The following is a 141,936-nucleotide window of genomic DNA, read 5'->3' on the forward strand; positions in this document are numbered from 1 at the left end:
CATCAAGATAAAAAGCTTTAGCACAGCAAAGGAAACAATCAATAAAACTAAAAGGCCACCTTCAGAATGGGAGAAGATATTTGCAAATGACATGTCAGATAAAGGGTTAGTATACAAAGTCTATAAAGAACTTACCAAATTCAACACCCAAAAAAATAAATAATCCAGTGAAGAAATTGGCAAAAGACATGAACAGACACTTTTCCAAGGAAGACATTCAGATGGCCAACAGACACATGAAAAGATGTTCAATATCAGGAAAATACAAATCAAAACCACAATGAGATACCACCTCACAAGTGTCAGAATGGCTAAAATTAACAACTCAGGAAACAACAGATGTTGTTGAGGATGCAGAGAAAGGGGAACACTTTTGCACTGCTGGTGGGAATGTAAATTGAAGTAGCCATTCTGGAAAACAGTATGGAAGTTTCTCAAAAAATTAAAAATAGAACTACCCTATGACCCAGCAGTTGCACTACTAGGTGTTTATCCAAAGGATACAAAAATGCTGACTGGAAGGGGCACATGCACCCCAATGTTTATAGCAGCACTATCAACAATGTGGAAAGAGCCCAAATGTCCATTGACTGATGAATGGATTAAGAAGATGTATATACACACAGTGGAAGATTACTCAGCGATCAAAAAGAATGAAATCTTTCCATTTGCAACAATGTGGATGGAACTAGAATGTATTATGCTAAGCGAAATAAGTCAGCTGGAGAAAGATAAATATATGACCTCACTCACATGTGGAATTTAAGAAAGAAAAAAAAGATAAACATAAGGTAAGGGAAGGAAAATTAAGATAAAAACAGATGGGGAGACAAACCATAAAAGACTCTTAAATACAGAGAACAAACTGAGGGCTGCTGGAGGGGTATTGGGGGGGGGATGGGCTAAAGGGGTGATGGGCATTAAAAGGGCACTTATTGGGATGAGCACTGAGTATTATATGTAAGTGATGAATCACTAAATTCTACTCCTGAAATCATGATTACACTATATGTTAACTAACTTGTATTTAAACAAAATTTTTTAAAAAGAGCATGAAGAAACGGACTACTTGCATAAGCAGCTGGTGAGAATGCAAAGTGATCCATCATTTAAATTTAGATATAAAGACATAGATATAGATGATACAGCTCGACCACTTACCAGTAGGTAAGCAAGTAACCCAACTGTGACATACCATGAAATGGAATACTATTCAGCAATAAAAAGGAATGAACTACTGCTACATATTACACCATGGATGATTCTTAAAATTATCATGCAGAGTGAAAGAAGCCAGACCAAAAAAATGTACTTATTATATGGGTTAAACTATAGAAAATTTAAAATTAATCAGAAAAGAGATTGCTGGCTGCTTAGAGATAGGGGACAAAGTGGAATGGGAGGGAGGAATTACAAAAGTACAAGCAAAAACTTTTGGAGCTGATAGATATCTTCACTCTTTTTTTTTGAGAGAGAGAGAGAGTGTAGGGGAAGGGCAGAGGAGAGAGAAAGAGACAGAGAGAGAGAGAGAATCCTATGCAGGATCCTCGCTGAGCATGGAGCCGCACATGGGACTCGATCCCATGACCCTGGGATCGTGACCTGAGCTGAACTGACTGAGCTATCCAGGTGCCTCAATATCTTCACTATCTTGGTTGTAGTAATGATTTTATAGGTTTACATACATATAAAAATTATATACTTTAAACATGTAGTTTATTATAAACTTTACATATAAACTTTAGTAAAAAAATACATATGTATAAACTTTGTGTATAAAATTATACCTCTTTATTGAGTATACCTAACATAAATTATATATCAAACCTTTTTCAAACTTAGGCCCCAAAATGAAAATGTCACTGGCATGAAGTGTTTCACTGGCCAGTGAAAGTCATACGTCCCCTCCCAACTCCAAGGGACCGGGAAAGTGCATCTTACCGTGTGCCTAGGAGAGAGTTGACTATTTGTGTATAGCCCTAATGACTACCATACTCAGTAGTAAGCATGCTGGGTTTTTTTTTATAAATAGTATATGTGCTGCCTAAGCAAGCAGTTTTTTGTTTTTGTTTTTTTTATAAATAGAACACTTGTCCCAGTTGTTACATAATAGAATTCACATTCATTTGCAGAACCACCAAACAATAGTAGACTTAGAGGCCTTACTCAAAAGTCCTGCAAAGATTCAGCTGGTTTGTTTATAATGGTGAGGAACACAACTTGAATCAAATAACTCAGAACTTTCACTACTAATTCTGAAATTAGTTCTTCTTATAATCTAAGAAAATAAATAGAAGTAGGACAAAACATGAAAAACCATTTAGTCTACCTTCTGTTGCCTAGCCAATTAAGTGTAATATAAAACCTAGAAGAGAGGTGAAGGGTCGGAGAGCCCATAATGACAAATTCCTTTTCTTGAATTTATTCTCTTCATAGTTAAGAAATTGTTTCTTATGTCCAACTAAAAAGTTTTTTTTAATTTAAACTAATTTCCTTTTGTTCTGCTCTTATCAGTCACTTTTGTGTATTAGTCAGACATATTAAAGTAAAAGTTCTATGGCATAGAAAAAGGTTAACATCCTTAATGTACTAAAAACTCTTGTAAATCAGCATGGAAAAAAGACAAACATTTTTCTTATTTTCTAGCAACATGGCAGATAGTGTTAATATAGCCCCTATCTTACCCCAATATACCTTCTTTCTGAAAAACACACTGAAATGCTGTGTCTGCTCTAATATCTTCTGTACTTTTTATGTGTACTTTTAAATATTTCTAATTTTTTAAATGAAAAACAAACGTCCTAATTAAAAATGGCCTAAGGATACAAGGTAATTCACAAACTAAAAAAATGTATACGGACAATAATCGTAAGAAGTAAGAAAAGTAATTTATTATTCAAAAGAAGTAATTAAGTCAAAATAGAAATTAGACACTGCTTCAGGTGTAAAACTGGCAAATGTTTTTTAAAATGAAAACATCCAGTTTTATGGAGGGTATCCAACCTATTTTCATAGTAGGAAAATCAATCAGCACACACTTGTTCTTTGTGTGAGAGCGGTGGGATTGGGCCTATTTTCAATTTTCTTCTTTTTGCTAATATGCATCTTCTAGGTTTTCTATAAAGCCGCATACCACTTTAGTAACAAAATAAACACTTTTAATTGAAAGCAAGATTGCAATTTCAAAGTTCTTTCTTGTCCTTCACCATGCTAACCAATTCCATTTCTATCATCTTTTTGTACAAGCTCTATTTTCCTTCTGAAATTGTATTTCTCAAGATTTTCACAACTTTCTTCATTTTTTCTGTCTTTAATTCAGTTGAGCTTACTCTCTAAATTATTCTACTACAATTGGTTTGAATTTTTGAAAATGCTTTCTGGTTTCTCATTTTTTTATTTACTTAATGTTTATTTATTTATTTTGAGAGAGAGAGGAAAGGGCAGAGAGAGAGGGAGAGAGAGAATCCTAAGCAGACCCTGTGCTGTCAGTGGAGGACCCAATGTAGGGCTGGATCTCAGGAACTATGAAATCATGATCTGAGCTGAAATAAAAAGTTGTATGCTTAATAGACTGAGCCACCCAGGCACCCTGGCTTCTCTTTTAAATAATAGAGTTATATTTGCATTGCATTTCACGTAAAGCATCCATTAGCCAGATTGACATTTGAAAACGTGTTATAACGTATTCTTTTATCCAAAAAATAGACTTACTGTGTACCTTTTAGGTACTCTGTTACTGTTATAGCAGATGTACAGGTATCATCGTATGTAGGTAAATACATGTATATGTGTATGTCCGTTTGTATAAAACATGCGCCAGTCACTGGACTTAGTGCCTTATAAGCTTTGCTTCACTAAGTACTCATAATAATCTTATGAGATTACTGTTATTTCTATTTAACAGATAAGGCTTAGAGAGGGGCTATAATATGTTAGAGAATAGCTGGTAAGCTAAGCCTTGAAGACGACATCCAGGAAGGGAAGCAGTTTATGTACAGAAATAAAACTATGTACAAACAGCCTATGAGAAATGCCACAAATGTGATAAAAAAAAATATAGAATTTTCTGGACCTTCACTGAGTTCAATAAGTCTGTCCCACACAATCGGCTTCATGGGTGTGTAAACAGAGCAGTTGCATAGGACCCCAAGTTCAGAAGGACTCTGAACACTTGAAGTTCAATGCTCCTTAGTTGCCCTCTTGAAATTCTAAGTAAATTTTTCTTTGAATTTGTGTTTTGTAAGTGAAATCTGATGAACATCGGAGCATGTGCCATGACCTTGGAGACCTTCAGCTCACATTCGGTCTGCCTGCTGTCAGCTCCCCATCTCCTTGGCAGCTTGCTTTCTATCACCTGGTACCTGGGGCCCTGCCCACTCTTACCCTCCCCAGGTTGGCCCTTCGCGGCAAGGCTGGGCAGCAGCTGTCCTCACCCAGGGCTGGTAGCACCACAAATGTTTGGAGGGTGAATCTCTGGGGACAGGCCTCTTGCCTACCTCTAGCCCAGATACTGAGCATGTCTTGGCACAGATGTTGCAATCCTTTCCGGGCCCACCGCTGCCTGAGTGGGGTGGGGTGGGAGGAGGTGGAGGACCTGCGGCTGGAGGGAGAGTTTCGGGGCGCCTGTGAGGACCTGCACTTACCCTGGGAGTATCCCCTGACCGAGGGAGAGTTATATTAAATGGCAAATTACAAACACCATGACGGTTCAAGAAAGCCACTGGAAAAGAAAGGAAAAACTTTAGATAGTGCCTTTTAACAGCACCTTTTCCTGCATTTTGAACAAGGGGCGTGCATTTTCATTTTGTCTGGGGCACAGAAAATTATGTAGACAGCCCTGCTGTCCTAGGGTCAGACCATGTGTCGTGTAGCTTCAGGTGATCAGAGGAGGGAACAGTTTACTCCAGGAGGAAAGGTGACTTTTTATTTGCTTACTCCACCCTTGTTTAACTTGGTCTTCAGAGTGTTTATACACAGAGTCCCTAGGCTTGCTCTTCCTGGGCTGGGAGAGGAGAGCACTGGTGAGACTCGCTGGCCGGCTTGCTGGCTGGCCATGGGAGAAGGGCTGTTTATCAAATGGATGGCAGTGTACAGAGCAGAGCTTCTCCAGGGTGCTTTCATTTCAGCTTTATTGAAAGCCACTTTCTGCAGGTATCTGTCTGGTGAAAAGAGGTTCCTCTTTTTGAAGATTCCAGCTTGAATGCCAAATAGGTCTCCGAATATTGCTTTGGGACACCTTTTACTCCAGCAAATAATGGCCTTAATGCACTGGAAAAAGCAACTTGGTACCAATGTTGTGGTGGTAGTCAATAGGGTCATCTCCACACAGAAAGGGTAGGATGTACAGTTCTCACAATCACAGCAGGGGATGTTCCTGGAGAAGACACTTGGGCACTCTGCTTTTCCCGTGGAAACACTGTACTAGCTACATGCCTAAGGCCTTCTTACTCTCAACTCTTCTCTTTTAATGAACATAAATGTCGTATTCAAGTCAGCTATAAAGTACGTAATTGTATGCTGTCCGTTAGTAAGCTTTCAGAATGTGAATCAATTAGTCTGGTAATAAAGAAATCGATCATTTCAGTTATCTTTGTTTAGTTGTTTAACAGTTGTTTGCTATGGTCAGAGAGGGGGAAAGCCCGGGGATGGTAGCTTCAGGGGGTGGTACGTACACACTGCCTGGCATCATCTCATAACAGTGTGTCTGTAGCAAAGAGCTCCCTTTTTGGGTACGTGGGTGGCTCAGTCAGTTAAACGTTCAACTCTTGGTTTCAGCTCAGGTCATGATCTCACAGTTCGTGGGTTCGAGCCACACATTGGGCTCCATACTGAGAGTGCAGAGCCTGCTTAGGATTCTCTATCTCCCTCTCTCTCTGCCCCTCTCCCACTCGCTCTGTCTCTCTCTCAAAAATAAATAAAACTAAAATAAAATAAAAAAAAAAAAAGAGCTCCCAAAAGACATAGCTGAAGGGTGAGCTGCCCTAAGTCAAGGGCTACCCATATCATCAATTTATTACCAGTTATGAATGAAATTAACATTTATATGCCAAAATTGGAAATATCAAATATGTTTATATGCTGGAGACAGACTTAAAATGGTTCCCTTACCTGCCTCAAATCTGTGCTTAGTGGGATATATCAATTAGATATAATGCTAAACACCTAACCTACCTACAAAGAACTTAGATTTTGAGACTTTTTCTTTAAACCATTGCTAGCCATTTTTACCACCCCCCCTTTTTTTTAACCAAAATGTGTTCTTCATAATGGGGTTAAAAATCAAACTGAAGAAAAATAGGGTTATTTCCTTTTCATCAGCCACACTTCCTGTCCTCACTAGAAAGGCAAGGCAGTAAATGCTGACATCCCTTTTCCTATGCTCCCTGTCTACCATTCTGAGATTTCTGCAAGCCCCACTCTTGCTGCTCTGGCTCAGTGGAACTGATCGCATCTTGGACTTAGAGATGTATTGACAAAAAAAAAAAAAAAAAGAGAGAGAGAGAGAGAGAGATAGACAGAGAGACAAAAAATACAGACAAGAACAAATCTGAGGGTGCCCAGGGCCTGCTATGGTGCAAAGGTGTCCGGGCTGTTCTCTGGGTCCACTTTTCTCCCTAACTACCTAATCTGGAGAGGGCTGGAAGCTGTTTCTGAGGGCCAGGCTTGAAAGGGGTGTACATCACTACTTGCCTCCCACTGGTCACGAGTCCGTCATTTACCCAACCTAATTGCAAGAAAGGCCAAAAGCTGTGCTCTGTCTAGACTGCTGGTCAGAGCGGGGGACCTGTGGCACTATTTCTACTACGTGAAACAATTGGTGCCACAGAATCCAGGAAAGGTTCAGAAATTGGAAGCCTGACACTTTGGAAGCCCAAGGTGGTGGGTGGGACTAAAAACTGGAGGATTTGCTAAAAGTTTTACGAGGTACAGTTTGACCCCGTGCAGCCAGGCACTTGCCCCTTTCTGATCCCAGAGGAAGATGGGGGGTTTGTCCTCTGAAATTAAGAGATTGGTTCTGGACTTAGAAATTCCTGGCATGGTTATGTAAGGCAGATGAGGAACTCTAATGATTGAGACTTGATATTCCCAGCCTCCTTCTCCCACTCAGTCTCAGGATGCTGATAACTGTACTTGAACTTTCCAGGCAGGATTCCTTTCTGAAGAAAGTGAACAGCTGAGGAGAAAAACTTCTAGATCTTCCTAGTAAAATGTCTGGGTCCTGACCGTTTATCCTGCAGTGAGCCCCACTAACTCTCAGAGAACTTTTCAGTACCTCACATTTATGAAACTATGAACAAGGAGAGAGCCAGGAATCATCAAGTAATTAAAGACAGCCTCTAACATGAGAGACCAAGTCCAAAATAAACAAAGTGAAAGTGAACTCAGGTCTAAGGCCTCTTAGAGCAAAAGAAAACTTAGGGGGAAAACTACAATTAAATAATATTTTCAGAGAGCTATGTGAATGTATTGCATGCATAAAACAAAAAGAACAGAATGTTACAGAAAAGGCACATCCCTGTGACAATAAAGAGCTTTTGAAAATTAAAAACAAGATAGACAAAATTAAGAATTCAGCAGAAGGGATGACAAACGAAATTGGAAAAAAAAGTAGAACAAAAGGCAAAAAGACGAAAACTGGAGAAAGAAGAGAATAAATTACAGGATCAATTTAGGAGATTCAACATCTCATTAACAGGAGTTCCAGAAAAGTGAGAAATGGACTGGGAAATTATCAAAGAATCTTCTAGAACCAAAGGTCATGAGCTGCCATAGTAAAAAGGCCCACTGGGCACTCAACACAATGAAAGAAAGGAATCTTGCACTCAGGCACATCATCATAAAAGTTCAGAATACCAAGGAGGAAAAGAAGAATTGAGAGCTTACAGAGAGAACAAATAAGTCACAACAGAAGCCAGAAGGTAATGGATCGATGCCTTCAAAATTCTGAGGGGAAGGGATTTCCAATTTAGAATTCTATATTTGACCAAACTATCATTTAAACAGGGTAACTACAACTAATTCTTAAATGGTTCAAGAAAAAAAAATGCATTACAGTATAGAGAAAAGACATGTAAAGCAAATATGGTAAAAACATGAATCAGTGAATTGGTGAAGGGTACAAAGGGGGTTTTGGTAATGTTCTTGCAAGTCTTCTTTAAGTTTGAAAAAAAGAAAAGAATGAGGAGAGAGTAAAGGAATTTTAGATGTGTAAGGTCTCCAAAGTTTACCTTGGTGTCCGCTTTTTTAATCCTGTCACTGCAGGATGAGATGTGTTCCATGCAAACAAGGAAGTGAAAGAACAAACATGCACCATGGGATCAAGAAACTAGAATCCAACATAGGAGCAAAGGGTAGCCCTGGGATGACAGCTGCATAGTGATCTGGAGAAGAGTCAGTCGAGCCTGGAGCAGGAGAGCCAGGATAGGTTTCCAACAAAATACGGAATTGATACATTAACCATTTGAGTAGTTTTACAGTTCAGACAGAGAATTTGGAGATGAATAAGTGGACAGGGCTATAGAAGACAGAACAACCCCAAATCTGAGTTAATTATTAACTCCAGGGAAAATGAACAATTGCACAAGGAAATATAAATGATGTGGTTCAGCCATCAACAAGATTTATATGGTCACATTAATATAGAAATGAATATATAATATAATCACTTTGGGAATGAGGGAGGGAAATGGTGAGTAGAGGGTATAAAAAAGATCATTCTTCATTTTCTGTGGCAAGAAATCAATAGATAATGTATAAAATGAAAAGATCAAGAAAAGCAGTAGAAAACTCTAATTTGGAAATACAAAGATAAACATGAGAAAAATGCTTCAAAGAATTTGAAGATAGTTTTTCTCTGAGAAATGATGGTTTTCTTGGAGTGGGTAGGGATGGGCAGAGGATCTGTTTTTCATAGTTTGTCTGGCATAGTCCCAGTTTATCCTTGTTAGTCAGGCATAATTTTATTAGCTTTTCCCCTTTCACTCTCAAAATTATTCCAATTTGGATGAAACCTTAAAGTGTTATTTGACTTTTTGTTGTTGGTACTTGACTTTTTAAACTATATTTAGGTTGCTTTGATAAAAAATAAAATAAAATAAAAAGAGAACTCTTTGGATCCTAAATAAAATAACCATAGTTCATCCAGCTGAGCCGAAGACTTTCATTTTCTTTTCTCTAAAATTAATTATTCATTTTAAATTAAATACAAGCAGGCTTTCAGTTATCAAATGAAGTCACGAGAATAAAAGGCACAGTATGGGGAATATAGTCAGTGATATTATAATAGTGTTGTATGGTGACCGATGATAGCTACACTTGTGGTAAGCATAACATAACATATAGAGACGTTGAATTACTATGTTGACTACCGCAAACTAATGTAACATTGTGTGTCACCTATGCTCAAATAAAATTTTTTTAAAACATAAATGAAAGTTATAAAAGAAAAAATGATTAAATATAACGAATTGAAACCCTTAAAGGCAGGAACTAGCTTCTATTTCTTTCGTATCTTTTCATTTGTACTTCTGAATAGTCTGTACTTTATATTGCTTTAGAGAACTCCTATCTTTATTTTTCTTGTATTTGTACTATTAAGTCTACAAGAGGCCTACATTTTTTTTTAACTTTTAAAAAATATTCAATTTTGGAAAGTATCCCTACTAGATTTCAAATAACCTGACAGCAAGGTCTTGTTTGACTTCATCCATGTACATTTCTCAGTAGTAAACTCAGTGACTTGCTCATAAATATTGCTTAAATAAAGGAATGAATACAAAATACATGCATACAAAATACATGCATGCATACATACATACAAGCAATATGTCTCTTTCAAAGCACTTTTTACATTCACTGCCTCATTTAATCCTTACAACTGCTTCATGGGGTAAACATACTCTCCCATTTTATAGATGACAAAAATGAGATTTAGACAGATCGTGTGACTTTCTAACAAGGTGATACGACCAGAGAATACGAGGCCACACTGGACCAGGCCCATGAATGATGGTTCCTATGCTCTTGCCACAATATCAAGTAATAAGGATTTAAGTCATCCCACCAATAAACAGAATCTGATATGTAAAATCAAGAACTCAGGTTAACAGCCTGGCTGTTAGAGAAACAGATGATGAAAACCAATGAATAATTCAAACATCCTTTTGTCAGACTGGTCTCTGAACAGAAATTGTAATTAGTCCACCCAGTTAGGCATAGTGGAAGCTGAAATCACCCTCAGGGAAGGACCTCCCACACCTCCCTTGGAGTGGATAAATCCCTGCTGCAAACCTTCAGACCAAGGAAGCAGTCCTAACGGTGAAGTTTTTAAAACATATCTTAAAATGACAAAAACAGTGCATGATTATTTCAGAAAAATAATCAAATAGAGATAAAACACAAAAGAAAAACATTTCAATTATCTAAATCCCATTTCCTAAAAATGAACATGGTTTACATTTTAGTACATATCTCTGCCTTTTTCTAACACTAATACAAAAAATAGGATCATATGATGCAAACTTCTCAGTAACCTGCTTTTCTCCCCCAAACGCTCTCTTTCAGACACAGTTTCATGTCTGTAACCAGTTGTCTAATATGGTTTTTAGTAGCTACCTCCTAGTTCACCACTTAGATTACTATATGCTCATTCTTTCTGTTTTTTCTATTATTAATGATTAATAATAATTGTTTTTTCTATTATTTCTATTTTTTATTCTATTATTTTTCTACAGCAACAACAAAACTCTGCACACACATCTCTGTGCACATGTCCAATTGTTTCCTCAGGATAACTTCCCTGAAGTGAGATTACTAGGTAAGAGAGCACGTATTTCAGGGAGACTTCTAACTCATATTGTAAATGCCCTCCTGAAAGGTTGTACCTCCTATCAGTAACAGATGCAAATGCCTGTACCACTGTATCCCAACTCTGTGTGTTCTTTGATCAGTGCTGTCATCTTTTCTAAGAGTTTAACCAGGAGGGAACAGGCAAGGGAGTTGAGATGAGAAGCAGTTGAAACAAACAAGAAATGCCAAAAGAGGTCTTTAGTTTCTTCTTTGGAGTCCCTCCCACACACTAGTATTTTTCCAGTTTGAAACTCTGGCCTGGCTGGTTTCATCCTCAGCTAACAGCCCAACTTTCCCCACTTGTCCCTCTTTTATGTTATTTGATTTGGAGTCTCTCTTTACTAGCAAGCACAGTCCTTTGAGATGAAGGTTCACCTTATATGTCAAGTTTTGGACAGCATTATTGCCCCGTAAAAGGTCACCTTGACATGCCTAAGGATCCCCAAATTCCCAAAACAAGCTTGTTAGAATGAACTGTTTAATACAGTCTCCTGCCAGCCATGGAAACAAAGCCACATTGAAGCTCGCTAAGACAAGGAGCAGAAGCCAAGAGCTGGTTGTACATTCCTACACCTCCTCCTCTGATTCTTTCTCCCTACTCCTTGGGCCCACTCCCTCGTAAGTCCTCCTCCACTAGTTGGCCACTGAAATTCATTTGTGTGCTTTGTTTTATTTTATTTTATTTTATTTTATTTTATTTTATTTTATTTTATTACCTTTTGTATTTTTAAAATTTAAATCCAAGTTAGTTAACATACAGTGTAATAACAATTTCAGGAATAGAATTTAGTGTGTGTGCTTTATTCTAAAGGGGTACCATTCTGGCTACATTCTCACCATCCATTCTTTGCTTTCCATTCCTCCTTTGCTTCATGATTGAGGATCATACCTCTATTCTTCCTAAAACATACCCTCCCCCCCCCCCCCCCCCCCCAGTTCAGGACATTTGACAGCTTTGCACAATGGCTAACGGTTCTCTTGTAATTCCTGGGTCTTGCCCTTCCTAATCAAGGGAGTTGGTAGAAGCCAGCCTTGTTGGTTTAAGCATGCAACCCTTTTCTCCCTCAAGACTGGCACAGAGTTTGACATAAAGAGTATGCTCCACGGAGGTTAAATACAGAAACTGATAATGCATAGTCACCCACATTACTCACTTTATATACATTCATCTTGCTAGCAGTGGCCACACTCAGGGAGGGTAACAAAAGAAAAGACATGTAAACTTTGCACAGGGACATATTAACACTCAGCAGCCTTTGTCCTGGGAACCCAATACCCGCCTCAATACCTGGCTTTTAACACCCCTAACATTGAAGAGGGAGAGGGAAAATTGCAACAGGCGGGACAAGTGGGCCTCGTTCTAACTCCCTGTTTCTGCCAAACCTCCTCTAATACACGTGGTGCGCAAACTACATTCTCTCCTTAGAAACGGAAAACCATTGTTTTCTGGGTTTCACCTTCTACCACCTCAAATCAACAGTGCCCAAAGTTTCCCAATTCACCAGGACCTTGCATAAACGTAGTCATCTGGTTTTCCTGATTTTAAGAGGATCATTACCTCTCCTATTTGTACAAAAAATACACAAAGTGACAGTCCAAAGTCCAACCCTTAGCCAAAATTATTTACTAAACATCTGCAGGGCAAAATGAAAGCGAAGAACGGAGAAGACACCAGAGAGGTAAGTTTTGGGGGCTAAAGCTGCGGCCCCGAAATGCTTTCCAGCCCCCGGGTGTGACCGCCCCCTCCCCCCCACACCCACTTTGCCCCAACGCTGGCCTGGCCGTCGCTTCGTCGCGGCCCCGCCCGAGGCCCCGCCCCGCCGCCCGAGGCCCCGCCCCGCCGCCGACGTCAGTTGTTATGTCTCGGCTCCGGCCGCGGCCCCAGCTGATCCTCTGCTCCCGAGGCGAGTGCCGCGGCCTCGCGAGGTGGCGGGGGCGTCAGCGACGGCGGCCGAGACCCGCGCCGCCCATCTGAGCGGGGCGGGCGCTGCGTGGCCAGGAAGCCGCCCCAGAGCTGCTCAGGGAGCCGTCGGGGCCTATTTTTGCCTTTCTCCTCCAGGACCGTCGGCCCGCGCGCCCCATTTATCTCTGCAGAGACCGCGACGCCCCCTCCCGGGCCGGGCCGCGGTGCCCGCCCGCCTGAAAGGCGCCGCCCGCCGGCCCGAGCGAATCTGGAGCCGCCGCCGCCGTGCCCGCCGCGCCTCTCGCGGAGCCTGGGCGGCCGGCGGGGCCTGGGGCCTGGCGGCGGGCCGCTCCTCCCCGAGCTGGGCCCGGGGCCTGGCGGAGCCGAGCGCCGCGCCCTCCTGACCAGCCGCCGCGGGAGCCCGGTCGCCGCCCGCCGGCCCCAACCGCCTCCCCGGCCCGCCGCCCCTCCGGCCCCGGCCTCCCGCCCAGCCTTCCTTTGTGGATCTGAATGATTTGGGGGGCCTCCTCCTTCCCCCTTGAGATTACGGTGCTGGAAGACCCACCCCGCCACCTCGGTCAGAGCCCCCCGCCGGGGGAGACGTCCCTCGTTTTGTTCCCCGAGGGCCCACCCGCGCCCCGCTCCTTTCGGTGTTTGACTGATGGGGTTTTTTTAGTGTTTCCCTCCCCCCCCCCCCTTTATGTCTCTCGCCTCTCGACGGGAAGGCCCCGCGCGAGGCTCTGCGCCTCTGCCCCTCCCCGTCTCTTCCTCAACCCCGCACAAATAGCCGAACCCCCAGCCCCCGGGCCGGCGATGGCGCGACAGTGAGGGCGGCGAGGCCGGACCACGCTGGGATAGTGCCCGCGCCCCGGCGGGCGTGAGCACACACTCCCCCGCTCCGCGCCCCTCTTTTTCGTCACCCGAGCTCTCTGAGAAGAGAGAAGACGCAGGGGAAGATGTGGCTGAAGCTGTTTTTCCTACTCCTCTATTTTCTGGTCCTGTTCGTCCTGGCCAGGTTTTTTGAGGCCATTGTGTGGTATGAAACTGGCATCTTTGCCACCCAGCTGGTGGATCCGGTGGCGCTGAGCTTCAAGAAGCTGAAGACCATTCTGGAGTGCCGGGGGCTGGGGTACTCGGGGCTGCCCGAGAAGAAGGATGTCCGGGAGCTGGTGGAAAAGTCAGGCGAGTATCGGGCTACCGTGGGGTCCCCCTCCACCCGGTGGAGGGGGTGACTTGTACTTCCTCGTGCCTAGTGGTTCCCTCAGAATGGGGCATTACCTGGGTGGGTTACGCAGACAACTTCGAGAGCTGTCCAGGTTTTCTGTGGGGAAAAAAAAAAAAAAAGTAAATGCCAGTTTTGAGAAGGGGGCTGGAATTATTTGTGGGGGTGTTGCTGTGTCTTTTTAAGCTTTTTTTTTTTTTTAATAACAGATTTAAGTGCAGCTTCTTAGCAATGTTTAGTAAGAAACCATTTTCTTAAAATTAGGGAATGTCAGCCGGTTGCAGACAAACTGGAAAGCATTATTTGTCAGTCGAAATTCCTAAGGATATAAGAGAAGGAAAACCCCAAAACGTTGTCTATAGATAGCAGTGTTTGTCACGATAATAATAAATAACAATAATAGCATAATAACAGGAGGGAAAAATATCATTGGAATACTTACTATCAAAGAGGCATTTAGGGCTAAGATATAGTTTTTAAATCATGAGGATAAATATCGAGAAAGAGTGAACTGTACAGTATTGGCTTTTCATACTTTAAGTTTGGTGAAAATGAAGTGAGTTTATTTTTTGTGAATTCCTACCTTGTTTGTATTACTGTCAGGGTTTTTAAAAAAAATCCTTATGTCTTGGATGTAAACTTTTCTCTTGTAGAAGTCACAGACGCTGCTGCATCACTGTAAATGCTCTGAGACATAGAATTGAAGTAGTGCTAAGTGAATATTTGTTTAACATTTTAAAGAAAAATGCGTTGGCGGTAACTGTTGGTTTGGGGAGGATTAAGTAAGATACATAGTTAATTTTTTTTCACCCCTGAAGAAAATATATCTTTGTTTAGGTAAACGTCCTGGAAGGGGAATGTACTATAACTAGAGAAAGGCATTCTGGGTTGCTGTAGGAAGCAGTTGAAACTGATGGTTATCTTTTTGTTGTTTCAAGTAGATCTGCTGTGTCTTTAACAAGGCATTTTTTCCCCTTATTTAGTACTGTATAGCCGTGTAGTGTGATAGACAAGAATACTAACTCCAGAGGAGTTGAGCACTCACATATTTCCAGGTTAAGGGTTATCAAATTTGTATTTCAGTACTGGGGTAGTGATATAAATGTGTAATATTTGCATGTAAACGTGATACTTTTTTATAGGGAAAACATAAAATCGGGGTTTTTTTCTTGCCACTCGTTTACTGACTGGTTTATGGTAACTTACTTCTACCGTGGGGGCGGGGAATGGGAAATGGAGTAAAGTAGATCCCTAATAAATGAATTTTCTCGGTTCAGAAATGAGAAGTATCTTCACTGCCACAGCCAAATCACTTCTCATGCTAAAAAATTTAATAAAATGTTTTTCTTTTGACTTTTATTTGTGTTGCTTCCTTTGGGCCTAAAAATACTTGTCACTTTGAGTGTACAAAGAATGCACATATCATTTAAAGAATGCACAGAGCCTACAAAAATATGACTCAGATCACACCTTTTATAGCAGAGAAGTCTTGGTATAGCAGTTTAACTTTATAATTTAAGTATTCGTTATAAATGATTTTGCTGCTATCATGATACAGTGCTTGTTTTCACATTTAAGACAAAATTAGAATAATTTGACATTAGTGTTTTCCTTTTTACTTGATCATATAAGCTCTCAACTTACACTGAAAGTTTGAGTATGGAGTTTTTTCTTACAGGTAATCTTTTGTATCTAACCTTCAAGTCTTACAGACCCTATTGCTATTTTAAGCAGGTGGTGATGGCAAATTCCGTAAACCCATTTCTAAATCTTACAAGTCTGAAGTATGTAAATCATACTGTTTAAAAATTATTTGAAGCCTGGGCATGTCACACACAAAACTAAATAATACTGTGATGGCTTTTTGGGCTTACCAGGAAATTAAGTAATTTCCTAATAAATTATGTGATGACCTCACTAGCATGTAAGTTCCACGAGAAGATGGATTTTTGTCTGTTCACTTTTGTCTGACACATACTAGGTTCTTATGACATACTGACTGACTGAATCTTAAATGGGTGTATTCAGGTTCTACTCTTCTATAGAGGGAAATGGAAGTCCTATGACATGATTTTTAACAGTGTGTAATGGAATTAATCATTGAAGTTGGGAAGGTAGGATTTTTGAAATCTTACTGCTGTTACTTTTTTCTTTCTTCAGGTGACTTGATGGAAGGTGAGCTCTATTCTGCACTCAAGGAAGAAGAAGCATCTGAATCTGTTTCTAGTACCAATTTCAGTGGTGAAATGCACTTCTATGAGCTTGTAGAAGACACAAAAGATGGCATCTGGCTGGTTCAGGTATCAGAAGTAAAGTGATAGAAGTAAAATTATGTTTACCAAAATAGTATTCACCAGCTGGTGACACTTCTATATATTTGTGTCGTGTTTCTTCAGCATAACTCAATTCTCATAGGTAGGCTCCAGTATCCTCTTAAAGAGGTCTACAGACCATGGAAAATGAAGATTGAAGAGTGGGGAGGGGAAGTGTTGGGGAAAGAGGGTTGACTGGTTAGAATCAGCAGAAACAAATCCATTTTGGTTGTTGGATCCTCATGAAAGTAAGAAACACACATCTATTCCTTTTGTTGAGTGATTTGCGCTGTTACAGTTTTGATTAACTCCAGTTTGTAATGCAGTAATCCAAATGATTTTTGTGTCTAGAGGAAAAACCCTGAAGTAGAAGTAAGAAAATCCTGCTATTAGGGAAATAGCCAACTTTGTGACAATAGAGGAAAAGATATTGTGGGGACTGGTGGGGAGTGCTCATTACTTTGCTTATGAAATTGATGAGATGATAATTTTAAACCCTAGCTCTTGTGATATCAAAACTGTGAAATTGAGTTAGCATATTAGAGTTGTAGAGCTATGAAGGGTCTAAAAATTCATCTTTTATGCTTCGCAAAGTGCGGTTTATGTATCACTTGATGGTAAGTGAATGGGCACACATCATCATTTATGGATTTTTATACAAATTAGAAAAATCAATATTGCATTGAACATCTAATTTCACAGGTATTTAGGGCAAGGATAAAGTTATTTAATTTTTTTAAAAATGTAAGTTCATTTAAAATAAAATATCAACCAAATTAACAGCATGATTTTGGCTAAAATTATGATTATTGAATCAGGATCAAATCTCAGGACTCCTGATTTTTTGTCAGCTACTTTTGTCATTTAACACTGGGGTTGGCCAAGTTTGATTCAGGGTATAAAAATCAAAATTGCTTCTTCATATTTCTGAGAACAATGACGTCAAAATATGGTAGAAAAAGCTATGAGCTCAGATGCAGTTAGATGCAGATCTGGTCTTGTCATAGATTTGCAATATGATTATAGATAGATTTTCTGTTGTACCTGACCTCAAATAAAACATATACACCTAAGGAAGATGTAACAATACTATGGTCCATGGGGCTAAAGAGTTGAGGTTTGGGAATTCTTCAGGTGATTACGTTGACTATTCATGACTTTCCTTTACATGCAGTCTTCCTATTGTGTCTGACCTTTTACCTGCCAGATTATCTAATTCAGTAATTTTTAAATTTAGCAAAGGAGACCCTGGGAGATTATGGATATAGTCTATACGTTATCCATCAAATTCTAGTTTATTTCTCTGAATTAATTGGTATTGAAAAATAAACTAGCATCTTTAAAGCTTTAATTTATAAGTGAATAGTTAATTCCATTTCCTTTCCTAGATATTCATATCTGATAGTCTGATCAAGAAAGGCTTTTTGGGGGGTGCCTGGGTGGTTCATTCGGTTGAGTATCCAACTTTGGCTCAGGTCATGATCTCACGGTTTGAGGGTTCGAGCCTCGCGTCAGGCTCTGTGCTGACAGCTCAGAGCCTGGAGCCTTCTTCATATTCTATGTCTCCCTCTCTCTCTGCCCCTCCCCTACTCACGCTCTGTCTCTCTCTGTCTCTCAAATATGAATAAACATTTAAAAAATTTTAAAAAAAAGACTTGTTGGTTTTGATAATTTTAGTTTTATTACTGAGATTGAGTTGAATAGCCTGTCCCATTTCCCTATGTTCTCTAAGTGTCCATACACTGAATGATCCCATAGAGATGAATAGTAAAGATGCAGAACACCTTCCAAACTTGGAAAAGCCATGTCAAAAGTCTAGAAATTCTTTTGGTATATAGGATTCTGCCTATAAAAAATGAACACATTCTGGTTCACTAACATGTATTCCTGGCTTACAAACGATCTGCTATTTTCTTTTTTAAGTTTGTTTATTTTTGAGAGAGAAAGAGAGAGAGAATCCCAAGCAGGTTCTGCACTGTCAGTGTGAAGCACGGTGCGGAGCCCCATCTCATGACCCTGAGATCATACCTGAGTCAGAATCAAGAGTCAGATGCTTAACCGACTGAGCCACCCAGTGCCCTATTTTTTAATGTTCTATTAAATATAACCATGGATTGGGGTGCCTAGGTGGCTCAGTCAGTTAAGTGTCCACCTCTTGATTTTGGCTCAGGTCATGATTTCATGGTGTTTGAGTTCGAGCCCCACATTGGGCTTTATGCCTCAGGTTCTTAGCTGGGTGTGGAGCCTGCTTAAGATTTTCACTCTCCTTCTGTCTCTGCCCTTCCCCCACCTCAAAAAAAAAAAAACCCCACAAATATAAAAAAGAAAAAAAGATATAAACTCCCTTAAAATATGAAATAGTTTATTTAGCAGTTAGTTGTATACCAGGCCCTGGAGATATACCAGGAACATACAGCAGGCTAAGTCCTTGCTCTCTCAGGCAGTTCACATTCCAGTTGGGAGAGGTAGGCAATAAGTGAGTAAATATTTAATACAACATCAAGTTAGTGGAAAATGCTAAGGAGAAAAATAAACATGGCAAGGAGTCAGAGAATGGTAAAGAATTCTCTGATAAAGTGACACTTGAATGAAATGAAGAACAAATAATGAATGATAGTGAATGTTAGCCTTTAAATTGTAATCACTAAATTCTTTTCCTCTGAAAATATTTTTTAAGCCTCACAGGTATTAGTGATTGAAAAATGGCTTCTAAGAAAAGTGGAATGTGTTTATATGGTTTTCTGTGTGTTAATGGTAGTAGGACACACATTTAATTTTTCCAGTGACCTTCAGGATTTGCACTGATCACCAATGTCTGGCTTATATCCCTTGGAGCCAGTGGCTTACATCTGTCAAACTGGCTGGGCTTAGAAGAACAATCTCTGGCAGGACAACTGAGAAGATTGAGATTGAAACCCTGTCCTCATTCAAGTCACCAAGCTAAACTCATCAGCACAGACATTGGTTTAAACTCTTAAAAGAGGGCTTTTAGTTTTGTTGTTGTTGTTTTGTTTTGTTTTTTAAATTGAAAATGTCTGTTAGAAACAAGTATTCTCTTGGTTGCTTGTCATTCTTTCAGCTCAAATCATATTTATCTAATCTCTTGTGAAGGATAACTTAAAAATTCTGTTTTTAATAATTTGAATTATTCTTTTTTATTTATTTTCAAAGAAGCTGACCAATTTTAGTTGGCTCTTTTTTTTTTTAATTTGTGAGAGTGCATAGATCCCAGCCAGTTCAGTCCTCTTCAGATTGCCTTTATTGTAGGTATCCTGTATAAGAAATACTTAAACACATCAGAGTTCTTTCTTTTCCTCCCATTTTTCTAATATCCTTCCTGACTGCAATGAATTATGGTTTCCTTTTGTATTTATTGAGAAAAAAATGTAGTTAGGCATCATAAAACTGATAATTAGGACATTAGGCTTCGTATGTCATTGAAAGGATGTCTGGATTTATTTAGGGAAAGTATGACTTTTTAAAGTTTATTTTGAGAGAGAGAGTGCACACGAGTGGGGGAGGGGCAGAGAGAGAGGGAGAGTCCTAAGTGGACTGCACGCTCTCAGTGCAGAGCCTAACATAGGGTTTGATCTCACAGATTGTGAGATCATGACCTGAGCTGAAATCAAGAGTTGGTTGCTTAACCAACTAAGCTACCCAGGCACCCTGAAAATGTGACTTTAATAAATGGGTATATTACTTACCTGTTTCATCACTTGGTCAGTTCATTATTTTTCTGTAGTGGATTGGTAATCTAGGTTGGTTATCTTTTTTGGTGACATGACACGTGGAATGACACTACACGAGAAGAATAAATTTCTATAAATTACTTAATTTGTATTCCTTTTGAATCTGTCTTCTGTGCAGCTCATGCTTTTATTTGCTGCATGATACATGTTAGTGGTCTTTATGTCTTTCTCTTCTTAATTGTTCTAAAATGTGTTAGTGCTCATGAATTATCCTTACATTAAACCAGAATAGTAGGATGCTCCTTTTCATGTGAAGCTTTTCCACATCTATCCTGTAGTCTCTGTAATATGAAGTGAATAGAACTAATTTCAGTTTTCCAGGCAACAACACATATGGGACATATAACACACTATATAACCCATGGAACAACTAAGTCTTCTTTTTTCTAGCAGTTCTAACAATCTTAGTTTCCCTGCTTTGTTCCTAACCTCTGCTCATATCTTTCATTAGTTATTTATCTTCTAGTATTGTGGATTCTTTGATTTTACCACCACCCAATTATCTGAGTATCACAAATTGAAGACAGTTACTTCCCCTGCTCCCACCCCAGAAAACTCTTAGGCAGATGGGACAGTGGCTAGCCTGAAATGGAAAAGTTAGCATGCGTTGTGGGGTTTATGGGTTTATCCTTATCTTAACATTTCTATTTCTCTTTTTGACCTTTGTTCAAGGAAGGACTGTGTTATTTGTTCCCTACTGGCTTTATCCCCATCATAAGGAATTTAACGTCACTAGAATTGACGTAGCAGTGAAAAGCATCACCTGATTTAAAGTAAAACTTTGGGTCAAATATTTACCAGAGTATCACGTTACTCTATTTCCTGTTTGGCTAAAAAGAGTTAATAGCTGTTATAAAACTTGTTTATCTTTGTTTCTAGACAAAGCTTTGTTCAGGGAGATTCTAACCCCTTTATTCCTTTCTTGACTCTAAAGGTGAAATACATAGCAAACCACTGTACCATTTATTTTGTTCTGGTGAAAAACTTATTTCTGTTTAGTAAAAAACTTTTATTTCTGCTTACTCATAAAGAAAGCTAGTGAAGATACCAAAGAAATAATTAAATGGTATTGAGTTTTGTTTTTGTCAATCACTTGTCCCCATTTTTTTTATGCTTTTGAATTCATCCATTATTTCTTTTTTTTTAAATTTCTTTTTAAATTTACATCCAAATTAGTTAGCATATAGTGCAACAATGATTTCAGGAGTAGATTCCTTAGTGCCCCTTCCCCATTTAGCCCATCCCCCCTCCCACAACCCTCCAGTAACTCTGTTTGTTCTCCATATTTAAGAGTCTCTTCTGTTTTGTCCCCCTCCCTGTTTTTATATTATTTTTGTTTCCCTTCCCTTATGTTCATCTGTTTTGTCTCTTAAAGTCCTCATGTGAGTGAAGTCATATATTTGTCTTTCTCTGACTAATTACGCTTAGCATAACACCCTCCAGTTCCATCCCTCCCTCCAGTAGTTGCAAATGGCAAGATTTCATTCTTTTTGATTGCCGAGTGATACTCCATTGTATATATACACCACATCTTCTTTATCCATTCATCCATCGATGAACATTTGGGCTCTTTCCATACTTTGGCTGTTGTTGATAGTGCTGCTATAAACAGTGGGGTGCATGTGTCCCTTCGAAACAGCACACCTGTATCCCTTGAATAAATACTTAGTAGTGTAATTGCTGGGTCGTAGGGTAGTTCTATTTTTAGTTTTTTGAGGAATCTCCATACTGTTTTCCAGAGTGGCTGCACCAGCTTGCATTCCCAACTTGTCCCCATTTTTAATCGTTTTATACAAGTTGCATGTATTTACTTAAGTTGGTCCGTGATTGAGGCGCCTGGGTGGCTTGGTCAATTTAGTGGCTGACTTTGTCTCAGGTCATGATCTCACGGTTTGTGGGTTCAAGCCCTACGTCAGGATCTGTGCTGACAGCTTAGAGCCTGGACCCTGCTTTAGATTCTGTGTCTCCCTCTCTCTTTCCCTCCCCAGCTCATGCTCTGTCTTTCTGTCTCTCAAAAATAAATAAACATTAAAAAAAAGAAAAAAGTTGGTCTATGATTTTGAAAGTAGAAACTCCTTATTAAAATGAAATATTGAGGGGCGCCTGGGTGGCTCAGTCAGTTGGGCGTCCGACTTCGGCTCAGGTCATGATCTAGCAGTCCGTGAGTTCGAGCCCCGCGTCGGGCTCTGTGCTGACAGCTCAGAGCCTGGAGCCTGTTTCAGATTCTGTGTCTCCCTCTCTCTCTGACCTTCCCCCATTCATGCTCTGTCTCTCTCTGTCTCAAAAATGAATAAACGTTAAAAAAAATAAAATAAAATTAAATGAAATACTGAGAGATGCAGAAAATATCACAGCACAGCTCTCCTGTTCTGGGGAGTTGTGTTACTTAATTTAGTCTAGATGCTGTATGGCATCTATGGCAGGTACTCTGATTACTAGTAAAACCCACCTGTAAACATTAGGCAAAAATATATGGCTTTTTTTTTTTCCCCTTATACCAGTGTAATACCTATAATACATGTGGAAGGAAGTAGACAGTAAACTGAGCCCCAGGTGGTTTTTTTTTTTTTGTAATTTTAAACTGGACTACGCAAGGTTGACATCAGAAAATATGTGCACTTAGCATCACACGCTGTCCAACGTAGTTCCATGCATGGTATGCTGGAGCCAGCTTATACTGCTTCATGAAGAGTGACTGTTAAGATCTCTTCCCAATTCCATGTTGAGAGATAGCACATTGGTAACTTGAAATTGGCCATATGGGAGTATTTATACCAAGGAAATCAGCAAGTAATAGAAATCAGAGCTTCCTTTTCTTCTGGAGGGCTGGTTGTTAAACATGTACCAGCAAACCCACTGGTTTCATCCATTCATCCAACCATCTAACAAATATTTATTGAAATCTAATGTGTGCCAGCTGAACCTTGTGATTAGCACTGAGGGCACAAAGGTGAATAACTATAGCCTGTGTCATAAAACAGCTTACAGTTTGGTTTACTAAAATGTGTAGATCAGTAAAAATCTCAGTATATGATTAACTTTCCCAGCTGAGTTAGATCATCTATATTGGTGCTAGCATCTTGAGAGATAAATAACTCTTTAGACAGTGAAGTGGAACCTGGGAAAATTACGGTAGTTTTTTTCTGGAAAAAGTATATTTCTAAATTCATTGAATTAGAAGTCCTTATGTCTCACTGGGGTCAAGAACACTGATATGTAATTGGATAGCAAAGTACTTTTTATGCTAGCATTTGTCCAGAAAATATTCCAAATGACAGGTTGCTGGGGAAGGGACTTACAGTAGATGTCAAAACTTGGCGGCTTTAGAGAATGTATGTATAGGCAAAAGTTGAAGAATGAAGTTACTAAGCTGTAAAAAGCTGAAACAATTTAGTTCAGCATGAATATTTAATGAGTACCCAAATGAGTTAGGCACTATACTAGCTGCAGGAGATACAATGGTGAGCCAGTGTGGGGATGCCAGTTAGGCAGATACCCTGGGAAGGGGGAGGGAAAGATTCTTTCACTTCCAGCCTATCCTGCCAAGTCTGTCCCAGACTTGGAACTCAGGCTGTACTTTCATCTAGTTTTTTTCTAGTCTCTGAAAATATTCCCCACAGAGAACACAACATCCTTCCTGAACTGCCGAGGAGTAGGTCTCTGCTTTTAATAAGACCAGCAGTGTGAGTGCCACTCAGAATCATCGTGCATACTTTTGGATATGAGCTGTAAGTTGGGAACTCCTACTGGTGTGACCCAGTAGTAATAGGCTTAGAATGTTTGATTGTGCCATGTGACTCAGCCAGATTAGTTATTTTGTGAAGATATTAAAATGTTTAGTGGTGGTTTCATTCAGCCTCTACAAAGTTTAATTTATGCTAGACCTTTAGTTGAGTAATATAACTATATAGAACATTGGACAGAGCAATTTCTAACTACATAAATATAACTGCAGAGTCAAACAAAATGCTTTCATGCAATGAATGCCTAGGGGAGTTTTCATTTTTGTATGGCTTTCTCTGTTAGGGATCATTAAACTCTTCAAAAGCAGGTATTAGAACAGCTTGCTGAATAAATAAGGCCCTGGGGGTAAACATTGTCACATACCTGCTTAGATGTTCCCACCTCTGATCACAGACTTGTGTTGTCTGTGCAATAACCAGGAGTGCCTGCCAACAACTGCCTCTCATTCTTACTTCCTCTTCTAGAATTGGAGCTCTTGTAAATCTAAAAGATATGTGTGTGGTGGATAAGGTCTTCACTGAAGGATGCCCCCAGACTCAGGGCCATACCTTACATTGACTAAAGCAACCTCTTAACCCCTTGATGCAATGTCATTATAAACACAGACCTGAAATTTTTGGGTTATTTACAGCCTTGATTGGGAAATGGGAATGAAAAGGAAGCTCTTTAGGAAAGAGTTCTTCTAAAAAGTAGGGAGTATGGTGATATGATTGCACAGAGACTTCTCAATCCTTCTCAGTAATCTGGAAAATAAGTTCAAGATTTCTTTGATTACTTGATGAAAAGATGAACTACCATTATTGACCCTTTTTGTTTTTTTAATGCTTATTTATTTATTTTGAAAGAGGGCGTGCATGCACAAGCATGGGAGGGGGCAGAAAGGGGGAGAGAGAGAATCCCAAGCAGTTTCTGCGCTGTCAGTACAGAGCGCAATGTGGGGCTCGAACTCACGAATCTGTGAGATCATGACCTGAGCTGAGATCAAGAGTTGGATGGCCAACCGACTGAGCCACCCACACGCACCTACCATATTGACTCTTGAGTAGTAGGGAAAAAAAAGAAAAGAAATATCTGCCTTGCTTTATCTTCCTCGTTATTCATGTAAAATATATCCAGCCATTTTGGACCATGAAAAAAACGTGAAAGTAGAGACTTAGTGGGTAACATATAAACCTCAGAAAAAGCTTTCATGTCCTCAGATTGCCCTTTCCCTGGTTACCTCCACCATCTGAACATTTAAATAATAACTGGTGTCTCTCTCCCTCAATAAGACCACCTATTTTCACTGAAAAGCACTATCAAAACCATTTATTTAGTGCCCTAAATTGTGTATATGTTTGTGTATTTATTAAGCATCAGAGTTGTTACAAAATGTCAGGTGTATATGTTTGTGTATTTATTAAGCATCAGAGTTGTTACAAAATGTCAGGTGTGTATGCACGTCTCTGTAGATGTGGGGATAACAGTAGCAGTGGTATATGGCAGGGGTTAGTGGACAGTGTTCCGTCTGCACATAAAGTGAATTTCAAGTCACTTGTCACCACCATGTACTCTCTTTCTGCTGCCCTTGAAATTTGTTAGGCTTCCCAGCAGAAAGGCTACCATGAGGTAGCTGGACCGCTCTTGCATCTCCTAGGGAGTAGACTATTGGCACTTATTTCACACGCATAACCTGGGATTTCACTTCCTGAAGGCTTTGTGACCATGAAACTGGCCCTTCCTCCCAGGAAGGACCCCAGAGTATTGTGTTGTAATTTTCAATTAGATAACATCAGCTGCATAGCATTTGTGAAAATAAACTTGGCCTATATACCCTGGGCTTAAAATAAATCAAACAGATGGTTCATGAAGACTTTAGACATTTTTGGCTTTCCTTTAAGTTCCCGTTTAGTTGTTTTTGTGGTTTTGTTTTTAATAGATAATTCGTTTTTTATTGGTATCTGTGTTGAAGTCCTGCCTTCATTCAAAGCAGGAAGATTAGGGAATAAAAGGAAAAGGTGTTAACGATTAGAAAAGCCAAGAAAGATGTCATTACACATTTTGAAGGTTAATTTACAGTTTTTTCCTTTTTCTTTCTTTTCTTTTTTTTTTTTTTAAATCTTGTACTTCTCCCAATCTTAATTGTGTTTGAAAGCTATATGCAGATTTGAAGTAGACGTTCAAGAAAGAGTGTAGAATTCATTGTGGTAATTCTTTTTATATATTAGAACATTTTCGTGATTGTTAAGAAAAAGCTGTAGAAGTAGTAGTATTGATTTAGTCAGAGCATAGTTTAATAGAAAACAAGTGTTTGACTCTTGGCTCCATAATTATACTTTTAAAAAGTGAAATTTGAACTCCTTGAACTCACATGTGATCATTTCTAGTAAGCTTTATTTGTATTGTTTAAAATTTTCATAGTGGAGAAATGACTCCAAAGGCCATTTTCTTCCTCTGTAACTTATTTCTAAAGAATCAGGGTGGAGGATGTGGCTAGCTTTTTAATATGATTTTGATTCCCCTCAATGTAACTGCCATAAAGTGTGGAAGTTTAATGCACTGTATTCAATGTTTTAAGCCTTTTCAGTCGGACAGTTATTCATTCTGCAAGAATTGCAATGATGATAGAACAGAACAGAATCTTTTTGCAAAAGGTGAAGATACATTATAGATATAAGTGGTTGGTTTGACTTCATTTTAGGTAATTAAAGTTTCTGTTTTTGTTTCTGGGAGAATAGGTCATAGCAAATGACAGAAGTCCCTTGGTCGGTAAAATCCACTGGGAGAAAATGGTGAAAAAGGTGTCAAGATTTGGAATACGTACAGGCACTTTTAATTGTTCCAGTGACCCCAGGTGAGTTGATTAGGCAATTCTTAGAATTTGAGTTCTGACCAGAATTGTCTCACTCAATGAAGACCATGATATTAGAAGCCTATTTGAACTGAAAGCTAATCATAATGTTTACCACGCTTGGGTTACACAGGCACTTGATAAATAGTTTTTGATAAACTGGCAGTTACTTACTTCCTTTCTGAGATGTCTTTCTCTCTCTATCCCATTCTTCCATATTCTTCCTAGTGGGGGTGACTCTTAAGAGTATGTCTTCAGTCCTTTTGTTTCCGTTTTCTTCCCAAAGAGACTTCAGCACATTTATAGCTTTGTGCTGATCAAAATCTTTTGTCATAATTCTGACTTCTGGTTTACATGTGGACACTCATTTCCATCTGCTGTACAGCTGCCCCTAGATGTGCCCTTTTCCCTAATCCCAGTGTCCAAATTCAGATTCAGTTGCATTTTTGTATTTTTTTAATTTATTTTTTTTAATATATGAAATTTATTGTCAAATTGGTTTCCATAGAACACCCAGTGCTCATCCCAAAAGATGCCCTCTTCAATACCCATCACCTACCCTCCCCTCCCTCCCACCCCCCATCAACCCTCAGTTTGTTCTCAGTTTCAACTTTATTTTTTTAAATCAGGCATGTACCCATTCTACCTGTCCTTTTTCTGTTCTTTACTGTTTTGTCTTTTGTTTTTCCCATTTTCTCAGATAAGAATCCTTGCAGGCATTTTTGTGTTCTTTTGTCATCATCTCCACTATTTCATTTGTCATGTTATTTCTTGTTTCATTATTACATTATTTCTTAGAAATGCTTTTTTAATTTTTATTCCTATTTATTTTTGAGAGCGGGAGAGGGATGGGGGGGGGGGGACAGAGGATCTGAAGGGGGCTCTGCACTGACAGCAGCAAGCCCGATGCAGAGCTTGAACTCACGAACCATGAGATCGTGACCTGAGCCCATGTTGGACGCTCAACCGACTGAGCCACCCAGGCGCCCCTGAAGTGCTTTTTATTTCAACTTCTAGTGCCATCAAATTTTCACTTACAAGTATTCATCTATTTAATTATCCATTCAGTAAATATTTAATAAAAGATTAGCATATATAGCATGTTGTGTTTAGTGCTGAGGAGGGGGTGTATGATGTATATGTAGAAAACCCCACAACATTAGGTAGTTTCTAATGTAAGTAATATAACTGTCTGTATTACTTACTTACATGTGGCCCCAGTGGGAAGCCCACTAACTGTATGTAGAAAACCCTCCTGTGCTACTGTTGTACTGCATATTTTCCTGCCTTTTCTCCTTTAGGCTCATGTTTGCTTCATTTTGCCTCAAGATTGTTTTGCTTATTGGTATTATAGGATGTGATCCACACCGTAGGGTGTAGGATCCCCTAGGAGTTGGAGATAAGAAGGAAAGTTCTTGTATCTTCTAACTCACAGTCTCCCCGTCTTCCCACAAAGCTCGTATTCTCATCTTTGCCACAGAGTCTTGATCATATTCTAACAACGCCTTTTGTTGAAATGTCCAAAACAGCCTTAGTGTTAATGTTTTAATGAAAAGCAGATCGTTGTTATTTTTGTCCTTCGTTTATCAAAGACAGTTGCATTTGGTTTGATTCCATCATTCCCAAATAGAGTCTTGAGTGAGAGATCTTTCTTACCCTCACTAGTGATTGTAATACCAGAACAAATGATAGTGCCAATATTTTCATTTTTTTTTTCAGGTAAAGCCAAAAGTCAGTATTAACATCACTATTTTATTGAAAAATATTCGGAATTGAGTTTTTAAAAAATCAATGAACTAATTAATGTATTTTGACACTGTAACTTACAAATATACTAAAAAATACCAAGTGAAAATAAATTTACAAAAATATAAAGGTTAAACTCATGCTATATATAAATTGTTACATAACATTAATAAAGAATTCAAAAATAAGGTAAGCACAACAGAAAACATATAATCTATTAATATGAAAAACTGAAGGAAATGGCAGTGTTTGACTTATTTTGGTGTAATCTTATGAAACAAAATGCATCAAAAGTGCATTTTATCATTTCAAATGATAATTGAGTCTAGCAGATTTTAATACAAATTTTTCTAGCTTTTCTTTTGAAAAACTTTTTGATTCTATACTAGGTGAGGAATGGTGAAGAGATACATATAAACTACCTTTGTATATTTTCCTCTAAATCTTTCATCTTTAAATAATCTCACCTCTTTGGGTCCCTGGTTGGCTCAGTCAGTTGAGTGTCTGACTCTTGATTTCAGCTCAGGTCATGGTCTCATAGTTCGTGGGTTTGAGCCCTGCATCAGGCTCTGCACTGAAAGCACAGAGCCTGCTTGGGATTCTCTGTGTCCTTCTCTCTTTGCCCCTGCCCCACTCCTTTTCTCTTTCTCTCTCAAAATAAGTAAACTTTTAAAAAATTTAAAAAAAAAAATCTCACCTCTTATTTATGGTGGAACAGATCATTTTTGAACAAATTTTGCTTTCTTTGTTGATTGCAGCTATTATTTTTTGTTATTAAAAAAGCACTTTTACTTCATCTTCAGTTTCATCAGAAAATGAAGGTCTTGATGCATAGTTACTTACATCAGTTTTGATATTATCATATTCATGTTAACTTTTATTGGGAAAATCTTACAACTGGAGTAAGAACTATTGCCATAAAAGCTGTGCTTAGGGTTGTTTTTTTCTTTTTTTGAGGATTTTGGAGATCTAGAAGAACAAAATGGGGAAATACAGAAATGTGTGTTCAGAGTGTCAGTGTCGGGTGGGGCACTGGGGTGGCTCAGTCGGTTAAGCGTCCAGCTCTTGGTTTTGGCTCAGCTCATGATCTCACGGTTTGTGAATTCGAGCCCTGCATTGGGCTCTCTGCTGTCAGTGCAGAGCCCACTTCAGATCCTCTGTCCCCCTCTCTCTTGGCCCCTCCCCTGCTCATTCTGTCTCCCTCTCTTTCAAAATAAATAAATAACCAACAACAACATAAAGAATGTCAATGCAGGGTATAACTGGGCAGGCAATAGTGTTATTTAGCAAGTGTTTTAATCATATGTTGGATAATTGAGTCATCTTAATTTCAGATTTTTATAAACACTAAACTCTCTACTCCATGTTTATTTTGCTTTGTTTACCGGAGTTTTTTCTCCGGTGTGGCTTCTAGGGCAGCCTCCTCCGATGTGCTGGTCCCATTGCACAGCAGTACTTTCCTGACCTGGTTAGCTCCTCTTAAGAACGTTCAGGACCACCACCTCTGGGAAGCACCTGACTCTGCCCGTGGCAGCAATTTTAATTTCTTGCCCTGCTTGCCTGGCCCTAATACCTCTCATTCCTCAATCAAGCAATATAGGATAGAGGGCTAAAAAGCCTTCTGTTAGGTCTCTCTTTTCCTTTTTTTTTTTTTTAATGTTTAAATGGTTTTTTAATGTTTAATATTTTAGATGTTTTTTAAATGTTTATTTACTTATTTTGAGAGAGAGACAGAGAGGGAGGGGCACTGTTGGTGCAGAGCCCAGCGCAGGGCTGGATCTCACAAACTGTGAGATCATGACCTGAGCCAAAATCAGGAGTCCGATGCTCAACCCACTGAGCCACCCAGGTGCCCCTTTTCTTTTCCTTTCTTTTCCTTTTCTTTCCTTTCCCTTTCCCTTCTAAAGTAGAAAACAAGGTGGGGTGTGTCTTTGGGCGGCTAGAAAGATGGGGGATAGTAAAGAGCAGATGGAGAACATTGGAATTGCAAGAGCTGAGTGGCAAACAGGGATCAGGAGGACCTATGGTGAGAGTAGAAGGGCAGGGGGCCTGTGGAATAAGCAGAGAAGGGAAAATAAAGGGGAGATTGGACAGTGAACCTGGAAGGCCAGGGAGGGCAATGACTTTGTCTGAAGAAACCACATTATGTAAACAAATAATAATGTTCCTTTAAAAAAAAATTTTTTTTAATGTTTGAGACAGAGACAGAGCGCGAGTGGGAGAGGGGCAGAGAGAGGGGGAGACACAGAATCTGAAACAGGCTCCAGGCTCTGAGCTGTTAGCACAGAACCTGATGCGGGGTTTGAACCCACGAACCGCGAGATCATGACCTGAGCTGGAGTTGAACACTTAACTGACTGAGCTACCCAGGCACCCCACTAACATTCCTTTTTGAGTACACATCCCACGCAAGAAACTGGAGTAGCAAACTCACTGTTTTCTATCATTTTTAATCTTCAGATTCTCTAAGAGATCTCAAAAGGTTTACTTTAAGAACGAGAAGTTATCTTCATGGTATTGTCATTGAATTTATTTGAATTTTTAAAAAAGTGTTTTTTTTGAATTGGCAGTAAAAGTTTTTATATCAGTATAAGGTAATGTAAAATTATTTTTAAAAATATGTACATTAGTCTTTATTCTTTATTTCTGTTTAGCAGTAGAATTTTAAAGTTGATATGATATACTTTTGTTTGTTAGACTTCTTCAGACCAGTGTTTAGGTAAATATAAGTAGCCTCTTGTTTATAAGTATTAGAGTTTTAGGGCACCTAGGTGGCTCAGTCAGTTAAGCCACCGACTTCAGTTCAGGTCATAATCTCACGGTTTGTGGGTTTGAGTCCCGCGTCAGGCTCTGTACTGACAGCTCAGAGCCTCGAGCCTGCTTCAGATTCTGTGTCTCACTTCTCTGCCCCTTTCCCATTCATGCTCTCCCTTCTCTGCCCCTTCCCCACTCATGCTCTGTCTCTCTCTGTCTCTCAGAAATGAATAAGCATTTAAAAAATTAAAAAAAATAAGTATTAGAGTTTTTTTTTAAAGTCTGGAAAACCTGATTGAATTCAAAAGATATATGATGACCATATGACATTTTCTTTTCCTTGGTACTCTTAAATTCTATCTGGAAAGATAAACCTTAAAGCTGTCACTTAATTCTGAACTGAAAGCGCAGAATACATTTGTTTTCTTACATGAAGAAATGTGTACACTAAGATTTTCTTTGACTGTTTTGCACAATAAGGTTTTCTGTCACAAAAATTGTCATTTAATTTATGGCACTAAGAAGCCAATATTCCCTGAGGTAGTTATAGAAAGATAGAAAGGATGACCAAGAGCAGAAATGTGTCATCACAAGTATCATATGAAATTTAAGAATTAAAGCTTTTAAAGCTTTTTAAGATGTAAATAAGGCAATTACCTATTTGACTTGTTGCTTTTGGGAGTAGAGGGAAAAAATAGAATTCATGTCAATGAATTACTTGCATTATACAAATACAGTGTTAAGGGATAGAAGATATTTTCTTTGTAGGAATTCATAATTCTCAATCCATTTCACTGAAAGCAATGTTGATATTGGGGCACCTGGGTAGCTCAGTTGGTTAATAGGCTGACGTGAGTTTGAGCCCTGCATCGGACTCTGCGTTGACAGTGCAGAGGCTGCTTGGGATTCTCTCTCTCTTCCTCTCTCTCTGCCCTCCTCTCTTTTCTCTCAAAATAAACTTTAAAAAAAAAAAAAAGAAAAAAACCAATATTGACATTAATGGAATCTATCTTGTTAAGGAAGTATATCAACTCAACAAGAAGCTGAATTGGGGTCTGTGATTCTGAGTCACCAGATAGTTTCTCAGAGTCATTACTTAACCTTGTCTTTATGACATAACATGCTGTCTTCACTTACCTTAGGTTATATCACAAAATTCCTGAGATACAATTAATTGTATTGTCATCATGAAACTTTATGACATGTCGAGACTTTCAGTCTGATCATGTAAATGTGTAGTGTGCTTGTTTAAATAAAATGTAATCCATGCTTACTAAGTAAAGCATAACACTTATGATTTTTATATCAGTATTTAGAATAGCAAAATAAGAAATTGAGTATTTATAACCATCCAATTACAAATCTATAATGAACAAATTATCTGCATGGTAGATTTTCTTTTTTCCAACCTTAATGAGGTAAATTTACATATCATAAAATTCCACATGGTAGGTTTTTAGAAAATACTATTTTTAAAAAAGGAAAATCTTTCACTTATAATCTCTACACTGTCCTACAACAGCTGTTTTTATTTTCCAGCATATCTTTTCATTCCTCATCTAGTTTTTTAGGGAGAGAGTGATGTCACAAGTAGTATAGCAAGAACTTGTCCATTTCCAAAGGATTGGAGTCATGACCACACTGGATAAATCTAAACAAGTGATTTAATTTGAGTTAAATTCTGCTGTGTGTACTCATCCTTGGACCGATGAGTACATCCTCTTCTTAATCTGAAGATGTAACTTTTGTTTCATCTGTATTAAATGCTCATCCTCATGATTTTCATTAAAGAGATGAGAGAATACGAAAAAGTATGGGACTTGGTCTTTCCTAGGTGAGTTTTCGTATGGATTACTTTGTAGCAGCGCCTGTGTGGGGCAGGTATTGGTGAGGGCTTGGGTTAATACATGGGCACAGCATGGCTCCTCCCCTCAAGCATCTTGCATTCGAGTCAGGGACTTGGCATGTAGGGTAACCTAGTCTTTCTCTGCCCATGTGAATCTAACCACCTTCAAGACCTCGTTCAATTCCCAAACCTTTCATGAAATCTTCACCAACTCAAACTCTCCTTATTCCTTTTTTTTGAACTTTTACATTATTTAGTAATTGAATATATATAGCTTTATACGTCTATTTTGTTTCCTTAATAGTATTTTCAATTTTCTGTGAGCAGGAATTATTTTCCTATTATCTTTGGATCCTATAAGCACTGTATTATGATACAGTAGTAGGTACATAATAGATGCTGAAGTATTTTCTGATTTCCCTGACTAAAGGCTATTCTTCAAAAAACTAGAAATACAGAGATATGAAGCAAAAACAAACAAGCACAATAACAACAAAAAGAGAGCTTGCTTTTGTTCTTGTACAACTGCCAGGTATTGGCACTACTTTTGATTATTTGGAGGTTATTTGGTTTGGGGGAAAGAGTATCTTTCAGGTGCTAAAGAAATTTGTTAGGGGGAAACAAGGTGCACAACAGTGAAGATGAGCAAGCTAGCTGATCTACCAGCCTAGTTGTTACTTCTGGTTTGCTCTCTTACAGATATTGCAGGAGAAGAGGCTGGTTGCGATCTACACTCATTATGTCTGTCCCACAAACGAGCACTTCTAAAGGGAAAGTCATGCTTAAAGAATATAGCGGACGCAAGATTGAAGTGGAGCACATTTTTAAGTGGATAACTGCTCATGCAGCTTCTCGGATCAAAACCATTTATAATGCTGAACATTTGAAAGAAGAATGGAATAAAAGCGATCAATATTGGGTAAAAATATACCTATTTGCAAACCTTGACCAACCCCCAGCTTTCTTCTCTGCACTAAGTATAAAGTTTACCGGAAGAGTGGAGTTTATTTTTGTTAATGTGGAAAATTGGGACAACAAGAGTTTTATGACAGATATTGGTGTATATAACATGCCATCATACATTCTTAGAACTCCTGAAGGAATTTACAGATATGGAAATCACACAGGTGAATTTATATCCCTTCAGGCCATGGATTCATTTTTGCGCTCATTACAACCTGAAGTAAATGATCTGTTTGTTTTGAGCTTGGTTCTAGTTAATCTTATGGCTTGGATGGACTTATTTATCACACAAGGAGCAACCATAAAGCGATTTGTGGTTCTCATAAGCACTTTAGGGACATACAACTCTCTGTTAATTATTTCCTGGCTACCTGTGTTGGGCTTTTTACAGCTCCCTTACTTAGATAGCTTTTATGAATATAGCTTAAAATTGTTGCGATATTCTAATACAACCACACTGGCTTCATGGGTAAGGGCAGACTGGATGTTCTATTCTTCCCACCCGGCCCTATTTCTCAGTACGTACCTTGGACATGGTTTACTAATTGATTACTTTGAGAAGAAGAGACGACGCAACAGCAACAATGATGAAGTCAATGCCAATAACTTAGAATGGTTATCAAGTCTGTGGGACTGGTACACCAGCTACCTCTTCCACCCGATTGCTTCTTTTCAGAACTTTCCTATAGAATCTGATTGGGACGAAGACCCTGACTTATTCTTGGAGCGGTTAGCTTTCCCTGACCTTTGGCTTCACCCTCTGATACCAACTGATTACATTAAAAATTTGCCAATGTGGCGATTTAAATGTCTTGGAGTCCAGTCTGAAGAGGAAATGTCGGAGGGTTCTCAAGATATTGAAAATGACTCAGACAGCGAGAGCACAGACACTTTTAGCAGTGAAAAGGAAGTATTTGAAGATAAGCAAAGCATAGTTCACAATTCTCCAGGAAGAGCAAGTCACTGTGATGCTGAGGCTTGTTCATGTGCCAATAAATATTGTCAGACCAGCCCATACGAAAAGAAGGGGAGGTCATATGGATTATATAATGCTAATGAAGACATGGAGCCTGATTGGTTAACTTGGCCTGCTGATATGCTGCACTGTACTGAATGTGTTGTTTGCCTAGAGAATTTTGAAAACGGGTGTTTGCTAATGGGGTTGCCTTGTGGTCATGTGTTCCATCAGAATTGCATTGTGATGTGGTTGGCTGGGGGCCGACACTGTTGCCCTGTTTGCCGGTGGCCTTCTTATAAAAAAAAGCAGCCGTATGCACAACACCAGCCCTTGTCAAATGATGTCCCATCTTAACCATGTGCAATTTGTCCTTTATAAGCTTTGAGTATCTTACAGCTTGCCTTTTTAATGTTAGTCACAATGTTTTTGTGGTTTGAAGTTTAGTTTAATGTTAGTGCAGTGACAGGAAATACACATTATGCTAATGTTGATGACAATTATTTGGTTGCCTTGTGTGTCAATTGAATGCATACTTAATTGTAAAAATTTTTATTTACAACATTGGAAATTCAGAAGTTAATGTTTTTTGTAAGCACAAAAGTATGATAGAAATTTATCCTAGCAAGACTTTACAAGGTAGGATCAAATCCTAATGGAATTGAGGCAGTTTCTTATCCTAAATGTTTCCTCCCTTTTTACAATCTCTGTCCAGCACCTCTTGATTAAATAATGTATGCTCTGAGACATGAAATTAAAACGGACCTATGAAATAAATTATTTTAAAACCAGACGATTACAGCTTTTCCAATGTTAAATTGTTTTTAGTGAGGTGGTTGAATGTTATAGGTGTTTTGCTGGTTTGTTCATTTCACAGGTAAGTGATCCTAGATTCATGAGGAAAAACACAAAAATAAATTATGTTGCTGACACTAGCCAGAGGTCATGTTAGTCAGCCTCTTAGCTTGGTTAGCTTTGATGGGAAGGGATTTCATGGTGGGCTTTTTTTTAAGTATTAAGTCATTTATGAGAAGTATATTCGTCTAAGTAAAATCAACTATAACATATTAGTCACACATTGATTACTTTGTTTTTCCTGACTTTTATTTTGAAAAATGTCAAAACTGCAGAAAAACTGGTAGCAGTACAACGAACATCTGTTTCTCTAATTCACCAACTGTATGTATTTTGTTACCTTTGCTTTATCTTCTCTATATGTATTTATCTTTTTTTCTTTCTTTTTTTCTGGTTTGTTTTTGTTTTTTACTGATCCCTTTGGAAATAAATTTTAGTCATCCTGATGCCTCTTTACCACTGGACGTATCACCGTGTATTTTCTAAGAACAAGGACTTTTTTTTTTTTTTTTTTTGCATAACCACAATACTATGATTACACTGAATAAATTTATTCACGTTGATTCAGTAATATTTAACATACAATCCCTACTTCCCTCTTGCTCCCCAAATATCCTTTATATCTTCAGATGTTTTTGTTTTGTTTTTATTGTGAATTTAAGCACAGTTCATGCGCTGGGTTTGGAGTCCTTCCTTTCATTCTTTTCTAGTAGTTCCCTGCCCTTTTTTTTTTTTTTTTTTCCCTTGTAAATCTTTCCTGATACATTTTGGAAGAGTACAGGCTAGTTAACTTATAGAATGTCCTACATTCTGGAATTCTCTGAGTGTTTCCTCACGATAAGATTTAAATTAAACGATATTGCCTGGATGATATGTACCTCCCATTTGTGTAACACTGGGAGTCACATGATATCAGTTTGTCCCATCATTGGTGAAGCTAAATTTGGTTAAAGTCATAGCTGTCTTCTGTTTCCATCATAAAATACTTTTTCATTTAAGATGGAACCTGTGAGGCTATGTGAATATCCCAACGGTTTGGTGTCTTTTTTGTTTTTAATTTTAATTCCAGTGTAGTTAGCATACAGCGTTATATTAGTAAGCCAACGGTTTTAACATCCACTGATGGTTATTAATCTGAGTCAGTTATTGAATAGGAGTTGTAACATGGGGATTTTCTAATTGCACCCTTCATTCTACATTTTTTAGCTCACATTTTTTGTGAAGAACAGCTTTCCATTTTTCTTTCTGTCATACTTTGAATATTACTGGACTCACAGTTTCTTTTTATATTCGGTGTGTTAAAGTTCATTATTCTTTGTGGCATCCAAGTCATCCCAAATTTGATAAGGGAGAACCCCCTTCTAGGCTAATTCCATTCTGTGCTATTGATATGTCCCTTTCAATCTTGAAACGCTTGCTTTTTGACACAAGGCATTCCAGGCTCACTTTGTATTTTTTCTGGCCCAGCACTGTAATCATGTCTGAGTTTCATAGTGCACTTTTAAAATCTTTCTTGACTGTCCCACCCCACATGGTAACAAAATGCAATTTTTTCATTCTGAATTATTGCTTGGTTACTAGCAGAAGCCTTCCTCCCTGCCCCCCCCCCCCGCCTTCCCCCACTGCCTTCATGGTAGACTTGAGCCTTATTTTCATACATCAATGAAAATAGTAAGGACCGGCTATTACTGGGGTGCCTGGGTGGCTCAGTTGGCTGAGCATCTGGTTCTTGGTTTCAGCTCAGGTCATGATCTCATGGTTCATGAGTTTGAGCCCCACTCGGACTCTGTGCTGACAGTGCAGAGCTTGCTTGGAATTCTCTCTCTTCTCTTTCCCCCCACCCCCACCTTCTCTCTCTCTCAAATAAACACTGTAAGGACCAGCTGTTAGTATTTGAGAGCTCTTTTAAGTTTTTAAATAAAAAATGCAAAAACTGCTCCTTGTGCTATTTTCCTTTTGAAAAAAAGTAATCACATTGTTGTAAATGTTAGTGTTTCCCAGAGTTCTGCGACTGGTCCACTGCTCTTTTCTTTCATGTTTTCAGTGGTTGTCCCCAGTCTACGTGTCCAGGCAAAGTCCCCTCCCCAGATCTGCAGTTTTTTGTACAGCCATCTGCTGAACAGGTTCTCCTGGGTGCTTCTCAGTGCTTAGTAAGTAAAACAGCTTTTCATTCTGTCCCCTACCCCCCACACCCCAGTCATTCTCTTAGGGTCCTGATTTCAGTTAATGGGTCATAGACATATAATATTGTCACCTTATGAAATGTACACAAAAGTGTAGACATTTTAAAAGACAATTAAAATTTCTCCAGCATCCCAGGGCACACCATACTTTGGAGAATACTACCCTAGATGATAAAATAATCTCCTTAAAACCAGTTTTCAAGGCCCTTCATAATCTTCCTGGCTGACTTCTTAGACACATCAGACTCTGGCCTGCTTGTCTCTCCAGGCCCATGCTCTAGTTTTTCTCAGCTTGGTGCTTTGCTCTCCCTTCTGCCTAGTGTTCTCACCCCTTCTTCTCTGCTTTGTCTGGCTAGATCCCATTTTTTCCAGAAATTCTACACCCTTTTACCCATCTTTTCCTTCTCCACCAGGTTTATAAAGAGACAAAGATATCTTTACAGTGAAAACTCAGGCAGCTGTCCTCTTACTCAAATGATCAAACTTATCATCACCAACAATGGAGCAAACTGATATGTGCCCTTCTAATCTTAGTGATAGCTTGCCATTCCTGATACGTACGTGTTCTTATATCCTACTGATACCTCACACATTTCTGTCGTATTTAGCTGTATTATATTAAAACTATGCATGTCTCTTTTTGTGAATTTGAAGTAGGAATTGTGCATTATTCACCTACATATCCACAGTGCAGGGCATAAGATAGACATTTTGCATATTAGACATGCAATAAAAATAATACAATAAAGTTAGGGAGGAAATCATTGCCAGAGGTTCAGATCTCCAGGGAAAGCTTGACTCATCCCTTAAATGTTAAGCACAGCAAATAATGTTTTTGTCAGTTTCCTGGAGGTGGAGAATTGAAAGACATATTCAAGGTTGACAGACTCTAGACTTGAACTGTGTTTAAAAAGAAAGTATGGGGGCGCCTGGGTGGCGCAGTCGGTTAAGCGTCCGACTTCAGCCAGGTCACGATCTCGCGGTCCGTGAGTTTGAGCCCCGCGTCGGGCTCTGGGCTGATGGCTCGGAGCCTGGAGCCTGTTTCCGATTCTGTGTCTCCCTCTCTCTCTGCCCCTCTCCCGCCCGTTCATGCTCTGTCTCTCTCTGTCCCAAAAATAAATAAAAAACATTAAAAAAAATAAAAATAAAAATAAAATAAAAATAAAAATAAAAATAAAAAAATAAAAAGAAAGTATGGATTCACAGAACAACCTATTGAATTTACTGAACTAAAGATTCCAAGTATGTGGGCTTTGTAGTTACTGAACTCTGGAGTTAACTGCAATGGTAGGACACATGATTGTGTTCTGCTCAAATGTTTTTCTACTGTCTCTCATTTTTTTGTGTCTTTCTTTAAGGATAATATCCCTGAGGACAGGTGTAATGCTATAATCACTGTTACATCCTTACAGTATTAGACCCAGAGTTGATATACAGTAAGTAATTATTGGCTTGAATTTTAAAAATCTATGTTAATTTTATCCTTTACCAAACTTTTTACCACCCATCTAGTATTGGTAGAAAAGATAAAAGAAATTATATTTTTAGTACCCATTAGTAGGGACAAAGATATCAATACTTACGGTCTGCTCCAAGACAAAGATCTTAATTTTTTTTTTTTTTTTTTTTTTTTTTTTTTTTTGTAGTCACGACCTCTTTTCAGCTCTTCTTTAGATTATTTGGGAATCTTTCTCCTTGCTCCCATGTTTTCCCCCTGGGCCATTTTATTGTTACTTAAAACTCTACCCAAGAGATAAAAGATGGCAGAAGTAAAGTAAGTGTTGGGTCCTTTTTGCTATTGGATTTGATTAAAATTTAGAGAAGAAGAAATAGAAATTCAATTGTGAAAATGATATTTTGAATCATCTGTGTTTTAATCATTCTATTCTTGTTCTCATTGCTTCTCTGCCTTTTGGCTAAGATCAAGTGTATTCTTGTTCTTGGTGCCAAATTTTAAGTATACTGATTAATGATTAATTTAGGCAATCTCTTTACTTGATCTTTTGTACCATCTTCTCACCCAAAGTTTTTGTTTCATATGTAATAGATCGTTTTACTGCCTAATATCCCTGTGCAATAGGTAGAACAGAAAGAATCCCCACTTAATAGTCAATCGAGTTAAAGATGTGACTCAGCAAAGGACACAGCTTTCAAATTTGAATTGTCTTTAGGGCCCAGTGAAACAGTTTGAGTAGGAGTGGTGAGGGCAACAGTGTGCTTGCTCCATCTAAAGGTATTTAAATATTGTTTTTAAAGATTGCATCAGCCAGTCGAAGCTGGTGGTGGCTTCTTTATAACCTCTGAATGAGATTCTATCTTGTTCAGGGCTCTTTCTACCACATTTTTACTTAGAAATAAGTGCATTTGTGGAAAAGACAATAGGAAACTGTCTTTTGTCAAAATTATATTCTCCTTCATGCCGATGCTAAATTGCATACTTGTTACTGTCAAATTCACTTAGTTTATGGGCATGATGGGATAATAAGCTCTTTATGTTCTATGTTAAATGGTGCTTGAATATTCTTATTTACAGTCTGTTTTAAAATACACTCTTAGTATTGACACTGCCTAACTGACTTGATAGCATATTTATCAAATAAGAACAAATATAAGCTTAAAAGTAGACAGGTACCTGGGGTACCTGGGTGGCTCAGACGGTTATGCGTCCAACTTTGGCTCAGGTCATGATCTCACAGTTCCATAAATTCAAGCCCTGCCTCGGGCTCTCTGCTGTCAGTGCAGAGCCCGCTTAGGATCCTCTGTCTCCCTCCTTCCGTGCCACTCCCCTGCTTGCACGCATGTGTACGCTCCCTGTCAAAAAAATATAAACATTAAAAAAAAAAAAGAGGGGTGCCTGGGTGGCTCAGTCGGTTAAGCATCTGACTTTGGCTCAGGTCATGATCTCATGGTTCCTGGGTTTGCGCCCCATATTGGGCCCTGTGCTGACAGCTCAGAGCCTGGACCCTGCTCCCATTTCTGCGTCTCCCTGTCTCTCTGCCCTCCCCTTGCTCGCTCTCTCTCTCTCTCAAAAATAAATAAACCTTAAAAAATTTAAAAAAAAAGTAGCCACCCAAACAGATGTCAAAGTTCAGGTACTACCTGTTTTCTTTTTTTTGTTTGTTCATTTTAAAATTTGTATTTCCCAACTTTATTGAGATAAAATTGACATATATCATGGTGTAAGTTTAAAGTGTATGATGTACACTTGACTTGATGAATTTATACGTTGCAGTATGATTACCAGGGTAACATTAGCTAACACCTCCAACACATCCCATAATTACTTATTTGTAATAAGAACATTTAAGATCTACTCTCTTTGCAACTTTCAAGTACATAAATACAATATTTTAAACTATAATCACAATGCTATGCATTAGATCCCAAAAACTTACTCATCTTCTAACTGGAAGTTTTCTGTTTCTATGAGTTTGGCTTTTTGCTGTTGAGTTTGTTGTAGATTCCACATGTAAGTGACATCATACAGTTTTTGTCTTTGACTTATTTCACTTAGCATAATACCCTTAAGACCCATCCATGTTGTCACTAATGTCAAGATTTCCTCATTTCTCGTGGCTGAATAATATTCCATTGTATAGATGTGGTATGTACATATGGTAGTATATATACCACATCTTTATCCATATATCTGTCGATGGACAGTGTTCTCTTAGAAGCATCTACTGAATGAATGAGGAGTCATACACAGATTCTTACTCAGAATTTATTCTTGCTTTACATAGAACTCAAATGAGCTTAGTAATTTAGCCTCCCAGTCTATAGGGTAGAAGCTACGCATATAGAGACTTTGAAGTAGGGAGTGGAATCTGATAGAGGCAGGGCAGGCAAGGAAGTCATAGTTACAGTAGTTTTGATAGTAAGAGATAAATGTGAAAGACCCAAACAAAAAACAGTAGTTTGTGCCAGAAGTATAGTGTCAAGTAATTTCCTGAGAGAATATCACTATCTTGCCAAGAATGATTCTGTGTTATCCAAAAAAACATTTTATCAGTACCATTTGCACAAGTCAGGAAAATTCATTTTATTATATTCAAAATCATTTTAAAACTATTAAACTTTAAAATATTTTGAAACTTTAAAACGTTTCAATAAAGTGAAAGTTTCTGTTTCCTGGAAAACCCATTCAGTGGGCTAGTGTGGGAAAACAGAAATCTTGTTCCTTGCATCCCTATAAAAGGTTAACTCCTCACACCCTCACCAGTTATCCATAGCACGCTGCCAGTTGTATACTAGAAAAAGGATGTTCATATACAATGTATATTTAGTCACCGTCACTACTGTTGGTGAAATTCTGTGAGCTCTTTTCATTTGGGAATGTACTTTGAGATCTTCATCTGTTGATAAAGCAGGGTCTGGTGACATATTTCCACATGGAAACTTATTTGGGGCTTTATGAAGGAAGTCCTTTTACAAAAACTAAGTAGTAGGGTTTCAGACCAGCAAAAGGGAAGTTAGAAGAATTCTGGTATTTTCAGGGCTGCTTTTGTTGTTATTGTTTAAATGCTTCCCATTTAGCTTTACTCGATTCCTGAGTTAAGTGGCTACAACAGTAGGTTTCTGGAACCAAATGTCTCAAGCTGACTCTGAGTTGCAGGAGGCTTGGGTAAGAGACTCCTCTTGCCAAACACAGCAAATTTTGGGCCTTTAAAACAATATTGTTCAAAGTGTTTGTTAGTATTGAGCATGGCGGACTGTGACAAATCTTGATATATATTGCTTTACTTTAAAAACACTTGTCTGATGAGAAGGAAAAAAGAAAAGGGACGTGATTCTCACAGTTTTCCTGTTTCAAATAATAGAATCTGAGTGTCAGAAGCAAATAAAAAGGCCATTTTGTCCAGTCTTCTGCCTTAATTTAGGTTGTTGATATCCCAGTCATAAATAAACTGGCACACTCATCATTTGCATGCTACATTTGCAAAAATCTATAAACAACCCACCTGCCAGGATCCACAGAAAAGCATGCCATTAACTGGCAATATAGCAATAGCAGGTGATGAATGCCCAGATTTGGATACTTCCCATGTCGCCATGGGAAGGAGAATGAAATCAGGAGTTCATCTGTTAAAAAAGCCAGTCCTAGGAAAACCTCCTTGCTCTGAAACATATTCTGCTATCTACATTTATTCATCAAAATGGCACATATTTAACCAGGATCTTTATTTAGAGGGAAACCTGTGAACTGTAAATTATTAAACCCAACCTCATGAGTTCAGTGACCAGCTCATCCTGTTACCCTGAATTATCTCTGAAACAGGGAACAGGAGATACGAGATCAGCTTTCTTCTGCTTCCGCTGAGCATATTCTCCACTCTCTGCTGTTACTGAATCAAGGCATATCTACACAGACTCTGCTGTATTTTCATGGCTGTGGAAAGGTTGAGAGGTAAAAGATGGTTGATGGCATGATATGCACCAGACTGGGTTATATAGAAACTGGAGAAAGGACTTTTTATTTGAAAGTTTTCTGAGAGCTGGGATGCCTGGGTGGCTCAGTAGGTTAAGCTTCTGACTCTTGATTTCAGCTCAGTCATGATTTTAGGGTCATGAGAGCAACCCTGCCTCAGGCTCCGTGCTAAATGTGGAGCCTACTTGGGATTCTGTCTCCCTCTCTCTCTCTCTCTCTCTCTCTCTCTGCCCCTACCCTGAATGTGCACGCTCTCTCTCTCTCAAATAAACTTCAAAGTTTTCTGAGAGCTAAAAAATGGCTATAATAATTCATTCACTTACATTCCTTTAAGGAGGAATATATCTAATTAACCCATTCTGGGCAAATATATGCATTTTATTTAGAATCTGGTAATCAGAGACCTAGCGTTTGTTGAAACAGCTTGGAGTTCTTAGTCCAGGCGAATGTGTTTTTTTTCTATAAGATGCTTGCTTATCTGAGAATTAGTACATAGTCTGAGTGCAGGACTAATGTTTTCCTATAGGGTAAACCATAGGTAGGAATCAGAAAAGAATTTTGATGCTTCATAATAACATTATTGATCAGCTAAAAGGGAGGGGAGTAGGACAAGAGAAGGATGGAACAAAATGAAGATACCTTCACCATCTATTTCTTCTTTAATCACTTCCAGTTGTCCAAGGAAAATACATTCTTTTTTCCATTTGAAGTGTTTACTGAAAGGCAATACATCTCCATAAAAGTATATAAATATTAAATGTGCAGGTTATCACAAACTCAACACCCATCACCCAGATCAAGAAAGAGAACAATTGTCACATCCCTGAAACCTCCCCTGGTTACCTCCTGGTCACTACTTCCACCATTCTGCCCAAATTTAATCTCTATTGATAACTTCTAAAATCCTAGGGTAGTTTTGCCTCTCTTTGAATGCTATATAAATAGAATCGTATAGTGTGTTGTATTTTGTGTATAGTTCCTTTCATTTAAAATTACATATGAGGTTCATCTTTATTATGTGTAGCAGTACTTTGTTCATTTTCATTACTGCATAGTGTTATATATCGTCTGAACATACCACAATTTATCCATTCTACCATAATAGGCTTCTTATTTCCAGTTCCTGACAATTGTAAAGTATAATATCAAATTTTAGCAAGAATGTAGAACAACTGGGACTCATATACTGCTGGGGAGGATATAAATTGATATAACTACTTTAGAAAACTGTGTCTACCAAAACTAAACATAGGCAACTGTCCTGTGATGTCAGTGCGTGTTGTGTTTGCCACTTTATTACACAGCTGAGCAGAACACGTGCTTCATCTTTGGGATGCTGAAGGAGATAAATGGGCTTTGGAGTGAATGTGGCAGTTTAAAAAATACCTTCATTTTTTGGACCGCTAGCTCTCTCCCTCTCTCTCTGCCCCTCCCCACTCACACTGTCTCTGTCTCTCTCAAAATAAGTAAATAAACTTTAAAAATAAAAGTAATTTCCTTTCTGGGATCTTCCTCCCTTGCTCCTTCAGAGTTATTGTTCCTCTACAGTTTTGTTCCAGTTCTCAATTCATTTGGGGGATTTCATCAATACTCATGTTCAGGACGTCCGGGTGACTCAGTCAATTAAGCGTCTGACTCTTGATTTCAGCTCAGGTCATGATCTCACCATTCCGGGTTGGGCTGACCGTGTGCAGTCTGCTTGAGCTGACAGTGCGCAGTCTGCCTGAGATTCTCTCCTCCCTCTCTCTCTCTGCCCCTCCCGCTTGCATGCACACACGCTCTCTCTCTCTCAAAATAAAACACTTAAAAAAAAATACTCATGTTCTAGACTCCAGCTAAATATGCTGATTGCTTCTGAATCTGCATCTCCAGAACACTGTATTTGATACTAGATCTGTGTATGGAGCTATCTGCTGGGCATTTTGCTTGGATGACTCACAAGCATCCGTGGTGGTCAAGCTGATCGTTCTCCCCCAACCCTGCCACTAATCTATTCTCCCATTCTTCCATTTTACTAGAATTTTAGCTGAACTGTCTTAGACTGCAGCCCACGTTGTAGTTACGTGTGACCAATGTGACTAATTCTTGACAAGTACAAGGTAAACAAAAATGATGCATCCCACTTCTGGATCTTGACTTAAAACATTAGGTATATGTATGAACACTTTCTCTTCTCTACTTTTACCCTGCAAGATATGGTGATAATCGATGCAGTCTTGAAAGTCAGGTGAAACCAGTGCACAGAGCTGCTTCACCAGCCTTGGTCCCTGAATGACCTCAAAAAGAGCTACCTGACCATGAAGATCACTAGACTCTTCCACGAAACAAATTTCTATTTAATTTAAAGTCATTGCATTTTGAGGTCTCTCTGTTATACCAGATTAACCTTTAACTATGACCACATCTCAGTCCCATCATATCCAAAATTTACCAATCATCCTTTCATCTAAATATCCTATGTCTATAGTTCCAGTATGAGTAAAGGCTCCTGTAGTTACCTAGTCATTGTTTCTCTCTCAACCAATTTTCCTAAGTGCGGTTCATACCACTTCTTTAAAATAACTCTGGATTTCTATGGGGCGCCTGGGTGGCTCAGTTGGTTAAGCATCTTGACTCTTGGTTTCTGCTCAGGTCATGATCTCACAGTTTGTGGGTTCGAGCCCCATGTTGGGCTCTGTGCTGACAGGCGAAGCCTGCTTGGGATTCTCTCTCTCCCTCTCTCTCTACGCCTCCCCTGCTCTCTCTCTCTCTCTCTCTCTCTCTCAAAATAAATAAATAAACATTAAAAAAATAAAACATAACAAAAAAAATAACTCTGGTTTTCTACCTCTGATCATGATGGAGTAACTGGTACTGGACTAGTCTTCTTGCCATAACTATAAACCCAGACAAAAATATACGAGCGGTTGTTTTCAGAAAGTAGACAATAGGCAGTATAGACTGAGATTGCTGGGGCACCTTGGTGGCTCAGCCAGTTAATGTGTCTGACTTCGGCTCAGGTCATGGTTTCACAGTTTGTGAGTTCAAGCCCCACATCGGGCTCTCTGCTGTCATGTCAACAGCACAGAGCCCACTTTGGATCCTCTGACCCCCTCTCTCTCTGCCCCTTCCCCACTCACACTTGTGTGTGCTCTCTCTCGCTCTCTCTCAAAAATAAATAAATATTAAAAAAAAAAAAAACAGAGATTGCTGAGAAGCAGGAAACTAACAGGGTAAACCCCATGATTACTCAGGTCTCTGCAAAGGGCAATTTCTTGACTGCGATTCAGAGAGCTCAAGTCCAAGCAAAGCACAGTGAGCAGTTCCACTGAAATTCCATTGATATTGTATGTATCTATAGTTCATTTTTTGTATTGCTGTATTGATTAGTATATTATTATATGAATATATAAATTGTGATATATATAATATATGTTAATTGTGATAAATATATAACAATTTATATATTCATTTGTTGATGGTTCATTTATTTCCAGATTTTGCCATTATCAATACAGCTGCCTTGAATATTATTATACATGTCTTTCAATGCACAGTAACACTTATGTTGAGTATATAACAAGGGATGGAATTGCTACATCATAAAGTTTATATATATGTTTAGCTTTAGTATACACTGCTAAAGTTTCCAAACTAGTTGTACCAATGTATACTCTAACCGGCAGTATATATGGGTTCCCATATTTTTCCCAACACTTGATATTGTCGATGATTTTAATATTAACCATTCTTGTGGGGATATAGTAGAATTTAATTATGTTTTTAATTTTCATGTCTCTGAATGATGATATGGATCATCTTTTCATACTCTCAATAGCAAATTAAATAATACTTCACATTGCTAATTTAAAAATTGGGGTGAATCTACTGTTATTAATATGTAAGAGTCCTTTATATATGCTGGATATGAGTTTTTATTTTGGAAATATGGAGCAGTTTTGGGCCTCCCTTTTCACCCTCATCTTTTGATGAATATAAGTTTTTAATGTTAAAGAAGTCCAATTTAATGATTTTTTATAGCTCTTAATTTGTGTTCTGTTTCATTTTTGCCTACCCAAAGTGTTGAAAATATTTTCCTATGTTTTGTTCTAGAAGCTTTGCTTTTTTACCTTTCATATTTCAGTCTGTGCTCCATCTCAAATGAAGTTTTGTGTGTGGTGTGAGGTAGGGATCAAAGTTCTTTTTTTTTTTTTTCTTTTTTTATGGATATCTAAATTGTCCTTGTGGAATTTAATGGAAAGAATATCATTTTCCCCCACTGAATTGTGGTGGTATTTGTTATAAACCAGGTGACAGTGTTTATATATGGTTCTACTACTGGGTTCTCTATTCTTTTCCATTAGTCTGTATAATAATTTCATACCAACACCACACTATTTAGTTATTAGAATTTTATAATACTGTTGATGTCAGGTAGCATAAATCCACCAACTTTAGTATTTTGCATTTCCATAGAAAATTTTCAAATTAGCTTATCAAATTCACCACACCAAAAAAAAAAACCCTTCTAGGTTTTAATTGGGATTTTTGAGTGATTGTAAATGGCATTGCATTAAATCTATAGATACCTTTGGGGGTGAACTGATGTCTTTACAATATTGAGTTCCATTTCATGAATATATCTCTCCATTTATTTAGATATTCTTTAATTTCTATCAGCAGTGTTTTGTAGTTATCTGTAAAAGGGCCTTGTATTCAATTTATTCAATTCAATTTATTCTTAATTGGTTGATTTTTTTATGATTTTATGATTTTTTTATGGCATAAAAAATAGTGTTTTACAAATTTTACTTTTTTGAGGTTTTTATTTAAATTCCAGTTAATATACAGTCTAATATTAGTTTCAGGTGTACAATTTAGTGATTCAACACTTACATACAACACTCAATGCTAATCACAACAAGTGCACTCTTTAATCCCCATCGCCTCTTTAACCTATCCCCCCCACTAACATCCCTCTGGTAACCATCAGTATGCTCTCTATTGTTAAGAGTCTATTTCTTGGTTTGCCTGTCTCTCTCTTTTTTCCCTATGCTCATTTGTTTTTCTTAAATTCTACATATGAGTGAAATTACATGGTATTTGTCTTTCTCTGAGTTATTTTGCTTAGCATAATACTCTCTAGCTCCATCCACAGCATTGCAAATGCCGTGCAAATGCATCGCAAATGGCAAGATTTCATTCTTTTTGATGGTTGAGTAATATTCCATTCTTCTTCATCCATCCATCAGTTGATGGACATTTGGGCTCTTTCCATAATTTGGCTATTGTTGATAATGCTTCTATAAACATTGGGTTGCATGTATCCCTTTGAATTAGTATTTTTGTATTTTGGGGGTAAATACCTAGTAGTGTAATTGCTGGATCATAGGGTAGCTCCATTCTTAACTTCTGGGGGAAACTCCACACTGTTTTCCAGAGTGACTGCATGAGTTTGCATTTCCACCAACAGTACAGGGAATGCACTACATCCTCACTAACATCTGTTGTTTCTTGTGTTGTTGATTTTAGCCATTTTAATAGGTCTGAGGTAATATCTCATTGTAGTTTTGATTTGCATGTCCCTGATGATGAGTGATGTTTAACATCTTTTTATGTGTCTGTTAGCCATCTGGATGTCTTCTTTGGAAAAAATGTCTATTCATGTTTTCTTCCCAATTTAATTGGATTATTCATATTTTAGGTGTTGAGTATTATAACTTTATATATTTTAAGTACTAACCCTTTACTAGATTTCTCCTATTCTGTAGGTTGCCTTTCAGTTTTGTTGATTGTTTCCTTTGCTATGCAGAAGCTTTTTATCTTGATGTAATCCCAATAGTTTATTTTTGCTTTTGTTTCCCTTGCTTCAGGAGACCTATATAATATAAAGTTGCTACAGGCAACAGATTTTCTTTTTTAATTGTTTATTGTATATAGAAAGAATGTGTTTTTGTATTTAGCCTTTTTTAAAAGCAAGAATTATACCAAACTTGTATATTTTTTGTGGAGAGCACTGATATCTTTACTCTGTTTTGCTTTCAATCCATGAACATTGTATATGTCTCCATTTTATTTGGATCTTTGATCTTTCATGATTCTGTCAGTGTTGTGTAATTTTCAGCATGCAAGTACTATACATGTTTTGTCAGATTTATAGCTAAGTATTTAATTTTTTGAGTGATTGTAAGTGGCACTGTATTTTTAATTTTGGTGTCAACATGTTAATTGCTAGAAATAGTAGATTTCTACCATTTTTGGTAGGTTTCTTGAAATTTCTACATAGACAATGTAATCTGTAAATAACAGTTAATTTTTTTCCTTTCTGGCTTTGTATGTCTCTTATTTCCTTTTCTTGTTGCAGTGGCTAAAACTTTCTGCACTAAATTGAATTAAGAGCGGTGAAAGTGGATATCACAATTTTAGGGGAAAGTATTCAGTTTTTCACCTTTAAGTTCAATGTTAGCTGCAGGGTTTTTGTTGATGACTTTTAGCAAGTTGAGGAACTTTCCCTGTTACTATTTTTTGAGTTACTTATTTAATCACAAATGGTATTGAATTTTGTCAAAATTTTTTTTTGTGTAATGTGGTCTGTGATTTTCTTCTCTAGCCTGTTATGGTGGATTACACTGACTAATTTTCATATATTGAACCAGCCCTAAATCCTTGTAATAAACCCCACTTGGTCATGGTGTTTAATTCTTTTTACATATTACTGAATTCTCTTTGCTTTATTTTAAGAATTTTTGTGTTTATATTCATGAGGGATATTGGTCTGGAGTTTTCTTATTTTATACTGTTTGGGGGGGGTCTGGTTTTGGTATTAGGGTAATACTACCTGCATAAAATGAATTGGGACATATTTGCTCCTCTTCTATTTTCTGGGAGAGATTTATTTATCATTTTTAAAATTTATTCTCAAGTTAGTTAACATACACGGTAGTCTTGGTTTCAGCAGTAGATTGAAGTGATTCATCACTTACATGTAACACCCAGCACTCCTCCCAGCAAGTGCCCTCCTTAATGCCCAACAACTATTTTCCCCACCCTGAACAACCCTCAGTTTGTTCTCTGTATTTAAGAGTCTCTTATGGTTTGCCTCCCTCTGTTTTTATCTTATTTTTCCTACCCTCCCCCCATGATCTGTTAAGTTTCTCAGATTCCACATATGAGTGAAATCATGGGATGTCTATCTTTCCCTGACTGACTTATTTTGCTTAGCATAATACCCTCCAGTTCCATCCACATTGTTGCAAATGGATAAGATTTCATTCTTTTTCATCACCAAGTAGTGTTCCACTGTAACAATATACCACATCTTCTTAATTGTAGGAGAAGTTTTGTATAGCTGGTGTTAATTGTTCTTTCTTTTTTTGTTTCCATTTTCATTGAAGTATAGTTGACACACAATGTTACATTTCTTTCAGACATACTACATATAGTGGTTCTATAACTCTATTCATTATCTTATGCATACAAGTGTAACTACCATCTGTCACCTTACATTGCTATTACAGTACCATTGACTATATTCCCTATGCTTTACCTTTCATCCCTGTGACTTGTTCATTCTATGATTTGAAGCCTGTATCTCCCACTCCCCTTCACCCATTTTGCCACCTCTCTGGCAACCATCAGTTTATTCTCTGTATTTGTGTGTCTGTCTCTGCATTAATTATTCTTTAAACATTTGATAGAATTCTACAGTTTAACCATCTGAGCCTAGAGACTTTGGGGGGGGGATCTTTTTACATAGATATTTTTGCATTTATTTGTTAATTGTTTTTAAATTATGACTCAAGGGGCACCTGGGTGACATAGTCAGTTAAATGTCCAACTCTTAATCTCGGCTCAGGTCACAATCTTGCAGTTTGTGATTTTGAGCCCCACATCCGACTGTGTGCAGATGGCACAGAGCTTTCTCGGGATTTATGCCTCTCCTTTTCTCTGCCCCTCCTATGCTTTTGCATGTGTTCTCTCTTTCTCTCTCTTTCTCAAAGTAAATGAATAAACTTTTAAAAATTAAAAAAATAAATTATGACTCAATATCCTTAATTGAATATTGTCTATCATACTATGATATTATTATCAATAATATCTATCTTATTATCCATTTCATATCGGGTAAGTTGTGGTAGTTTTTGTTTTTCAGGAAATTGGTCCATTTTATCCCTTATTATCTCTTTGGTGTCTGCAAAGTCTATAGTGATACTCTGCTTCATTCCTGATATTGGTCATTTGTGTTCTCCCAATCTTTTATTCTTATGTCTGTTTTTCTAGGGCTCTGTCAATTTTATTTGAATTTCTGGAAACTGGCTCTTTGTTTCATTAATTTTCTCAATTGCTTTTATGTTTTCAATTTCATTGATTTGTCTTCTCTCTCCTGCTTTAGGTTTATTTTGTTCTCTTTTTTATGTTCTCAAGGTGGAAACTTAGATTACTGACCTAAAACTTTTCTTCTTTTTCTTTTTTTTTTTAAATTTTTTAACGTTTATTCACTTTTGAGAGACAGAGAGAGACAGAGCATGATCGGGGGAGGGGCAGAAAGAGAGTAAGCCAGCATCTGAAGCAGGTTCCAGGCTTGGAACTGTCAGCACAGAGCCCTACACGGGGCTTGAACCCACAGACCGCGATATCCTGACCTGAGCTGAAGTTGGGCGCTCAACCCACTGAGCCACCCAGACTCCCCTAAAACTTTTCTTCTTTTTCTAATGGTACATTTAGTTCAATAAATTTTCCTTTCAATATTGATTAAGCTGTGTTCCACAAACATCGATATGTTATAACAATTTTCATTTTTGCTTAGTTCAGTGTATTTTTTAAATTTCTCTTGAAACTTTCTCTTTGATCCATTAATTATTTACAAGTGTGTTTTTTAGTTTCAGAGTGTTTGGAGGATTTTTCTGTCATTGATTTCTAGTTTGATTCCGCTGTGGCTAGAGAACATACTTGGTATGATTTAATTTATTTTAAATTTCTTGAGGTTTATTTTATGCCCCATGATATGGTTTTTCTTGATGTGTGTTCTGTAGGCACTTGAAAAGAATGTGTATTCTGTTGTGAGTAGGGTGTTCTATAAATGTCTTTTAGATCCTGATGGTTGATGATGTTCTTCTATATCCTTGCTGATTTTCTTAGTTGTTCTATCAGATGTTGAGAGAGTGGTGTTGAAATCTCAAATTGTAACTATGTATTTGTCTATTTTTTAAATTTCAGTTCTATCAATTTTTATTTCCCATTATTTTCAGTTCTGTTGTTGATGTATACACATTTGGACTGCTATGTCTTCTTGGTGGATTGATATTTTTAGCATCATATAGTGTACATCTTTTTCCTGGTGAATTTCTTTGCTCTTAAGTGTAAATTATCTGATAATATAACCACTCCTGCTTGCCTTTGATTTTTTGCATGATGTAACTTTTCCCATCCTTTTACTTTCATCCTGCCTATATCATTATATTTGAAGTGAGTTTATTGCACATGACATATAGTGGTGTTATATTTTTAACCCTTTCTATCAATCTCTTTAAATTGTATTTAGACCATTTACATTTTTTTAAATGTTTGTTTATTTTTGAGAGAGAGAATGTGAGTGAGGGAGAGGCAGAGAGAGAGGGGACAAAGAATCCAAAGTGGGCTTGGTGCTGACAGCAGAGAGACCAATGTGGGGCTCAAACCCATGAACTGTGAGATCATGACTTGAGCTGAAATCAGATACTTAACCCACTGAACTACCCAAGCGCCCCTAGACCATTTACATTTAATATAATTATTGATATGTTCAAATTAAGTCTGACTGTATGTTTTATTTTCTGTTTCCTTTCTCTGTCTTCTTTTCCTCTGTTCTTGTGAATTACTCGAACATTTTTTGGAATTCCATTTTGATTTATCTATAGTGTTTTTAAAACTGCTTTATTGAAATATAATTCATATACTCTATGATTCATTCATTTAAAAATATTTTATAATTGAAGTATAGTTGAAATTTATTATATTAGCTCCAGGGGTACTACACAGTGATTTAACAATTCTATACATTACTTAATGCTCACCACAATAACTGTAGTTACCATTTGTCACCACACATTATTACAATATTATTGACTATATTTTCATCTCCATATGTACAATTCAATGAATTTTAGTATATTCACAAAGTTGTGCAACCATCACCACTATTTAATTCCAGAACATTTTCATCACCCCAAAAAGAAAGCCCATACCTATTAGCAATCACATTCCATTCTGCATTTTTCCCATCTCCTGGAAACCACTAGTTTATGTTCTCTCACCATGGATTTGGTTATTCTATACAAAATCATGTGTCCTTTGAATTTGGCTTCTTTTACTTGGCATTATGTTTTCAATTTTTCATCCACATTGTAGCATGAATCAATATTGTATTCATTTTTTAATTTTTTATTTTAGAGAAAGAGAAAAAGCATGCATGAGTGGTCGAGACAGCCAGAGGGAGAGGGAGAGGGAGAGAGACTCTTAAGCAGGCTCCACACTCAGCATGGAGCCTGACACAGGGCTTGATCCTACAACCCTGGGATCATGACCTTAGCTGAAACCAAGTGTTGGATGCTCAACTGACTGAGCCACTCAGGCTCCCCTCATTCCTTTTAATGACCAAATACTATTCGATTACATGGATAATACATTTTATGTATCCATTCATCAGTTGATGGACATTTGGGTTAATTCTACTTTTTGACTATTATGAATAGTGTTGCTATGAATATCTGTGTACAAGTTCCTATGTGGACATATATTTTCATTTTGGTTTGTATATATCTAGAGTGGAATTGCTGGATCATATGGTATTGTATTTAACTTCTTTAGGAACTGCCAAACTGCTCTCCAAAGGTACTGCATTATTTTACATTCCCATTGTCAGTGTGTGAGAGTTCCAATTTCCTTGTATTCTCAGTAACACTTATTACCTGTCTCTTTTATTATTGCCATCCTAGCGTGTGTGAAGTGGTATCTCGTGGTTTTGATTTTCATTTCCCTGATGGTTAATATCTATGCCATTTTTTATTATACTTCTTTGTAAATTTTTAGTGGTTGCTCTAGGTATTATATTATATATACATAACTTATCACAGTCTACTGGTTCAAGTGAAGTATAGAAACCCTCTCTTTAGATCTCATTTTCTTCCTCCATTTATAATATAATTATCTTAAGTATTTCCTCTTCGTACATTTAGAACCACATTAGCTAGTGTTATAATTTTTGTTTCATCCATTGAACACAGTTTAGGAAACTCCAAAGGAGAGCAAAAGCCCATTATATTTAATCCATACTTTTGCCTAGTCTGTTCTTTTTTTGCTTCCTGGTGGTCCTAGATTCCTTCTTTTTGTGGTTTCCTTTCTGTTTAGAGAAATTTCTATTTAGAAACTATCTTTTCATTTAAGGTAGTCTTCTGGGGACACATTCCTTCAGTTTTCCTTCAACTGAAAATGTCTTTGTTTCCCTTTCATTCCTGAAGAACATTATCTTGGGATATAAGATTCTGGGTTGACAGTTCTTTTCTTCTAGCACTAAAAATATTGTGCTACTTCCTTCTATGTCCCATGGTTTTGATAAGAGATCCACTGCTGTTTGAATTGTTTTCCCCATATAGATAAGATGTCATTTTTCTCTGGCTGCTTTCAAGATTTTTTTTGTATTTCTTTGGCTATTTCTTCTTTGGGTTTTCTCAGTCTGTTGAATCTGCAGGTTTATATCTCTTGCCAATTTGGAGTTTTCAGTCAGTATTTCTTTTCTTTGGCCGTTATTTATTTTTTTTTAACATTTATTTTTTGAGACAGAGAGAAACAGGGCATGAGCTGGGGAGGAGCAGAGAGAAGAGACACAATTCAAAGCAGGCTCCAGGCTCTGAGCTGTCAGCACAGAGTCCAATGCGGGGCTCCAACTCACACACTGTGAGATCATGACCTGAGCCAAAGTCAGAGGCTTAACCAACTGAGCCACCCAGGTGCCCCTGGCCATTATTTAAATACTTTTTCAGTCCTGCCCTATTTTTCTTCTCCTTCCATGGCTCTGATGACACAAATGCTACATCTTTTGTTATAGTCCCACAGGTCTCTGAGATTCTGTTCATTCTTTTTCAGTCTATTCTCTGTCATTCAGGTTGGGTACTGTCTTATTATTCTATTTTCCATTTCACTGATTCTTTCTTCTGTCTTCTCCATTGTACTGTTGAGCCTATCCAATGAGCTCTTTATTTTGGTTGTTGTGTTTTTTAACTCTAAAATTTCCCTTTTGTTCTTCTTTGTATGTTCCTTTTTTTAATGCGTTTTTTTTCATTTGTTTCAATCATGTTTTAAATTCCTTATTGAATTTGAAAAATCATGGAATTAAACAATCTTTATTAGATGATTTTAATATTTGTCATCTCATTCTTGGCATCTATATTAAGTTTAGTGGAACTGCCACAACAAATGACCACAAACTAGGTGGCTGAAACTAACAGATATTTATTCTCTCACAGTTCTTGAGGCTAGAAATTAAGCTGAAATCAAGGTTTTGGCAGAGCCATACTTTCTCTGAAGGCTCTAGGGAATAATCCTTCCTTGCTCTTTTATCTTTTGATAGGTTAATATTTGGTGTTTCTTGGCTTTTAGATACCCACTCCAATCTCTGCCTCTGTCTCTACATGGTTCTCTCTACTATGTGTTTCTTTCAAATTTCCCTCTTCTTACATGGACAACAATTTCATTGGATTTAGGGCCCACCTTAATCCTGTATGATCTCACCTTAATTTATGTGCAATGACTCTATTTTCAAATAAGGTAATATTCACAGGTTCCAGTGGACATGAATTTTTGGGAGACACTGTTTACCCTAGTAAGACATATAATGGTTATATTTTTTCATTCAGTTTGAGATCTTCCTGGTTCTTGGTATAATGAGTGATTTTCATTTATTTGAAATCTGTACATTTCAGTTTATGTTCTGAGATTATGCATCTTATTTAAACCTGTTTCTGCTGTTTTTTTCCTGACACTGCTTTGGTAGAAAAGTGGAGGTGCCCCCTAATTACTTACAGGTGAAGGTAGAAGTCCAAGTTCCCTACTTGGCCTTCAGTGAGATATGAGAGGAGACCACATCCCAACTTTTTTGAATTTTTTTTTTTAGTTTTTATTTATTTAGGTAATTTCTACACCACAGGTGGACTCAAACTCATGACCCCCAAGATCAAAAGTTGCATGCTTTTCCATCTGAGCCATGCAGGCACCCCGAGAGGAGTTCCCCTTTAATGCTAGGTAGAGGTGAGAGATCCAGTTCTCCACTGACCTTATGTTGGGCATAGTCACAGTATCACTGGGTGATGTTGAAAGTCCTAAGTCTCTACTAGGTCTCCTCTGATACCACCCCAGTTGGGTGGGGGGAGGGTTGCCTTGTGACTCCCCTGTTCCCATTAAGATTTATTCTTTGACTTATGAGTTATTTGGAAATGTGTTTTTATATTTCAAAAAATTTTTTAATTTTAATTTTTTTGTCATTGCTTTTTAACTCAATTGATATGTGGTCATATAATGGGATGTAAATCAAAATGATTTCTTCACTTGTTTTATATTCTAGTACATAGTCAATTTTGGTAAACATTTGATATGTGATAACTTATTCTGTTTGTTGTGACAATTAGATTAAATGAGTCTTATTTTTGTATCTTCTTTGTCTTTGCCAAATGTTTGTCTTCTTGATCTACCAATTACTAAAAGAAAAGTTAAAATTTCCCTCTATGATGGTGGGTTTATGGATTTCTCCTTGAAATTGTCAGTTTTTCCTTTTTTTTTTTTTGAGACTACATGATTAGCCTCCTGATAGATTGAAATTTGTACATTATAAACTTCATTATTCATAAAAAGTTATTTTGCTGTAAAATCTATTTTGTCTGATAATAATATAGCTGTAACATCTTTGTATTGCCTGGTAAATATGTTTGTCCAGGTCTTTCTTCCAATTTTTTGGTACCCTATGTTGTAGTGTGTTCCTTAGCCTCAAACTAAATGTTTAAAAACCTAGTTGGGAATCTCTTTTCACTGGTGAGTTTAGTCCATTTCATTATTAATACTGATATATCTTTATTTCTATCATTGTATTTTGTGCCTTCTACTTTTCCCGACTTTTCTGTCTCCTTTTCTACCTTATTTAGATTAATATTCTTAATTCCATTTTCCCTCTAATATTTTGGAAGTATCTCTTTTATTTTAGTGATTATCCTTAACATTCTAACAAGCTTATTTAATATCTAAAATTATTCAATATCTTTACTCCTTCCCAAAGAATATTAGATAAAGTATATCTTGTTTTCAGTACCTCACTGCTGTGGGGAAATAAGGGAAGATGTTTGAATCCTCTGAGATCATTTCAAATCCAATGACTTAACCACCCCACCCATTTTATCTTTCTCTTTTTTTTTTTAAGTTTATTTATTTACTTTGAGAGAGAGAGAAAGAGAGTGCAAGCAGGGGAGGGGCAGAGAGAGAGAGAGAGAATATCCCAAGCAGGTTCCACACTGTCAGCGCAGAGCCCAATGAGGGACTCATTCTCATGAACCTCCAAGATCTTAACCTGAGCCAAAATCAAGAGTCAGACGCTTAACACATCTGAGCCACCTACATGCCCCACTACCCAGTTTTTCATATTACAATTATGGGATGTTTTAGTTTTACTCTTTTAATTTCCCCAAAATCAATATTATTATTGTTTATTGAGTCAACTCTTTTCAGATTAACACATGTTCACTAAATCATTTGTGATCATTTATTCTTGTATTTAAGGCCTTCTTTTTGAGATCATTGTTATTTGTAAAGCACATTCTTTAGAATTTTGTTTAGTGTTGATCTATTGGTTGATGGATTTTTTTGATCTGTTGTTATTTTTCCTCCTGAAGATGTCTTTATTTTGCCCTAATTTTGGAAGGATAATTTAACAGGGTATATAATTACAAGTTCACAGTTTGGTTTTTTCTCCCTTCAGGTCACCATGAAGTTATCAACAGTTTAAATTAGGAACTGTTTGGGGCGCCTGGGTGGCGCAGTCGGTTAAGCGTCCGACTTCAGCCAGGTCACGATCTCACGGTCCGTGAGTTCGAGCCCCGCGTCAGGCTCTGGGCTGATGGCTCAGAGCCTGGAGCCTGTTTCCGTTCTGTGTCACCCTCTCTCTCTGTCCCTCCCCCGTTCATGCTCTGTCTCTCTCTGTCCCAAAAATAAATAAAAGTTGAAAAAAAATTAAAAAAAAAAAAATTAGGAACTGTTTAAATTACTATCCAGGCTTGGGATTTGCAACACGATGGAAGTAGTATAAATTTAAACCCACAGGAAGGCAGCCTTATAATTACAGCTCCTTAAGGAAGCCTTCTACTTTTATTTTTTCACCAGGCATTTGGCTTGAAACAAACATTTCTTCTTAGCCCCCTTCGCTGGCAGATAGATTTTTTCCCCCACTATCCTGTAATTTCATTGAGGGTGAAGTCTTCAAGGCTCTCATCTTCAGGAGGTCTTAATTTTGCTTCTGCATTTTCCCTAGCCTTTAAAAGCCTTGCCTCCTGGTCCTCTGCTCAATTATTAAAACGGAGCCTACAATTTGATTTCATTTATGTGATGTTCAAGAAGAGATAAAACTAATCTATGGAGACACAAGTCAGAATAATGATTCTCTTTGGTGGGTATTGACTGGAAACAGGCATGATAGAGCCTTCTAAGATATTGGAAATGTTTTAAATATTGATATATATAGTAGTTTCATATATATACATATGTAAAAATTCATCAGATCATACACTTAAGACTTATGCACTTTGCCATCTATAAGCTATATTGTTTTTCATTTTTAAATTTTTATTTATTTTTTTGAGAGAGAGGGCGCAAGTGAGTGAGGGGCAGAGATAGAGAGGGAGAGAGAGAGAATCCCACGAGGGCAGAGAAGGAGAGAGAGAGAAGCAGCGTTCACCTGAAGCAGGGCTCGTGCTCACTCGATGTGGGGCTCGAGCTCACCTAATGCGGGGCTGGAACTCACGAAGTGTGAGATCATGAGCTGAGCTGAAGTTGGATGCTTAGCCGACTGAGCCACCCAGGCACTCCTGGTGTTTTCTTTTTTTTAATGTTTGTTTATTTTTAAAAGAGAGAGAGCGAGAGAAAGAACAAATGGGGGAGGGGCAGGGAGAGAGAGGGAGACACAGAATCTGAAGCAGGCTCCAGGCTCTGAGCAGTCAGCACAGAACCTAATGTGGGGTTCAAACCATGAACCATGAGGTCATAACCTAAGCTGAAGTCAGACACTTAACCGACTGAGCCACCAGGCACCCTGTTTTTTTTTGTTTTTTTTTTTTTTTTTTTAACACACAAACAAGGTCCTAAGTTTTTGTTATTGGAGGAAATTACTAATTTCTCTTTTTTTGAGATCAACCATGCACATAAAATAATTCTGGTTATATTTTATCAAGACTTTCTATGTGTTTGTAGTGAGTTTTTCCAGAATATCCAGTCTAACATCATGTTGAATGTGTGAGTCACATGCTATTTTTCCAATTCTGATATTCTGATACAATTTTTGGCAATTTTAGTAAAGTATTGCTTAAATATTCCAGCTGGATTTTTCTTTAAGTTCAGGCTTTGTCTCTGCTGTGCTGTGAGGAAATAAGAAAAGGCATGTGAATCTCCCACGACAGGAGTTTTAATGGTGGAAATGGTGCTTTAGATGGCAATATGCAGTGGCTGCAGTGGTTACTGTGATTCCGCAGGGAGAGTACATCCTCCAAGTTCAAGTCAGGCCTCAGATATTTACTTACCTTTCCCAAGTGGAAACTGTCCCTACTTTGGGGCCACTCATAGCAGACAGAAGTTTGTTTATTTTGAAAGGATTCACCTAACCAGTCTCCTTCCACCCTCTATCACCTTCTTTCTTCTCAAAAGTGGGGGTGGGGGCTTGTGTATAAATGAGGATTGTTGTAGGTTAAATTGTAGCCTTTCAAAAGATATATTGAAGTCCTAACCCTAGTACCTCGGAATGTGATCTTATTTGGAAATAGGATCATTATAGACATAATTAGTTAGGACAGTGTGGTGGTGGATTAGGGTGGGCCCTTAATGTGACTGGTGTACTTACAAGAAAAGGAAGAGTGATGCAGAGGGAACATTGCTATTGACTTAAGTGTGTCACCCCCAAAATGCATATGTTGGAGCCCTACCCCCCAATGTGTTGGTATTTGGAGAGGGAGCCTTTGGGAGATCATTAGGTTTAGGTGAGATTATGAGGGTGGGGACCTCATGATGGGATTAGTGCCCTAATAAAAGAAGAGACGCTAGAGCTTGCTCTGCCTACCATGTGAGGACACAGCAAGAAGTCCAAACCAGGGAGAGGGCTCTCTCTAGCACCTGACCATGCTGGCACTTATCTAAGACTTCCAGCCTCCAGAACTGTGAGAGAATAAATTTCTGTTGTTTAAGCCACCCAACTTATGGCATTTTGTTATAGCAGCACAAGCTGACTAATAAACGCCACTTAATGACGAGGCAGAGATTGGAGTAATGCAGTTGCAAGCCTAGGAATGCCCATGATCAACAGCTCTCAGTAGAACCTAGGAAAAGGAAAGGAAGGATTCTACCCAGAGTCTCGGAGGAAGCATAGTCCTGCTGACACTTTGATTTTGGATTTTGAAACACCAGAACAGTGGGAGAATACATTTCTGTTGTTTTAAACCACCTGGTTTGTTGTACTTTGTTATAGCAGCCCTAGGGAACTGGTACAGGGTTTTTGTAAGGTTGGCGGAGGAATGCTGGAAACGGAAAGATGACTCAAGGTTTTCCTTTACCTTCTTTCAAGTCATAGGCTGTGGCTAGGAGCCCCTGAGATGAAGATTCATCAGAAATTCAGATAAATCCATCCCCAAATTATTATATAAGTCATGGGAGGGAATTCAGTTTTCCAAAAGCCAGTTTATATCTAATATTTTCAGAATCCATCTGCTGTATAAAACAAGGTGTATCTTGGTTTTATTAGGCCAAAATTCCTGCTAGGAATTGGGTTGTGATTTTCTTGCCCAGAGCATTTCATTTAACAATCTACCCGGTGAATGGGGAACAGTTCTGAGCCACAATGCTCCCTAAGATGGGAAACATTACAGAAATGAGCAAGGACAAACTGGAGAATGAAGGAAAAACAGTCCTTTCTATTTTTCATTTCAAATTCAAGGGAAATATTTAAAGCATCAGGCATTGCAGTATCTTTCAAGTCAAGGATATACATCTATTTATAATATTTTTCAGGGATCAGGAGAATTCACACAAAACCTTTGAAGTTGTGTGTGAATAAACGTCTTTGTGAACATATGGCAAGGGAGTGTGATCCTGTTAAACACTTGCTGTGTTTGGCAGGAGCGAAGAGCTAGAATGCCTGCTCACTTAGTTCTTCCCACCCCCTCAGATGTGATTCTTAGCAGGTGGGAGGATCTGGTGCGTAATTCCTGAGGTCCATGTATGAAGGACAACCTACAGCCACAGTTTTGTCCAGTGCCACAGCAATATCAGGACATAAATAGAGTATATGTTGCTCTGACGCTGGAGCCTGGAACATGCGTGGAAGATGCACAGTGCCCTTTTAGTCACTGAGGAACAACTGCATCAACGTGTTTATAGGGCTCTGTCTGTAGCTATGGGCTCTTTTAGTTGGATGCCACATGCCCAATCGAACCTTTCTCCATGCTCCCTTGGGCCTCTCTGCCCTTGATAACCAATTTTCAGGTAAGTGCAGCTTTAGGAACTGAAGTGTCTGTGGTCCCAAGCCTACACCCAGAAACTGGGAAGGCTCTTAGGCACATGCTGTTTCTTTTGTACTGGGTTCTCCTCATATCTCTGCTGGTTCACCCTGCAAGTCTCACTTATGTATAACCTGTTCAGGGAAGATTCACTGATCACCATATTCTTCTTATGGCCAGAATTTTGCACATTTGTAGTAATTCACTTAATTTTATGGATCACCATTGTTTAATACCTGTCCTTCTCACCAGATTGTATGAAGTTCTTTTTTGTTCACTATAGTTTCCCTAGATCCTACAGAATCCCTGACCCATAGTAGGTATTTGATAAATATTGTTGACTATGGGGCGCCTGGGTGGCGCAGTCGGTTAAGCGTCCGACTTCAGCCAGGTCACGATCTCGCGGTCCGTGAGTTCGAGCCCCGCGTCAGGCTCTGGGCTGATGGCTCGGAGCCTGGAGCCTGTTTCCGATTCTGTGTCTCCCTCTCTCTCTGCCCCTCCCCCGTTCATGCTCTGTCTCTCTCTCTGTCCCAAAAATAAATAAAAAACGTTGAAAAAAAAAATATTAAAAAAAAAATATTGTTGACTAATTGGAAGTTCAGTGTCCTCTTATGTGAAAAATTTCTGCCTTATGGTTCATTCAAAAAGAAAAAAAAAAAGGAAAAAAGGAGGAGGGATATGGTGAAGGAAACTTTAAAAACATTTCCATAGATTTCTCATTTTCAAAGGATGAAACAAGGAGGGAAGGAAAAGAGGAAAACAATTCAATGGAAAATGGACAAAGGATACAAGAAGTAATTTACAGAAGAAATTCAAATATCCAATAAAAAACCAAAAAGATGATCATCTAGACTAGTAATCATACAAATGAAAATTAGGAACAATATATTATACCATGAGATTGGCAAAATTGCAAAATATTGATAATACTCATTGTTAGCAAGGATTTAGGGAATAGGATGCTCTCATACACTGTTGGTAGTTGAAAACCGTGCAACCTGTGTAGAGAGCAATGGTAGTATTTTTACAATTTAAGCTGTATCTATGTTTATTACTTAATAAGGAAAAATTAGAAACCACTTAATCTCATACAATAGGAAAATGGTTAAATAAATTTTAGTCCATTCCCACCAAATTATCCTTCAACTATATATATTTTTTTTATCAACACAGATGAATTTTTAATAAGATTACTTTAGGGCTTAGAAATCAATTTTTCCATACTTTCAATTAACAATGTTCATCCATCAAACTATTGTGTTTGGTATTGAAGAGACAGAGATGAGTAAAAGGTATTTTCTGCCTTCGATTTTATGAGTCTGGTGGAATGGTTTTAAAACTTCCCTGTGCTTCAGGGGTGGAATAAATGTTTGATCTGAATTTCATTTTCAAAATATATTTAACTATTAAGACATCTGTAACTTAAAATTATTATTTTAATATTTATTTATTATGAATTTATTATTATTAATTTAGTTAATTATTATGAAAATCAATCAATTTAATATAATACATTTTAATACACTGGGACCACCACTTGCTAATGTCTACCATCAGGTAAACCATTCTTTTTTTTTTTTTTTTAACGATTTAAAATTTTTTCTTTTTTTAAAATTAATTATTTAATTTACCTCTAAGTTAGTTAGCATATAATGCAATAGTGAATTAGGAGTACATACCAGTGATTCATCTCTTATGTATAACACTCAGTCCTCAGCTATAAATATTAACATCAATGACAATTTATATAAAAATTTTTTAAAAGGAGATCGGAAAACAATATGTATAATATGATCCCAACTAAGTAAAAATATGTGAAAGCATATTCTCCAAAGGAGAAGATCTCAAAGAATTCATACTATCTATAATTATAGTAATTTAATTATAAGGTTCTTTGAGACCTTTTCCGCTGAGGAAGTAAGAATGGGATTTTAGTTTCTACACTGAATTTGTACTGCTATTTTAAAAGAACTTTAAGTATGATTGACATAAACTGCACATATTTAAAGGACCCATTTGTTTTGACATTATATACATCTGTGAAACCATCCCCACAATCAGGAGAATATCCATCACCTCCAAGAGCTTCCTTATGTGTCTCTAATCCCTCCTTCCTGCCTCTTTCCTAACAACCCCTGTCCCCTAGCAACCGCTGAGCCACTTTCTGTCACTACAGATTAGTTCACCTTTTTTGGAATGCTATATAAATGTAATCATGTAGTATTTACTTTTTTTTTTCTGTCTTCTTTCAGCATAATTATTTTGAGATTCACATTGTTGCATGTATCAATAGTTTGTTCATTTTTATTGCTGAGCAGCATTCCATTATATGGATCTATCGCAACTGATTTATCCATTCATCTTTTGATGGACATTTGGATTATTTCCAGTTCTGGGCTATTACAAATAAAGGTGCTATGAACACCCATTTACAAGTCTTTGTAAAGACATTTGCTTTTTCTACTCTTGGGTAACCCGCTAGCAGTGGAATTGCGTAAGATAGGTGTATGTTTAGCATTTTAAGAAATTATCAAAACGTTTTCAAAGTGGTTGTACCATTTACCACCAGAGATGGGAATATGAGGTTGTGGCACTAAATGAATGGTTCTCCACCATGATGTGAGGTAATGACAACAACCATCAGCTCACTGTGTAGGTTCAATCAGATTGCTGGGCTAAAATGCCTCTATTTTAGTCACAGATACCTTTGGGAATCTGACTAAGGTCATGGTCTATGTGGAGTATAAGACGACGGACACACAAGTGCCAGGTAGAAATCATCCACGTTGGAAATAACAATGGCCCGAACAAACGCTGTGACACTTTGGGCGGAAAGGAGAGTGCTGGAGTTCAAAAACATGGAAAAGTTACCGTTACTGGTACTTGGTAAAGGGGGTAGAGAAGGTGATGCCCAGGTTAGAGTGACTAGGTGAGGGTGGCGACAACAGAGGGGAGGGAGGAACAAGTCTAGCGGGAGAAAGAAGGGGTCGTTTCTGGCTTGCCGCAAGTTACGTGCTTAGGGGACTCATGGGTGATGCCGTGGGAAAAGTGGTTGTAAATGTACCTCGTCTAGGTGGAGATAGACTTCCGGTGCCACAACATACAGGTTTAAGAGAAGTATCAGAAGCAGCTGTAATCACCACATGTAGTTAGTAAGTTCGTATCTTCCAAAGGAATCACTTCCACACCCCACAAAAACACGCCTAATTCGTCACTACCATCTACAAATCCCCGCCCAGAAGGGGCGCAATTGCAACAATCTCTGACGAAACTGCGCCTGGCCCAATTCTGCGCATGAGCCGGACGCATGCGCATCACCTTTCTCGCGGCCGCTGCCTTCTCTGGGAGTCTGGGCTCCTTTCCTCACGCCCGCCCCGCCCAGGCGGCTATCCGTGACCTGCCTGGGCGCGGGGAACGGAAAGCCAGAAGGGGCAAGACGAGTTCAATTCGCCATGGGGCTGTTTGGGAAAACCCAGGAGAAGCCGCCCAAAGAGCTGGTAAGGGCTACGGCGGCGGCAGAAGAGTCGGGGGATTTGCGTGGGGCGTAGTGGAGTTGGTAAGCGGCTGGCCCCTCTCCCTCGCAGCTCTGGCCAGGTGCCACTCGGCCCCCATTTCCGGGGCCTTCCACTCGACCGAGGTGCCAGACGAAGAGTCTCTAAGGAGGCGGCCGTGGCTAAAAAGAGCCCTGCTACCTCAGCACTCCACAAGGCAGCCTGGGACTAGATAAAGAATTTCTCAGCCTCGGCACAGGGCTCGGAGGTAGCAAGGCTGTCCTGGCCCCTGGAAACCCCTTCCCCTGCCCGCGTTGGTACATCCAGCCCGGAACCTTTCCCTGCCGACGCCCCGCCCCTAATGCCCGCCTCCGGCCATCGGCCGCCCTGCGGTTACCCGCAGAGTGGTCCTCGCGGAGTCCAGCCACAGCTGCGGGAAGAGGAGGGACCTGCCGCCCCTTCCACCTGTCCCGCTGCGTTGAGGGGGAGGCTCTGTTTCCTCCTTCCCTGCCCTACAGCGTTATGTTGACTGCAGACATGTATGAATTGTAGTAGGCACCCGACTCGTGCGAATGGTACCGAGGAGAACTCTGGACCTGGCTTAGAATTCTGGGTCTACCTGTTAACGGAGATAATGTCGGGATAATGTGTAGCGGTTAAAAGGGTCCTGCAGAGTCCGTCTTCCTAAATTTGAACCCTGGTTTTCCACAGACCAAGCATTGTGATCTAGGGAAAGTTCATTTCTCTGTCCCTTACTTAGTCTTGTCTATTAACTGGGAATAATAGTTTCACTTCAAGTCATGGAAGATGAAAGGCTGTAAAGTTTTGGCTAGTAGTGCTAGTTAGGGTTAATTCTTTTTTTTTTTTTTTTAATATATGGGTTTTTTTTTTAAGTTTTTTTATTTTGAGAGAGAGAGAGAGAGAGAGAGAGAGAGAAAGCTCAAGTAGGGAAGAAGCAGAGAGAGAAAGGGAGAGAGAGAATCCCAAGCAGGTTCAGTGCTGTCAGCACAGAGCTGGACTTGGGCTCCATCCCATGAACCATGAGATCATGACCTGAACCGACATCGAGAGTTGGTCACTTACCCGACTAAGCCACCCAGACACCCCTGGGTTAATTCCTTATATATTCTACAACCTTGACACTTAAGTGCAGACCAGTGTCAGCATCACTTGGGAGGTTTTTAGAAATCGGGAGCCCTACCCAAGACCTATTTAATCCTAATTTGAATTCTAACAGGTTAATCAGGGATTTGTGTGAATATTAAGGTTTGAGAAGCATTGCTTTACAGTATCCAGTACAGATTTATCCATAATGGAAACAAACAAACCCTGAAATCCTTTAATAAATGATCTCACCTGTTCAGCTTTTGTGGGCAAGTTTAAAAAAAAATTTTTTTAAGTCTATTTTTGAGAGAGAGAGGGACAAAGTGTGAGTGGGGGAGAGGCAGAGAGAGAGGGAGACACAGAATCTGAAGCAGACTCCAGGTTCTGAACTGTCAGCAGAGAACCCGTCTTGGAGCTTGAACTCTCACGAACCTTGTCCCCTCAACAAAAATGTAAGCTTCTTGAGAGCAAGGATCATGTTTTTCTTTATCATTCACTGGATCAGCATAGTGTTGAACTCCCTTAGCAAGAGTAAGGTGCTTATCAAATATTTGCTTGATGAACAAAAGTAGAGATGGTGAGAGAACAGCTCCAAATATTTGCTTGATGAACAAAAGTAGAGATGGTGAGAGAACAGCTCCACATTTGAGAGAACAGCCTACTTGTCTCTTGTATATCCATCTGACAGTGATCAGAGTATGCAAAATTTGACCTAAGTTAAGTTATATTTGTTCCTTTTGGTAAATTGCTACTTATATGTATGTTTTAAATCTTGAAGGATACACAAAACCCCAGTTTACAGAGATATAACTTATTTAGGGAATAAATAATTTTATAATTAGGGAAAGGTGCTAAGTAGCTGAGGGTCAAAAGTGGGAAGGGAGCTTAGTTTTCACTATATCCCTGTTTTAGTCTGCTCAGGCTTCTGTAACAAAATACTATAGACTAGGTATCTTATACATAACAGAAATTTATTTCTCACAGTTTTGGAGGCTGGGAAGTCTAAGATCAGCGCACCCACAGATTCAGTGTCTGGTGAGGACCTTATTCCTAGGTATAGATGGCTATCTTTTCACTGTGTCCTCACATGGCAGAAGGGGGAATCAAGCTTTCTGGGTCTCTTTTGTAAGGTCACTAAACTCATTCATGACGGCTCTGCACTCATGACCAAGGCACCACATTCAAATACTGTCCCATTGGGGATTATGTTTAAAATATAAATTTGGCGGGGTGGCACAAACATTTAGACATACAAACTGTCTATACAGTGTGATTAGTGTATCCCAACCTGAGTCCTGGAATCAGCCATTTCTCCAAGGAGCACATATTCTGTGCAGTTGAATTCAACATAAGTTATTGAGCATCTGTTTTGTGCCAGATGTTGTATATGGGCTAAGTGAATAAATAAAAGATCTTTAACCTTCTGGAGTGGACAGTCTATAAGTAATTATAACTACAATGTGGTTTACAAAAGGAAGGAGGTATAGCATTGTGTGTAATTACGCTGCAAGGGGTTTAACCTGTCCTTGGAGTCAAGCAAGACCTCCTCAAAGTAACCTTAAAGCTGAGACTTGAAGAACAAGTTCAGAAAACATGTTCTTTAACTATTTTCTTGACTATTGCTAACATTTGGGGAAAGAAATACTTTCTGGTAGTCATGACAAAGTGTTCTATCAATTCTGTCAGTTGCCACCTTCTACATAGTTATTAAATTGCTCCAATTCATGTCTCAGTGCTTCTAATTATAGAAATACTTTAACAAGTATAAACATAACGTATAATTTGTCATTTTAAGATGTTAACAAATGGATATTGAGCTTAGTCAGCATTATCCTGAAGATTTGAGGTGAGGCCTTTTGAAAACTAGTTTGCTTCAATTAATTATAGGAAAAATATCTATTTTCATAAATAAAGTTGAGTATACTTGTGTGGGCCAAATTCTAGGCTCTGTTTTCGGTTCCATTGATTTATGTGTCTATTTGGTTGATACTACTCTGTCTTGAGTACTGTAGCTTTATATTGTCTTGAAATTGGATAGTGGGGAATCTCCCAGCCCTGTTTTTCTTCACTGTTATGTTGGCTATTCTGGGGCATTTGCCTTCACATATACATTTTAATTAATTAACTAATTAATTAATTAATTAATTAAAATTTTTAAGCTTATTTATTTTGAGAGAGAGAGAGAGAAAGAGCAGTCACGGGAGAGGCAGAGAGAGAGAGGGGGAGAAAGAATCCCAAGCACGCTCTGTACTGTCAGATGTGGGGCTTGAACTCATGAACTGTGAGATCATGAGCCGAGCCAAAATCAAGAGTCGGATGCTCAGCTGACTGAGCTACCCAGGTGCTCCTACGTACACATTTTAGATTCAATTTGTTGATATCTACAATTATAGATTTTGGTGATTTTGATTGGGGTTGCATTGAATCTACAGAAGAAGTTAAGAAGAGTAGATGTCTTTTTTTGTTGTTTTTTTTTTCAGTTTTAAACTATATTTTATTTTATTTTGTTTTTTAACTTTTTTTTTAATATATGAAATTTATTGTCAGATTGGTTTCCATACAACACCCAGTGCTCATCCCAAAAGATGCCCTCTTCAATGCCCATCACCTACCCTCCTCTCCCTCCCCCCCCCATCAACCCTCAGTTTGTTCTCAGTTTTTAAGAGTCTCTTATGCTTTGGCTCTCTCCCACTGTAACCTCTTTTTTTTTTTTCCTTCCCCTCCCTCATGGGTTTCTGTTAAGTTTCTCAGGATCCACATAAGAGTGAAACCATATGGTATCTGTCTTTCTCTGTATGGCTTATTTCACTTAGCATCACACTCTCCAGTTCATCCGTTCATCCATGTTGCTACAAAGGTCCATATTTCATTCTTTCTCATTGCCACGTAGTACTCCATTGTGTATATAAACCACAATTTCTTTAAATTTTTTTTTTCAACGTTTTTTATTTGTTTTTGGGACAGAGAGAGACAGAACATGAACGGGGGAGGGGCAGAGAGAGAGGGAGACACAGAATCCGAAACAGGCTCCAGGCTCCGAGCCATCAGCCCAGAGCCTGACGCGGGGCTCGAACTCACGGACCGCGAGATCGTGACCTGGCTGACGTGGGACGCTTAACCGACTGCGCCACCCAGGCGCCCCTAAACCACAATTTCTTTATCCATTCATCAGTTGATGGACATTTAGGCTCTTCCCACAATTTGGCTATTGTTGAGAGTGCTGCTATAAACATTGGGGTACAAGTGCCCCTATGCATCAGTACTGCTGTATCCCTTGGGTAAAGAATTGATGTCTTTTAATGTTGTCTTCCAATCCATGAACTTGGACTATCTCTCCATTTATTTATATCTTCTTTGATTTCTTTCATCAGTGGTTTGTAGTTTTCCAGTAGATCTAATACATATTATTTGATTTATACTTGGGTGTTTTTTTTGTTTTTTTTTTTTTTGGTGCTACTGTAAAAGTTTTTTTTTCAAATTTCAGATTCCAGTTATTACTGGTATATGAGAAAGCAGTTAACTTTTGTATGTTAACATTCTGTCTTACAACTTTGCTATACTTGCTTGTTAGTACCAGGAGATTTTTTTAATTGATTCTTTGGGATTTTTTTGTTTTTAACATAGAAAAAAATCATGTCCTCTCTGTGTGTGTGCGCGCACACACACACACACACACACACACAGTTTAATTGCTTTCTTCCCGTTCTGTATACCTTTTTTCATGTCGTATTAGCTAGGACTTCATTACAGTATTGAGTAGGAGTAGAGAGAGATATCCTTGCTGTGTTCCCAATCTTCGCATGAAAGCTTCTAAATTCTTACCATTAATTATGATTTTAGGTATAGTGGGAGGGGAGGTTGCAGATTTTTAAAAAAATGTTAAGAGTTTCCCTTTCTTTATTCAGGTTTGCTGAGAGTTTTTATGGTGAGTAGGTATTGGATCTTGTCAAATGTGTTTTCTGTGTCGATTCACATGATTTTTCTTATTTAGCTTACTGATGTGGTGAGTTACAGTAATCGATTGTTGAATCTTGAACCAGCCTTCCATATCTGGAATAAATTCCAGTTGGTCATGGTTTATAATTCTTTTCATATATTTTTGCATTCAATTTGCTAACATTTTATACAGGGCTTTTGCATGTGTGTTCATGAGAGCTACTGCTCTGTAGTTTTCCTTCCTAGTAATGTCTTTATCTGGGTTTGGTATTAGATTAATGCTGTCATAGAATGAGTTAAGAAGTGTTCCCTCGTATGTTTTCTTGAAGATTTTATTCTTGAAAATTGTTTTCATTTCTTCCTTAAATGTTTGAGTACCTATTTTCAGGGGTTTGTTTTGGGAGGGGGCTATATACCTAGGAGTAGAATTGTTGGGTCATATGGTAATTCTTTATTTACCTTTTTGAGAAACTCCAAAACTGTTTTTTTTGTTTTTGTTTTCACGGTGGCTTCACCATTTTACATTCCCATCAGCAATGTACAAGTGTACTGTTTCTCTGCATCCTTCCCAACAATTAAAAAAAATTTTTTGATAGCCAATCTGCTGGGTGCAAAGTGGTATCTCATTGTTTTGATTTGCATTGCCTTAATGACCAATGAAGTTGAATATCTTTTCATGTGCTTGTTGGCCATTTGTATATCTCCTTTGGAGAAATGCCTGTTTATGTCCTTTGCACATTTTTAATTGGGCTGACTTTTTGTTGTTGAGTTGTATGAGTTCATTATATACTTATAGTAAGCCCTTATCAGGTACAGGATTTGCAAATATTTTCTCTCATTTTATAAGTTTTTTTTTTTTTTTTTTTTACTTTCTTGATAATATCCTTTGATGCACAGTTGTTTTTAATTTTGATGAGGTTCAGTTTATGTATTTTTCTCTATTCATTCTTTTAGGACATTTCTAATTATCCATTGCCAAATCTGATACTTTCAAGAGTTTTAACATTTATAACCTATAGCTAAGTCTTTGATTTGTGTTATATGCTGGAGGTAGGAGTAATGCTTTCTTTTGAAAGAAATCATGTTTGCATGATACATCTCTGTATGCCTTTACCTTTACTCTTAGTCTTTATATTTAAGTGGGTTTTTGGTAGGCAACATACAGTTGAGTCTTCCTTTTTTTTTTTTTTTTTTAATATTTATTTATTTTAGAGAAAGAGAGTGTGAGAAGGGGAGAGGCAGGGAGAGAGGGAGATACATAATCCAAAGCAGGTTCCAGGCTCTGAGCTGTCAGTACAGAGCCTGATATGAGGCTTGAACTCAGGAACTGTGAGACCATGACCTGAGCCAAAGTCGGCTGCTTAACCAATTGAGCCACCCAGGTGCCCCAGTTGAGTCTTGCTTTTTATCTCTCCCCACCCCACCACCACATGCTGTCTTTTAGTTGGTTTATTTAGACCATTCACTTTTTTTTTTTTTTTTTAAGTGAAGCCCAGTGCAGGGCTTGAACTCACAACCCTGAGATCAAGACCTGAGCTGAGATAAAGAATCAGGTGTTTTTAACTGACTGAGCCACCTAGACCCTTGGTGCCCCTTGACCATTCACATTTAAAATGATGATTGATATAGCTGCATTAATGTCTACAGTGTTGTAACTGGTGTCTGTCATACTTCTTTGTTATTTTTTTTCCCATCTTAAAAAATTTTTTTTTGTCTTGTGTGATTTTAATTGAGGATTTTATATGATTCATTTTATCTCATATTTTTGCATATCAATTACAAATTTTTAAAAACATTTTAGTGGTTATCCCAGATTTGAAATATACATTTGTGATTAACTAGCTTAACTTTTTTTTTTTAATGTTTATTTATTTTTGAGAGAGAGACATACAGAGTGTGAACAGGGCACAGGCAGAGAGAGAGAGGGAAACACAGAATCTGAAGTAGGCTCCAGGCTCTGAGCTGTCAGCACAGAGCCTGATATGGGCCTCGAACTCACAAACTGTGAGATCATGACCTGAGCTGAAGTGGGATGCTTAACTCACTGAGCCACCTAGGCGCCCCAAACTAACTTAACTTCTAATAACATACTGTTTCATATGTAATGCAGGTAACTTTCTAACTGTATTCCCAGTTCCTCTCTCCTGTCCAATATGACATTGTTCTCACTCATTTCACTTATCCATATGCTATCTTCATCCAATACACATTTGCTATTATTGTTTTTAATTTTTAAATGTTTACTTATTTTTGACAGAGAAATAGAGCATGAGCAGAGGAGGGGCAGAGAGAGAGGGAGACACAGAATCTGAAGCAGGCTCCAGGCTCTGAGCTGTCAGCACAGAGCCTGATGTGGGGCCTGAACTCACAAACCGCAAGATCATGACCTGAGCTGGAGTCAGACACTTAACCAACTGAGCCACCCAGGCGCCCCCACATTTGCTATTATTGAACAGTTATCTTTTAAATCATTTAAGAATAAGAAAAGTAAAAATTTTGGCTTCACTTATTTTTTTCTCTGATACTCTTTATATAGATGCAAGTTTCTAACAATATAATTTTTATTCTCCCTGAGGAACTTTGTTTAAACATTTCTGGTAGGCCAGATCTGCTGTGATGAATTCCCTCAATTTTGTTTGAGAGTCTTTATTTCTCCTCTTTTGATAGATAATTTTGTTGGACATAGAATTCTAGGTTGGTGATTTTTTTCCCCAACACTTTAAATATGTCCACTGTTAGTGCTTGCATAGTTTCTAACAAGAAGTCATTTGTAGTTCATACCCTTGTTCCCCTGTAGGTAAAGTGCTTTTTTGCTCTATCTTCTTCCAAGATTTTCTCTTTGTTTTGGTGTCTACAGTTCGAATATGATATCACTAGTTGTCATTTTTTGGATTGTTATTCTACTTTTTGTTCCCTTTACTTCCTGGATCTTTGGTTTGGTGTCTGTCATTAATTTTGGAAAGTTCTCAATAATAATTATTTCCAGTATTTTTTCTGTTCGGTTTCCTCTTTTATCTCTTTCAGGTATTCCAGTTATGTGTATGTTAACATCTTTTGAAACCATCCCATAGTTCTTAGTCATTTTTTTTCTTTTTGTTTTCATCTTTTTTCTTTTTAAATTTCAATTTGGGAAGTTTCTATTCAGTGGCTCAAATTCATTGATTCATTCCTTGGCCATGTCCTGTCTACTGATAGACCTATCAAAGGTATTTTTCATTCTGTTGGAATATTATGTTTTATATTTCTAGCATTTCCTTTTGATTCTTAGTGTTTCCATTCCCTGTACTTGCTTACATTATTCATCTCTTCTTGGATAATGTCTACTTTTTTTTTTTTTTTTACAAGAGCCAAAACATGTCAATATTTTTTTATTTTTTTTTTTAATGTTTATTTATTTTTGAGACAGAGAGAGAGCATGAGCAGGGAAGGGGCAGAGAGAGAGGGAGACACAGAATGTGAAGTAGGCTCCAGGCTCTGAGCTGTCAGCACAGAGCCCAATGCGGGGCTCGAACTCAGGAACTGTGAGATCATGATCTGAGCCGAAGTCGGACGCTTAACCGAATGAGCCACCCAGGCGCCCCAACAAACATGTCGATCTTTATGTCATATCTAGTCCTGGTTCTGATTCTTGCTTGATCTCTTCAGACTGCTTTTTCTTGCCGTTTAGAATGCCTTGTAATTTTATGTTGAAAACTGGACATGATACATGAGGTATTAAGAACTAGGCTGAATTGGTCTTCAGTATGAGGTTTTATGTTAATTAGGCTAGGAGTTTGGCTTTGTTAATATTTTTCTGGAGCTATAGGTGCCATAGGCTTAAAGTTATTCTAGTGTGCCTGTTTTTATCTCCTTGTTATTTTGGACATCCAAAAAAACTCCTCCTTAGATACATAGGTAAAACTTACCTTGCATCTCTTTTAGCTCTAGTTCTACTGGAGCCCTATTGGTGTGATGGTAAAATGTGGGGGACTGGAGCATTCTATAATCTTATTAAGTGTTTTTGTGGCCTGTGTCCCTGGACTATGACATTTGCAAGTATTTCTTAATTTTTTGCCCACTTCTGGTGACAGAAGATTTTAAAAAGATCAGTCTGGTACATGCCCTTTCCCAAAGTGGAACAAGGCTCTAGGAAGGTTTATTTTATCGAAGAATAGGCCTTTGTTATGGAAGACAGTCTGTGCATATTTCAGAGTGGTTACTTTCCTCCTTCCTCTGTCAGAAACACAAGGGGGGGATCTTTCTTGCCTTTTCAAAATGAAAGGCTTCTGGAGGTAAAACCCATGCAATAGTGGTGTCCCCTAGGAGTTTCATTCTCATGATACTTTATACCCATCCTGCAGCAACTAGTCAAAATTACCATTTAAATGTTCCTTCCAGTGTTCCAGGTAAGCATGTCTCAGCTGTGATTTTCTGTATTCACCTTTCTTTTTCCACATTTGCCCTGTAGTTTGGTTAATAGTTTGCCCTGTAAATTTTTTTTCTTCTCTTTTCTTTTCTTTTCTTTAATTTTCTTTTCTTTTCACTTTTTTTTTTTTTTTTTTTGTTATAGGACAAGATGACTTCTGAGCTCTTTATATATTCAGTCAGAGCTGAATCTGAAATTTTTCTCCACTTTTAAGTGCTACTTTTCGCTCATAGAATTTGGGATTGAGATAATTTTTTCATTCAGCATTTTAAAGATGCTCCATTGTCTTCTGATTTGCATAGTTTCTTTTGAGAAGTCTGATGTAATTGTTATTTTTGGTCCTTTGTGATTATGATTAATGTGTATTTTTTCTCCATAGCTGGTTTTAAGATATTTATCTCTGATTTTCAGCATTTTAAATATAATGTGTTTAAGGGCACCTGGGTGGCTCAGTTGGTCACGTGTCCAGCTTCGGCTCAGGTCATGATCCCGTGGTTCATGGGTTTGAGCCCTGCGTCAGGCTCTGTGCTGACAGCTCAGAGCCTGGAGCCTGCTTCGAATTCTGTGTCTCCCCCTTCCCTCTCCCTCTCCCCTGCTCATGCTCTGTCTCTCTCTATCTCTCAAGAATAAATAAACAAAAAAAAATTTAAATATAATGTGTTTAGGTGTGCGGTGTAGTGTTACATTCTGTTATTTTGTTTGTTTTTGGTGTCTCCATAGCTTTGGGTTCTCTAAGCTTCTTAGATCTGTGGTTTGATACTTTTCATTCTTTTTGGAAAAATTTCAGCCATTCTGTCCTTAAATACTTTGTTTTCCTTCTCACTTCCTGCTGGAATACCAATTATACATCTGTTAGACCATTTGTTATGTCTCGTAGTTCCTGAATACTTTTGTCTTATTTTATTCTGTTTTTTAGTTTGGGTAACTTTTATTGACTTTAGGTTTGTTGATTCTTTCCTCGGCTGTGTTTGATGAGCCAGTGAAGACATTCTTTGTATATGTTTCAACATTTTTCTACCATATTTAATTGAGACTGAAAGTGGATGTGAGCGCCCATTGTGCCTGTGGTTCCTGAGGTTCTGTGCTCTCCACTAACCCATTCTGGGACTTCATCAATTTATTAAAAACTTTAACCAGGTTTTCCTTAATTGCTCGTAAAGTACCTGCCATCCCATGCTGTGTTGCAGCTAGTTTAGTGTTCAGTGCTGCCTCTCTTCTTGGAAGTGAGTTTGTTTATATTTCATATTACTTTGTTACCTTGTAACCTATTTTTTGGCAAGTTCAGGAAAAGTTATTTTGTAGTTCATCCAGCTTTGTCTTACTGTCTTATTGAGAGTCTTCCCAGCTTTCAGTATCTCAGCAGAGATGGAAGTCTCAAATTCTTTTTGGAAAGTGCCCCCATTAAATTAGACCCATTTCTTAAGTGCCTTTGTGTACATTTTTTTCAACCAGTGTATATTATATCCTTCTCTATTTTGCATCCATTTGCACATTTTTCTTTTGTGGTATTGTTTTCCTGTTACTACCCTAAATATGCTATATATTGGTCCTTACAGTGGAATGTATGACTTATGATATTGAAGCCTTTTTGAGAGATGAATATGTATTTTTGCTGTTAAAAAACTTGTGACTTTAATTTACTCTGGTTTGGAAATAAGTATAGGTAATTCATTAGTTACTATTTTTCCTGTAATGAAGACAGATTGACTTTAGTTTTCAGTAATCATTTGCCATGCATTTTTCATTTACTTTAGAAGATGCTGATTAAATGTCAGTTATGAAACTGAAACAAAATCTGGGTTTTTGTAACTATTTTTAAGTTTTGGGTGATTGTATAACAGAGAAGGGAGTGTGGCATCTAAAACAATTAAAAAGGGGTGCCGACTGGCTCAGTCAAAGGAGCATGAGACTCTTGATCTTGGGGTTGTAAGTTTGAGTCCCACGTTGGGTGTAGAGATTACTTAAAAATAAAATCTTTTGGGGCGCCTGGGTGGCGCAGTCGGTTAAGCGTCCGACTTCAGCCAGGTCACGATCTTGCGGTCCGTGAGTTCGAGCCCCGCGTCAGGCTCTGGGCTGATGGCTCGGAGTCTGGAGCCTGTTTCCGATTCTGTGTCTCCCTCTCTCTCTGCCCCTCCCCCGTTCATGCTCTGTCTCTCTCTGTCCCAAAAATAAATAAAAAACGTTGAAAAAAAAAATTAAAAAAAAAAAATTAAATCTTTAAAAAAATAAAATAAAACAATTAAAAAAATACTCAATAAGTGTTCCTAATATTGTGAGATAGAATTTAAAAGTATTTCTGGGGTGCCTGTGTGGCTCAGTTACTTGAGCATCCAACTCTAGATTTCAGGTCATGATCCCAGGGTTGTGGGATTAGAGCCCTGTGTTGGGCTCTGCACTGAGTGTGGAGCCTGCTTAAAGACTCTCTCTCTCTCCCTCTGTCTCCCTCCCCTACTTGTGTGCTCTGTCTCTAAAATTAAAAAATAAAAAGGATTTAAAAATACTTCTTCCAAAGATGATTCGAAGCACTTATAAACTGGGTTTTTAAAAAAATTCATAAAATAGTCTTACATTTTAAAATTTTAATTGAAATAAAGTTGACATAGAATATTAAATTAATTTCAGGTATACAACATAAAGATTCAGTGATCATATACATTATGAATATCCATGATAAATGTATTACAGTATTATTGACTAAATTGTCTATGTCAAACTTTTCATCTCCATGATTTATTTTATAACCAGAAGTACATACCTCTTAATCCCCTTCACCTAATTTGCCCATCCTTCTTCCATTCCTCTCCTGTTTGGCAGCCACCAGTACTCTATGAATCTGTTTCTGTCTTTGTTTGTTTCATTTTTTAGATTCTGCATAGAAATGAAATCTTGTGGTGTTTGCTTTTCTTTGGCTTATTTTATTTAGCAGAATACTCTCTAGGTCCATCCATGTGGCCACAAATGGCAAGATTTCATTCCTCTTTACAGCTGAGTAACATTCCATTTGTGTATATGTGCCCCACCTTTACCCATTTATCTATAGATAGACACTTAGGTTGCTTCCATGTTTTCACTGTTGTAAAGAGAGCTGCAATAAACATGGGGTGTATATATCTTTCTGAATTAGGGTTTTTGTTTTCTTTGTGTAAATATCCAGAAGTAGAATTACTGGAGCGTATGGTAGCTTAATTTTTAATTTTTTGAGGAACCTCCATACTGTTTTCCCTAGGGGTTGCACCAATTTACATTCCCACCAGAATGCATGAGGACTTCCTTTTCTCCACATCCTCACCAACACTTATTTCTTGTCTTTTTGATGTTAGCCAGTCTGACTAGTGTGAGGTGATAGCTTACTGTGGTTTTTGGTTTGCATTTCCCTAATGATTAGTCATGTTGAGCATCTTTTCATGTGTCTGTTGGCTGTCTGTGTATCTTCTTTGGAAGATATTTAGGTCATCTGCCCATCTGTTAATCAGATTGATTTTCTGGTGTTGAGTTATGGGAGTTCCTTATATATTTTGAACACTAACCCCTTATTGGATATATCTTTTGCAAATATTTTCTCCCTCTGTTTGTTGCCTTTCTGTCTTATTGATGGTTTCCTTCATCATGCAAAAGCTTTTTAGTTCCATATAGTCCTAATTGTTTATTTTTGCTTCTGTTTCACTTGCCTGAGAAAAACATTGTGATATTTGATGTTCAACAGATTACTGCCTAAAATTTTCTTTTAGGAGTTTTATGGCTTTAGGTCTCACATTTAGGTCTTGAATCCATTTTGGGTTTATTTTTGTGTAAGGTGTAAAAAAGTGGTCTGGCTTCATTCTTTGGCGTGTGTAGCTGTCTGTTTTCCCCAACACCATTTATTGAAGAAACTGTCTTTTCTCCATTGTCTATTCTTGTCTCCTTTGTCATAGATTAACTGATGATACATGTATGGATTTGTTTTTGGTCTCTCACTTTTGTTCTACTGATCTCTGTGTCTGTTTTTCTACCAGTTCCCATACTGTTTTGTTACTATAGCTTTGTGGTATGTCTTGAAATCTGGGATCATGATACCTCCAGCTTTCTTCTTTCTCAAGTTTGCTTTGGCTATTCAGGGTCTTTTGTGGTTGCATACAAATTTTAGTATTAGTTCTAGTTCTGTGAAAAATGCTGTTGGTATTTCTATAAGGATTGTACTGAATGTGCAGATTGCTTTGGGTAGTATGGACATTTTAACAGTATTCTTCCCATTCAGAACTTGATGTTTTTCACAATTCTTTTTTTTATCTTTTGTTTTTTGTGTTTTTTTTTAATGTTTATTAATTTTTGAGACAGAGAGAGACAGAGCATGAGCAGGGGAGGGGCAGAGAGAGAGGGAGACACAGAATCTGAAACAGGCTCCAGGCTCTGAGCTGTCAGCACAGAGCCCCACGCGGGGCTTGAACTCACGAACTGTGAGATCATGACCTGAGCCGAAGTCGGACACTTAACCGACTGAGCCACCCAGGCGCCCCCTCCCCCTCTTTTTTTTTTTTTTAATGTTTATTTATTTTTGAGACAGAGAGAGACAGAGCATGAGCAGGGGAGGGGCAGAGAGAGAGGGTTATCTTTTGTTTTTAAAAAATATTTCTTGAAATAGGTTATATTTGTACATAATAAAAAATTCAAAAGGCAGCAAATTGTTCGGTTTCCATCTTTGAAACAGCAGTCTAATTTCTTATGGATTCTCCCATTGCTATTCTGTAATGTATGGACATATAAATATTTCTATCCTCTCCTTTCCTCTCTCTCTTTTCTTCCCCTTCTCTGTTCCTCCTCTCCCTCTCTTTACCCTTATTTCTCTAACGTATATAATGTCATACTATAAATGTCCTTTACTTTTCTGTTTTCATTTATATTTTGAGAATTAATTGCATGGGTAGTCCTCATTGCATTGCCTTTTTCTGTTTAGTTAGGACATAATGTCCATTCATGGAAATTCTTTAATAGAACTAACTAGTGTTCTTTTGATATACATTTAGATATTTCTAGTCTTTTGCTACTATAAACAATGTAACAATGGATTTTTACAAAAGATATTTCACCATTGCCATGTATTGTATTAGATTTGAGTACTCACCCCTTAAGGAATATGAGCAGTTAAACATTTATATAATGAGAAACTTTGAAACAACCAGTTTTTAATGACTTTTATTTTAAGCTTCTGGATTTATTTAAGCAATGGATAAGCTTCAGTTGAAAGATAAACTGTAAATAGCTGTAGTAATAAGTTGATAGCTTCTTATCTTTTTGAATTAGAATTTTCTCTGGGACACCTCGGTGGCTCAGTGGTTTAAGTGTCCAAGTTTGGCTCAGGTCATGATCTCATGGTTCGTGGGTTCAACCCCCATGTTGGGCTCTGTGCTGACAGCTCAAAGCCTGGAAGCCTGTGTCGGATTCTGTCTCCCTCTCTCTCTGCCCCTCCTCCGCTCACACTGTGTGTGTGTGTGTGTGTGTGTGTGTGTGTGTCTCAAAAATAAGTAAACATTAAAAAAAAATTTTCCTTGATACTGGACATGTAAGCAAAATCTGGAAATAAATTGGATGCTAAGGTTGTTATAACACTGTAACAACTAATTTAAAGTTTTGTCTTTCATCAATACAGATAGGCTGTTCTCATTTACTTACTTCATAGTAGTACAAATTTTGAATGTGATCCTATATGATAAGTGTGTGTTGGCATAATACTTCTTGTATTTGTGAAGTTATATGTTTATTTATTTGAAAGATTTATTTGAAAGATTTTTCTCTAAAAACAAGTTTAAAAATCACTGCACTGGTTCAGTCTGCCTCATTTTAAGGCTTAAATTTGAATTGTGAAACTTATCCTAGGTGTGGTTCCTGGAATTTTAGTAACTGCTACAAGTTGGTACTCTTCATGGGTGCATTGCTTCCACTTGGTTGGCTATCTTCAGGGATTAGCAGTTGAAAGCAGAAATAATAGGAACTAATCAATATTTTGACCCATGAAAATAAAAATCTAAAATTTATGTTTAGCTTTATAATAAACCAGATTAGGAATAACTTGCTGCCTTACAAAACTCATTGCTATAATATAATAGATGTAAATGTTTTTTTTCTCGCAATTTGAATCAAATAGCTTTACCCATCAATGTTGCCAGTTCAGACAAACATTATTTAACCACATTTATTTTTGTACTCCATCCCCTTAGTCTATAGAAAAGGACACTGTTTTGCCTAGGTCCTTTAGTGGTTTTGTTTTTGTTGAGTAAAATGTTACAGCCCCTTTCTCCTCCCCTCCTCCCCAGTCCACCATAGTGGATAGTCACATGGTTCCCTTACAAACTTTTTGAGGTCTCTGCTCAAAAGTCACCTTAGTAGTTGAGCTCTCTTCCATCACCCTATAAAAAATAGCAAACCTCCTCCGCCACTGCTCTCATCCTATTTTCCTTGCTTCATTTTCTCCGTAGCACTTGTTTTGTGACAGTATTGTTTATTTGCTTACTGTCTTTTTCCTTATTAGAATATAAGTTCATAAGGTGGAGTCCTTGTCTCCTGCTATATCGCTAGCACATTGAGCAGGTACTCAGTAAACGTTTGAATGAATGTACGAGTCTTGGGTTTCCATTCCTGCTGGTTCTGAAGTTCTGGTTAGATTATAAGAGTGTCTTCAAATTTCTTCCTATATCTCTTAAAATAATTTTGACAACTTGTGTACCCTTTTGGACAGTTATAAAGCAATATTTAATATTTGTTACAATTTTAAGTAAAGTTGCACAGGATGTAATTTTTGGCATATTGAAATACCGTAAAATTGTTACATCACTCTTTTAAAAGCATCACGGTTGGGGCGCCTGGGTGGCGCAGTCGGTTAAGCGTCCGACTTCAGCCAGGTCACGATCTCGCGGTCCGTGAGTTCGAGCCCCGCGTCAGGCTCTGGGCTGATGGCTCGGAGCCTGGAGCCTGTTTCCGATTCTGTGTGTCCCTCTCTCTCTGCCCCTCCCCCATTCATGCTCTGTCTCTCTCTGTACCAAAAAAAATAAATAAAAAAAAAAAAAAAAAAAAAAAAAAAAAAAAAAAAAAAAAAAAAATAAAAGCATCACGGCAATTTGATCCCCAAGAGTATTCATTTGAAACATACATGCGCACATTCTTATTTATAGTCAGGCATTTTTTCATTATTCTCTTTCTTCTTCAAAAGAGAATTGCCATTTGTTTCCATTCTACTTTCACCACATGAATTTCTCCTAATGTGATACTTCTATGCTTGAAATAATTTAACAGTCATCCTATTATACTTGTAACAAAATACATACATACCTCTTATGAGAAAAATGCTCAGCAAACTAGGAATAGAAGAGAGCTTTCTTAACATGATAAATAAAGGGCATTTATGGAAAACTACAGCTAACTATGTAGTAAATTGTGAAAGACTGAAAGCTTTTTTTCTAAAATTAGGAGCAAGACAAAGATACCTGCTTTTGCCACTACTGTTCAATATTGTACTAGAAATTTTAGCTAGAGTACTTAGGCAAGAAAAATAAATAAAAGATATCCACATTGAAAAGGAAGAAGTAAAACTATATTTGCAGATGGCATGGTTCCATACATAGAAAACTCCCAAAGAATCCTCATGTACAAGATACTTATTAAGTGAATTCAGCAAATTTTCAGGTTTCAAGACAATTATAAAATAATTAGTTGTAGTTTTTACACCTGCAATGAAAACTCTTAAAAGGAAATACAGAAAAACATTTGTTTACAAAGGTATCTAAAAGAACAAAATATTGAGGAATAAGTTTAGCCAACGAAGCAAAATATTTATACACTGAAAACTACAAAATATTGCTGGAAGAAATTTCAGAATCATGGATTGCAAGACTTAATGCTGTTAAGATGGCGGGACTACCCAAAGCAATCTGCAGATTCAATACAATACCTATCAAAATTTCAAAAGGAAAAGTTGATTCTCAAATTTCATATGTAATACAACAGGCCCTGAATAGCCAAAACAATACTGAAAAAGAAAAACAAATTTGGAGAATTCAGTTTCTGATTTCAGAAGTTACTATGAAGCTATAGTAATGTAAACAGGGTGGTATTGGTATAAGGATAGACACATAGGCCCATACATGTACGGCCAGTTGATTTTCTGCAAGGGTGCTAAGACCATTTAATAGTGGGTAGTCTTTTCAACAAACGGTGCTGGGACAAATGGATATTCACAAGTAGAGAAATGAAGCTGGACTCATACATCATTCCATATATAGAAATTAAGTTAAAGCTCTTAGAAAACCATAAAATTCTTAGATAAAAACATAGGGATAAATCTTCATGACCTTATATCTGGCAATGGATTTTCAGCTATGACACCAGAAGCACAAGCACCAAAAGCAAAAATAGACAAATTGAAATTCATCAAAATTAAAAGCTTTCATGCATCAAAGGACATTATCAAGAAAGTGAAAAGGTAAGCTATAGGATGGGAGAATATATTTGTAAATGACATATCTGATAAGGTTCTACTGTCAGAATGTAAAAGAACTCATACAACCAGCAACAACAAGACAGCAAAACTTAAAAAAATGGAAAGAAGACATGAATAGGTGTTTCTCCAAAGAAGATACCAAAATGGCCAACAAGCACATGAAAAGATATTTAACTTCACTGGTCATTAAAGAAATGCAAATCAAAACCACAATGAGATACTGTTTCCGCAGGTCCAACAGATTGGCGGTAATAAAAAAAAAATGGAGGGTAACAAGTGTTGGTAAGGACGTGGAGAAATAACCCTTGAACATTGCTGGAGTGAATGTAAAATGGTGAAGCTTCTTTCTAAAATAGTTGGGGAGTTTCTAAAAAAGATAAACATAGAATCAACATATGATGCAGCAATTCTACTCCTAGATCTATATTCCAAAGAACTGAAAATAGGAATTCTCATAAATACTTGTATATGAATGTTCATGGCAGCATAGTAACTAAGAGACAGAAACAACCCAGATATCCATCAAAGGATGTATGAGTGAACAAGTTGTGGTGTATACATACGATGAATATTACTCAGCCATGAAAAGTACTGAAGTATTGATACTTCAAACCCCCAAACACTGTACTAAATGAAAGAAGCCAGACACAAAGGACTACATATTGTGTGATCCCTTTTATATGAAATAGTAAAAATAAGCAGATCAAAAGAGAGCAAATTAGTGGTTGCCAGGGAATGGGGAAGGAGGACATAGGGAGAGATCATTTAAAGGGTATGGTGTATTCTTCTGACATGTTAAAGAAGTTTTGAAACTGGAGAGAGTTGATTGCAAAAACACTGTGAAGGCACTAAGTGTCACTGAATTGTGTATTTTGAAATGACTAATTGTAATGTGAATTTTACCTAAAAAATGCCTATAAACCTGTTAAAATTTAAAAAAGTTTATATCCATATGGTTTTAAGTCCTTTACTGTTTACTTTCTTCTTCTTGGTTGGAGTTATTATAGTTGTTGCAAAATAAATTTTGTACAGATTTTGTTAAATAATGATTTTAATGAAATCATTAAAAAGTGAAATTTATTGGAACTACATCTTCTTTTAATTGTATAGATTTTTTTTAATGCCATTTAGTTCATGTGCCCGTGGATGAATACTGCAAGGTTCAGCATCATTTCTATTCCCATTTTATTTATTATTTTTAATTTAAAATTCCACAGCCATTGTTTATTATAAAGGTGAAACCTGATGCTTATCATGGGCTTATTGGTTGGATTTCTGGTAGTGATCACAGGCAAACTTTTTGGATTGGCAGAGATGGAGGTCAGCTACCAGTAGGGGCCAGTCACACCAGATGAGGATGTCTTTCCTTGGAAGCCTAATCACCTATTTTTAGTACTAGGCCACCATGGCTTGGAGGTGGACCGAATGTGTGAATCTGTGCCATGTGACCACCACCCTCTGTACAGACACAGAGGTGCATGCCAGCGAGTCGCTCCTTGCCCAGAAGCAGGGCAGGTTTCAGTAGCTTGTATTGCAGCATGCCTAGTTGGACCATCTCCAGGGATCGCCCATTCACCTAATGAGGCTGGTGCCCCAATTGCAGTGTGCCACACCTGTGACCATCCTCCTGCCTCCAAAGACCTGTGCCAACTGCAGAGAGCCTGTGGACGGCACTGGCTACGGGTATGGACAAGAGAGCCTCATCACAAGGTGCCACAACCGGAAGAAAGCCCTATTTTATGTTTCATTAGACTCTAATGTTGAGAAACATTGTTAATATAAATAGATGGTAATGGAAGTTTTATTATTTCATTGTTCCCGAGTTCTTTGAAATTATTGTATGCCAAAGAGCGTAAAGTGATGTAATGTAAATTTAGTTTTAATGGTTCATCAGCTGACAACTCAGATTTTCCTTCGTATTTTTTTTGTAACTGAAGAATTAGAAAACACTTCAGTTGCTTAAGAATTTGATAGTCATTAGAGTAGTTTAGTGTTTCCTCAATACCTACACTAGTATTTCCAGCTGGCCCTATGTTTAGTGCTTTAGAGGTTTTGCCTCTGAGGGAAATATATCATGGTAATAAGAGACATAGGTCAGAGGAATTTCTGTTGTTTGTAAAATGAAAAAAAAAACATTGTTAGAAAGGGGAAGGAAAAGGTGACACAGGCAGAGCAAGTTTTGAAATAGTTACGTTTAGATGTTGAAAATCTTCTGATGCCCTTAAAACCTATCTATTTATGCCTGTGCACCTTTTAAAAAATGTTGATGTACCTGCAGGGTGTTGAACTCTCTCTGAGGTCTTCTGTAAAGTGCTTCTTACTGCCTGCATTCAGATAAGAATCTTTAAATACCTTGGGACTTCTATGTACTGTGAATAAAAACATGGAAGAAAAATAGAATTTGGCCCTAAAGCTTTTGTTTGAAAACGGATTTACTGATTTTGTGTCTGGATTGTGTCTGGAATAAATGTAGAGTTAACACAAAATTCTTTAAAATTTGGTGAATTAGGAGTTTTGGCTTTTGTTTTAATTCCTTTTCTAAAATTTTTCCCAGGTCAATGAATGGTCATTGAAGATAAGAAAGGAAATGAGAGTTGTTGACAGGCAAATACGAGGTAAATTATAATTTTATGTCTCCTATTCCTTACCCTTTTGGTGTATTTTGTATTAGTTCATAAAAATAAACTGCATCTACCTATTGTAAGACATAGTTTATTCTTATATGAATTGTTTATAGCTGTCCTAATCATTTTGCTTTCTAATCATTGTAAGAAAAGCATATACGTTTTATAAGAGCTAAGTCTTTCCTCTGGCCTTCAATTCAGCTATTCAAGGGGCTATGTTCATTATCTCTGACTTCCTAGAGATTAGGTTAGTGTTGGAAATAAAGCTGGTGCTCACATACTGTGATGGATAGAATAATGACCTTCCAAAGATGTCTACTTTCGAATCTCAAGAATCTGTAAATATGTCACTTATGTGACAAAAGGGACTTTGCAGATGTGATCAAATTAGGGATCATCAGTTGGAGAGATTATCCTGGGTGTCTGGGTGGGTCCAGTGTAATCACAAGGAGCCTTACAAGAAGGAAATAAGATGTTGAGAAAAAGTGAGAAAAAAGGAGATGTGGCCATGGAACCAGATGTTAAGGTAATGTCCTTTGAAGATGGAGAAGGAGGTCATGAGCCGTGCAGTTGTCCTCTAGAAGCTAGAGAAGGCAAGGAAATTGATTATTCCTTGAAGCTTCCAGAAGAACACAGTCCTTCCAACACTTTAATTTTAGAATTTTGGCCACTAGAATTGTAAAAGAAACAGTTGTGTTTTAAGCCATTGCAAAAAGGAAGTAAAGAAACCTCGTCTTACCTATGAAGAAATGATCTTATGAAATTCATGTTAAATTGTGGGTAAGGAATGCAGTGCAATTCCATTTTCATCACTCTTTTGTTTATCTTAGCATAGCTATAAATTGAGGAAAATACATTAAAAAAAGTTTTTTAATGTTTGTTTATTTTTGAGGGGGCGGGGTGGGAGTGGAGGGGCAGAGAGAGCAGGAGACAGTATCTGAAGCAGGCTCTGTGCTGACAACAGAGAGCCAGATGTGGGGCTCGAACTCGCAAACTGAGTTTGACCTGAGCTAAAATCAAGAGTCGGATGCTCAACTGACTGAACAACCCAGGCTTGGGCACCCCGAGGAAAATATATTTCTTTCTTTTTTTAAATATATTTTTAAAGTGTACTTATTTATTTTGAAAGAGAGAGAGAACCAGTAGGGGAGAGTTAGAGAGAGGGGGACAGAGGATCTGAAGCAGGCTCTGTGCTGACAGTAGAGAGCCTGATGTGGGGCTTGAACTCCTGAACCACGAGATCGTGACCTGAGCCCAAGTTAGACACCTAACCTACTAAGCCACAAGCTACTTGCCCCGCAAGGAAAATTTCTAATTTCTAAATGTTGTTGTAAAGTACAACTTAAAATTAAAGTGACTTGCAAAGAGATAGTAATATTTAAAACTTTTATGATTTTTAACACTTTCATAATTAGAGAAAATACCAGCAGGGTATTCCAGTATATCACTTCCTCAAGAAAGGAATTGGAACAGGAAATTCTATTCCCAGCCATGATGGAGTAATGATTTTAGATTTGCACTTCCATCATAAATAAAGAAAAAAACTGGACAAATTCTGTGAAACTTCGGTTTTCAAACCTTGGACAACTGACAGCAAAGGATTTTTTTTCCCCCCCAGGAAGAGGGAAACAAAGAGAGTCTTTTTTTTTTTTTTAAGTTTATTTATTTTGAGAGAGAGTTGGGTCAGGGGGGAGAGGCAGAGGGAGAGAGAAAATCCTAAGTAGGGTCCATGCTGTCAACATAGAGTCCAACATGGGGCTCAATTGCACGAACCATGAGATCATAACTTGAGTTGAAATCAAGAGTCAGATGCTCAACCGACTGAGCCACCCAGGTGCCCCACAAAGAGAGTCTTAATATGGTCCTAATTTTCAGCCTGGAGAAACTTTCTGATCGTAGCATATGGGAGGAAATTCTAAGCAGAGCATGGTGGTCTTGGGGTTGAGGAGGCAGAGGTCAGGGTTCAGGGAGGCTGTAGTGACTGGAATTTGTGGGGCAAAATATCAGAGAGAGGGGCAGTACCCAGAGAAAGCTCTAAATGCCTACACAGTGTACCATTGAGTCTTTGGCTGAATTCTAAGCTCTGCATACTTAGAATGAGATTTCAAGAGGCTAGGCAAAGAACAATTACTGGGGACAAAACAAATACACTATAAGCTAAACAATTCTTAGAACTAACAAAATTGAGAGATGGTAGAGTTCTGATAAGACACAGGAAAGAGACTTTGTTGAACATTCAGTACATTCAGTTGAACATCTTGGACATTCAGTAGAGAACTCAGAAAGATCACGTCTTAATATTAAGGCTAAGGCAGGCCTAGATTAAAGGCAACCATAAGCCCTCACCAGCAAAGCTTAAAAACAGTTCTTAGGGCCTAAACCTGAGTGGCTCCATTGGTTGAGCATCCGACTTTGGCTCAGGGCATGATCTCATGAACTCTTGGTTCATGGGTTCATGCCCTATGTCAGGTTTTGCGCTGATGGCACGGTGCCTGCTTTGGATTCTCTGTCTCCCTCTCTCTGGGGCCCTCCCCCGCTCATGTGTGCGCTTGCTCTCTCTCTCGCTCTCTCTTTCTCTCAAAAGTAAACCAGAAAAAAAGTTCTTGAAAGCTGATCTGCAAACAGCTTAAATGCCAATAAAGGTGAATGCTCTTTAAAGAAAGACCAAAAAATTCAGACACTTAAAATGAAACATTTAGAGTGCCCAACATCCCATGAAAAATGACTAGAAAGAAGCAGTAAAGTGTGACCCAGAATCAGGAAAAAAAATCAGGTGATACAAATAGACCCAGAAAAAAAGGGGTGATTGAAAAAGCAGACAAGCATTTAAACAGCTATTATAAATATGTTAAGGAATTTAAAGGAAAACATGGATATAATGGGATAAATAGAAGATACAGAAAAGAATAAAATGGAACTTCTAGGATTTAGAAATAAAATAAAATGAAAACTTCACTGCATGAGTTAAAGAAGCACATAAGACAGTATAAAAACTAAGACCAGTGAAAGTAAGTAGTACAAACTATCTAAACTATAATACAGAGGGAAAAAAAGTAAAGGAAAATATGTATGAACACAGCATCAGTGACCTGTGGAACAATATCAAGTGGTGTCATGTGTCAAGGATAATACAAACAAAAACATACCACAGCATGTCATATTCAAATTACTAAAAGTTAACAATGAAGAGAGAAGACAGTCCGAGAAAAAAAATCACATTAAAAAACAAAACGATAAGGATGATTAAAATTTTCTTTCAGAAGCAATGCAAACCAAAACATCTTTTTTTCCTGTTTCTTAAATTATTTTAATTATTTTTAGAGACAGAGAACGAGCAGGGGGGAGGGGCAGAGAGAGGGAGAGATTCTTAAGCAGGCCCCACACTGAGTTTGGAGCCCAACTCAGGGCTCTCCCAGGCTCTGGGGTCGTGACCTGAACTGAAATGAAATCAGTAGTCAGATGCTCAACCAACTGAGCTACCCAGGCACCCCAAACCAAAACATCTTTATTGTGCTGAAAGAAAGAAAAGAACTCAACATTATCCTAGAATTCTATATCCAGTTAAAATAGCATTCTGAAGTCGAGGTGAAACAAAGCCATTTTTATACAAAAGCCAAGAGAATTTGCTGCCAGGAAATCTACAGTACAAGCAATGTTAAAGGAAGTCGTGAGCTGAAGGAAAATATTATACAAGATACAAACTGGGATCTACCCAGAGGCATGAAGCATGCTGGAAATATTAAATATGTAAGTAAATATAAGTTTTTTCTTTTTAAAATTTCTTTTAAAAATTACTGAATTTTCGTGCCTGAGTGGCTCAGTCTGTTATGCTTAACTCTTGATTTTGGCTCAGGTCATGATCTCAGAGTTCATGGGATGGAGATCAAGCCCCAAGTCAGGCTCTGCACTGAGCCAGGAGCCTGCTTGGGATTCTCTCCACCCGCCCCCCTCAAAATAAACATTAATAAAATAAATGTTACTTGCTTATAAAAATTTATCATAGAAAGACTTGTCTTTCATTTGGTTTTATATTAGCAGTCAAGGTGAATAGATTTTGTAAAAAATACCAGTGCAAAACCTAGAATCTGCAAAATTAAGCTATGATCTTGAAGTCAGAGTACTGGTTACCCTTGGGGGCATGGTGCATTAAGGCAGACATAAAGAGACTTTTGTAATACTTTGTTTCTTGATATGGTGGTTACATAGGTGTGTTTAATTTGTGAAAATTTGTATATCTCTACAGTAATGTATGCTTTTCTGTGTGTATGATCTACTTGAAAAAAAAGTTTAAAGAGAAAAACAATAGTAACCTCAATAAAGCAAAGTATAAGTACAAGTAGTTCTCATCTTCTTATGGAGAACTCATGTAGTCCAGAGTTTTAGCTTTCAGTTAGATGTTTAATACACTTAGAGTACTCATCATAGACAATACTAGAATGAATTTAGACCATATACATTGCCCCCTTCTCAAATGAAAATAGTTTGGTTTCTATATCTCTCCCCATGAGTATAAAAGTAATAATATACATATCGATACAGAAAAGTATAAATAGGAAAAGTTAAAACCACCCTGAAATTCTACCACCCACACATAATACCACAAATATTTTGGTGATCATCCTTTCAGATATATCTGAAACTTATATCTGTACTTGTATTTGTACAAAAATATTTATGAATGGATCATACTTTTCCTGTTGATGTTGTATTGATTTATTTCTTATAAAGTCAAGTATACCTAATACAAAACTAGTTTTAAGTATACCGTTCAGTGACATTAAGTACTTTCACACTGCTGTGTAACCCTTTACCACTATCCATTTTCAAAACGTTTCCTTTTTCCCATACTGAAACTCTGTATACATTAAACAATAACTTTCTTTCCCCCCACAATGGATACCAAATTCCCTAGTAACCATTGTTCTACTTTCTGTTTCTATGTATAATTTGACTATTCTAGGTACCTCATATAAGTGGAATCAAACAATATCTGTCCCTTTGTGCCTGACTTATTTTACTTATCATAATAATGTTTTCAACATTCATCCATGTTATATAGCATGAATCAGAATTAACTTCCTTTTTTTTTTTTTCTTTTCCTAACCCTACTGATTTAACTTCCTTTTTAAGACTGAGTAGTACTTCATTATATTCATCTTGTGATAGACATTTGGGTTGTTTCCACCTTTGGGCTATTGTGAATCATGCTGTTATGAACATGAGTGTACAAATATCTCATCAAAGCCCTGATGTCATTTTTTTTTTTTTTTTTTTTTTTGGTATGTATATACCCTATAGTGGAATTGCTGGATCAAATGGTAATTCTATATTTAATTTTTGAGGAAACACCATAGTGCTTTCCAGAGCACTCCACTATTTTACATTCCTAATATCAACAGCTAAGACATCCAAAAACAACCGTATATATGAGGGAATATAAAAGGTCACCATGCACACTGAGGGGAAAATGCAGCTCTGAAAAGATCTGAGAAGACTTTAACTTTACAGTGCAGCAGGTTGGTGCCCAGCACAGAGGTACCCTACATCAATAAAAAACAGCAAACCCTGGGGAAGTGGGAGAGTCTGATTTCCAGAGTTATAAGATTCAAAGACTCATTTTCAACAATAACAAAAAAATCACAAGATGTACAAACAGGAAAATATGGTCCATCCAAAAGAAAATAAATGAACAAAAAATGTCCCTGAGAAAGACCAGATGACTGATTTACTCAACAAATATTTTCAAACAGTTGTTTTAAAGGTGTGCAGAGAGCTAAGGTAAGATGTGGACAAGGTCAAGAAAATGACAGAAACATGAACAAATGTTCATGAACAAAATGGAAACATCAGTAAAGAGAAAGCATGAAAAACAAGAAATTCTGCTGAAAAGTACAGTAACTGAAATGAAAAAATTGCCGGCGTTATTTGAAAGCAGATATGAGCAGGCAGAAGAATCAGTGAACTTGAAAATAGTATAGTTGGAATTATCAAGTCTGAGAAGAAGGGAAAAAAATTGAAGTAAACTGAGCCCAAGGGATCTGTAGGACACCATGAAGTAGGCCAGCATACACCCTGTGGGAGTCCCAGAAGCAAAGTAGAGAAAAGGGGCAGGGAGATGATTTAAAGAAATATTGACAAAAACTTCCCTAATTTTATGAAAGACATGAATATAATCCAATAAGTGCCACATACCCCAAATGATGTATATTCAAACAGACTCATGCCAAAGCACATTATAATCAAATTTTAGAAAGATAATGTTTAAAGTAGGGAGAAATGACTCACCATATAGAAGGGATCCTCAGTGAGATTTTCAGCAGATTTCTCACCAGAAGTGTTGAGGCCCAGAAGGCAGTGGGTCGATATATTCGAATGCTGAAAGAACTATCAGCCAAGAATCCTATGTCCAGCAGAATGAGGGAGAAATCAAGATATTCGTAGATAAACAAAAACTTAGGGAATTTGTTAACCACTACACCAACCTAGCAGTAAGTGCTATAGGGTGTCCTTTCGGTTGAAATTAAAATAGGACAGTAACTTAAAGCCATGTGAAAAAATAGATATTTCTGTTAAAGGTAAATACATGGACAATTATAAAAGCTAGCATTTTTGTAACTTTGTATATCTGTTTTTGTTTTCTACATGATTTAGGAGACTTGAGCATTAAAAAAAAATACGTGTTTGAACTCACAGTACAGAAAATGTACTTCAGTGACATCAGTAACTGAATGGGGGTAGGGACAGAGCTGTATACAAGTAATGTTTTTGTATACTATTGAAGTTAAGCTCATATGAATTCAAGTTAGTGTTATAACTTTAGGATATTAAGTGTAATATCCATGGTAATCACAAAGAAAATAGCTATACATTATACCAAAAAGCCAATGAAAAGGGATTTGAAAAGTTCCATTATGAAAAAAGAAATGAGTAAACACAAAAGAAGACATTAATGCAGGAAATTAAAGAAAAAGCTGTAAGGCCTACAGAAAAATACAACAAGTGGCAAAAGTAGGCCCCTTCATATCAGTAATTAAATGTAAATGGATTAAATCTTTAGTTGAAAGACAGAGCTTGGCAGAATGTATTTTTTTTAATGTTTATTTATTTTTATTTTTGAGAGAGAGAGCAAGAGGAGGGAAGGGACAGAAAGAGAGGGAGACTCAGAATCCAAAGCAGGCTCCAGGTTCTGAGCTGTCAGCACAGAGCCAGACGCGGGGCTTGAACTCATGGGCTGCGAGATCATGACCTGAGCAGAAGTCGGATGCTTAACTGACTGAGCCACCCAGGCACCCTGGCAGAATGGAATTTTTAAAAAATGATTCTACTCTATGCTGTCTGCAAAAGACTTACTTTATTTTCTTTTACTTTAGAGAGAGAGTGTGAATAAGGGAGAGGGGCAGAGGGAGAGACAGAATTTTAAGCAGTCTCCACACTCAATATGGAGCCCAACAGGGGACTGGAGCCCATGAACCTGGAATCATGACCTGAGCCAAAATCAAGAGATGCTCAACTGAGTGATCCACTTAGGTGACTCTGAGACTTAATCACTTTAGATCCAAAAGTACAAATAGGTTGAAAGTGAAAGGACAAAAAAAGATAATCCATGGAAATGGTAACCAAAAGAGAGTGGAGGTTGCTATATTTACACAAAACAAACTTTAAATAAAAAAGATTAGAAGAGTCAAAGAAGGACATTATATGTTATTAACAGTTTCAGTAGAATAAGAGGATATAACAATTAATTATACACATCTATGCCCCTGAAAAGATTGTCAAAATATATGAAGCAAAAATTGACAAAACTAAAGGGGGAAGTAATTCTACAATAATAGTTGGAGACTTTAATAACCTACTCTCAAAAGTGAATAGAACAACCAGATAAGGTAAATGAGAGGGGTGCCTGGGTGGCTCAGTCAGTTGAGCATCTGACTCTTGGTTTTGCTCAGGTCGTGATCTTGTAGTTTTGTGAGTTTGAGCCCCATGTTGGGCTCTATGCTGGCAATGTGGAGACTGCTTGGGATTCCCTGACTCCCCCCTCTCTGCTCCTCCCTTGCTTGTGCTGTCTCTGTCTCTCTCAAAATAAATAAATAAACTTAAAAAAATAATAAGGAAATAAGAATACTTGAATAACATAATAAATCAATTAGATCTAATAGACCTATACAGAATACCCAACAACAGAATACATATTTTTCTCAAGTGCTAATGGGACATTCTTCAGAATAGACTATATGTTAGTTCAAAAATCAAGTCTCAATCAATTTAAAATATAGTTATATAATGTGTCTTCTCTGACCACAAGGTTGAGTAGAAGTCAGAAGATGGAACACTGGAAAATTCACAAATATTGGGAAATTAACACACTCTTTTTTTAATGTTTATTTTTGAGAGAGAGAGAGTGTGAGCGAGGGAGGGGCAGAGAGAGAGGGAGACACACAATCTGAAGCTGGCTCCAGGCTCTGAGCTGTCAGCACAGAGCCTGATGTGGGGCTTGAACTCACAGTGAGATCATGACTTGAGCCGAAGTCAGATGCTTAACTGACCGAGTCACCCAGGTACCCCAACACACTCAAAACAGTATATGGGCCTATATGTATATATACGATATGTACATCTATATCTGTATCATAGATAGATAGATAGATAGATAGATAGATAGATAGATACACACACCCCATAAGGGAAACTAGAAAGTATTTATAGATCAGTGAAAATCACAATACAGTATATCAAAACTTACGGTATGTAGCAAAAGCAGTACTCAGAGGGAAATTATAGCTGTAAAAATGCTTACATTAAAAAAGGAGAACTCAAATCAACAACCTAACTTTACATCTTACAGAATTAGAAAAAGAAGAAACTTAACCTAAAAATACCAGAATGAAAGAAGTAATAGGATTAGAGCAGAGATAAATAAAATGGAGAATAGAAAAACAATAGAGAATAAGAAATCAAAAGTGAGTTCTTCAAAAACACCAATAAAATTGACAAATCTTTGCTACACTAAAAGGACAAAAGAGAGGGAAAGAAGACTCAAATGCCTAAAATTGGAAATGAAAGTGGGAGTGCTACTACGATTCTAAAAAAAATTGACAATATATATTATAGGGGTACTATGAACAGTTGTACATCAATGAATTGGATAATATAGGTGAAATGGACAAATTCCTAGAATCACAAACCTACCGAGACTGAAACATGAAGAGAAAATCTGAACAGATGTAACTAGTAAGGAGATTGAATCTGTAAGCAAAAATCTCCTGAGAAAGAAAAGTCCTAGATCTGATATATTCCCTGGTGATTTCTACCAAACATTGTAAGAACTAACCCCAGCTCTTATCAAACTTTTCCAAAAAATTGAGAAGAAAACACAAGTTCTTTTATAAGGCCATCATTTCCCTGATACCAAAGCCAGATGACACTACAGGAAAAGAAAACTACAGACCAATATCTCTTATGGACACTGATGCAGAAATAACCAAAAAAGAAAAGAAAAAAAAAAAAAAACTAGCAGACAAAATTCAAGAGGATTATTCACCATGGCAAAATTGGATTCCTGGAATGCAAGGATAGTTTAATATATGTAAATCAACCAATGTAATATAGCACATCAATAAAATAAAGGAAAAAATACATGATCATCTCAGTTGATGGAAAAAACATTTGACAGAATTTGACACCCTTTTATGGTAACATTGATAGGAATAGAAGGAAATTACCTCAACATAATAAAAGCCATATGTGAAAAATCCACAGCAAACATTACACTCAGTGGTGAAAGAAAGCTTTTTCTGTACCATTAGAAACACCGCAACAATTGCCTGACTTTGCTACCTCTCCTCAACAGAGTACTGGAATCTCTAAACAGAGCAATTAAGTAAAAGAAAGAAAAGGCATCCAAACTGAAAAGGAAGAAGTAAAATTATCTCTTTTCAGATAATACAATCTTAATGTGTATAAAACCCTAAAGATTCTACAACAAAACTGTTAGAACTAATAAGTTAATTCAGCAAATTAGGATATAAAACATACAAAAATTAACTGCATTTCTATACACTAACAGTGAATAGTCTGAAAAAGAAATTAAGAAAACAGTCCTATTGGGGCGCCTGGGTGGCTCAGTCAGTTAAGCGTCCGACTTCGTCTCAGGTCATGATCTCACAGTCCGTGAGTTCAAGCCCCGCGTCGGGCTCTGTGCTGACAGCTCAGAGCCTGGAGCCTGCTTCAAATTCTGTGTCTCCCTCTCTCTCTGACCTTCCTCCATTCATGCTCTGTCTCTCTCTGTCTCCTAAATAAATAAACATTAAAAAAAAATTTTAAAAACCAGTCCTATTTACAGTAGCAACAAAAAGAGTGAAATACTTAGGAATTAGCCAAGGAGGTGGAAAACTTGTACAAAGAAAACTATAAAAACATTACTGAAAGAAATTAAATATCTAAGTAAATGGAAAGACATTCTGTGTCCATGGATTGGAATACTTAGCATTGTTAAGATATCAATAGCACCCAATGTGATCTACAGATTCAATGTAAACCCTTTCAAAATCCCAAAGACTTTTTTTCGGAAATAGAAAAATCCACTTTAAAATTCATATAGAATCCCAGGGAAGAGCTAAAACAATCTTGAAAAAGAACAAATTTAGAGGACTCACACTCTCTCATTTCAAAACTTACTACAAAACTATAAATAAACAGTGTAGTACCTGCATGAAGACAGTCATAAAGACCAATGAAATAGAATTGAGAGCCCAGAAATAAATCCTTACATATATAGCCAAATGATTTTTGACAAGGGTGCCAAGACCATTCACTGGGGAAAAGAGTCTTTTCAGCAGATGGGGCTGGGAGAACTGGACATCCACATGCAAAATAATGAAGTTGGACCCCTACTTAATACCATATACAAAAATTAACTCAAAATTAAGGCTTACATGTAAAAGCTAAAACTGAAATCCCTAGAAGAAAACATAGGGCAAAAGCGTCATGATACTGGATTTGGCAGTGATTTTTTAGATTTGACCCCAAAACTACAGGCAACAAAAAAAATATATAACAAACTGGACTTTATGGAGATCAAAGATTTTTGTGACTCAAAATACATAGTAGAAACAGTAACAGTAAAAAGGTAACCCACCAAATGGTAGAAAATATTTATAAATCATATATCTGATAAGGGATTAATATCCAGAATATATATATATAAAGCCCTTAAAACTCAACAACTAAAAAATAGCCCTATCCAAAAATTTGTAAAGGTTTTGAATAGACTTTCAGGCTTTTAGAATATTTCTCCAAAGAAAATGCACAAGTGGTCAATAAGCACATGAAAAAATGTTCAAAATCACAGATCATTAGGGAAATGCACACCAAAACCGCAAAGAGATAACACCTCACACCCATTAGGATGGCTGCTATCAATTAAACAAAATGGGAAACAAGTGTTGGCAACGATGTAGAGAAATTTCAGCCAGTGGTCACTGTTGGTGGGAATGTAAAATGGCACAACAGCTGTGGAAAACAGTATGACTATTCCTCAAAAAGTTAAAAATAGAATTACCATGTGATTCCACAATTCTGCTTTTGAGTATTACTATGGACTCAATGTTTGTTTTGCTCCCAAAATTCATATGTTCAAGCCTTCATCCCCAGTGTGATAGTATTTGGAGGAAGTGGGGCTTTGGGAAGTAATTAGGCCATGAAGGTGGATCCTTTATGAATGGGATTTAGTGCCTTTATCAGAAGAGATATCTTTCTATTATCTTTATCTTTCTATTATCTACATCTTTCTATTCTGTCTTTATCTTGGCTAGTGTAAATGCTGCAGTAAACAGAGGGGTGCATATGTCTTTTCACATTAGTATTTTTGTTGTTTTTGGGTAAATACCCAGTAGTGGAATTACTGGATCAAATAGTATTTCTGTTTTTAATTTTTTGAGGAACCACCATACTCTTTTCCACAGTGGCTGCACCAATTTACATTCCCACCAACAGTGCATGAGGGTTCTCTTTTCTCCACATCCTCTTCAACACTTGTTATTTCTTGTTGTTTTGATTCTAGCCATTCTGACAGGTGTAAGGTGATATCTCATTGTGGTTTTGGTTGGCATTTCCCTGATGATTAGTAATGTTGAGCATCTTTTTGTGTGTTTGTTGGTGATCTTCAGAGAAATGTCTATTCAGGTCTACTGCCCATTTTTTAATTGGTTTGTTTGGGGTGGGTTTTTTGTTTTTTGGGGTGTTTTTAGTGTTGATATGTTGTTTAAGTTCTTTATATACTTTGGATATTCACCCCTATCAGATATATTATTTGCAAAGATCTTCTCCCATTTAGCAGGTTGCTTTTTTGTTGACAATTTCCTTCCTTTGCAAAAGCTTTCATTTTGATGTAGCCTTAATAACTTATTTTTGCTTTTGTTTCCCTTGCCTGAGTAGTCTTATCTAGAAAAATGTTGCTAAGGCCATGGTAAAAAAAAATTACTATCTATGTTTTCTTCTAGGAATTTTATGGTTTCAGGTCTCATGTTTAGTTCTTTAGTCCACTTTATTTTTGTGTATGATGTTAGAAAGTGGTATCGTCTCATTTTTTTGCAAGTAGCTGTCCAATTTTCCCAGCACCATTTACTAAAAACAGTGTCTTCCCCATTGTATATTCTTGCCTCCTTTGTCATATATTGACCATATAAGTTTGGGTTTATTTCTCGGCTCTGTATTCTGTTCCATTTGTTTATATGTCGTGTGTGTGTGTGTGTGTGTGTGTGTGTGCGCGTGCGCACGTGCCAGTAGCATAGGGTTTTGATTACTATAGCTTTGTACTATATCTTGAAACCTGGGATTATGATACTTCCAGCTTTATTCTTTTTTCTCAGGGTTGCTTTGGCTTTTTAGGGTCTTATGTGGTTGCATACAAATTTTAGTATTATTTGTTCTAGTTCTGTGAAAAATGCTGTTGGTACTTTAATAAGGATTGCATTGCATCTGCAGATTGCTTTGTATAGTATAGACATTTTAATATTCTTCCAGTCCACAAGCATGGAATGAATATATTTTCATTTGTTTGTATCATCTTCATTGTTTTTATCATTGTTTTAATAGTTTTCAGAGTACAGGTCTTTCACTTCCTGGGTAAAGTTCATTCCTAGGAATTTTATTCTTTTTGGTGCAGTTGTAAATGGAATTGTTTTCCTAATTCATCTTTCTGCCACTTTGTTATCAATGTATATAAATGTAGCTGATTTCTGTGTATTTTATCAGGCAACCTTGCTGACTTCACTTATTATTTCAAAGAAGGAATCGTTAAACAAAAAGGAAACAGAACTTAAAGATTTAGAATAGTCTCAATCTGTACATATTGCAAAAAATGAGAAAGCATGTTTAGAAGAAGACACAAGGGTATGACTGACCAACCATTTGATAAAGAGATTAGAATGTGTGTTAACCATGGACTTCTTCAGTGACCCCAGCAAGATTACTGCCAATTTGGACTGAAGGAGATAGATACAGGTCAGAATGAATGAAGGCTGTCAGACTTAGATTCTGCAGGACAGGACAATAAAACAGACCATTAGGCTTCAAACTTGCACTGTTCTTCAAGGAAAGAATGTCTCAAAAGCTGATTCAGAGATCATCAGAGCTACCATCTTGGTTCTAGTAACCCACACTGCTTCTAATCAAAGCTGTAGGGAAAGACTTCTAGTAGACCCCTGGTGGTATGCCCTCCCCTCCCCCCCCCCCACCAGCAGAGCCTTAGGTTGGATGGAGCCTTTACAGAAAGTCACAGCATGGTGGTACCCCACTAAAGTATGAGGGTGATATTGCCACCTCAGTAGGTCTGGAAGTCAGAGCACTCAGTCAAAGAAGATTATTCTTGACTTTTAAGGTCTTCTAGAGTTTGCCTTGCTAGGTTTTGGAATTGCTTGGGACTGTCACCCCTTCCTTCCCTATTTCTCCCTTTTGGAATGCCTGTTGCATGTTCATAACTGGAGAATAATTTTGCCTCAGGATCAATCATACCTTGAGTCTCACCCATATCTGATTTAGATTGTGTATATATATGGCACTTGGGTGACATCCGGCTTTGGCTCAGGTCATGCGATCTCATGGTTCATGAATTCGAGCCCCGCATCAGGCTCTGTGCTGACAGCTCAGAGTCTGGAGCCTGCTTTGAATTTTGTGTCTCCCTCGCTGTCTGCCCCTCCCTGCTCATGCTCTGTTTGTCTCTCTCTCAAAGATGAATAAATGTTAAAAAAAATTTAGATTGTATATTTTATATATAATTTATTTTTTAATATAGTTGGCTCACATGTTACATTAGTTTTAGGCGTTAGATGAGACTTTGGACTTGAGAAGTTAAAGTTGATGCTGGAACGAGTTAAGACACTTGAGGTGGTTGGGATGGAATGAGTGCATTTTGCATGTGAGAAGGACATAAATTTGGGGCGGGGGGAGGGGGCAGAGCAGAATGCTGTGGACTGAATTTTTGTGTCTCTTGGCCATGTCAGGATACAGCAAAAAGCTAACTGTCTGCAAACCAGGAAGTAGGCTGTCAGCAGGAACCAAATTGGTTGTTGGCACCTTGATCTTGGACTTTCCAGCCTCCAGAATTGTGAGAAATAAATCTATGATTTTTAAGCCACCCAGTCTATGGTAATATAGGTATATACACAAAAAATTTGAAAAGGGTCTTGTAGAGATATTTGCATGCTTATGTTCATAGTGTCATTATTCACAATAGCTAAGAGTTAAAAGCAACCCAGATGCCTGTTGATACATGAATGAACAAAATTGGCATATACATGCAGTGGAAAGCCTTAAAAAGAAATTCTGATACATGCTACAACACAGATGAACTTTAAGGATGTTATGCTAAGTGAAATAAGCTAGTCCACAAAAAGACAAATACTCTATGATTCCATTTATATAAGGTGCTTAGAGTAGTCAAATTCGTAAAGGGAGAAAGTTGAATGATGGTTACTGGGGGGGTGATGGGAGGAGGGAATGGGATGTCATTGTTTAATGGGTTTGAGTTTGAGGTTTTTTGTTGTTTTTGCTGCGAAAAGCATTATTGTTTCCATTTGGTACACGGTCAGGGTGGGGCTCTTGGGTGGTTGAAAGCTGCCTCGTGGCTGCACAGGGAGGCTCAGGCAGAAGCCCAGACACCAAGGGGGTGCCAGAGGGATCCCTTCAGAGGCTGCCGGGCTATGCAGACTTAGTCTTGCTTGAGGAGTGAGCCTTTCGAAGAGACCTTTGCCCAGCCTGGTGGCTGGCCAACCTGCGCAGGCAAGTCAGGTGGTCACCATCCTCCTGAGTTTCCCCTCCTCATCCAGGAAATGGTTCTCCAAAAAGTCTCAGACATGAGGGGTCTGCGTGGGCAGAACCCTGGCTTTCAGATCCCAAGGGGCCTGCTTCAGGTTCTTGTCTAGAACCCTGGAGTTTTTACCCCACTGATCTTGAGGCGGCTTCTGCACCTCCTGGAAGAGGGAGCTGATTTTTCATCTTCAAGAGATGCGAGGTGCCCACTTATGAAGGAAGTGGCCCAGGCCCTGCTGAGTCACATTCTAGCAGTTGAAATAGAAGCCCAGGAGAGGCAGGTATAGGAGGTACACAGGTAAATGTTGACCAGGAAGTTGAAGGTGGAATGATTCTTAGGAATCTCAGAACCTCAGTGGAATACTTCAGATGAATCTGGGCACTTGTGTTTAATAGCAGTAAGGAGTTAAGCTGGAAATGTGGTGTTGGCTGATCCTACAGGTGGAGGATGGCAGAGAAGATGATTCCAACAATTGCAACTAGAAAAATGGTATGGGGCCTTTCTGTCTACGTACATTGTTAAAGCAAGAGACAGATCCCCATGACCCTGGGCACACAGCCTGAGTTTCAGTTTTGAAAGTTATAAAGAATTTTGGAGATGGATGGTGGTGATGGTTCACAACAAAATGAATGTGCTTAATACCACTTAGCTGTACACTTAAAATAATGGTTAAGATGGCAAATTTATGTTATGTGTGTTTTACCACAATAAAAGTATCTCTGCTGTTCATAAAGCATATAATACAGACGTATCTTACCTCTGGTTGATGATGTTTTGAGACTTTAATATGTTTGGGTTTTCCTCAAGTTGCAGGTTTTTATAAATCATTAATAAATGTACAGAGATTATACTCCCATAATTGTAGAAACATTATTGATTATTAGAGAAAGCTCATTTATAGTATGTTTAAAGTTCCTTAGTACAGTACCAATGAATGTTAGAACGGCCTTGGAAAGGCAGTTTTGAAATTTTGCCTAATGTAATAGGATTTACTTACCTGTTTACTCTTAAGTTACTTTAATGTTGTTTCTGGAAATAATGAAAACCTATCACATTAATTGTTTTAATTTTGTTTAAATCATCCTCTCTGTTTTTTTTAGTTTTTTTTTAAGATTTTATTTTTAAGGGGCACCTGGTTGACTCAGTCACTTAAGTGTCTGACTTTGGCTTAGGTCATGATCTCATAGTAAATGTATTCAAGCCCCATGTTGGGCTCTGTGCTGACAGCTCAGAGCCTGGAGCCTGCTTCGGATTCTGTGTCTCCCTCTCCGTCTACTCCTCCCCCACTCGTGTTCTGTCTCTCTCTCTCAAAAAAAAATTTTTTTAATGTTTATTTTTAAGTAATCTCTACACCCAACATGGGGCTTGAACTCAAAACCTCAAAATTGAGAGTTGTACCCTCCACTGACTGAGCTACCCAGGCACCTCTGTTTTCCTTTTAATAGACCCATTTAGATCACCATAAGAATGGATTTGAATGCCAATAAATCTGGTTTACCCTTAATTTTTTGGTGTTTTGTCTTATGTTCTAAACTTAGATATCCAAAGAGAAGAAGAAAAAGTAAAACGGTCAGTGAAAGATGCTGCCAAGAAGGGCCAGAAAGACGTCTGTGTAGTTTTGGCCAAGGAGATGATCAGGTCAAGGAAGGCTGTGAGCAAGCTCTATGCTTCCAAAGCTCACATGAACTCTGTGCTCATGGGGATGAAGAACCAGCTGGGTAAGATGGCCATTATCTGCAGCCTCCTCATTAATGCTGATGGCTCTTGCTACTTTTATTAGTACTGGCTGGATTTCTTGAATGGGAAGAACAGACTCCACTCTGGTTTTTATTCTTTTTTTTTTTTTAATTTTTTTTTTTTCAACATTTTTTATTTATTTTTGGGACAGAGAGAGACAGAGCATGAACGGGGGAGGGGCAGAGAGAGAGGGAGACACAGAATCGGAAACAGGCTCCAGGCTCCGAGCCATCAGCCCGGAGCCTGACGCGGGGCTCGAACTCACGGACCGCGAGATCGTGACCTGGCTGAAGTCGGACGCTTAACCGACTGCGCCACCCAGGCGCCCCTGGTTTTTATTCTTTATATTGTCTTGGTTGGAGTGTTACACAAATGCAAAATATAATTATTACTATCATTATTTTATGATTCATTTTCTTTTGCAGTGTTGTTGCAATAATGGCAAAATAAGCATATAAATCTTCTTTGCTTAGAATATTCTGCCTCATGTGAACAGTGTTATAAAGTGACCTGAGAGTTGAGTCAGAGGAGTAAGAAGTGAGCCTGTGCATTGGAGGAATAAGAAGAGAATTTCCTCTGTTCCGAGAGCAGAGTCACCCAAGGCAGAATGTTAAAATAGTCCAGGTCTGGGGCTCTTGAGTGGCTCAGTTAGTTAACCATTCAGTTCTTTTTTTTCAAGTTTATGTTTATTTTGAGACAGAGAGAGGGAAAGCATGAGTAGGGGAGGATCAGAGAGAGGGAGAAACAGAATTCCAGGGCTCGAACTCATAAACCATGAGATCATGACCTGAGCCGAGATCAAGAGTCAGATGCTTAATAACTGATTGAGCCACCCAGGCACCCCTAAGCATCTAATTCTTGATCCCAGCTCAGTTCTTGATCTCAGGGTCGTGAGTTCAAGCCCTGCACTGAGTATGAAGCCTACTTTAGATAGATAGATAGATAGATAGATAGATAGATAGATAGATAGATAGATAGATAGATAATCACTCAATCCAAGTTTATCTTTGGCTTTAACCCCACCTCCTTTTCTGTCTTATCTCTGGCTCTCTACCTAATGCTTCCTTACATCTTAGGAATCTGCAAACTTGTAATGGGTATTCACACATGTGAGCTATCAGTTTAATTTCTAAAAATGTATTATAATATTTAAAATAAAAATAAACATAATTTAGTTTTCTTTTATTGTCCAGTGTAATACTGTTGTGATCTTTCACATGCATCTGTCTCTAGGCCAGTGACAGCTTGAGTCATAGGTTAAATTTACATCCAGTTGTTTTCTGTTTTTTAAATTTTTTTTATGTTTATTCATTTTTAAATTTTTTTTTTTTTTTCAACATTTTTTATTTATTTTTGGGACAGAGAGAGACAGAGCATGAACGGGGGAGGGGCAGAGAGAGAGGGAGACACAGAATCGGAAACAGGCTCCAGGCTCCGAGCCATCGGCCCAGAGCCTGACGCGGGGCTCGAACTCACGGACCGCGAGATCGTGACCTGGCTGAAGTCGGACGCTTAACCGACTGCGCCACCCAGGCGCCCCTATGTTTATTCATTTTTGAGGGAGACAGAGTCAGTGTGAGTGAGGGAGGGGGAGAGAGAGAGGGAGACACAGAATCTGAAGCAGGCTCCAGGCTCCAAACTGTCAAGCACAGAGCTCTATTCTGGGCTCAGACTCATGGACCGCAAGATCATGACTTGGGCCAAAGTCAGACGCTTAACCATCTGAGCTACTCAAGCACCCCTAGTTTCTGTTTTTTAACTTAATTTCTGTTAAATTAAGAAGTCCTAACTCAGAATTATAGTTCCTTGAGAATGGCACCAAATGACTGTTAGATATTTAGACTTGAGTGTGGACTCAGAAATTACAGAGAAATTTTACACTAACGAACATTTTCAGGGGCGCCTGGGTGGCTCAGTCAGTTAAGTGATCGACTTCGGCTCAGGTCATGATCTCACGGTTTGTGGGTTCGAGGCCCGCGTCGGGCTCTGTGCTGTGACCCTGATGAGTTTATTTAAAATTTTTTCGGTATTTCCTTTTCTGAGTGAACATTAGAAAACATCTGGCTTATTCTCCCCACACCCCCCATAAAGCTCTGTATGCACAGCCGTTTTTGTTTCCCCAATTGCAAAGATGAAAGTACACAGGATAATATAGTACATGTTTAAGTACCTGTCACCCGGAATGAATACAATTTGACATTTTGTTGTATTTGCTTCAGTTTTATATTCTAGAAGAAACAGTATTACTAAAGTTGAAGCTCCTTTAATACGTCTTCCCAGTTCCCTTCTCTCTCAACCACCCCATAATTAATCACTGTTATGAATCTTGATGTTGGTAGAAATGGTATTCTGTATATACCATTCTGCCTTGTTGTTTTCCATTTATCATTGTGTTTTTGAAGCATACCCATAATGACATATTTTTTTTAACTAGTGGATGGTGTTTCATCAGATGGATGTATCACATTTTACTTTTCCTCCACTGATGGACATTTAGGCTGTTTTCAATATTTTGCTATTACAGTGCTGCTGTGAATGTCTTTTCTCTTTTGCCCATGTGTAAAGGTTTCTCTAGAACAGTTTTATACTCAGAAGTAGAATTGCTGGGTTAAAAATAAGTGGGCTGAAATTTGCTACAATTGCAAAATTGTTCTCCAAAGAGGCTTTACTAATTTACATTCCCACAAGCAGTGGATGAGAGTTCCTTTTTCCATACCTTTTCACCAACCCTTGTCAGACTTTGTAATTTTTGAGAAATGTTACCTTATTACAGCAGATAACATTTCTCTGGGAACTAGTGTACTTGATCACTGTCTTCTGTTTAGCTTTTCTTTCTGGTGTACTGATTCCTAAAGACCTTTTCAAGCAGGTAGAGCTCATAGGTAATCATCCACATGAAAAATCTCTTCTCCTGTAGCATGTACTTTCAGTAGTAAACAGAAGCTCTTGAATGTACTGCACAGAAGTCAGAGCTTGTTATCCTTTAAATATACACCCATAACAATATATTTTGTTTGTTTCAGATACATATTATTTGTGGTTTTCTCAACTGGAAAGTAAAATATTTGCTGGTTGTTTTTTTTTTTTTTTTTTTAAATTAGAGCACACGTGCACAAGTCGGGGAGAAGGGCAGAGGTAGAGAGAATCCTAGCAGGCTCTGCATTCCATGCACAGCCCAACTTGGAGCTCTGTCCCACGACCCCAGGATCATGATCTGAGCTGAAATCAAGAGTTGGATGCTCAACCAACCACGCTAGCCAGGCGCCCCCTGTTTGGTCTTTAAATGAGTCAGAGTGCCCTAAGACTCCGTTCTAGATCCTCTGCTGTTTTCCATATTCACTCTCTTCCCCCAGGTGGCCTTATCTAATGTCGTGCCTCAAAATACTGCTTTCCACATTTTTATCTTCACGCCTGACTTTGTCACCTAGGGTGTGGGTGGCATCTCCACTTATATCTTAATGGTTATGTCAGAATTACTACACCTGCACAGAAATCTTGTCTGGTCCTACTTCATCTGTATCTGCATCTACTCCCTTGTATTTCCCCCTGGGGAACCTAAGACCCCACACAGTTTCATCTGTAAATATTTCCACATGGATTCCTAAAAGACAAGGGTGCTGTCCCTTCAGTTCCCTGGTCTTTTAGTTCTTGGATGTGTTCATGAGATCATTTCCTTTCCACTGTATTTTCTCTTTCTTTCTGGAAGCAGAAGATTTTGTTAGACTTCCCAGACTGATCCTTTAATTTTTTTACCTTTCCTGTTTTCCATTTTGAAAATAATAATAGCACCTTCCTCATAGAGTAGTTGTGAGGCTTATCAAGCAACGCCTGGTGTGTGGTGATTGCTCTATACGTAGCTCAAAATATGATCACTGTCACCAATTTTGTTGTTGTGTTTCACTTTCTGAGAAATTTCCTTAACTTTATTTCCCATTTCTTCTCTCAAATTCTTCATTTTGGCTATCTGAATTTTAATTTACAGAAGAGTTCTCTGATTTTTTTTGAAATCATCCTGTTCTTATTTCATGAACACTTCTTTCTGAAATGTTCTAGTGTTCCTTGAACTGTTTGTCAGAGCTCCTTCTCACCACCCTCTTCTTCTCTCTCTTCTTTTTTAAGAAAGAAAAGGAGAGGGTGGGGATGGTGGGGAGGCTGGATTAAGTGTAGGCAGCATGAGAAACTTCCCCAGTATTCTTGGGCAGACAAAGCTACCAAGAGTGAAATGATAATTCTTTAATAAGTCCATTTTTTAGCCCCTATTATGTGGCAGATGTATTGCTGGGCACCAGGGATAGTCAACATTATAGGCACAGTCATTGCCCTTTAGGTATGGGATGAAAGCAGCTAATCTGTAAATTTAATAAAAATACCATGGGGCGCCTGGGTGGCGCAGTCGGTTAAGCGTCCAACTTCAGCCAGGTCACGATCTCGCGGTCCGTGAGTTCGAGCCCCGCGTCAGGCTCTGGGCCGATGGCTCGGAGCCTGGAGCCTGTTTCCGATTCTGTGTCTCCCTCTCTCTCTGCCCCTCCCCTGTTCATGCTCTGTCTCTCTCTGTCCCAAAAATAAATAATAAACGTTGAAAAAAAAATTAAAAAAAAAAATACCTAAAAAATAATAAATTTAATAGTCAAGTAAGTGGTACTTCTCTTGCAAACTGTGATAAGCACCAGGAGACTGGAAAAGGGAACCGGAGTGGAGAATGGCTCCTTTCAGGGACCAACAATACTGAAGGACGACATGGGTGCTCCAACCTGAGTGCCAGGCAGCTCGTAGGAGAGCCCTGGGGCCAAGAAGAACTGCACATTTAGGAAGTTCCTGGAGGTTGGGGTGCAGGAGAACATGGAGGAGGGATGGCTGGAGAGGCTGAGCAGGGAGGTGAGGAAGACAGTTTTTACAGCCGTCAGGAGAGCAAGGGTTTTCAGAGACAAGCTCAGATTGAGATCGCTGTAGGGGTGGCACAGATAAACTGCAGGACTAGTTCAGAGGAAAAGTATTCTGGGGCGAATCAGAGGCATCTCAGTTCATGGATTAGGGTGCACAAAGGCACAGATGAAATACTTCAGGCTGTGTTCAGCAAAGAGTACATGTTTCAGTTTGACAAGAGCACATTAAGTGGGGCAGTGGGAGGTAGAGCTCCAAAGGTAATTTGGAGTCAGTTTTGTAAGTTAAGCAAGGACTTATCATTCCATTTTGTAGGCAGTAGAGTGCCGTGCACATTGTGAGCACAAACTGTAGGTGCAGCAAGGGACTGGCACAGCAGGATGGCAGGCGGGGGACCTGAGTGGCCATGGGCAGGACCTGAGTAGCTTAGTCAAATGAGATGCACGGAAGAGAGGACACTGGGAAGTTTTAGTCTGGATGCAGAGTAAATGGATGTAGTCAGGGTACCAATAAGCTGGAAATGCTTTAAGACCTTGAACCTGAAAAGAATGCAGGGCCATTAAAAGACACTGGAAACTGAGAGAAGGGAAGCGGTCCTAAAGAGAGAACAGAGCTTCTATTTGGGGCTGTCCAGACTGACTCCAGGAGGATCATCACCCTGCTTCTAAGTACTTAAGCACCAGGCTGGTGGGAGGAAGCCCTGGGGAGGTTGTTGAGAGGCCTTATAGTAGGATGTTCCTGCTGGCAAATTAAATACAGCAGAGAAGGGTGGCACCGAGGACAGAGCAGGAGGGAGGAGTCTACATTTTGGAATGAGAAAAGAGAAAACTAGAAATACTATAATGAGAGTTCCTAAGATTAGGGTCTTGCCCTCAATGTCTGCCCCCCTTCTATCCTAGCCTGTTGTTGCTTTGAAAAGCCACCATTTGATGAAGTCACTTTCCTCAAGATCTTCAGCTAAAATGCAGATATCCCTGGGAAGGGTAACATGTTAAGCCTTGTCAGCTATTAATACGTTATGATTAGATGCTTTCCAAGTGATAGCTTTCTGACAGCAGCTTCTTGCAGAATAAGACAGATGATGAGTATGCTTTAAAAGGGGGAGTAAGTTAAGAGAAAGTTTCAAAGGTGAGACAGGAAATAGAATTACCATATGATTCAGAAATAATGTCTCTGGGTATATACCCAAAATAATTGAAAATAGGGACTCAAACAGATATTTGTACATCCATGTTCATAGTCACATTATTGACAATAGGCAAAAGGTAAAGGTAACCCAAGTATCCGTTGAAGGATGAATAGATAAAATGTGGTATATATACACACAATATTATTCAGCCTTAAAAGGAAAAAAATGATGGGGCGCCTGGGTGGCTGAGTTGGTTGAGTGTGCAACTCTCGATTTTTGATCAGGTCATGAGCTCATGGTTCGTGGGATCGAGCCCTAAGTCAGGCTCTGTGCTGTTAATGCAGAGCCAGCTTGGGATTCTCTCTCCCCCTCTCTTTGCTCCTCCCCTGCTCGCACTCTCTCTCACTCTCAAACTTTAAAAAAAAAAAAAAAAAAAAAAAAAGGAAGGAAGGAAGGAAATGCTGACACTTTGTTACAATGTGGATAAACCTTGAAGGCATTATGCTAAGTGAAATAGGCCTGTCCCAAAAGGACAGATAACTATGATTCCACTTACATGAGGTGCCTAGAATAGTCAGATCCACGGAGACAGAAAGTACACTGGTGGTTGCCAGGAGTTGGAAGGAGGGGAAGTGAGAAGTTGAGAGTTTCAACAAGTTGTTCCCCGGGTGCCATCATTCTATGTAATTGAAAATTTGGGGAGAACTAGTTTCTATTTGTTAAAGTCCCTCCCCTTCTTTTTGCCATATGAAATTGGTTGATTTTATTTATTTCCATAAAGAAACGCTCTGGAATTTTTATGGTCAGTACAAGAAAGGAATAACACATTTCTGATCTAAATATGTCACTATATGTAGAGGCATTTGAGTCTTTATTAACCACCTCAGTGTTGCTTGCTGTTAAGACGTGAATATGTTTAACATTTTTTAAAATCCAGTTTGAATATCATAGTTTTGCTTGTTGTCTTCTAAATGCATTCATTGGTTTATTCAACATTTGAGAGTCAGCTGTGTCAGGCACAATGGAAGGCACTGGGAATAAAATCATGAGTCCACCTCCAAATAAAAAAGATATCTTGTCCTCTCTTGGGCAGCACATATTACCAGAATGGTGACTTTAATGAGAAGATTCAATGGTCTGTGCAGAAGGATGGTATGCAAATTCATGAAGCATACTGTTAAAAAAAGAAATCCATCCATTAGGTCTCCACTCTCTAGAGCTGTTAGTGGGGCCCTGCCCTGCATATTGAGGGAGGAGCATACAGAGACCTTGCAGCTGGAGGAGCCTGGAATGCTGGAAAAACAGCAGGAAGGTCTGGCGGTGGGCTGGGGAGGGACTAGCAGAAAGAGCTATAACCAGGCAATGAGGCTCATGTCATGATCCCTTCCCGTGTGACTTTGCTCTTTCTAATTTTAAATGTCAGGTAGTTTTTATAATGCTAACCTCTTGTTTTCTGTATCATTTTAACCTTTTTGGAGATTCTTTTTTTATTGTGAAATATGTATAGCTAAAAAATCTTCTGTGCTCTGCCTGTTCACTCCTCCCTCCCACCCCAAGCAGCCATTGATCTTTTTACTGTCTCCGTAGTAGCCTTTTCCAGAATGTCATATAGTTGGACTGATACAATGTGTTAAGTAAGCCTTTTAGATTTGTTTCTTTCATTTAGTAATATGCATGTAAGTAAATTTCCTTCATTTTTTTTTTAGGGTTTACTTATTTGAGAGAAAGAGAGAGCACGGTGGGGGAGAGGCAGAGAAAGAGGGAGACACAGAATCCAAAGCAGGCTCTAGGCTTCGAGCTGTCAGCACAGAGCCCCATGCAGGGCTCAAACTCAGAAACTGTGAGATCATGACCTGAGCCAAAGTCAGATGCCCAACCGATTGAAGCACGCAGGTGCCCCAGTTACCTTCATTTTTTTAATGGCTTGAGAGCTTTTTTTAACATTGAATATTCCCTTGTATATACCACGCTTTATTTGCTCCATTATTGTTGTTCATTTGCAGGCAACACCTTGTTGCTTCTAAGTTTGGGCAATAATGAAGAAAGCTGTCAATCTGCAGGTTTTTGTGTAGACATACGTTTCAGCTCATTTGGGTAAATACCAAGGAGCACATATATAAGAGTAGGTTTAATTTTGTAAGAAACTGCCAAATTGTCTTCCAAAGTGGCTGTACCATTTTGCATTCCCACCAGCAGTTGCTGTTGCTCCACATCCTCACCAACATTGAGTGTTGTCAGTGCTTTGGATTTTGACATTTTAATAGATGTGTAGTGGTATCTCCATGTTTTAGTTTGCAATTTCCTAATGATATGTTGATCATCTTTTCGTGTAGGGTTTGCGGGGTTTTTGCCATCTTTTTTGGTGAGGTATCTGTTTAGGTCTTTGCCCATTTTTAATTGGATTGTTCATTTTCTTACTGAGTTTTAAGAGTTCTTTGCATACATTGGATAAACATTCCTTTCTCATTTGTTTTTTGCAAATATTTTCTTCCAGCTTATGGCCTACTTCTCATTCTGCTGTAGGGGTGACTTATTATAAAACAGTTTTTATCTTCCTCACATGCTTCTTTCCTTGTGGAACATAGAAAGTACATTTTAGTTTTTAGTCTTTTATTTTTCTCTGTATATTCATCTTCTTTGTTTTGAGTTTCCATTGTAGCATTGGCCTTTTAAAAATCTACTTCCCCCAATCCTGACTGGCAATCAAATTAAAGTCTTTTGGGATTAGTTTTATTTCTAAGCTTATTTTTGCTTCTTCTTTTCCCACTATACTCTTCCTTTTCTTCTTCTTCTTCTTCTTCTTCTTTTTTTTTTTTTTGTTTGTTTATTTTGAGAGAGAGAGAGAGCAGGAGAGGGGCAGAGAGAGAGGGAGACGCAGAGCTCGAGCTCCCAAACCATTAGATCATGACCTAAGCCAAAATCAAGAGTCAAGATGCCCAACCAACTGAGCCACCCAGGCACCTCTCTTGTTTCTTTTAACAATCAGAAATTCATACCCTTTTCAAAGTACAAATGTTTTAGTATTTAATACTTATTACACCAGTTTTTTTCTTTAGCTCCCATCTTTTTATTTTTATTTTTTTACTAATTCAACTCAAAAAAGTTTATTGAACACATGTCATGTTCAAGCACTCTCTGTGGGAAACTCAGCATGTAAATTAGGATAAAACATGGGCCTGTGTAGACATCAGACTTTATAGTTCAAAAAGAACTATATGGAATAAACTTTATTTTTGCCCTTCTTTCCCTCACTTACCTTTTTACAATAACCAATAGTAACTTTAATATTTTAAAACTTTTGTATCATTATAGTGGCATATATAATTTCTTATTTCATCCATACAGATTCTTGATATTTCTGCTGTAATATATACTAATCTTAATCTTAATAGATCAGTATTTCACTTCCCCATTCCAATGTTAAGGAGAAATGAAGAATTCTCTGCAACTAACACACTTCCTTACTCCTTTAGAAAAATCGCAAAATGGTGTGTATGTCACCCAGACATTTCCCTGGTCACTCTTGTTTCCTTGCCTCTTCTTTTCCCTTACATGTGAGAGCTGCCTAGAGTCTGGATTCAGATGGGTAAATTTTTAGTAACTCGTGGCTTAGCCAGGCACTGCAGTGCTCAGGCGGTCTCTGTGCCAGTTTTGTTGGACAGCTCAGAACTTTAAGTCTCATGATATTGCAAAAAAGATTTGGAAGGCTGCCATATCTTTGACATGTTAAAGATGTGTGTGTGGTGGTGGGTAGGGTGCAGGGCAGAGGGATGATCATTTGCTATTACCATGATTTCTTATATAGAAGTGTGTATATGATCAAACTACAGAAAATGTTTCCGTAGCAAGGAACTGTAACCGCCATACAGCAACACGTAGACTCACTATGTATCTCATCCTGATTTCTCTCATTTTCCTGAGGACTAGTGACAGGGCCCTCAGAGAGCAGCAGCCATCCGTAGGCTGGTGTATGGGGAACACCAGTTGTGTATAGCCTAAAGTGTTGTATTTTCCAGTGTGGCCCTGGCAAGATCTAGAGCTGTTCCTCCCGTGTGACTTGTCCTGGTATCACAGTCATTCCTAGTGGGCTTCCTTCCCTAAAGCTCAGATGCACGCCTTCAGGCTGCTTTCCACATCAGCCGGATGGTGTGCATGCTCAGAGTTTGTACCTGTTGTAGCTAAAGTGTACGGTTTAGAAAAGTCAGTCTCTTGGTCAACTAGCATAGTAATGTAGGTTCACAGATAGTTTTGGGAGTTTACCTACTACTGTTCTCTTTTATTAGAATAGCTTATAATTTGACTATCACTCTTTTTTTGTTGTTGTTAATTAGGCTTCACACCTGCCACAGAGCGCAGGGCGAGGCTTGAGCTCACGACCCTGAGATCAAGACCTGAGCTGAGATCAAGACTCAGATGTTTAACCACCTGAGCTACCTAGGCGCACCTGACTGTCATGCTTTATTCCCAATCCTGTGTCACATTCTATTGAACGATCCTGTTCCTTTTCCTTTTCAGCGGTTTTGCGAGTGGCCGGTTCCCTACAGAAGAGCACAGAAGTGATGAAGGCCATGCAGAGCCTTGTGAAGATCCCAGAAATCCAAGCCACCATGAGGGAGCTATCCAAAGAGATGATGAAGGTGACCTGGGGCCAACTCTGCATCCTATTCCAAACAGTTAGCAGTCACTTCCAGCAGAGCAGGGGGCTGGGGCTGGGTGGGAATGGACGGACCACTGTTGCCGGACAGAAATGATTTTGAAGACCGAGGAGCAGCTGTTAGCACTGGTTGAAACTGTCTGAACTGAGCATGGCAGAGGATGGGTCAGATTGCCAGTGTTCCTTAGAAGAAGTGAAAGTATACCCAAGGCTCAAGGGGAGGTGGAAGATTCAGGGAGCTAGAGTTTCCAGGCTCCAACATGAGCAGGGAGACAGAAAGAAACCAGGGTCTTCCTCAGGGGAGTATTAGTGACGCTGGGGAGGGAAGTCGTTCCAGACCAGGAATTGGCAAACCTTTTCTATAAAGGGCTAGATAATAAAATGTATTTTATATTTTATGGGCCATACATTTCTGTTGTAACTACTCAACTCTGCTTTGTAGCACAAAAGCAGCCATAGATAATACAAACAAATGAGCATGACTGTGTCAAAGTAAAACTTTACAAAAACAGGCAGTGGACTGGATTTGGCCCACACTCTGTGGAGTTTAATGTCCCCTATTTTAGGCCAGAAGAGGAGAGACTGAGAACCAAAAGCAGTAAGTACCTGCCACCCCAGGATCAGGGCCTGGAGAGGACCTATACCGGTGGCCTTCAGACAGGAAGGGACAAGGCTCAGAAGAGCATGGCTACTGAGTTCCCTGCCAGCCAGTGGTACGTCACACGTGCTGTCCTATAGAGTCCTCCCAGTGACCCTGTGGGGGAGATATTTTTTTTACCCCATTTTACACAGGAGGAAATTGAGTCTTCAAGTTGCCAGGTAATTTACCTAAGTGGCCTTGGTCATAAGTGACAGATCTGGGCTTGGAGCACAGATGTCTGACCTTATTGCTTGAGCTGCCTCAGAAATGGTGGTAGGAAGTATCTCAGACAGGTGTGTTTCACACTTTTGACTTGTGACCTAAGAGCCAACATTGTATACCTCAGCTTGTACATAGAAATTGCATTTCTTCTTCCTAGGGAATTTCATTTATGAACTTGAATTATATGCAGGACTCTGAGGCATGGGGGGAGAGGAACTGGAGAAAACTGATAGAATAGCAACATATAAAGCTCAGAACCTAGGTCTTTGGGATGAGAAATCCTTGGGCAGTAGTAGGAAGGAGGGACCAGGGTCAGGAGTGTGTGTCCTTTAAAAGTGGTACGTGGATCTTTTTTCCCAAGTTGTGATGACTGTCCATCTAGAACAGGATAACAGGGTAATTCTTGGAATGACTTTAGGCCCACTAAATTCTAAATTTGTGACCACTAGGATCTGGGGGGAAGCCCCTTCAAGAACCTGGGGTCTTTTCCACAGTGGTTTCTGAATAGTGAAAGGAGTATAGATTTGGAGGAAGGCCTGCATGTAGTAGATAATAGTTACTGAGGTCACTCCAGGATATACATCCCCAAGTACAAACTGAAGCCTGTGGTAGGGGCCCAGCTCCTCGAGGGCAGGGACATGATATTAGTTATTCCATTTGTCCCAGCCCCTGTCCTTTGTGTGGCACAGAGTAGGCATTTGATGAATGGTTGCTGATTGAATAGGTGGATAAATGAATGAATAACAGCTTCTGCCTCCAGGATGTGGAAGGCTGTTACAGTCAGGATTCCAGGAGGCTCGTGTAACTAGTTAACCAGCATGTACTGCACCTCTTTTCAGTAGCCTCCAGCACTGAGATGACATCCATTCATTCAGGCCATTGAATTGAATCTGAATTGAATCTGTTTATTCATTTTGGTTGAGAGGAAAGGATCTGAGAATGGTAGAATATGGTTATTCTGATTCATGTTATTAGGAGTCACTTGAGTGTTCTGGCAGCACAAAGGCAGGCAGGAGAGAGGGCTTGCTTTTACATCTGATAGCATCAGCATATGTAGTGAGAGTCATGCTCTGCGAGTGCAGGGAACCAGGGCTGGAGCTGTCACAGGTGACCTTCTGCTCCTTGAATCACTGGATTAGGTACAAAGCAAGGGGCTCAGCTGTTGCAAGTGGCAAAGCAGTTAGGATTTTTCTCTATTGGCAGCTTCTCAGAAGCCTGAACCCTTGCTTTCTTTCTGCCTCTCCATCCCTTCCCACCTCTTCTCCCCAGGGGGCCTCTTTCTGACATTGGAGGATGCTGTTCTGACCTTTTACTTCAAAACCAAACAAAAAACAGTCAGTAGGGTCCTAGTTGGGAGCTGAGGACAGTGCTTGGCAAGGAAGACTGCAGGTCTGGCCTGTGTTGGCAAGTGTTCAAGAACAGTTTCCTTTTGGGGCGCCTGGGTGGCGCAGTCGGTTAAGCGTCCGACTTCAACCAGGTCACGATCTCGCGGTCCGTGAGTTCGAGCCCCGCGTCAGGCTCTGGGCTGATGGCTCAGAGCCTGGAGCCTGTTTCCGATTCTGTGTCTCCCTCTCTCTCTGCCCCTCCCCCGTTCATGCTCTGTCTCTCTCTGTCCCAAAAATAAATAAAAAACGTTGAAAAAAAAAAAATTTAAAAAAAAAAAAAAAAAAAAAAGAACAGTTTCCTTTTTTTTTTTTTTTAATGTTTTATCTATTTAAGTGTGGGGCTTGAACTCATGACCCAGAGATCAAGGGTTGCATGCTCTTCCAACTAAGCCAGCCAGGCGCCCTGAGAACAGTTGTCTTGTGTGCCATACTGGAGCCCTGCTATCTCAAGGACAAAGGAGGCTGAGTGGCTGGCTTCAGGCTTCCAGGCACAAGGCTTCCAGTAGAGTCTGGGCATTACCTTGTTGGGTCCAGAAATGCTGTCTGATCAATTCTGTCAGGAATGGAGGATGAGGCTCTGGTGAATTGATTGATCCTTGCCAGACCCCCTGGACTGGCCCTACACCAGCAGCTGTGACCTGGACGTGCTGAAGTACTCTTCAGGCCTTTTTAGGGTTCTGTGGAGCCCCACTCTGCTCTTGGTACTTATCATAGTGCCCACTAAGACTCCACTCAGCTTTCACACTGTGTTTCAAGTCCGGTGCTCACGGACTCTGCTTACAACATTAGGGCTCATGCTTCCCAAGACAGCTCAGGGCACACTCAACTTTCAACAAGTTGTTCCCCAGTGCCATCATTACCGTCTGGGTTACTGTGAGAGGCTCCATTGACAGAGGCCCCCGTCCAACCTTGGTGCTGAATCTGGGAAGTTTGCCTATGGCCGTTGCCTTTCTTCAGAGAGGACAGACAGCATCCTTGTTTCTCATGACCATCTGTCTTGAGTGTTCACCCTCAAAAGGGTGGTCTGGACTTACACACACTAGAGCTCAGGTGGAACTGGACCCACAGATGTTTCTGTGAGGAACATTTTTACCAGTTGAGGGACGTGATGTGATTTTTTCTGTGTTTAGGCTGGCATCATAGAAGAAATGTTAGAGGATACTTTTGAAAGCATGGATGATCAGGAAGAAATGGAAGAAGCAGCAGAAATGGAAATTGACAAAATTCTGTTTGAAATCACAGCAGGTATGTCCTGAGACTTCGACTTTCTCCCCTCTGTTTATGGTCATTCTTCTTGCATTCACTAAATTACCTAGTACCTTTTTCTTTATGACTCTAAATGCAATGCAGTGACTCTTTATGCAAGTTAGCTATGTAGATATTGTGCTTATTTTTCAAGATCTTTTAAAAATGCAAAGAGTTTTAAAAATTCCTAAAGTTTTCAGAATGGTGAGGAGAAACTGCTCTCACAACACTGCTGTTGGGAGCTTAAATTTCTTTTCTTTCTTTTTTTTTTTTTTTTTTAATGTTTTATTTATTTTTGACAGAGAGAGACAGAGCATGAGCGGGGGAGGGTCAGAGAGAGAGGGAGACACAGAATCCGAAGCAGGCTCCAGGCTCTGAGCCATCAACACAGAGCCCGATGCAGGGCTCGAACTCACAGACCGCGCGGTCATGACCTGAGCCGAAGTCGGACACTCAACCGACTGAGCCACCCAGGCGCCCCAGGGGAGCTTAAATTTCTATAGACTTTCTTGAAAGCAATTAGGCAGTAGCTGTCAAAAGCCATCAACCTGACAGACTGATTTCTGGGAGTTTATTTTAAACTAGTAATTAAGGATGTGCTGAAAGATTTAACTCAAGGAAGTCTGTTGTAGCATTATTTATCATATTGAAAAGTTTGAAATAACCTAAATGGATACTAATAGAATACTGGTTGAATTACATCTGTTTTAATGGAATACTTTATAGCTGTGATAGTGTGGAAATACGTTCATTGACATGGAAAGACATTCACAATATAATGTGTGAGAAGAGCCTTGTTATTGAAATATATGCTCGTGTGTAAAAAACATGTCTATAGGAAAAGACTGGAAAGAGGATGAACAAAAACAGTCATCTGTGAAAAATGGTTAATGAAGTTTTAAGCTTTATTTTTACTTCTGGAGTTTGGGTTTTATGTTTAACAAAAAAATTCATGAGATTTAATTTTTATCTGTTTTAAAATTATTTAATTATTTGTTTTTAAATTGTTGGGAAAGACTAGTTCCTCCAGGAAAACCTTTTGTGGAAGGTTAAAAACAGTTTAGTTTTACTGAGAGACATGTAACATCTTCATGAATCTTGAAACTTAAGTATTCAATAGTGTTTAGGAATTTAGAACAAGAGTGGCAGTACCAAATTTCTTAAAACCCGAATCCTCCATTATTATGACCTGGGTATCATCACAAGTTGGCATTTGCACTTTTGTCACAGTGAGCCAACCCGCCCGCGAACAGCTTGTTTTATTGCCCCTTTTCTGTTTCTTGTTAGGCTCTTCAGGTACGAAAGGCAGAGAGGATAAGGGACCACTTCTTTAAAATGATAATTTGTTCATTTGTTTGCTGTTTCTTTTCAGGGGCCTTGGGCAAAGCACCTAGTAAAGTGACCGACGCCCTTCCGGAGCCTGAACCTTCAGGAGCCATGGCTGCATCAGAAGATGAGGAGGAAGAAGAGGCCCTGGAGGCCATGCAGTCCCGTCTGGCCACACTCCGCAGCTAGTGGCTGCCCAGCTGGGCCCTCAGGCTCTTTCACAGCCCACCTACTGGGAGTGGGCACACTCCTCTGAAGAAGTCACCATGTTATGTATCTCTTGCACTACACCTCTGAGGCACTTTTATTCTGAGAAGGTTCTCTGCTCATATCTCTTCACTTTGCAGAGGTTTGGGGATCTCAGTGGGATTGTCCTTGAGAGTTGGGGTTATAAATGCATCATTTTCAGGGGTATAAATAGAAGCATCCTTTGGGGGGGGAGGGCAAAGGAATCTGACTTCATGCGATGCATCATTTTCAGGAGCATAAACAGAAGTATCTTTTGGAGGGAAAGGCAAAGGAATCTGTCTTCTCCCGAAGCACTTCTGAGGATAGAGTTGGCCTGAATGTTGAGGACTCTCCATTTTTTTGTCTCTAAAACACTATATAAAATGGATTTTAATAAATTTTTGCTTTAACACTTGGTCTCATTGTAGATTGTCATGTGCAGTGAATTTTCAAGGTGTTTGCGGTCTCAGATTATATGTTGGCCTTGGAAAGAGAGAAGGTGCTATAGCCAGTCATATGGGACTTGGAAGCCCAGCAGAAGAGGCTTCTGCTCCGTGGATGCTGTTCCCCAGCTTTCACAGATGTGGTGTGGGAGCGACGCTTCTGCTTTGTCATCTGTTTAACCAAAAGGATCCTCAAGAACTGTGACTCCTTGTCCTGTTGGCCAGGATGGCTGTATTATGTCCTGACAGGTGTGCATATGTAGTTTGCTTCCCTTCCTTCCCAATGCACGTTGGACCCAGAGCAGACAGCTGTGAGATTAGGACTTTCACCGTCCAGCTGCTTTTCTCTGCTGCTTTTCTCTGCTGCTGCTGCTGCTGTTTGTTGTTCAACTCATTTGGGTAAATACCAAGGAACACAATTGCTGGATCACTGGTAAGACCATATCTGGTTTTGTAAGAAACTGCCAAACTGTCTTCCAAAGTTGGCTGTACCATTTTGCATTCCCACCAGCCATGACTGAGAGTTCCTAGTGCTCCACATCCTCGTGAGTAGTTGATGTTGTCAGTGTTTTGGATTTTGACCATTCTATCAGGTATGTAGTATTATCTCACTGTTGTTTTAATTTGCAATTCCCTAGTGATTTATGATGTTAAACATTTTTCCATGTGCTTTTCTGCCATTTGTATATCTTTTTGGGTGAGGTGTTTAGGTCTTTGCTCATTTTCAATTGGGTTGTCATTGTTGAGTTTGAAGAGTTGTTTGCATAACAGTCCTATCTCAGATATGTCTTTTATAGATATTTTCTCCCAGTCTAAGCCTGGTCTTCTCACTCCTTCACATTGTCTTTCACGGAGTGGTTTTCAGTCTTAATGAAGTCCAGCTTTCCAAAGATTTCTTTCATGATCATGCCTTTGGTGTCAGATTTTAAGTCATGATCATACCCATGATCACCTAGGTTTTCTCCAAAATTCTTCCAGGAATTTAATGTTTTACATTTAGGTTTTGATCCATTTTGATTTAATTTTTGCGACGTGTGTAAGGTCTGTGTCTAGATTTATTTTTTTGCATGTTGATGTCCAGTTTTGGCACGATTTGCTGAGAAGACAATTTCTGCTGCATTATATTGTCCTTACTCCATTTTCAAAGATCAGTTGGCCATTTTTGTGTGGGTCTGTTTCAGGCCCTCGGTTCTGTTTCACTGATGTTATATTGATGTCTTTGCCTTTTCCTTCACTAATTACCACCCTGTCTTATTGCTGTACCTTTATAGTAAGTCTTGAAGTCAGATAATACCATCAAGCTTTGTTCTTCACTGTTGTGTTGGCTATTCTGGGCCTTTTGCCTCTCCACGTAAACTTTAGAACTCATTTGTCAATATCTACAAACTAGCTGTGATTTGGATTGGGATTACTTTGAATCTATAAATTAACTTGAGAAGAACTGACATTAACAGGATATATTTTCATGATTGCATTTATCTGGCTAGTTTCTTCACAGAATGATAATGGAATTAAGGGATGCTCAGAATCCCTGAGCATTTTTGTCTTATATGGATAATCAGAGTTTATCCAGGTGGATGGATGGACAGAATAATTACAACCACTCTTCCAGCCATTCAAATAAAATGATGTAAATGTAGGGTTGGTTTGTTTTCATTGTTTGAAGAGGTCCTCTTTTCTCCATTCCTGTTTTCAGGTTAAGGAAATATCATTGTTGTCTTATCATGTTATATAGTCCATTTTCCCTCAGTATTCTTCTAGGCATCATTGGAAATAAGGAGAGTCAGTTACTACCCTGGCTCTGTAAGGGTCCACAATCTGGGAAGGGAAATGATGGTGTAAATACCTGCAATAAAAGTTTTCCTCTTTCCTCAGCTTGTCAGCTTAGGTCCAGCACTAGCAGCACCAGCTCCCATTCTCCACCCCAACCATAGACTGAATCTACTTGGTGCCCTAAACAAACAAACAAACAAACAAACAAACAAACAATGTCAAGAGTAGCATCCCACAACACTGACCCATTTGTTTTGTTTGGAAATATAGCTCACACTAAAAACCACCATCCAGCTTGTGGTGATCACCCAGCATTTCACTCTAGACAGGTTGTAACCTCATTTACTCTGTCCCTCCCCACACTCCCCATGTTGCCTTTCATTCCTTCCTGAGCACTTACCACTCCTACAGCTCACATCACCTGGGGCCTCCTTGTCATGTATTTCCTCATCTGTCTCAGGACTCCTGGAGAGAAGGGGTTTTGACTCATATTTGTTCCCGAAGAGTACTAGTCATGCCTTTCTCTGCACCTCTTCCTGACACCCAACACCTAGTTGAAGAACTATGACCACTTTTCTTGTCCTACCATAGTGACACAGCTGCTCTTCAAATGCTAGTCTGTAGTATCAGTAAGAAAGGCTCTTAAGTAAAACTGGACATATTTGGTTGAAATAAAAAGCAAGGTCTTTTCCAACTTTTCAGAGCTTTTCGTACACTTTTCCCAAATTTATTTGAACAAGACAGTTTTCTTTTGAGATGCCAGAATGAACATTTCCTTATCACTGAAATCTTTTCAGAAATGCAGGTGTAAATCACAGCATGGAAATGCCTTTTTTTAAAGCTAAGGAAACCCTCTTCTACATATAATTAATGATAGTTTTAAAAAATGTAGAGTGACATCAGGAAAATGGTGGAGTAGACAGCTCCATACACTCACACCTCCAGATTTTCAGAAGTACCAGAAACTGTCAGAACTAACTTGGTCAGAACTGGGAAATGAGAGTTTACAGCAACCAAGTGAACACTGTATTAAGAAAAAAGAAATGTAAAAACAGTAAGGAAGCATTGTGGCATTTTACTTGCCCTTGCCAAATCCTTCTCCTAACTTGGCAGCAGTCTTAAAGACAGGAGCTCGGGGCGCCTGGGTGGCGCAGTCGGTTAAGCGTCCGACTTCAGCCAGGTCACGATCTCGCGGTCCGTGAGTTCGAGCCCCGCGTCAGGCTCTGGGCTGATGGCTCGGAGCCTGGAGCCTGTTTCCGATTCTGTGTCTCCCTCTCTCTCTGCCCCTCCCCCGTTCATGCTCTGTCTCTCTCTGTCCCAAAAATAAATAAAAAATGTTGAAAAAAAAAATTTAAAAAAAAATAAAGACAGGAGCTCACATTCTGTGTGTGACCCTGGTCCCTAGTTCCAGGGGGAGAACAGAATAGACTTAGTCACAAATTATCTGTTTGTCTGTCTGCCCTTACCTGTCTGTGGGCCATCCTGAAGGACCAATGTAAGGTGCTTATCTCTGGTTTGCCTATTTTGTAACTTAGGGTGGAGAAGCAGCAGGCATTGCTTGAAAACATGTTAAGGAAATAATTTTTAAAAAGTGAGACCACATGGGGGAACAGATTACACTCGAGACCTACAATAGATCGCTTAAAACCTGGGAAGAAAAGTGAGGGAGAGAGTTTCTTTGGGATATTAGGGCATTCAAAAGCATGTGGAAAGCCACATGCATGCCTAACACAGGAAATATCAGAAAAGATCTGAGAAGACCCCACACTTTCACCACTCGCTGGTCTGTAGACTTGGGTGCAAGCAGGAAGTGAAGGCTGAGACAGAATTGTCAATAGTCTAAGTGTTAAGAGTGTCCCAGCACAGAGCCAGTCTGTAAAGACTGGGACAGGTGTTTTTTGTTTGTTTTTTAAAGGTCCTGGCATTCAAAGAAATCTTTGTTAAAATACTGGCTGAAAACAGCAAAGTCTTCAATAATTAAGAAGTACAAACCTTGGGGAAGAGGGAGATTCTGATTTCCAGATTTATGCTGGAATATTCAAATGTTTAGTTTTCAACAACAAAAATCACAAAGCATACAAAGAAAGTGCAAAGTATGGCCCATTCAAAAGAAAGTTAAATTTATAGAAACCATCCCAAGAAAGTCCAGACACTGCACTTCTTAGAGACTCTAAACCAGCTGCCTTAAATACACTCGAGGTAAAGAAAACCAGTAAGACAATGAATAAAACAAAAATATCAGAAGATATTATTAAAAAGGAACCACATAAAAATTCTGGAGCTGAAGATTATAGTAACTGAAGTGCAAAAATACACCAGAGGGATTCAACAGATTTGACTGGCAGGGGAAAAAAAAGGTGAACTTGAAGATAGAATAGTTGAAATCTAGTTTGAAGAGCAGAAAGAAAAGTGAACAGCCTAAAGGACTTGTGAGACCATCAGGCTCACCAACATGTGGATTATGGGAGTTCCAGAAGAAGAGAAAAAGAAAGGAACAGAATCGATATTTAAGGAATAATGGCTAAACTCCTTCCATATCTGAAATATATGAATCTACACATCCAAGAGGCTCAACAAATTCCAAACATAATAAAGGGATTCACACTGAGACACACAGTCAAGTTGTTTAACAGTAGAGACAATAATAATGAAAGCAGAAGAGAAGCAACTCCTCATGTAAAAGGGGCGCTTCAATAAAATTAACAGCTAATTTCTCATCACAAACCATGGAAGTGAGAGGCAGTGGGATGACCTATTTAAGGTACTGAAAGAAAAAACTCAATGAAGAATTATATATCCAGCAAAACTATCCCTTGAGAATGAAAGAGAAAGTAAGGTATTCCCTGATAATGGGAGTCCTTCAGGCTGAAATGAAAGGACAATAGACAATAACTTAAAGCCATATGAACAAAGAACACCAGTAAAGGTGACCACATTCAAAATAAAAGCCAGCATTATACTTTTGGTTTGTAACTCTTTTTTTTTTTGCATGAGTTAAAGGCAAATATGTACAAAGTAATTATAAATCCATATTAATGGGCACACAATGTATAGAGATGTAAGCTGTGACAATAACAATATAAAAAGGGACAAATATATTCAGAAGTGCAGTTTTTGTATACTATTGAAATGTAATAGGTATTATCAAGCTAGATTGTTATAATCTAGTTTTTCAATCTAGTTTTAATTACAATTGTTATACTGTGATTGCAAAAATAACTACTAAGAATATACCTAATACAGAAAAATATAAAGGAAATAAAAATCGTACAGTACAAAATTTCAGTTATGAAAAAAGGAATTGAACTACATATATAGAAAACATATAAACAGGAGAAGTCCATTATGAGTAATTAAATGTAAATTCTCCAACTAAAAGGCAGAGATTGGGAGGACAGATAAAAAACATCACCTGTATGCTGACTCGTTTTAGATACAAAGGCACAAAAGGTTGGAAGTAAGAAATGGAGGAGGTGCCAAGAAGATGGAGGATTCTAAGTGCAACCTATCCAAGTCAGTAAACCAGACAGCAATTCGAAGACTGGCAGAACAAACTCCATAACTAAATGTAGAGAAGAAGCTGTATTAGGCTAGGAAGGGCAGAAATGGTTGGGAGTTGCCCCCAGTGCAGAGGGAACTGTAGTCATGGAGAGGAGAAAGCACCAAGTAGCCCACACAGGGAAAACAAATCCCCATAACATCCGGCCTTGAAAACCAGAGGGGCTGAATTCCATGCGTTTGGAGTGTGACTTGGGACTTTAAAAGTCAGCCAACTCAGCCTGGGGCAAGCTGGGAGAGTGAATAATAGTTGGGTACCAGCCCTTAAAGACAGAACAGCCTGACAAGAGGCAACAGAGAAGCAATAGGTTACACAATGAAGAGTGAGCTCTTTTTATTGATTTTGGAGTGTGTTATATTTGACAAAATAGACTTTAAAAAGATGAAAGGCACCTGGTGACTCATTTGGTTAAGTGTATTAAGTGTATGACTCTAGATTTTGGCTCAGGTCATGATCTCACAGTTGTAGGATCAAGCCCCACATCAGGCTCCATGCTCAGCAAGGAGTCATACCATGCATCTTTTCTGACCACAATGCTATGAAATTAGAAATCACCACAAGAAAGAATCTAGAAAAACCACAAATACATGGATATTGGATAACATGCTACTAAACAATAACTGAATCAACTGAGAAATTGAAGAAGAAATCAGAAAGTACATGGAAACAAAAGTGAAAACACAATGGTCCAAAACCTTTTGGATGCAGCAAAAGTGGTTTTAGAGGGAAGTTTATAGTAATACAGGACTACCTCAAAAGCAGGAACAAAGCTCAAGTAAACAACCTTACCTTGCACCCAAAGGAGCTAGAAAAGAATAAACAAAGAATAAACAAAAACAAAGAATAAACAAAACCCCAAATCAGCAGAAAGAAGGAAATAATAAAGATTAGAGCAGAAATAAGTGATACAGAAACTAAAAAGACAAGATCAATGAAACCAGGAGCTGGTTATTTGAAAAGATCAACAAAAAATGATAAACCTGAAGCCAGATTCATCCAAACAAAAAGAAAGGAGACACGAATGAACAAAATCACCAATGAAGGAGGAGAAATAACGACCAACACTACAGAAATACAAACAATTGTAAAAGAATATTATGAAAACCTATATGCCAACAAATTAGACAACCTTGAAGGAATGGATAAATTTCTACAAACATAAAACCTCCCAAAACAGAAACAGGAAGAAATAGACGATTCAAACAGATCAGTTACAAACAATGAAGTTGATTCAGTAATCAAAAAACTCCCAACAAACAAAGCCAGGACCAGACAGCTTCATAGGCGAATAGTACCAAACATTTAAAGAAGAATTAATACCTATTCTACTCAAACTATTCCCCAAAATTGCCTCACTCTATGAGGCAAGTATTGCCCTGATACTAAAACCAGATGAAGACCCCACAGAAAAGGAGAACTACAGGCCAATAACCCTTATGAACACGAACGTGAAAATTCTCTGTAAAATGCTAGCAAACCAAATCCAGCAAAACATTTCACCACCATCAAGTGGGATTTATTCTCGGGATGCAAGAATGGTTCAATATTTGCAAATCAATGTGATACATCATGTCATTAAGAGGATAAAAACCGTATGATCATTTCAATAGTTGGAGAAAAACAATTTGACAAAGTATAACATCCATTCATGATAAAAGCCCTCAACACAGTGGGGTATGAAAAACCCACAGCAAACATCATACTCAATGGGGACAAACAGAGCTTTCCCCCTAAGATCAGGTACAAGACAAGAATGTCCACCCTCACCACTTTTACTGAAGATAGTGCTGGAAGTCCAAGCCACAGCAATTAGACAACAAAAAGCAATAAAAGGTGTCTAAGTGGTAAGGAAAAAGTAAAATTTTCACTATTTGCAAATGACATGATACTATATATAGTAAAACCTAAAGACTCCACAAAAACTAGAACTGATAAATGAATTTAGTAAAGTCACAGAATATAAAATTAATGTGCATAAGTCTGTTGCATTTCTATAACAATGAGGCAGCAGAAAAAGAAATTGAGAAAACAATCCCATTTATTGCACCAAATGGGTGAAAGACTTGTACTCTGAAAATAATAAAACACTGATGAAAGAAACTGAACATGACACAAAGAAATAGACATTCCATGCTTATGGAATTGGAAGAACAAATATTGTTAAAATGTCTATACTACTGAAAGCAATCTACAGATTTAATGCAATCCTATCAAAATACCAACAGTGGGACACTGGGGTGGCTCAGTCAGTTGTGCACCTGACTCTTGACTCAGGTCATGATCGCAGGGTCATGGGATTTGATTTTGCATCAGGCTCTGTGCTGAGCATGGAGACTGCTTAAGATTCTCTCCCTCCAGTCCTCTTCCCCACCCCTCCCTCTCTCTCTTTCTCTCTAAAAGTAAGATAGAAATACTACCCGTATTTTTCAGAGAACCATAACAAAAAATCCTAAAATTTACATGGAACAACAAAAGACCATAAATAGCCAAAGCAAAGCTGGAGGTATCACAATTCCAGACTTCAAGTTATATTACAAAGCTGTGGTAATCAGAACAGTATGGTGCGGGCACAAAAACAGACACATAGATCAATGGAACTGAATAGAAAACCCAGAAATAAACCCACAATTATATGATCAGTCTTCAACAAAGGAGGAAAGAATATCCAATGGGGAAAAGACAATCTCTTCAACAAATGGTTTTGGGAAAACTGGACAGCTACATGCAAAACAATGAAACTGGATCACTTTCTTTCATTATACACAAAAATAAACTCAAAATTGATTAAAGAACTAAACGTGAAACCATAAAAATCCTAGAAGAGAGCATATGCAGTAATTTCTCTGACATCAGACATAACATTTTTCTAGATGTATCTCCTGAGGGAAGGGAAATAAAAGCAAAAAATAAACTGTTGGGATAATATCAAGATAAAAAGCTTCTGCATAGTGAAGGAAACAAATCAACAGAACCAAAAGCAACCTACTGAATGGGAGAAGATATTTGCAAATGACATATGTAATAAAGGGTTAGTATCCAAAATATATAAAGAGCTTATACAACTCAGTACTCAAAAAACAATCCAATTAAAGAATGGGAAGACATGAACAGACATTTCTCCAAAGAAGACAACCATGCAGATGGCCAACCAAAACATGAAAAGATGCTCAACATCACTTATCAGGGAAGTGCAAATCAAAACTATGAGTTATCACTCATACCTGTCACAATGGCTAAAATAAAAAAGAACATGAGAGACAACAAGTGTTGGTGAAGATATGGAGAAAAAGACCCCTCTTGCACTGTTGGTGGCAATGCAAACCAGTGCAGCCATTCTGGAAAACAGCATGGACTTTCCTCAGAAAGTTAAAAATAAGACTACTTTATCCAGTGGTTAGTTGCACTACTAGGTATTTACCCCCAAAATACAAAAACACGAATTCAAAAGGATACATGCACCCCTATGTTTATAGCAGCATTATTTACAATAGCCAAATTATGGAAGCAGCCCAAGTGTCCATCGAGATAGATGAATGGATAAAGAGGATGTGGTATACATATACATTGGAATATTACTATCAAAAAGAATGAAATCTTGGCATTGGTACCAACATGGGTGGAGCTAGAGAGTATAATGCTAAGTGAAATAAGTCAGTTAGAGGAAGACAAATACTATATGATTTCACCCGTATGCAGAATTTAAGAACAAAAAAAGTGTACAAAGGAAAAAAGAGACAAACCAAGAATCAGATTCTTAGGTATTGAGCACTGATGGTTACCAGAGGGGAGTGGGTTGGGGATGGATGAAAGAGGTGATGAGGATTAAGAACTGCACTTGTCATGATGAGCACTGGGTGATGGATGCAATTACTGAGCCACTATAATGTACACCTGAAATTAATATAATACTGTATGTTAACTATAGTGGAATTAAAAAAAAAAAAACAAAACTCAGTGACTTAAACAGTACAAATGGAAAAAAAATGGAAAAAGATAATGCATGTGAATAGTACTCATATGTTACACACATATGGGGCACCTATATTATTATGAGACTAAAACAGATTTTAAGTTGGGGTGCCTAGCTGGCTCAGTCAGTGGAGCATGCGACTCTGTCTTGGGGTTGTGAGTTTGAGACCCACATTGGGTATAGATCTTACAGAAGAAAAATCCAATAACAACAATAAAAAAAAATACAGGTGATGAAGAGTTTGAAAAATGAGTATATCAAAAATAGATTTTAAGTCAAAACAGATTATAAGAGATAAAGGACATGAAATATTGAAGAAAAAGGGTCAGCCATCAAGAAGATAAAACAATTATAGGGGGCTCCTGGGTAGCTCAGTCAGTTAAATGTCTGACTTCAGCTCAGGCCATGATCACACAGTTTGTGAGTTTGAGCCCCACATCAGGGTCTGTGCTGACAGCTCAGAGTCTGGGGCCTGCTTCAGATTCTGTGTCTCCCTCTCTGTCCCTCTCCTGCTCCTGCTCTATCCCTCTCTCTCAAAAATAAACATTAAAAAAAAAAAAAGGATATAACAATTATATGTGCACCTAACAATAGAGCCCCAAGATATATGAAGTAAAGGTTGCCAGAATTGAAGAAATAGTTCTATAATAATAGAACTTTCAGTAATAAAGAAAGCAGCCAAGCATACAATCAATACGTAAATAGAGGACATGGACACTATATATCAATTAGGCCAAATAGACATACACATAATACTACACCCAACAACAGTAAAAATACACATTATTCTAAATGGAATATTCTCCAGGATAAAGCATGTAAGGCCACAAAGTCTCTTGAAATGTAAAAAAGAATGAAACCATACTAAATATCTTTTCTGACCACAAAGAAATGAAACTAGTACTCAGTAACAGGGAAACTGGAAAATCACATATATGTGGAAATTATCTCAACATTAAAGGGTCAAGGAAAAAAAATCACAATGGAAATTAGAAAATACCTTGAGATGAATGAAAATGTAAAGACAACATGCCAAGAGTTACTGCAAAAATAGTGCTTAGAGGGAGATTTATGACTGTAAATGCAAATATTTAAAAATGAAAAATACCTCAAATCTATAAACTGTCACCTTAAGGAACTAGAGAAAGAAAAGCAAAGTAACCCAAAAATAGCAGAAAGAAGAAAATAAAAAGATTAGAGTGGAAATCTAATTGGAAACAAAAATCAGAAAAATCAACAAAACCAAAGACAGTTTTATAAAGAGATCAGCAAAATTGATCTTTATCTAGACTGACTGTAAGAGGGAGGAGAAAGAGGACAGCAAGAAGATTCCAATTACTAACATCAGAGGGTGCATGACATCAACGTTACACAAAAAAGGTTTATGAGAAAATAACATAAAGAGCTACATGCTAAAAAATTGGAAAAACCTAGGTAAAATGGGAAAAGCCCCAGTAACACAGAAACTACTAAGACTGAGGAACTGAAAAACTGAAAATGTATATAGACCTGTAAAACAAGGAACAATCAGGAATCAAAAAACAAACAAAAAACCCCCAACAAAGAACACTTCAGGATCAGATGACTTCACTGGTGAATTTTACCAAATATTTAAAAAAGAATGGGCACCAATCATCAAACTCTCCCCCAAGAATGGAACAGGAGAGAACACTACATAACTCATACTATAAGGCCAGCAATATCCCAATACTAAAGCCAGACAAAGACACTATAAGAAGACTACAAGTATCCTCTATGGATATAGCTGCAAAAATCCTCAACAAAATACTGGGAAACTAAATCCAGTGGCATATTAAAAAGATTCTATACCATGATCAAGAGAGATTTATTCCAGGAATGCAAGGGTGGTTCAACATAAGAAAATCAAGATAATACACCATATTAACAGAATGAAGGAAGAAAACCATGTGATCATCTCAATTGACACCGAAAAGGCATTTTACAAAATCGAATACATTTTCAGAACAGAAAACATTCAATGAACTAGAAACATCATAAAGACCATACATGAAAAATGTACAGCTAACATTGTACCCAACAGTAAAAAACAGCTTTCCCCTTAAAATCATAAAAAAGCCAAGAATATACAATGGGGAAAGGACAGTCTCTTTAATAAATGGTGTTATGAATATTGGACAGAATGAAACTGGCAAAAGGCAAAAGAAAGAAACTGAACAACTATCTTACACCAGACACAAAACCTAACTCAAAATGGATTAAAGATTTGAACATAAGACCAGAAGCCATAAAATGTTTAGAAGAGAACATAAGTAGTAAGCACCTCAGCATAGATTTTGCCAAGGATTCTTCTGAAACTGACCTCAAAAGTAAAAGGAACAAAAGCAAAAATAAACAAAACAAGTGATGAGGGACTTTTTAAAAACCTTGGTATTGATTTCACTCAACCCAGTTAGTATCTGAACTAGTATCTTAGCATCTTAACTAGGTTACTCACCTTGCATCTTCACACTTAAGTCATGAAACCTAGTTTTTCCTTTAGAGGAAGGAAAATAAAAGAGAAAAAAATCCCAGTCTCAAGTCCTAGAGAAAGAAAAAGAAATCATTGTTGAACCAGACACTGAAAATAAAAAAAGATGGTAAAGAGGGAAACTGTAAGTCTGGGGTAAAAAAGAAGCCTGTCGGATTACAAAGTTAAGTGCAAGAGGAGTCCAGAATTAATCCTCCAGGGGCAACAGCCTTCCTAATTGTCTGAAATGGATAAGAAAGTGTGTCATGAAAATGCAGGGAAATGAGCAAGGGAAGAGCTGTTTGGATTTATTTTAATATACAAGCATGAGCAGGCAAGCAAAAAAAGATCACAGTCAAGACAAGGGTTCCTGCATTGAGGTATTTTTATTCAACATGGAACTGGAAGCTCTGACACGAGCAACTGGTAAGATTAAAAAAGTAAAGGTACCCAGATTGAAAAGGAAGATCTAAAATTATCTTTACTCATATGATCTTTCATGTAGAAAACTCTAAGTATTCTACACACACACACACACACACACACACACACACGCCTGTCAGAACTGATAAATTCGGCAAAATTGCAGGATACAGAATCATGCAAAAATTGGTTGAAAGAAAAATCAGTTGCATTTGTATATATCAGCAAGGAACAATCCAAAAAGAAAATTACAAAAACAATTCCCCTTTCAATAACATCAAACAGAATAAAATACTTAGGAATAAATTTAACGAAGGAGGCATGAGACTTGTACGCTGAAAACTGGAAAACAGTGCTGAAAGAAATTGAAGACACCACTAGGTAATCACTTAGGAATATGTAAATTTATCAGATCAACACCTTGTACATCTTAAACTTAGACAATATATCAATTATGTCTCAATAAAGCTAGGAGGAGAAAAAAAGACACCAATAAATTGAAAGACTTCTCATGTTCATGAATTACAAGGCTTAACATTGTGAAGATACTACTACTCGAACCCATAAAGGTAGTTTCAGTGTAATCTCTTTCAAAACCCAGATGGGTTTTATTTTTTATAAACAGACCCAACTCAAAACACTCATGTGGAATTTAAAGGGACCCTGAATATTAAAAAAAAAAAATCTTAACAAAGAACAACAAAGAGGGCTTATGGTTCTTGATTTTAAAACTTGCTACACAAAGCTACAAGAATCAAGAGTGCACCCCTGGCATAAGGACAGATATATAGTCTAATAGATTGGAAGCCTAGTTAGTAAATCCTCACATCTATAGTCAACTGTTTTCAATGGGGAAAGAACAATCTCTTCAACAAATGGTGTTAGAAAACTGAAATACCATATTCAAAAGAATGAATTTTGAAGCTTACTTTACTCAAAATAGATCAAACCTAAATCTAAGAGTTAAATCATAAAACTAGAAGAAATCATAAGACCTTGAATTTGGCAATGTTCTCCTAAATATAACACCAAAAGCACAGCCAAAGAAAGTAAAAAATAGGTAACTCAGACTACTAAAATTAAAAATCTAAGAATTTTTTTTACACTAGCAAGAGAGTGAAAAGACAACACACAGAATGGGAGAAAATATGTACAAATATTATGTTTGTTAATGGCTTAATATCCAGAATATATAAAGAATTCATAACCACAAAAAGACAACCCAACCCAGTTTAAAAAAAAAAAATGGGCAAGGGACTTAAGTAGACATTTCTCCAAAGAAGATATTCAAGTGACCAATATGTATACCCAAAGATACCATCATTAGGGAGATGCAAATCAAACAATGGGATGACATTTTATACCTATGAAGATGGCTACACTTTGACAAAAATGGAAAACAGCACACGTTGGTGATGACATGGATGAATTGGAACTACACCAAGCATTGCTGGCAGGAATGTAAAGTGGTACCGCCATTGTGGAATGTGGAAAACAGCTTGGTGATACCTCAAAAAGTTAAATATATGATTACCATTTGACTCAGAAATTACACTTTCAGGTTATATTCTCCAAAGGATTGAGAACAGGGACTCAGATACTTGTACATAAGTGCTCATAGCAGCGTTATTCACAGTAGCTAAAAGGTGGAAACAACTCAAGTATCCATCATCAAGTGAATGGATTAACACAATGTGTTATACACTGAAATATTATTCAGCCATAAAAAAGTATGAAGTTTGGAAACATGTTACAAATGGATGCATCTTGAAAGCATTACCCTGCAAGTTAAATAAGCTACACACAAAAGCATAGATATTTATAAGAAATATCTAAAATATACAAATTCATAAGAAATATCTAAAATATACAAATTCAGGGGCGCCTGGGTGGCGCAGTCGGTTAAGCGTCCGACTTCAGCCAGGTCACGATCTCGCGGTCCGTGAGTTCGAGCCCCGCGTCAGGCTCTGGGCTGATGGCCCGGAGCCTGGAGCCTGTTTCCGATTCTGTGTCTCCCTCTCTCTCTGCCCCTCCCCCGTTCATGCTCTGTCTCTCTCCCAAAAATAAATAAAAAACGTTGAAAAAAAAAATTTAAAAAAAATAAATAAATAAATAAAATATACAAATTCATAGATAGAAACTGGTTAGAGGTTACCACGGGCTGGAGGTAGGGAAGAAAATGGTTATTGCTTAATAGGTTCAGAGTTTCTGTTTGGGGTGATGAAATATTTTGGAAATGGATAATGGTGCTGGTTACAGAGATTTGTGAATGCCACTCACTTGTACACTTAAATATAAATCTATGTTGAATTTTACTACATGATTCTTTTGTATATTTGAGATGATCACATGGATTTTTTGCCTTCTTCTGTTAAAAGTGATGAGTTAATGTCTAAATATTCTGATATTAAACCAGATTTTTATTCCTTAATCTTTTCTTGGTAGTGACACACCATTTTTAATTCATGCTAGATTTGAACTTGCCAGTAATTTATCTAGGATTTTTGCCAGTATGTTTATAAGTAATATTGGCCTGTAATTTCCTTTTCTTGTCAGATTTTGGTATCAAGTGTACTAGCCTTATAAAATCCACTAAATAGTTCTCTCTGTTATCTATCCTCTTGGCTAATTTTGCATAAAATAAGGATTATTTTCTAACCTTGATACAAACTCACTTAAAAAACTGTCTATGCCTGCCGCCTTTTGGGGGTATGGATTGTGCAAAATTTTTAATTAACGATTTAGTTATTTTAATACTATTTATCCAGATTTTCAAGAGTCAGTTTTGATAATTTTTCTAGAATACTGTCCAGATTTCATGTTTTAAATAAATTAACAATGATTCATTTAAGATTTTTAAAATCTCTGCCATATTTGTAGTTACATTTTCATTTTCATTCTTAATATTATTCATTTGTACTTTTTCTTCATCAGTCTTGCCAGAAGTTTGTCTATTTTACTGATTTTTTCAGATTCAGCTTTAATTTTGTTGATCGTTTCCATTTCATAAATTTCTTTTATTAATCTTTTCCTTTTGTATACTGTGAGAGTACTTTATTTTTCTAGTTTTTTGAGTTAAATATTTCTTTTTTCTGGTCTTTGTTTTCTCATAAATGCTTTTAAAGCTACACTTTTTCTTTTGTGTAATTCTTCAGGTGCATTCTACAAGTATCTTACTCTATGTACAAGCTAACAAATTAGCCTGCCACATTTTCATGGATGCTAGTGAAGAATTTGAGACTCAATATTCACATATTTGGCCAGGGCCTCAAGCCCCAATTCCCACGGTGATGTCAAGAGGGCCAAATAATACCTCCATCTACAGAGGTTATATTATAGGAGAGGGATACTGGGCTCAGGGAACCCAAATGTTTTATAATGGGCAGTTTTCCTCCACAGGGATGCAGTATCTCTTATAAGACTGTTTACTATCAAACAGCTTTGAGAAGATAGTCCAAAACAAAGGGTAGTCAGTGCCTCACTCACAGTGTATGCAAAAACATGAAAGAACCAGAGAGACTTGTTTCCTAACAATCTATAAATCTACATTGGGGAAACTTATCTGAACAATATTGAGCCTTCTAACCCAGGAGCATGGTGTACTTTTCCTTATATACACATCTTTCATTTTGCAGTTGTAGTTTTCAATGTAAAAGTCTTGCATGTCTTTCAATTAAATTTCCTCTGAGCAATTTTACTTTTTTTGCTATTGTAAATGTTATTTTAAAATTTCATTCTAAACTTGTTTATTGCTAATATTTAGAAATACAACTGATTTTTATATATTGTTATTGTGACCTTGCTAAATTAATTTATTCTGGTACTTTATAGATTCTTTTGGATTTTTCATGTACACAATCATGCCATCCAGGAATAAAGACAATTTTACTTCTTACTTTCAAATCTTTTTCTCCCCTCATTGAACTGGTTAGGAGTGGATGTTGAGTGGATGTGGTTAGAGTGAGAACATCATTGATTTGTTCCTGACCTTTAGGAGAAAGTACAAAATATTTTACCATTATATATCATTTTAGCTGTAGCTTTTAATAAATGCCCTTTATCGTATCTAGTTTATTGAGAATTTTTATCAAAAAAGGCTGTTGAATTTTATCAAAAGCTTTTTCTGATCTACTGACAGTTAAGTTTTTCCTCTTTATTCTGTTAATGCACTGAAATACTTGGACTTATTTCTTTTACTTGTTTTAAGTTTTATTTATTTTGAGAGAGAGAGAGAGAGAGCAAAATTGTTGGCAGGGGAGGGGCAGAGAGAGAGAATCCCAAGCAGGCTCCATCTGTCAGCACAGGGTTCAAACTCACAAACTGTGAGATCAGGACCTGAGCTGAAATCAAGTCTGACATTTACCCAATTGAGCCACCCAGGCACCCCTTGGACTGATTTTCAAACATTAAACTAATCTTGCATTCTTGGAATAAATCATGGTCATATTGTCCTTTATATATATCTATATGTAACACACACATAGATTAGATATAATTAATATATGTTAGATTAATTATATAACTAGCACCTTATAAGATATAATAAAAATATTATGAGAGACAAAGAAGGACATTACATATTGATAAAGGACATACATATTGACATTACAATCCAACAAGAGGATATACATTGATAAATGTTTATGCACTCAACACAAAAGCAGCTAAATATATAAAGCAAATATTAACAGACCTAAAGGGAGAAATAGATGGCAATACAATTGTAGGCAATACAATTGTCCTACAATTGTAGGACCTCAATACCCAAGTTACACCAATAGATAGACCCATATTAGACAAGATGTACTTAACAGACATATACCAGAAACTTTCCATCTAAAAGCAACAGAATATACATTCTTCTCAGTGTACATGGAACATTCTCTAGAATAGATTATATGTCAGGCCACAAGTCTTAATAAATTTAAGGTAACTGAAATCATAAGCTGCTTTTCCAGTGACAATGCTATGAAACTAGAAATCAATTGCAAGAAAAATTCACAAATATTTGGAAATTAAGCAACATGCTATGAACAAACAGTGGGTCAAAGAAGTAATCAAAGAGAAATCAAGAATTACCTTGGGACAAATGAAAATGGAAATAAAGCATACCAGAACTTGTGGGATGCAGCAACAGCAGTTCTTTTTATTAAAAAAAAATTTTTTTTTAACATTTATTCATTCCTGAGAGAGACAGAGTGCACAGGGGGGAGAGGCAGAGAGAGAGGGAGACACAGAATCCGAAGCAGGCTCCAGGCTCTGAGCTGTCAGCACCGAGCCCAAGGTGGGGCTCAAACTCACAAACTGCGAGATCATGACCTGAGCCAAAGTCGGGTGCTTAACCGACTGAGTCACCAACGTGCCCCAGCAATAGCAGTTCTAAGAGGGAAATTCCTAGCAAGAAATGCCTACATCAAGGAACAAGAAAAATCTCAACCTGACATGGCACCTTAAGGAACTAGAAAAAGAACAAATAAAGCCCAAAGTTAGCAGAAGGAAGGAAATAACAATGATGAGTGAAACTCAATGAAATAGAGACTGAAAAGACAATAGAACAAAATCAATGAAACTGAAAGCTGGTTCTTTCAAAAGACAAGCAAAATTGGTAAACCTTTAGCTAGACTCACCAAGTAAAAAGAGAAGACTCAAAAATCCACAAAGAAAGAGAAAATGTTACAACGATACTACAGAAATACAGAGGATCATAAGAGACTGCTATGAACAACTATTCACCAACAAATTTTACAACCTAGAAGAAATGGATAAATTCCTAGAAACATACAACCTACCAAGACTGAGTCATGAAGAAACAGGAAGAAATCCAAACAGACTGAATATTAGTAAGGAGATTGCATTAGTAATCAAAAACCTCCCCCCCCCCAAAAAAAAAAAAAAGTCTAGGACCAGATGACTTCCCTGATAAATTCTACCAAATATTCAAATTAGAATTAATAACTATCCTTTCCAAACTCTTCCAAAAAATAGAAGCGGGAACACTTCCAAATTCATTTCACAAGGCCAGCATTACAGTGATGTCAACAACAGACAAGTCACCACAAAAAAATTATAAGCCAATATCCCCGATGAACACAGATGCAAAAATCTGAATAAAATATTAGCAAACTGAATTCAACAATACATTCAAAGAATCATACACCATAACCAAATGGATTTATCCTGAGTACAAGGATGGTTCAGCCTCTGCAGATCAATGTGATATACCACATTAACAAAATGAAGCTTAAAAATCATATGATCGGGGCACCTGGGTGACTCAGTCAGTTAAGCAGCTGACTTCGGCTCACATCATGATCTCACGGTCTGTGAGTTTGAGCCCTGCGTCGGGCTCTGTGCTGACAGCTCAGAGCCTGGAGCCTGTATCAGATTCTGTGTCTCCCTCTCTCTGACCCTCCCCCGTTCATGCTCTGTCTCAAAAATAAACGTTAAAAAAAAAATTAAAAAAAAAAATCATATGATCATGGGGTGCCTGGGTGGTTCAGTTAGTTAAGATCTGACTTGTGATTCCAGCTCAGGTCACGATCTCATGGTTTGTGGGATCGAGCCCTGAATCAGGCTCTGTGCTGTCAGCAGAGAGATTCTCTTGTCTTCCACTCTCTCTGCCCCTCCCCCACTCTCTCTCTCTTAAGCTTAAAAACATATGATCATGTCAATAGATGCAGGAAAAGCATGTGACAACATTCAACATCTATTTATGATAAAAACTCTGAACAAAGTGTATAGGGGGAATGTACCTCAACACAATAAAAGCCATATATGACAAGCCAATAGCTAAAATAAAATAAAATAAAATAAAATAAAATAGACATATAAAATATGAAACCTGAATAGTCCTAGATCTGTTAAAGAAATTGAATCCATAGTTAGAAGCCTCTCTAGCCTATATTTTCACTAATGAAGGGCATCTATATAAATATTCAAGAAAGAAATAGCTGATCTTTGCACGACACAGAGGTTAAGGGCACTGGCCTCCTATGAAGTAAAAAATCTGCATAAAACTTTTACTCCCCCAAAACTTAATAGCTCACTGTTGACTGGAAGCCTTACAATAATGTAAAAAGTCAATTAACATATTTTGTATATGTCTTATATAATATATTCTTACAGTAAAGTAAGCCAGAGAAATGAAAATGTTCTTAGGAAAAATCATAAGGGAAAATACACCAGCAGTTCTGTATTGTATTTATCAATACCTTAAATTTACGTCGTCTGTTTACAAGATGAGTCACTTGTCAGCACCTACGTCAATATTGTCTTATGTGACATCAAACACTGTAGACATAACTCTAGCCATAAAAGATGGAAAGAATGTAAGAAAGAAATTCATATATATTTACTAGTATAATGATGTATGCACTGATAATGAAGCAGCAGCAACAGGATTGCCTTATGGTAGCCTAGTGCAATTGATCCAAATGCTTCACAGTACCCTAGCCTATGCACTAATGAATGAATCTCTATACAATTTTTATGACCTACAGAGTTACAGTCATATTTACAGTACTGGAAATGTTACATTAAAAAAACCCACTTACCTGTGATGATGGGCTGATAGGCAGTTTCTCAAATTATGAGAGGCATACCGTACAGTAAGAAAAACTGTTTTCTGTTTGAAAGCAGAAAACAGTAAGAAAACTAACCCTTATTAATTTTATGTTAAAGATCACTCACCTTATAGCTATTCTTATTTGCCATTCTTGCCATGCAATTATATTTTCAAATATAGACACATACATACACAACAGATCAGCTTATTAACTGTATGGCATGATTACTTACTATTGATAAAGTGGATCATCATAAATGTCTTCCTTTTCATCTTCATGTTGAGTTGTCTGAGGAAGAGGAGGGAGAGGAGGAGATGGTCTTGCTGTCTCAGGGATGGAGGTGGAGGTGGAAGGGGAGGCAGGAGAGGCCTCCTGCCTCAGTGTAACTTTATGGAAATACATCATAATGTCTGACTTGTCTTTTTATGTCTCTAAAGATGTTTCTATAGGATACCAATCCCTCTTCCCCCATTTGCTTTAGTTCCAGTGCCTGTATCATAGAAGGGTCCATGTTACTTCTTTTATGACAAGAAGTCAAAAGCAGTCTTGAATGATCGGGAACCCTTCTGCCAGATTGTCTAAGGGCAATTTGTCTTCTGGCACTGCTTTGACTGCATCTTCTTCCTCATTGTCAGGCACCGTTAATTCCTATCAAGTCTTAATTTCTCTGATGCGGTGTCTGTTAGCTCTTGGATTTCTCCAATATCCATACCCTAACACTCTTCAACCCCCACCCTTTTGCCATATTCACAATCTCTTTCATAATTTCCTTGATTGGCTGTCATAAATCCTATTAAGTCATGCACAGTATCTGAACAGTTTTCTCCAGCAAGAATTTATTATTTTGGGCTTGGTAGCTTTCACAGCTTTTTTCTGTAACAATGGAGGGATCTTCAACAGTTTAACCCTTCATCAGGGCTCTCTTCCATAGCGTTTACAATCCTTTCCATAGAGTACCGGGTGTAATGAGCTGTAAAGGTTTTTATGACACCCCAGATCTAGAGACCTTGTGTTTGGGGGGCATGTAGACACTCCAGTGCCTTCAATGTTACACTCATGGAGTTCTGAGTGGCAAGGGGTATTTGTCCAATTTCAAAAGAACTTCAAAACACAGTCCCTTGCTGGCAAGGTACTTCCTGACTTCGGGGGCATCAATGTAACCAACCCAGAAAAAGGTTCTCATTGTCCAGGCCTTCTTTGTGAGACCAAAAGTCTGGCAGTTGTGTTTATCTTTTCCCTTCACCTTCCAGCTTGGAGGTTAGCAGCTTCAAAGATAAGGGCTGTCCTCATCAGCAACCCGACTGCATTTGCACTTAACAGTAAAGTTAGCCGATCTATCCCCTTCCCGCCTTAAATCCTGGTACTTGCTTCTCTTCCTAATAAATGTCCTTTGAGACTTTTCCAGAATAGTGCTCTTTCATCTGCTCAGGCAGATATCCTTTCTCCTCAATGATTTTCTTAATGGCTTCTGGGAACTCGTCTACTGCTTTTGGGTCAGTAGAAACGGCTTCTCTTGTTATCTTGTTATTTCTTAAGCCAAACCTTTCTAAAATTATCAAACTATCCTTTGCTGGTGTTACATTCTCCAGTTTTACATTTTTTGCCTTTTAAGTTGTTGTCAAATGATATTAGTCTATAGATATGCCTTCCTAATAGCAATCCTGCACCCACATAAATGCTGCATTTTCAAGAAGATAAACTATTTCGCAGAAAATGTTTTGCACCTTCTGGTGTACCACGACCATGACTTCATGAATTTCCTTTTAACAACAGTCCTTACACTTGGGTTCGTTTGTCTTGAAATGGTAGGCATCAGCAGCAGATCTCCATCAATGGTACTCACCAAGCAATTCAACTTTTCCTTATGCCATGACTTTTCTCTGCTTCTTAGAACCTCCAGCACCATTAGTGGCACTTCATGTGGGCCCCCCGTTGTAGTGTATATGGTACTGCACTAAACACAAAAATACATGGCAACTGAAAGAAGGCAGTTTGCAATACAATATGCAATTTACTGAAGATGTGAACTGCTCATGCAGAGAGGACTAGTGTCACATGGTGTTTTACGTGTGCTCACTTCAGCAGCAGGAGGTGGTTATGAAATTATGGTACAGTATGTACAACTGATTTTATGCAGTTACTTCATACTGCATCTTTGTTTACTTTTCTTGACTGCGAATGGCACCATGTATATATATAGTCTGTTTCTGTTCCTAAATTTTATTAAGTTTTAACTTTCATAATAGTACATTTTATGTAATAAATGAAAAAAGAGCCTAGTGCCTACATATATTTTATACATTTTTGACGTTCCTTTTTCAAATTTTGAGTATCTCCAGTCTACAGGGTTTATCTGTGAGTTTTCAAATTGTTGCAGATCTCCAAAAACATTTCCAATTATTGAAGTAAACCCATGCATAAATGAACTTCTGCAGTTCCAACCTGTGTTGTTCAAGGATCAACTATATATATATAGATAGATAGATAGATATAGATAGATATGTATCGATCTATATATATATTTTTTTCAGCAATTAGATGAAGAGAAAATACTTCCTAACTCGTTTTAGGTTATAACTTCAATATCATAACCCAACATTACAAGGACATTTCAAAATTTTAGATCAATATAAAAAAGTTTTTTTTAGATCAATACCCTTCATTAACAAAAATGCAAAAATCTCCAAAACATATTCTATATTATATACATACAGTTTAAACCTTTTTCTCATACATTGAAAATTATACGTTCCTCTCTAAGCACTATTGTAACTGAATCTATTTTTGAAATGTATTTTTATTATTCAGTGCCAATAATTTGATTTCAATTGATGTTTTCTTTGGTAG

The 141,936-nt window shown here is 38.1% G+C and overlaps 1 protein-coding gene across 5 annotated transcripts; it reads left to right on the top strand.

Annotated features, from left to right (window-relative positions):
* Positions 1–12,706: 12,706 nt before the first annotated feature.
* LOC131484791 (E3 ubiquitin-protein ligase RNF103) lies at positions 12,707–119,280 on the top strand. 5 transcript variants are annotated; one of them, XM_058683411.1, is made up of 7 exons: positions 12,737–13,933; positions 16,134–16,273; positions 86,045–86,105; positions 102,960–103,139; positions 113,684–113,805; positions 117,200–117,314; positions 118,687–119,280. In XM_058683411.1, the coding sequence occupies exons 1-7, from the start codon at positions 13,708–13,710 to the stop codon at positions 118,827–118,829; spliced, it is 987 nt and encodes a 328-aa protein (XP_058539394.1). In that variant the 5' UTR covers positions 12,737–13,707; the 3' UTR covers positions 118,830–119,280. The 5 variants fall into 5 exon arrangements, with proteins under 5 accessions (XP_058539393.1, XP_058539390.1, XP_058539394.1 ...); XM_058683409.1 differs by lacking the exons at positions 12,737–13,933; positions 16,134–16,273 and adding an exon at positions 65,405–65,584; XM_058683407.1 differs by lacking the exons at positions 86,045–86,105; positions 102,960–103,139; positions 113,684–113,805; positions 117,200–117,314; positions 118,687–119,280 and adding exons at positions 26,496–26,611; positions 33,654–35,665 and having other exon boundaries at positions 12,714–13,933.
* The last annotated feature ends 22,656 nt before the right edge of the window (positions 119,281–141,936 follow it).

Source organism: Neofelis nebulosa, chromosome 9, assembly GCF_028018385.1.
Source record: "Neofelis nebulosa isolate mNeoNeb1 chromosome 9, mNeoNeb1.pri, whole genome shotgun sequence".
Lineage (NCBI taxonomy): Eukaryota > Metazoa > Chordata > Mammalia > Carnivora > Felidae > Neofelis > Neofelis nebulosa.

What these genes read in the sequence shown, in the direction of transcription:
- LOC131484791 (XM_058683407.1), top strand. Translation starts at nt 13,708, where the DNA reads ATGTGGCTGAAGCTGTTTTTCCTACTCCTCTATTTTCTGGTCCTGTTC. An exon ending in GGAGCTGGTGGAAAAGTCAG is followed by an intron (nt 13,934 to 16,133) that starts GCGAGTATCGGG and finishes TTCTTTCTTCAG; the next exon opens with GTGACTTGATGGAAGGTGAG. An exon ending in AATTGTTCCAGTGACCCCAG is followed by an intron (nt 26,612 to 33,653) that starts GTGAGTTGATTA and finishes GCTCTCTTACAG; the next exon opens with ATATTGCAGGAGAAGAGGCT.